Source organism: Monodelphis domestica, chromosome 4 (genome assembly GCF_027887165.1).
Source record: "Monodelphis domestica isolate mMonDom1 chromosome 4, mMonDom1.pri, whole genome shotgun sequence".
NCBI classification, from domain to species: Eukaryota; Metazoa; Chordata; class Mammalia; order Didelphimorphia; family Didelphidae; genus Monodelphis; species Monodelphis domestica.
Window position 1 is genome coordinate 223,026,581 of NC_077230.1, and position 144,179 is coordinate 223,170,759.

At 35.5% G+C, this 144,179-nt stretch overlaps 3 protein-coding genes across 4 annotated transcripts; 2 read left to right on the plus strand and 1 right to left on the minus strand.

Moving 5' to 3' along the window:
- Positions 1-5,515: 5,515 nt before the first annotated feature.
- AOX4 (aldehyde oxidase 4) lies at positions 5,516-111,778 on the plus strand. Of its 2 annotated transcripts, none has more exons than XM_007494592.3 (35): positions 5,516-5,698; positions 9,969-10,026; positions 10,415-10,511; positions 18,208-18,316; positions 20,909-21,035; positions 26,562-26,623; positions 28,424-28,510; positions 28,855-28,935; positions 34,235-34,379; positions 34,737-34,829; positions 38,407-38,558; positions 39,761-39,854; positions 42,116-42,225; positions 45,540-45,724; positions 50,943-51,105; positions 52,720-52,809; positions 53,687-53,856; positions 56,114-56,228; positions 57,466-57,588; positions 68,932-69,028; positions 72,083-72,207; positions 75,281-75,414; positions 84,908-84,995; positions 86,044-86,130; positions 86,348-86,539; positions 86,751-86,978; positions 97,053-97,148; positions 100,614-100,742; positions 102,669-102,743; positions 103,806-103,858; positions 104,285-104,399; positions 106,817-106,882; positions 108,640-108,825; positions 109,377-109,544; positions 111,642-111,778. In XM_007494592.3, exons 1-35 carry the CDS (start codon positions 5,639-5,641, stop codon positions 111,693-111,695), a joined length of 4,014 nt encoding a protein of 1,337 aa, XP_007494654.1. In that variant the 5' UTR covers positions 5,516-5,638; the 3' UTR covers positions 111,696-111,778. The 2 variants fall into 2 exon arrangements, with proteins under 2 accessions (XP_007494654.1, NP_001278597.1); NM_001291668.1 differs by having other exon boundaries at positions 5,639-5,698; positions 28,424-28,540; positions 111,642-111,695.
- A 235-nt stretch (positions 111,779-112,013) lies between these two features.
- On the plus strand, positions 112,014-113,215 carry LOC100030027 (RING-box protein 2-like). Its single transcript, XM_056794173.1, has one exon. It carries the CDS (start codon positions 112,021-112,023, stop codon positions 112,312-112,314), a length of 294 nt encoding a protein of 97 aa, XP_056650151.1. The 5' UTR covers positions 112,014-112,020; the 3' UTR covers positions 112,315-113,215.
- Positions 113,216-134,669: 21,454 nt separating this feature from the next.
- On the minus strand, positions 134,670-135,626 carry LOC100030038 (olfactory receptor 8D1). The gene has a single exon (XM_001379610.3). It carries the CDS (start codon positions 135,624-135,626, stop codon positions 134,682-134,684), a length of 945 nt encoding a protein of 314 aa, XP_001379647.2. The 3' UTR covers positions 134,670-134,681.
- Positions 135,627-144,179: the final 8,553 nt, after the last annotated feature.

The following is a 144,179-nucleotide window of genomic DNA, read 5'->3' on the forward strand; positions in this document are numbered from 1 at the left end:
GGAGTTGTGAATTGATCCAGCCATCCTGGAGGGCAATTTGGAACTATGCCTAAAGGGTGATAAAAGACTGTCTGCCCTTTGATCCAGCCATAGCACTGCTGGGTTTGTACCCCAAAGAGATAATAAGGAAAAAGATTTGTGCAAGAATATTCATAGCTGCGCTCTTTATGGTGGCCAAAAATTGGAAAATGAGGGGATGCCCTTCAATTGGGGAATGCCTGAACAAATTGTGGTATATGTTGGTGATGGAATACTATTGTGCTAAAAGGAATAATAAAGTGGAGGAATTCCATGGAGACTGGAATAACCTCCAGGAATTGATGCAGAATGAAAGGAGCAGAACCAGGAAAACATTGTACACAGTGACTGATACACTGTGGTACAATCAAATGTAATGGACTTTTCCATTAGTGTCAATGCAATGTCTCTGAACAATCTGCAGGGATCCAGGAGAAAAAACACTATTCATAAGCAGAGGACAAACTGTGGTAGTAAAAACAGTGAGAAAAAGCAACTGCTTGACTACAGGGGTTGAGGGGATATGATTGAGGAGAGACTAAATGAACAACTTAATGCAAATATCAACAACATGGAAATGGGTTAGGATCAAGGACACATGTGATACCCAGTGGATTTGCACTTCGGCTATGGGAGGGGTGACAGGAGGGGGCGTAGGAAAAGAAAATGATCTTTGTTTCCAATGAATTATGTTTGAAAATGACCAAATAAAATAATGTTTAAAAGTTTAAAAAATGCTGCTAGGAATATTTTTATACATACACGTACTTTTCCTTTTTCTTTGATTTTTTTTTTGAATATAGATCTAGTAGTTATATTGTTGGTTCAAAGTGTTTTTTAAAATAGCCTTTTGGGTATAATTCAAAATTGTTCTCTAGATTGGTTGGACCTGTTCACAACTCCACCAACATTTCTACCAATTGTGTACTTATTTTCCCTTATTCCCATCAGCCTTTGTCATTTCTGATAGGTATAATGTGGTACCTCAAAGTTGTTTTAATTTGTATTTCTATAATCAATAGTTATTAAGAGAAATTTTTATGTGACTAAAGATACCTTTGATTATTTCTTCTAAAAAAGAGTTCACAGTTGTGTGCTGCTTACATGAATGTGATTTAAAAATAAATGCCTTTTCAAATGCATAGACCATTTATATATTGGGGAATGACAGTTATTTTATGAATTTAAATTAGTTCTTTATATATTTGAGAAATTAGGCCCTTGTTAGACGAACTATAAAATTTTAAAATATTGCTTCATTGTCTATGGTAACAAAATGTAGTTTCTCTGATTATCTCTTTTAATTAGGTCTATTTTTTGCTTAGTCTGAGTTCATGAATGCTACCCTTGCCTTTATTTTTCAGCTGAGGATTAATTGACTCTGCTCTGTCCCCTTATTTTAACTCTCTCTCTATGTTTCTATTTGAAGTGTATCTCTTATAAATAAGCTATTGTTGGATTCTCATTTCTAATCTATTCTGCCATCCACTTCAGTTTTAAGTGTGTTTGTCCCATTCACATACAGTTACAGCTACTATATATTTCTCTCCATCCTAATTTCTTCTACTTATTCTTCTCTTTCTTATTTCTTGTCTCTCCTGAAAAGTCTGTTTTGTTTCTGACCAATGTATCTCTTCACCTTCTATTCCTCTGTTAGATATGATAGATTTCTATACCCTACAGAGTGTGCATATGCATATATTCTTCCCTCTTTGAACAAATTCTGAGTGAAATTTTGCCTACCACCCTGTCAATCCCTTCCCCTGCAGAAGTTCTATCTTACTTGCCTCTTATGTGAGATACTTTTCCCATTTCTATCTTTCCCTTCCCCTTCTCTCAGTATATCCTTCTTTTTCCCTCCTTAATTTTTCAAAATCATACCCAAATAATTGACTCATACTTATGTCTTTCTCCATGTCAAATCCTCTTTTGATTCTTGCATTTGAATGACAAATTTCCTTTTCATCTCTGAGGTTTTCATTAGGAACCATTGAAAGTCCTTTATTTCATTGAATAGCTACTTTTTCCTAAAGGATTCTACTCAGTTTTTCTGGGTAGGTTTTTTGGTTGTAATCATATTTCCTTTGCCTTCTAGAATATCATATCACAAACCCTCTATTCCTTTAGTATGGAAGTTGCTAAATCTTATGTTATCTTGAGTATAGCTTCATGATATTTGAATTGTTTCTAGCTACTTCAGTATTTGATTCTTGACCTGGGAACTATGCAATTTTGCTATAATATTTCTCGCAGTTTTCCTTTGGAGATCTCTTTCAAGAGGACATTAATGGTTTTGTTCAATTTCTATTTCACCCTTTTGATTTAAGAAATCAGGACAGTTGTTCTTTATAATCTCTTGAAGGATGATGTTCATGCTCTTTTTTGATCATAGCTTTAACATAATCTATTAATTCTTAGATTATCTCTCTTTTCAATCTATTATTTATGTTAGGTGTTACCAATGAAATATTTCACATTTTCTTCTTTTCCCCAAATACTTTTGACTTTATTCAGTTATTTCTTAATGTCCCAAAGAGTTCATTCTTCCAACTGTAAATTTTAAGGGATTATTTTCTTCAGTGAACATTTGTATCTATTTAACCAATTCTACTTTTATTTTTTAATGAAGTGCTTTTATTCAGTGAATTTTTGTTCCTCTTATATCATTAAGTCATTTCTTTTATTTAAGCTGTTTTGTTTTTTTTAAGAGGGTATTTAAAGCTTTAATTTATTTCTAACAAGTCAAATTTTCTTGAAATGACCAAGGATAGAAAGTTGTAATAGAAAGTAATGATAAAATACAAAATTATTATTTACACCCATCTGTGAGGTAACTGTGATGCTGTGGACTACAAGTGTTGATTTCTTATGTTTTGATTAAGGATATCTTCAATGTATGATTATTTTCCATGAAGATTTTATAGGATGATAAAGTAGACTAGTAGTTGCTAATGACTATTTCTCAGATGGAAATTAATCTCTGAGTGTCTTTAAAATTACATAGTCTCTATGCAGGTGGTGTTGGTGGGGTTTTTGTTGTTGTAGTTGCTGTTGTTTTTTTTACTGTATCTGGTCAGATCCAACAGTTCTTTTGGATTTCAGAAGTAACTGCTACTTAAATGACTTCACTACTGCTACTCAGGAGAATATGACTGCTTCAGAAATATAAGATTTCTCTTTCATTTTAAATCAATTTCTTGTCCTTCCAAGTTCATCTATAAATGTCTAGTGTTAAAATCATCTTCCTAAAACCATGTCATTTCCCAGCTCAAGAGACTTTAGTGACATGAATATGCTGTTGGTGAAATTACAAATTTATCCAACAATTCTGAAAAAGAAATTTGCAATTATTTTAAAATGAGACTATTTGAATTGGAAATTCTACTGATCTATTTACCCATCAAGTGGGTAAGCCTCTGTATTTATTTGTGATAACAAAAAAACTAGTGTCCATCAGTAGGAAATGGTTAAACAAATTAGATTGTGTGGTTAGAATAGGATAAATTTGTGCCCTAAGAATTGACAAATATGAAGAATTCAGGGAAATATTTGTAGGCTTCTTTGAATTAATGTAGAATTAAAAAAACAGGAAAATAATATATATTCAATGCTTAAAATATAACCAGAAAGAATAATAATATGAAACTAAACATTTGACTATGAAGAGAGGTTGTGAAAAAGTTCCTCTCTTGAGAAATGATTGTTTCCTTCCTTTGTTAGAATCCTCTTTTCTTTTAGAATATTTTACACAACACCTTTCTAGAACATTCCATTTGTTAGCTTTCCCTTTTTCCCAATCCCAAATTTCTTAATATGGATTTTATAGTTACCTATGCTCATACATGAGGCAGCTAGATGGCATAGTGGAGAGAGCTCTTGGGCTAGAATCAGAAAGATCAGAGTTCAAACATGACCTCAAGCACTTACTAGCTGTGTGACCCTAGGCAAGACACAAACCCTGTATGTATAAACTGGAGAAGGAATGGCAAATCACTCCATTATTTTTTCCAAACCCCCCCCCCCCCAACATCCCAGGGATAGTTGGTTCATAGGTTGCAAAGATTAGGACATGACTGACTGACTGAACAATAACAAGAGCAATACTTTACATATTTTGCCCAGTGCTCCTGGATTCCTAGTAGAATATAATCTCTTTTGGGGCATGATCTTTGTATTTTCAGTGTCTAGCACAGTGCATGACACATAGTAGGTGTTTTAAGAAAAAAGATTGTTGATTTGAAGGTTTAAATAAAGGGCCATCTTCTACTGAAAGTTGTTTCCTCTCTTCCTTTTGCTAGTGTTTGTCCACTGTTCAATTTACTTTATATTTACTTTTTTGATTCCATGGCTACTAAAATTAAATGAAATATACCTTTGGGGCTTCTACTCAACACCACAAAATTTTAAATAGGATAGGAGAAAGCAGTGGCAGAGGAAGAAATAAATATGTCCTCTTCATATTTCTTACCATATTTTTTTCTTGGTCTGATGGAGAAGGCACAAGATTGAGAGTCAAAAGAGCATTCCAGCCCTGATATTGGTTTATCTATATGATGACTTACTATCTGTATAATTTTGTACAAATCATATAAACTCTCTGATTCTCAGTTTCTACATCTATTCTTCTAGTTCTGTGACACCTCAGTAGAAATATAGGTGGCCTTAAGTTTCTTCTCCTGGAATTTGAACAGCCTAGAATTTATTCCTTATTTTAATGGTGTTACAGTGGGATGGATTGACAATTTCCATTCATAAAGGTGGAGCAATTTATTTTTTTATTTTCTGAAGAAATACTCCTGGAAAATGTTAATTTTGTTAAATCTAATTTAAATAAATTAATTGATCAATCTAAGCAGTTTATACTTGAAAATTCTTATTTTAAGGAATAAATGAGTACAGTGAAGAAAATATAAATGAATAGACCATCTTTACAGAGATGATTATTTGTTAGCATTTACAACTCAGAACAATTTGGCTCTAGAGAGAACATTGTATTTAAACTTATAGGATCAAAAATCAAAAGCCACAGTTGTATGAAATTGGATGACATTTCCATTCTGTGGGCCTTATTTTCCTGGTATTAGGAATTTCATTAAGTTATCTATAAGGTCACATTTAAGCTCTTAAATCTTATGATTCTTAGGTTTAAATACTTTCAGTCTATTTAATTTTTAATGAAATTTTTAATGCCAAAATATTTCTGTTCTAAAAACAAACTTATGATAATTAATCTAAGTATTTAGTATTAAAGTATTAAAAGCTAAATAAAGTATTGGATGTTATAGATTTATATAATGGTTAACCATAATTTTTAAAAGCTTTTTGTATTTGTGGTATTTATTCAGAATTAATTTGTATTATTATTGCTTCATTTTATGTTGATTCTCCACTCAATCCAAGTTGGACACAGATAAGAATCTACATGATGCAAAGAGGCAGTAACTCCCTATGAGCATTAATTATAAAAAATTCTAAGCAGTGTGGGAAGCAACAGTAATTGCTCCATTTAGGAAAGAGAGTTGATATAAATCATTCATTGCTCTTCTCATATTGACAGACTGATGTTCTCCCTGAGTTGCTAGGGATATTACTTTTAATTTTTTGGAACATTCTCTTGGCAATGTCCTCTACCAGTTCTCAACAATCTGACCCTCTGATTTTCTTTGTGAATGGGAAAAAGGTGAGTTTTTGGCATGGTTATGGGGAATTTCCATAGATTTTCTATGAACAAGGACTTAAAGCTCAGTTAGACTTCCTTCAGTAAGATACTTTCTCAACTCTTTTCTTCTTTCCTCATCTTATTCCTAACTAATTTTTTGCATTCAGAACTGAGTCAGTGATAGGTATTCTCTATATATGTTTCAGACAGATATATTCTACATAAGTTTTGTACTAATTAAATACAAATATGACTGATTTGTTTCCTTATTTTCCTTTAGATTTTATTAAAGAATGATGAGTACTTGGTAACTTAGCAGATGTTATACAGTTTTCAAATCTTGTCCAAATATGGAAGAAATTTTTAGAATTAAACTTTTATCTGACTGAGTTCACCAAGGGTTAATATAATAAACTTTTAATATGACCTTGATAGTAATAGTGATGAAAATGATTATAATTAAACTTGTCTGAGCAAATTTCATGTGTTACAGTGAATTCTACTAAGCTAAAAAACTATTCTAGAGACTAAACTGTGACTGTCATAGATTCCTTCATTTATTTGACTGAGTTTCTTAAAGTCTCGCTTTGTTTGCTGGTATGAGGAAGTCTCTGTATCAGCAGAATATACAGATTTTATCTACCACATGGCAACAGGAGAAGGTTTTTAGGATATATTTTTTTTTTCTAAAAAGTCATGTCTGCCTCTATTTGAAATATATAGAGTAACAATTTGTCAGTATCCAGAGTAAGGTGAAGGCAAATAGAACTTAAGGAAAGAAATATGGTGGAATGATGAAATGTGATGCACTTTGCTACTAATAGCAATGCAATGATCCAGGACAATTTTGAGAGACTTATGAAAAAGAATGCTATTAACTTCCAGAGATAGAACTGTTGGAGTATAAAAGCAGATGAAAACATCTCTTTGGGTATATTACTAGGGGTTTTGGTTTTATAAGATTATTCACCTACAAAATGAGTAATTTGGAAATGTGTTTTGGTTGATAATACATGTATAACCCAGAACAAAAAGTAGATTAAGTTTTTGGAAGAAGTGACCATTTTTTCTTTTATTTAAAACTCTTACCTTCCATCTTAGAATCAATACCATGTATTGGTTCCATGGCAGAAAAGCAGTAAGGACTAGGCAATGAGGGCTAATGACTTGCCCAGTGTCACACAACCAAGAAAGGTTTGAATCCAGATTTGAACCCAGGATCTCCAGGCTTGGATATCAATCCCCTAAGCCACCTACATGCCTTTTATACTATCATTTTCTTTTCTTTATTGTTATTTTTTTATAACCCTTCCCTTCTGTCTTGGAATTCCAAGGCAGAAGAGTGGTAAGGGCTAGGCAATGGGGGTAAAGTGACTTGCCCAGGGTCACACAGCTGGGAAGTGTCTGATGCCAGATTTGAACCTAGGACTTCCCATCTCTAGGTCTGACTCTCAGTCCACTGAGCCACCCAACTGCCTCCTATATCACTTTTTTCTAATGAAAAAAAAAAGTTTTCTTCTTTACTTTATTTTTCCTAATTGAAATTGTTCATGAGGCAGTCGGTAGACTACTCGTTAGAGTAACAGAAGACCTTTGGAGTCCAGAAGACCTTATAAATCCTGTCTATTGGTCATTATAAGTATGATCTTAGAAAAGTAAATTCATTTCTCTCAGCCTCAGTTTCCTAATTTATGAAATGGAGATGGTAAAAGCATCTACCTCAAAAGGCTGTTGTCAGGATCAAATGATATAATATATGAAAAGTAAGATCAGATGTTTATACTTTAATGTTTCAATAATAATAAAAACATTCCTAAAACATTCAATATTTTAAATGTGTCATTTTTTGGTTTCTTCCTCTTCCTGCTACTTTGTTTTGGAAATCTCTAAGGGGAAAGAGAGAGGGGAGGGGGGAGTAAAGAACAAGCTATTTGAAGCTATTTTTTTCAAAATTCTTGGAAATATGAGAAAAATGAGTTTGTGTGTGTACATATGTAGTGGAGGGAGTGATCAAATGTATAGATCGTACATTTGTAGGTACAAATGTAAATATACCAGTTTTGTTCTTTAACCTATTACTGAAGGAATTCAAAGGAAGATTTATTCTTCTCCAATGGTCCCTTTACTTCTACAGGGAGGCAACTGCCTTCCTGAGATAGCTATAGAAATATTTATTAAAAATAGCTAGAAGTCTTGTATATTGACTGACCTTAGGATTGAATGCAGTATGCTTTTTATTAATTTCTTACTCTTTCATTCACTCTTCTTTTGAAATTTTATAAGTTTCAAGACAATTAAGTATAACTTTTCTCTTTGAATTGGTGCTGGCATTGGTGTATGGTAGACTTTTTTATGTCTATGGCTGTGTCAGACTTTGGACAGAGAGTAGTAAAAGTGCATGGTGAAAGTGTGAAATCAATAGTCAGACTTGGGAGGCTGCTTACAAAGTTTGTAAAAAAACATTGCAGACTGGAAAAGACCAGGCTAGTGTCATTCTATGAATCTATGGCTGATAATGAAGGGTCCTGAATTATGCTTTTGAGGAAGAAGGTTCCCTTTCAATGTCTTAAAAGGAAAATTTGGAAATTAAGGAGAAAATTTTGGTACAATACATTAAAAAAAACAACACAACCTTGACTTCTATCTTAGAATGGATCCTTTGTATCTATTTCAAGGCGGAAGTGGGATAAGGGACTAGGCAATTAGGGTTAAGTGACTGGCCCAAGGTAACACAGCTAGGAAGTGTCTGAGGTCAGATTTGAACCCAGTAATTCTTGTATCTAGGCCTGGCTCTTTATTCGCTGAGCCATTTAGTTGTCCTTGGTTCAATATTTTGTTAACAATCATCATATCTGTGTCACCCATGTTTCTTCCATTTTACATAGGTCAGTTTTCTTCTAACTCTCTGCTCTGCACTCAGGCCATTCTAACCACAGAAGAAAAGGATGTAAATCTTTGAAAACTCTCTAGAAAATTTATCTACTATTTTTTTTAGAAGAAGAGATTTGTGAATTTATGAGTATAGTGGTATATCTGGTCATCAGGCTCTCTCAACCAATGGAGAATGGAATCTACTTTGAAGTTTATAGACTTTGAGAGTGTCCAGGAAACCCTGAGAGGTGAAGTGGTCCCCAAGATCACATAACCTTTGTGTTAAAGACAGGGCTTGGATCCACATCCTGTTGACTTTGAGGCTATATCTCTAGTCATTAGACCACATGAACTTAACATATTCTCCTTGTAATTGACCTTAACAACATCCTATATATCGACTTCTCTTCACTCACACAGCTACCACAATGGCGCAAGCTCTAATCACCTCATCTTATCACTGTTGAAATAGCCTTCTAACTAACTGGCCTTCTGTTTCAAGCCTCTCCCCTTTCCAATCCTTCTCCACTTAGCTGCCAAAGTGAATTTCTTGAAGCACAGATGTGACCACATTGCCCTTCCTCCTCAATAAACTGCAGTGGTTGCTTAATACATTTGAGATCAAGTATACATTTCTGTTTGCTATTTAAAGTCTTTCACAATTGGATCCCTTCCCACCTTTCTAATATTATTATGATTTATTCCTCCTCATACAATCTATCAGATATACAAAATTGCTATTTTTCCCACACAATTTGCTACCTACTATTTCTGTATCTCTGTGGGCTATCTCCCATGCCTGAAAATCTCTACAGCCCACTTCGCCTCTTCTCTGGTCACCTTCTAGACTCAGCTCCAATTCCACATTTTCTAAGAGTCCTTTCCCTGTCCCTACCACTTGCTAGTGATAGATCTTGTGTGTATGTAATTATTTTCTTGTATCCATGATTAAAATATATCCTCTTTTCCCAACTGGGTGATCCTGGACAAGTCACTGAACTCCAAATGTCTAACCTTTACCCTTAGTATCCATTCTAAGACAGAAGATAAGGGATTAAAACAAACAAAAAGAATATATCCTTTTGGAGGTCAGGAAATATTCCTTCCACTCTTTCTTTGTTTCCTAAGTGCCTAGTGCAATGTCTGCTTATAGTAAATACTTCATAATTGCTTAACTGATTGACCAGTGAGAATATATATGAATTAAACTGAAAAGCTCAAAGAAACTGAAATCTTGCTAGGATGGTTGTTGCAGGATTTTATAATATTTCTCTATATGACAAAACAAAGTCTTAAGAAGGTAATTTCCCCTTCTCAAGGGAATCAAAGCAATGCTCCACATTGCAAAATTAAAGTACAATAACTTGGATGGATTGATTTCAGCATATTATTGAAATCTTTCTCTCATTTTTCAATGCAGGTAGTAGAAAGACATGCAGATCCTGAATGGAATCTGATGGATTATTTGAGAAGAAATCGTATCCTTGCATTTTTAATTTTTCTAACATTGTGATTAATGGAATTTAAAGTCAACTAAGAATCCCTAAAACAACTCTAAAAACAAGAAACAAGCTATATGTAATTAATGTTACATTTAGGATGTTTCTTCATTTAGAGAAAGATTATGACCTTGGGTAAATCTCTTCATTCCATAGGGCCTACTTTTCTCAGCTGTAAAAAGTATCTAAAGTGTCTTCTAACTCTCTAGATCTGTGATCTAGAGTATCTGTGGTATGGAAAAGTTAGCCATTCAGCTATGACCACAGTTTTGGACTCATTACTTCCTAAGTATCTGCAACAGTGGGAAAATTGAAAATAAAATTATGCTGTCTGCATCCTTATTTCCTTGATTACTTTATTTCCTAGTATCCCTGACAGGAACCAAATATAGCTGTGGAACAGGAGACTGTGGAGCCTGCACTGTGATGATATCAAAATACAACCCAGACACCAAGAAGATCCAGTATCCTTTGCCATGATCCATGCTGGGGGATCTTGGGTTTGAGGGATGAGAAAGAGGAGTGAATACCTAGCATTCTTCCTCTGAGATATCTTTGGACAATTCCCACTAGGCTCACTGAATTCTTGAGGTGTGTGCCTCCTGATTGTCTAAAGTTTATTGTGGTAGTATACTGGTTGGACTTGCTGCCTCTGGTAATTCCCTTTCCTATGAATCTGTCTGTTTTCAGCTACCATAGTAATAGATTATTAATGTGCCATATCCCAGAAAACGTATATGTATTTTTGTGGTTACTTTTTGGGAATAGAACATTAATCCCCCAAATATCAATCAGGATTGAAGATTTGGGCTTCCTTGGACTTTTTATTTTAGATAATACCTAAATACAATGTCCTAGAGAAATTTAGTGATGTTTCAGAAGTGATAAACAGTCACTTTTTTTTCTGGTGAATGCTCTTTCACAAGTCAGTTCCATTGGCATAATTTTGCAAATTTCATTTGTTGATTTCTTAACTTGTACTTTTTGGATTATTAAATTCTATATTTAAGTATTGAAATGCTGATATGTTCTATCTTACTAATTTCTATAGAATTATTGATAGTAAATTTAATGTCAGGAATCTAGAATCACTAGATTGCTAGAGTCTAGTTGAAATATTCACATTGTTCTTTAGCATTTAAAATCACCTAGAGTTTCTGCTTGCCTACAGGAACTGTGCATATTTGCTTTATTACTTTGAAGTAAATATTTCTATGTAAAAGCTAAAAAACAACAGTGGCTGTTCAGAAGATCTGAGATAATTATAAGTATCATAGAATTTAGATAGTTGAAAGACCCTTAGAGTTCCTCCAAATACTTTTTGGTTAGAAGTTTCTTATGGCACTCCTTATACTTATCGTACTGCAAACAAAGTTGTCTCCTCTACTTGTACTTGTGCTTGACCTTTGTAGTGTGTCCTTTTGTCCTTCCTTCTTCATCTCCATATGAGAATTCTTACTTGTGAAACCTGCTGAGTAAGCCACAAGTTTGTCTGAATCACAAGAACTGATTCAACAAACAAGGGGGGGCAGCTTATTTGCATGTCAAATATAGATTTGGCAGTTCTCCCAGTTGGATCTTGTTTTACTAGCTTGCCTAATATTGTAGGTGAGTCTCAGATTGGGCATACTCTGTGTCCACGTCCTTTTGTAAACAAATTGGAAAGCACTGTAGATTGTTCCGTGTGTCCCTCATAACCTAGGATAACTACACTTAAGCTTACAGTGATGATGTGGTAGTGCCTGAGAGACAGGGTAGTTTATTGGATTGTGGGTGAACCTTTGAATCAGGACTCCAGGATTTAAATCCTGTTTGTAGTATAAACTATCCAAGTACTCAATGGCGAATCACACTCTCCACGTTCTCCAGGTAGCTCTTCAAGACCAGGATTTACAGATTTGCTGCTAGGAACTGGTAAAGGGAATTTTCACACCAGAAGTTCCTCATATCAATGAAATTAGTCTAATTGTATGTTCTTGGGAGTTTACTAATAGTTTGAGGTCCCACAATCCCAGGTAGCCTGTGTATAGAGTTTATGGGACTCACTTTCTCTAGCCCCAACTCATCCATCAAGACAGGAACTCAGAATCAGGCAATTGTTCTCACTTCATTCCCTGGATCTAGGGACCACTCCCAAGCAGTTATGACTTTCTTCTAATGTTATTTCCTCAAGCCTTTATCTAGTATGTTTCTTCAAAATCAATTACCCAAGTGATTATTTCCCCCAAATAATGTGCCACTCTCAGTATTTCCCCAGTATCATTTAAATAATGACATACTCTTGATAGTCAACAACATGAATTATTCTTTTAACAAGGAATCTTTATTGCAAAGACATAGCCAAGAAAAGTAAGTTAAAAAACAAACAACCCCATCACCCTAAACTGGACGACACCATTCCTACTAGCACCTTAGATTTCACAGCGAAAGGGTTCAAACTTAAAGTGGTTGCTATTAAACATTCATCCTATCAATCTCATTTCCAAACATGGCATAGCAGAAGGGTGAACTGCCCGAAGAACACTCTCTTTTGGCTACTGGAGAGAGTCACCAGGATTCTTCGTCAATTTGTAGCTGGCTCCTCACAGGGTTCAGGAGTTGCTATTTTTAGCAGCTTAGATTCTTTTATGGACTTTGAGTGCCAGAACCCTGAGGGTTTCTCTGAATTCTCAAAGTTCACAGATTGTGACTTGGTCTCTTCCATCGCCAATATACATTCATCTTAGACAGAAAATGCATTCTAGGCATGTGTAGATCTGAGTGAGAAGAATAGGAAACTAGTACTACATCACTGTCTCTTCTCACTTACACCAGTTTTTGCTTGATCTTCACCAAGGAGGTAGGAGATCAGATTTTTTCAGTGCAGCTTTTTGTATGCACTTTTAGTTCTGGCTCAGCAGGCAGTTAAAAGTCTTTTTCTCTTTCATGCAGTAAATTGAAAGGAAATACTTATGGAATACCTACACATTTTCTAATTTGGGAGTACAATCCCATTGTTTTTCAACATTATGTGCTTCTCAAAGCAGATTCAATGAACCATCCACATGAGTTGGCAGCAGGTAGATACCTTTCCTCTGAACACAGAGGAATCAAGATGAAAATCAGATTATTTTTTTTAAAGATCAAAGCTACCACTGAAGAGAAGGGTTTTTGGCTTTCTGAAGTCCTTAACAGGAAGAATGGCATAGTTAATGAAAAGTAAACTCAAATCAAAATGTTCCCTTCTCTCACAACAGACTAATTTTAACTTTTAAAGCTGTTATGAAACAAGGTCTCATTTTCAGGAGTTATTTAAATAAAAAATTAATGAACAAATGAGGGAGTATATAATTGTTCATGGTCTTTTCAGAGAAAAGAATCTTTTTTGTTCAAATATAATCACAACTTAAAAAAAATTCAGTTCAATGTAAAAAAAAATTCCATAGAGACCTATCATTTAATTATTTTGTATGTGTATATTGATTCAAGCCACTCAGACTATAAACTGTGGAAAAATAATTAATATGCACTGATGAAGAAAATTCTTTTCCAGAATTTCCATGAAGGTAAGAAATGAAAAGTCTGGGGAAAAAAAAAAAAACATCTTTAGAGAAACTTGTTTTTTTCATTCAAAATGGCCAAAGCCTAAAATTCCATTTATTGAAAATCAGTCCTAAAATAGTAGATTATGAATGTGAGGAGGTAAGGGTCTCTACTAATAGAAAGGGACATTTATAGTAGTCACTTAGGGTAGTATGACAATCAGGGAAGAATAAGAATATTGGTCAGTGAAGCAATAAAGGTATAAGTTAGGTCATATAACATGACTATGTAAAGTTCCAATTTACTCCACTCTTGTGTGACAATATTTTGCTAGGTTTAGAGTTGTGAAGTAGAAAAGAAAGCAGATCATAGTGGTAAATCCAGGGTTAGATTTAGATTAGACAAAGGATTCCAGCAGATTTATATTATTAAATTGATCAACCATGGATTTTGGAGTGTGAAGAGAGTAAAATAAAGCCTGAACAGTAATGTATTAAAAGGAGAGGTCCTGATTAATATGAAGAATAGTTTAAAAATTGTTGTAGAGGGAGAAAAAGGAAGGATAGGAAGCTATGATAGGAGACAATCGGCATTCAGAATTATACTGACGGCAGTTATAGATGACGGAATAGTATATAAGATCTTTCAGGACAAAGATTCTTTCCTTTTTATATCCACAGTACCTAGCACAGTGCCTGATATGGAGTAGGCACTAAATAAATAAATAAATGCTAATTGAATGAGTTCTTAATGTGTCCATCCTTTTCTAGAAAGTTAAGAAAGATAGTCTATAAGTGTTTGGAGTTGAGGATAGAGAACTGGAATGTTATAAGGTAGAGCATTAATGTAGATATTATAGTCCCTCAGAATTGGTGAAAGTAAAAAGGACTTTGGAGTTAAAAAGAAAACAAGAGGACAATAGAAGGCAAGTGAATTTGGATATGATAGATGGATGCAAAAAGGTTTTAGACAGCGTATTATGGATAGATGGGGTTATAAAAGTCCCTCAGGCAAGGCTTGAATTGCCTCCTCTACCATGAAAGATAAAAGATTAAAATCCTTGGACATGCTTTTCTCCTGGATCAAAAAGACAGGAAAAAAAAGTGAGATGAGGACTGAAGGGTGGAGTTCCCCATATACAGAAATTTTAAGGATCTATTAAGGAGAAAGGAAAAGAGAATACACCAAAATGAAGGGAAGCATGATGGTAGCAGAGGCTGCAACATCATCAACTTTCTTCCTCAAACTCATTCCTTCTAGGAACCTAGAAAGGGGAAAAGTAAAGCAGCAAAGTAGGACTGTGGATTTCACTTTCTTTTTATTATTGACATTTGTTTAGGTAGCTTAGCTCTGAGGAACAGAATTCATAAACAAACACATAAAGAGTCAAATGGTCCTCATTTGATTCCTCAATATAGATAAATGGCCACTGACACCTATTTCTAAGTGAATTATTTTTTTTCTTAAAAATTGTATCTCACTGGTCTAATTTTATTTTTCATAAGCATCTGTGGTTGACCGTATCCTTTGCATTTACTTGGGTTCCTTTGTTGGTGGCACGAGGGTGTGGGAAATCTTAGAGAGTCCCTCCACTCCAATGTTGGAAAGTGATTTTCTCTAAAAAGGAACATAATGATGAGTCATTCACAAATTGAATAATTACATTGACAAGGCAGAATTAGTGTAAACTTGTGTCTTTGAATCTGCTTTTAGACCACAAGCCCAAATCTTTTGTGACCCCTAGTGGTTACAAATAGAAATATAATCCTAGGATCATTCTTTTCCTTTTTAAAGTTTTTTTTTTTTCGAATATTATTCAAGAACTTATACCAATATGAAAAGAATAAATTTTGATCTCCATTTTCAATGATTTAAAATGTTTTTCTTATTTTCCAATTTCAGTTGCAAGCTGATTTAAGCTCAGTAGTGGCTAAGTTTGAGAATAGTTATTATATATCAAATTTTAGGAAAGCTGTATGGGTAGTCTTTTTTTTTTCCTGTTGCTTTTGAAATTGTTTAGTTTTCAAGTCTTACCAAGGGTTGACCTCTATGCACTACTCAAGAAATTTTGAACATTAATGCTTGTTATTTTGTGAGTGATACAGTGAGAATACAATGTTTTATGACTTTATTATTATAACTGTTTATTAGATCATTACTTGGTTATATCTATCTTTTATGCTTGTGTCACTACTAAGCTATATTGATTTTGACTAAATTATTGGTTAAATGGTGAATTATTCTTTAGAAACTGGTTAATTTTAGGAATTGTGGAATGATGTTACTATTTTCTGAAAGGGGTGATAGCAAAATATTGTCAGTGATCCTTGCACTACATTCTGTATATAAGAATGAGGGTGTTATGAAAGTCTTCAAAGACAATAGTGTTAGGGGACAGTAGGAAACTCCATTTAGGAACTGAGTTAGGATGAGACACTATAGATGAGTTATGTGAGTAATCAGTTTTTTGAATATCATAAATCATCAGAAAAAATAATCAGATAAGGAAGGCTACTACTGGACATTGGTTTTTGACATCTCCCTCTTCCCTCTTTGTGGAAGAGAGTATAAAATGAGGGATTTAATGAACAAAAGATTCACAATAGATTTAGGCTCATGATTTGATGGGTCAATTTAAAATCACAGTCTTAGACCTTGCTGTTGTAATTTTCATCTTTCTTGGCTTTACATGCCAATTTTATAGTACTATATGCTCTGGCATAACAAACAAGCATAGTGCTAATAATAGCAGTCCTACTAAACAAGTTAGGCCATATAACAAAAGTTTAATCTTTAAAAATAGATTGCTAAGTGATGGAACTGAAAGAGGATCTGCCATTGTTATAAAAAAGCAAGATATTTATACACTTCTCTTGGCTCCATGTGTCAGGGACCCAAGGGGAGAACCTACTCATAGAGAAGGTAGCTGTATATTTGGTGATTTCTAAAAGAAGTTTAGTTTCCATGAAAGTAGGAAAGAGAAAAAAGTCTAGAATGAAGGGAAATTTAACAATATAAAAGGGGTTCAAAATATATGATGGGAGAAGACAACAGAAACATGTTTTGATTGGGGAAGAAGACATGACTTGAATGAGCATGAACAAAACTTTTAGAGTGAATGCTTCTCAAACATACTTCTCAATATTTCCTCTATTTTAATTTTGACCACCAGTTCTTTGTAACTGGTTAGACAAACCCAGAATAAAAGTCCCATGATTTATTTTTTCTGCTTCTTGAGGAATGAAATTATCCCTAAGGCAAATCAGGAATTTATCAGGTGCTTTGCTTTTAGCAGAAAGAGAGCTCCAACAAATGTCCAGATAGTTGGAGTTCCCTATCACTACTATATCATGCCTTGGTGTCAGGTTTATAATCTATATATCCATTTTCTGCTTCTTTCTGCATCCGTCATATTCTTCTATCACAATATCACTACTAATTCTCTTGCCATTTATCTTCATAATCCAAATGATTTTTGGGTTTGGGAATTTCCTCATGTGAGTAATTGCTCTTACTATATATTATAATGCTACCTTAATAAATAGACCCATAATTTGAAGTCATTACTTATGTTTAGATGACAACCCAATTGCTACCCCAAGTAACCTAGTGATATACTTTCTATATTGTGAACTGAGAAGTTTTCTAGATGAATAATATATGGGTCATGAAATTCAATGAAGTTCATGTGCAATGGGGCAGCTAGGTGGCATAGTGGATAGAGTGATGGGCTTAAAATCACGAAGACCTGAGTTCAAATTTGGACAAATACTTACTAGTTGTGTTACTGGGAAAGCCATTTAATCCCCGTTTCTCTCAGTTTCATCAAATGTAAAAAAGGGGAAAACTAGAGAAGGAAATGGCATACTACTCCAGTATCTTTGCTAAGAAAACTCCACAAGGGGTCAGACAGAGTTGGACATGATTGAACAACACCATAGGCAACTAATAATGGGCACATATTCTTTGTTTAAAATAAAAACAGTAAAGAAATAATAAAGGCATAGAGGATCTGCCATTATCATAATCATACTTTATCACCCATTCTCTTGTATTGACTTTCCAATCCCCAAACAAAAGCAGTAACAAAAAATTCCTTTGTATATCACTCAAAAATATATTGTGTATTATAAAGATTAAAATTTAGGGAAACTGAGGCAGGTAGAAATTAGTTTCTCTCTGCAAGGAGTATTATAATTTTTAGAGGTTTATTAGAGATTAAGGATTAAAGAAAATACAGGATAAGAAACACGTGCCTAGGCCAGAGTGGCCTAGACAAGATAATCTCACATGATGGAAGAGCTGCATCTGCTCCAAAACAGAAGTCCAAAAGAGCCACAAAAACCTTTCCAATCAGGTTAAATCCTTTCTCGATCTCGGCCCAGGTGAGATTACAAGGCATTCTGGGGAAGTGGAGCAAGGGCTTGTGGGGATTGAAGTCCAGAATTCGAGTCTATTTTTTACAGTATGTGTGTGTGTGTGTGTGTGTGTGTGTGTGTGTGTGTGTGTGTGTGTGTGAGATGTGCTCTATAATCTCTGGTCAGACATGGCTAATTCCTATACTATAGACTGGCTTATTTACTATTATGGTACTGTTTCCATCACTTATTTTCCTTTATATTATTTAAAACACTATAGCCATTATTCTGCTACTGCATGCCTGACTTCCATTTGTTCTCTCCATGGTACTGCTGTCACCACAGTAGAAGGCATTGGAAGCATCAAAACCAGGATTCATCCAGTTCAGGTAAAGTTACATCGTAGCTTGTGATATTGAAGAAAGATTGCTAGGCTTGAAGTCAGAAAAAGTGGGAGCTCCCCACTAATTTGATGTGTAACCTTAGGCAAGTCACTTCTCTCTGAGCCTCAGTTTCTACATCAATAAAACAAGGTTAGATTAGATTATTTTAAAGATTCCTTTTAGCCGTAGCAGTCAATGAATAGTAAAATAAAAGTTTCAGTATTTCTAGTCTTTGTTCAGAAATGTACATTCTACATTTAGGAGTGATGAAGTATGGGAATATTTTTTAAACCTTTACCTTCTATCTTAGAATGAATACTATGTATTGGATCTAAAGCAGAAGAATAGTAAATGCTGGGCAATTGTGGTTTTGTGACTTGTCCAAGATGACACGGCTAGAAAATGTCTGAAGCTGATTTTGAATCCAACACCTCCCAACTGCTTGGCTCTCTATCCACTCAGCCACCTAGCTACCCCACTATGGTTGTATTAAAAGATGTCTAAGTTCATTAGACTGTGTCTTGTAGGCAAGTGAATCTTTAGATTTAACCAGTCTCTTCAGCATTTAAGGTATATTTTAGAAGTATATAAACTTTTAGGGATGAGAAGGAGAGAGAAAACATGAATTCAAAGTGTCAGAAAGTGATTATTAAAAATTGTATTGACCTACATTTTTACCTGAATCTGGAAAAATATAAAAAAAATGTAAATGCTTATACTTTCCTCTTCTATACTTCTAAGTTAAAATGAACTTCAATCAGTTTTCTTAAGAGAAAAAATAAGTGGTTAAACTAGAAATTATGTAATGTACTCAAATTCTCAAATGTATTTGTGATTTAAGCAATATGGAAACTCTTTCCATTGGTGCAGATGACCTATCTATTCTGCCCACCCAGTGGGACTTTTATCTATTGCCCACATAAGTTGCATAAAGGAGGTCTGGGATCTTTCTTCACTCTTGTAGAGCACACAGGCTGACTATTGGTTATCTTTACAATTTATCACATAACTAACTAGCCCATCTTTTAAAATCATATATACATTTGTTGACATCTCTTACTCCAGTTTTTTATACTTCCCTATAGTTCATTCTCACCTACCATGCACTTCTCCAATGCCATCTGAGAGATGCACATTTAACATTCTATTTATATGCAATAATATTGCATATTCATAGATCCTTATCTCTGCAAAGAAAAGAAAGAGGTGCAAGTTCCCATCCTTTCTCTTATGTCACTCATTCTTGGCTATTATAATAACACAGCAGACATGGTTTCTTTTATTTTGTTGTCCCCTTACAATATTGCTGTCATTGTATATATTCTTTTTAAATATTTCAGAAAGTCTTCAGTATAGTGTGCAGCTATACAATGACAGTGGTAGTATAGAATATTGGAGACCTCTGTTTCAGATAGATTGTTGAAGTCACTAAAAGAACTTTGCACTTTCCTAAAGGCAATTCAATCTATTCCCCTTCTGGGCATCTCATCTACTTACCTACCTACCTACTTATCTCTATCTATCTATCTATCTATCTATCTATCTATCTATCTATCTATCGATCTATCTATTAATTTATTCTCTTCTTTTTATCTTTGTGGGGAACTATTAATGTGGAAACTTCTGGTATATAAACCAGATTACCAATACTCTTATAATTTCTAGTCTTGGGGAATTTACTTGGAGCAATAAAAGATTCAATTATTTTCCCACTCTTATACACTTTTCATATTAGAGGAAGAATTTGAAACCAGATCTTCCTGGATCCAGGACAGTACTCTTTATTCACTATCACATATTATTCCTTATATTCAATCATGCGTTAAAGCCTACTTGGAATAGTTTGTGGGAGTCAGAGAGCCAATTTTCGATTTTTCAATGGGAGCTTCTGAATATTAGCAATAGTTGTAAATCAAGGCAAATTTTTAAAAAACTTTGTTGGGTTTCTAGTCTTAAGAAAGTGTTAAAATTCAGAGTAAGCTTATAAATGTATCATGTGTATATTTTCCCTCCTTCCATACCACACCCAAACTCTGGCCTGGTTGTTAAGCATTTATCAGCACACCATAACTTATATACCAAAATAGTCAACCCTTCTGATAGTGTTGCTAAATAAAGTGACTGATATATGTGTATAGTTATAGCATTTAAAGCTGAAAATACCTAAGAGATATTTATTACACCATCTTTATTAGAAAATAGAAATAAAGGCTAGATGAAAATCACATTACAAGCATGTTGAGGACTAACTGTGCTTATAGCCTTCTTTTGTAGAAAATCCTGGTGTTCTAGTAGTTAATCTTCCTTGAGAGCAGGAAAGGAAAGAGAAAGAACACTGATAGATCCTATCTATTAGCCCCTGGAAATTTGCTCATTATCTCAGTTTTTTTTTTCAGATTTGGATCCAGAATAATATTGCTTACAGTGTATTGCTATGCCCTTTTTAGCAAAATCGCATTCCAAGAAAGGACTGCTTGTTTCTGGATGACTTTTTTGAATCTCAGTTTGCTTTGTCATTTTAAACTAAATATTTATGCTTTTTTGATGATTAGGATTGAAAATAGTACTGGTTCAAGGAATAACTTTTTTTTCTTTCAGGAGCGACTTGCCAAATGCCATGGCACTCAGTGTGGATTCTGCAGCCCAGGCATGGCCATGTCCATATATACTCTACTGAGGAACCATCCAATTCCATCAACAGAGCAGTTAATGGAAGCTCTTGGTGGTAAGCTTCCTCTTCTATCATAAATCAAATTCTCTTCATATTTCTCCCTGCTATATCTCATAATAAGAGGCAGTCATTAAATGGGAAAAAAATCTTTCAGGAAGAAGAACAAAGGTATAAGGATGATATTAGAAATTAAGTCTTGTTACACTAGTTTAGCGGTAAGAAGTAGAGAAGCTGGTTTGAGAAAGAATTAGATTTTGAAACAGATCTGAGAGTGTCAGTTTCAAAAGTTGACAGTGTATGTGGGAGGTATAACAGTTTTTCTGTGGCAGTTACTCTCTGGGAGTGGTAGTTGCTCTCTGGAGTGGGTTGGTAGTTGCTCTCTGGGAATGGCAGTTGCTCTATCTCTGAGTGTTGGGAGCAGGTGACATCTTTTTTTTCTCTCTCTCCCATCACTGTCTGAAGGTAAAAGGAAAGGAGGGAAAAGCCTGAAGGAGATAAGTGATTTCCTTTTCCAACCTGGGAAACACTAGTGACTGTCTATTGCAGTTTCATAAATTGTTTTTTCTCTGAGAAAACCAAAGAAAGACCTGGTGTTTGGTTTGGACTTGAAGCTGCTAAGACTCAGAGTCCTAATTTGGTTCTTGCTGAGGCTCAGCCAGCTGCTCTTTGTTATTTTTATAACTTGGAGGTAAAGTTGAGAATTATGTACTTCTTATAAGGATAATAATGTTAGTTTATTGTAGAATAGGGAAATTTTGGGTTAGTCAGATGAGGAAGGATCAGTGTAGCCTGTGGAAACAGGAGAAGCAGTTCCTTGTGGAACCAGGGAGTTTTATTTTGGGTGGAGTTAGAATCCCTTAGAGTTAGAAATCCTTTTATATCCTTATGTTCACAATAAATAGTTTATTTTTGTATAACAAGAGTCTCCTTAGTGTCCTTGTGTCTGGCTCTGAAGAGAAGTTCACTTATGAGCTTCACGCCACTTATATAAACTGGAGATACTTTGTAAGCACAGCAAGCAGAGTATCTAATCAGCTTATATGCATAATAAATTCATTTAGTATAATATTTTTACAAAGGGAAGGAGTTAGAGAAGGTATCTAGCTATAGATTCTGGGTATGTAAGGCACTTGATCAACTTCCAAATCTGAGTATTGATCCTCCTGCAATTTTATGAATTTATGAATTGCAAAATTATGAATTTTGATTTGTAAGTCAAGTGGTTTAGAAATTCTATTTGTTCATCTTATATTCGCTTATAGGACAAAAAACCCACCTTGTGTTTAATTCCGAAAAGAGAAAGTTCTTTGACATTCACCGCTTTAAAATTATATGTATGGGAGATCAGCCTTATAAAAAATAACTTGCTGCTTCCTTCTATTCACTTTGGAATTTAGGATTAAATTATATTCCCTTACTTTTTCTCTGTAGTCCAAGCAACCCACCTGTAGCTTAAGGTGAAAAAATAAGGAATTTAGATGGACACACAAACCATTCTACATGGTTTTATTGGCATTTATTTTTTAAATTAATTTTTTTAAAACTCAAAAATTCTCTCCTTGGCTTCCACCTGAACAGGCTATCTATCTACCTATCTATCTATCTCATGCAAAGTCATGAAAAAAATTCCATATTAGCCTTGGAGGAAAAAAGTATATTTAAATAAGCATTCAAAATTCATAAGTTTTTGGAGGTGGAAGGAAATTTTCACCATGAGTCCTTTAGAACTGTCCTAGATCACTCTCTCAATCAGAGAAATGAAGTCTTTCAAAAGTGATCATGATTATAATATTGCTGTTATTGTGTATAATGGTCACTTTATTCTTCTCACTTTACTTTGCATCAGTCCATTCATACAATTCTTCCCAGGTAGATTTCTGAAACCATCCTGCTTATCATTTCTTATAGCACAACAGTATTCTGTCATAATCAAATACTACAGAGCATCCCTTCAGTCTCCAATTCTTTAAAACTGCAAAATTCTGCCTAAATATTTTTGTATATCTAGTCCTTTCTCCATTTCTTTGATCTCTTTGGGATACAGATCAAATAGTGATACTGTTGGATCAAAGGTTTTCTAGTTTTTATCACAGTTTTATAGCACTTTGAGAATGGTTCCAAATTGTTCTCCAGGATCAGTTCAGAGTTTTGCTAAAATTGAATTAGAGTCTATATCTTTTTTTATCACCTTTCCTCCAGCATTTGTCATTTTACTTTTCTGTCATATTAGCTAATCTGATAACTGTGATGTTGTAACCTCAGAGATGTTTTTATTTTAATTTAATAATAACTTTATTTTAATAATAATAAAAATTATTTTAATAATGATAAACCCTTACATGTGGTAGAAATAATATGTTCTATATAATACATAGAAAATAAAGATAACTTTAAAATGGCCCTATCTGGGATGACTTCGCAGAAGAGATAGACTTTAATTTGGGACATGGATAATGAGTAGTATCTCAATAAGTTGAGAGAAAAGGCATGCCATTTTAGGATAGGATAAGGTTTACAATAAAAATATGATGACAGAAACATCTATATCTAAAGATATATAGTTGAATATGTAGTTGCATATGTACAACTTTATATATGTATAGTTGCTATATGTGTATTGTCTATATATCTATCTCTATTTCTGTCTTAATGCCAATCTCTATCACTCTATCTGTATTTGTAGCTCTCTCTTTGCTTCTGTAGCTATATCATCAATTTTAATAATTAATCTAAACTAATTTAGCTATGTTTCTCTCCCTCCCTCTTCCCCCCCTCTGTCTCTCTCTGCATCTGTCTCTCTCTGTCTCTGTCTCTTTCTGTCTCTGTCTGTCTGTCTGTCTGTCTGTCTGTCTCTCTAACAGGGAACCAGTATGACTAAAGAAGTTAAAAGCAAAAGAGTAGTGAAAAAATGTTGCAAGTCTCTGTTTGGACTGGAATAAGGAAAGCTTTTGGAGCTTTTGTGGAGAGGTTTTATTTAGATCTATGCTTTTGTCAAAATGAGGAAATCTGTTGTGGAAATTCTTTCCAGTAATGTAGACTAGCACCTCATCTATACATTATGATATTAGATAGTTGCTTGGAGTAATGAGAGGTTGTTCCTTACCATGGTTATATAAGTAGTATGTAACACAGGCAAGATATGAATTCAGAACTTGGTTCCAAGGATGACATCCTATATTCTAGGACAATGATGGAAAATCTGTTAGAGACAGAATGCTTAAATTGAACCATCATGCATACATGTGAGTCACCCTCTTCCCCCAGACAGGGGAGAGAGGAAGCACTTCCAATGGGCTGCTGGGCTGCTGGACAGAGGGATGGGTGAAGTGAAAAATGTTCTCAGATATGACAGAGAGGGGGAGGGGAGCAGCCCCCTCCAGCATGTGTGCCATAGGTTCACCAACATGACTCTGGGATATTTTCAATCTGATTTTTATAGTATGAATGAAAAAAATATTATTGATATAAGTACAAAGAACAAAACAATCCCTACTCACAATAAGCTTGCATTCTAAAGTAGAATACAATAAATACACATAAAATATATACAAAATAAATATAAAATTAATAAGTATAAATATATACAAAATAGTTCAATACAAGGTAGTTGGAAGGGAGAGAATCAGAAATTGGGAGCAATGGGAAGGGAGAGTCAGAAAAGCTTCATGTGGAAGATGATACCCAAACTACATTTAAAGCTAGTAAAGGAAGTACTAGGCATTGAGTCAGTAGTACAAAAAGCAGAAACAAGAAATGGAATATTTTGTGTGAGGAATAGAGAGAAGCTCAGTATGGCTTCATCACAGAATACAGGAGATAAAAATTGTTTAATGAATCTGGAAACATAATTGTGGTGTGAGTTTTAAAATTAATGTTCAATAACTAAGTATTATATTTTAGAAGTTTTATTAATAATACCTAGGGCAAAAGAACTGCCTGAATTCATCCTGGTCTCAGGTGCAAAAAAAGGCATGGGAGGAGCATACTTAAATACCAATAATGTGATCTTACCAATGTGCGGATGTAGAAAAAGGGAATTTTTGGAAATACTAAGGGACTTCTGGGAAATGAAGTCCAAAGGCTCAAAAATCTCCATTTATATATACCCCTCACCATGATCATATTGGGAAACTAGTTTCCCCATAAGAATCATGGAAACATGATCAACTTAAAGATTGCACATGATTTTTATTTTGTATCCTCTTTATTCCTTCATTTTCTAATGATCTTTAATGGAAAGAAAACATGCATCCAAATATATAGAAAAGCAACACATACAAGAAAAATAAGAAATACTTAAAACAGGGAAAACCCTCCTAAAATATAATATTTTATTATTTAAGATATAATTTTAAATTTTACAGTGGCCAGGTTGTGACAAGTTTTAAAAGTGAAACAGAGGAACTTATATTGGATCATAGAATGGATAGAAAGTCACTGGCATTTCCTACGTAGGGGAATTCCATAGTAAGATATAATATAACATTAAGGTAGATCACTATGGCAGGAGTAGTTGAATGGACTAAAGTGGCAGACAGACTTGAGCAGAAAGACCAATTAGAAGGCTCCTGCAATAATTTAGGTGAGAGATAATAATACCTTGAAATAAGACAGTAAAAGTGAATGAAGAGAGGTGATCATATATTAGACATGTTGTAAGAATAAAAAGGTCAAAATCTGATAATTATCTGGATGAGAAACTCAGGTTGTAATGTTGAAATTATGAAATTGACATCCTGGAAGGATGGACCTTTGCAATAAATAGGGTGGTTTGGAAAAGGGGAAGGTTTAGGGGAATAGATTCCTCATTTTAGATATACTATATTTAATGATATTTGAGATATTTAGTTTGAAACATCTAGTTGGTGATAAAGGACTGAAACTGGGGAGATTCTGTGGCTAGATAAAGCAAATTAAACAAATATATATATATGTGTGTGTGTGTTTATGTACAGACATGCATGCTTATAATATCTATATATTACCTATAAAATATATTTATATATACATATCTATATGTACATATATAAATACACACATCTCTGTACCTATTTTAAAATCATCTCAGGGGATCTTATGAGATTATCAAGAAAGAGAATATCAAAAGAGATAATAAGAAGACTCAGGATACAGTTTTGGGAAACATTTACAGGTAGAGTGTGTTGTAGATGTTGAAATATGTGTTTGCAATGAGTATACCAAAAATCAAAACTTCTTCATGTGGGATGGTTCTTGGAAATAGGCCATTGTACTGATTTTAGGAAAAGTAAAAAAAAAGAAAAAAAAGAAGGATTTTGTTACCATTATTCATTCCAATAATAATATGTGAGATAAGATGGCATATTTTCATCATTCTTTAAAATGTCAATAAAATGTCAATAAACAGTTTATTTTAAAATATATTAGATATCTTATCTTTCATTTCCCAATGTTCCTCTCCTTTATTCTCCTTGAGAATCATCCTTTAGAATAAAGAATGAAAAAGAGAGGGAAAAACACTAGCAAAACAAACCAATACATCAACAAATTCTGATCTTACAAGTAGAGTTTTATACATATCCGTACTTCCTTCTTAATCAGGTAATCTGTGCCGATGTACTGGATACCGACCAATTCTAGAAAGTGGGAAGACTTTCTGTGAGGTGAGTAAAATAAAGAATATTATGATAATGGAAAAATAGCCAGTTGAAATTTTTTTTGTATTAAATGATGCATAGGAATTCAGAGTACATCATATCTGAATTTGAATATGATAAATAGCATTGTTACTTTAGACTTTTGTACAAGAGGAGCAACAGTGAAAATAATGTTTTAGGAAAACAGTTCTTGGACTCCAAGTATAAACTAGGGCATACTGGGGAAACTGGAGATAAGATACAAAGTGGGTGGCTATTAGAAAAATTAAGGCTGTAAGAAAAATTAAGTTCTGAGTCCTAGAATAAAATGTTGGGAATGAGGATGAAATATGTTGTTAAAATTTAAGAGATATTTCTGCAGGCAAATTACTATGATTTAGTCACTACATGAATATATCTAGTGAAGGATAAAAAGGAGTAAATATGAACTCAATGATACTGAGCCAGGAAATTAGTATAAGGGGAAGTTGTGACCAAACAATGATTAAAGAATTTGGGAATAGACTACTATGTCAAAAAGTTGTATGGAGGAACAGGAGAAAGATATGTTGAGTTTACAAGAAGTAAGTTTTACATGTAGAGTGGTATATCTTTGTAACCTGTTCTAAAAGATAGAACTTGAATCAGATGCCAATTGGAACATACATTTTCTAAAGGAAGTAAATTCATCAACATATTTTCAGGAGACTAATTTAGTCAAGTAAAGGTTTAAAAATACTATACGTACTTGACTTTTAAAACTCAAATTGCATTCCATTATTAATAGTACAAAAATTTTAGAAATTAAAAGGTTTTGCCATCCCTTTACATATGAAATTAGTCAATAAGAGCTTATTGTCATGGTCATAAGATCGATGTACCTTTAAGTCTACAGAAAATAATAGAATTGCTAGATATTTTCAATTTATGTATCCTCATTTATCTTCTGACATGAGCCTCCTCATTGAGAAATGTTTTCTAATAAAAAAAACTTATTTCCTTTAAGGAGGGTATATGGTGAAAGATTCTTACACATGAAAAGAGAGATAGTATTTATTAAGCACTTACTCTGTGCTGGGCACAGTGCTATGCCTTGAGGATACAAAGAAAGACAAAAGATGATAGAATGTAAGCTCCTTGAAGTTTTGGACTATTGTAATCTTCATATTATCTTAATGCTTAATACATACTTAATAAATACTCATTGACTGAATGATAAATTTAATTGATTTTCTTTATAATTGAGGTCACTGATTTATTTGATAACCTGCAATGTATAAGGAATTCTGTTAGAATGGGAAGAAAAATAAAACAGATACTTCTTACAAAGAGCTTAAAATTTCATAGAACCAAAAAAAAAAAAAAACACTTTACCAAATAATTATTGTGCTTTTGTGAAGATGCTGCTGACATCAGAAAGTTGTGAGGAAGGTAATTTCTTGAAAAACTAATAATCATATGGCTTGTTCTAGATTTTTGAAAATATTTACATTTTTATTGGCATTCCAGGCCAAGCCTCATTTCTCTCAAGAACATTTCCTGGTCTAACTACACTCTATTCATACAAATTCATTGTCTCCTCTTATCACTTAGAGATTCTCCTGCGTGGTACCAATTGGATACTTTTGTTCTGTTTTCTTGTCATAGTTTCTAGCTGTTTTATCTAGTGAATGTTTCTAGTTCCTTTTCCCATTTCCCACTATCAGTTACTCGAGGGCAGAAATCATGTCTTCTACTCTTTCTGTAGTTCATCAATGTATCATAGACTCAGTAAGTCCCTGTATTAATTACCCAAAAACCTATTTCTGAAGGATATAATTTCCATAGGAACCAACTGTTTGTCAACTTCAAGGAACAGGAAAGTGTTGCATGGATCAAGAGGAAAACCAGTACTCTCTGAATAAGAAGGAAGAAGTAAGTCATGAATTTCACTTCAAATTTATGGTAAAGTTAATTTGATGAGCAGAATAGAAAGGCAATGAACTATGTAAATACAGACGAATTCCATTTTCTTTCCTTCAATGAGTAAAATATGTAGTAAACAAAGACGAGGCATCACATAGCTTTTCAAATAATTCTTCAAAGGAACCAGTACACATTTGACCATGTTCTTGGAGTATGGAGGAAAGGGTAGGACTAGTGGTGAGGGATGAGATGGTGTACAAGGTAGCAATGATGATTTCCATCCTCTTGTAATTGTATCCTTTTGTTCTTTGAAACATGCATGTAATGGAATTTGATTTGGTTTGTTTTTTGAGATGTGTACTGAGCTGTATGACAAAAGTGAATTCCAGCCCTATGATCCATCCCAGGAGCCTATATTTCCGCCTGAGCTAATAGTAAGATATTTTCTCTTTTTTTCTCCTATGCTGGTTTATGACAATATAGAAAAGACTATTAACACTTCTTTGTCATGCTAATGAGTATTTTAAAAATGTTAATGATTTAACATCAGAATATAACCACCTAGCACCATGTTTCCTTATGTTATACCAGGTAAATTAAAAAAGTTTGGGTAAGGTCTGCTTTAAAGAAGTGATATGATATGGAAAAAAGGACAGTTAGAAGTTCTGGCTCTACTGCTTCACAAATCCATAGAACCTTAGGAAAATCCCTTCACTTCTGTATACCTCAGTCACATAAAAATTGTGCAGCTTCCTTCTGCTTCTATCTGTAGTATTGGTTTCAGAATGGCAGAAGAGGGGATTAAGAATTCAAAGAATTATATAATTTTTAATCAGGCTATAAACATTCACTTAGTTGGTGGTCTAAAGATGAAATCCTTTTTCAGTCACCAAAGAGTGACTATCCCACTAGAGGAAGTAATTCATAACTATTGTAGAAGGTAATATAATACTCCCAGTCCCTCAGGTTCATCTAGGAGTTATCTTGGAATCCTCACTCTCTCATTCCCATTATCCAACCTGTTGCCAAGATCTGTAATTTTCACCTTAGCACCATCTCTCAAGTAAGCCTCCTTCTCTTCTCCGACACTGGTGCCACTCAAGTACAGATCCTTCTCTCTTTATACCTGGACTATTGCAATAGCCCCCCCTTGTGGATATTCCTGCCTCTAGTCTTTTGCCATTCTAATCCATTCTCCATTCGGCCACTAAAATGATTTTCCTAAAATACAAATTTGATTCATGACATCTCTGTACTCATTCAATCCCAGTGACTCCCTTCTGTCTCCAGAACCAAATGCAAATGCTCTATTTGTCATTCAAAGAGAGTTATTGCTTACCCCCATCCTACCTTCCAGTCTTTTTAGACCTTATTCCCCAACATTTACTTTTTGAACCAGTGATGCCTGACTTCTGGCTATTCAATAGACAAGGCACTCCAGCTCTATTTTCTTGGTTGTCCTCTATGTTTGACATGGTCTCCTTCTTCCTTTCTGACTTCTGATTTCCCTGACTTTCTGTAAGTTTCAACTGAAATCCTATTTTTGATAGGAAATCTTCTTTAACATCTCTTAATTCCAGTGTTTTCCCTGTTTTAAGTATTTCTTATTTTTCTTGTATGTGTTGCTTATATATATATATATATATATGTACATATATATATGAATGCATGTTTTCTTTTGATTAGATTGCAAACTCTTTGAGTTCATGGATAGTCTTTGCCTTTTTTCATATCTCTGGCACTTATTACAATGATTGCTATGTAGTAGATACTTAATAAGTTTGTTGATTGATTGTCAACAATATTAGAACCTTCTAAAATGTTTAATTTTTTAAAAAATCCTTACCTTCCGTCTTGGAATCAATACTGTATAGTGGTTCCAAGACTGAAGAATGGTAAAGGGCTAGGCAATGGGGGTCAGGTGACTTACCCAAGATCACACAGCTAGAAAGTGTCTGAGGCCAGATTTGAACCCAGGATCTTCTGTCTCTAGGCCTGCCTCTCAATCCACAGAGCCACCTAAAATGTTTAATTTTTTAAATTAAAAGTTTACTTCATTTACTTTCCACTCACATCCTGTTTTAAAAAAAGGAAAATCAAAGGAAATTATTTGTAACAAATATACAATATAGAGCAAAATGAATTTTCCCACTGTCTGTGTTTAAAAATATAAATGTCTCATTCTGAACCTTAACTCCATCACTTCTCTGACAACAGAGAACTAAAGGAATTTGCACTCCAATGGAATTATGGCTTAAAGGTTCTATTAGAGAGATAGTTGGAATTGATTTCTATCATGTATCTAAAGGCAACAAGAAATAGAATTTCATGGGACACAGTTATCTTGTGTGGTGTTCTGAGTAGAATCATTTAAAAAATGATCACTTGAAAATTATTGTATCTAGGGTGCCAATACTTGTCATAGAAGATGAGAAGGTAGAGGGATTCTCTGAAAAATTTGATAGTTACACATTTAATCAATATGTACTTTAATATATTTTAATATTTTTTTATTTGAATGCAAAGGAGAAAAATTTGTTGTTCCTTGATCAAGAGTATGAAATCAGGCTCATTACTGACTATTATGAATACTTTCTTTGGGAAGAGAAGAGGCACTAGACATAATAAGAAACAGATAACATCACAAAAATGGGAATAATTATATTCTAATAAATATAAACATTAGAATACTGTTTTGGGAGTCATTCAGTTATTAGTCATTTCTTTATAGTCACACTAACTTGTAAAAGTAAAATATCAAAATCAGAACTAAGAAGAGAAAATAACAATGAGGAAGCTCAAGTAATGCAACACCAATATCACCTAACTATATATTCTGAATAATGAAAATGGGCTCAGACTATCATTTTTCTAAGAATTTTTAACCAAAGTAAGTCAATTACCATTATTAGGAGACTTAAAGAGTCAAGAAAACACTTTAATCAGCAAATGTTTTACTTGCTAGTCAAGAAGAAAGAGATGGCAGTTAAGGATAGCACCATTTTAGAATATAATCTTGTTAAATAGATATTGCAGAGAAAAACCTAAGGGAAATTGTTCAGGACAAAAAAAAATAAGCAACTTTGCTTAAATGCTAAAATCATTTTGTGAAAGTAATAAAAGGCCTTTCATGAGTCATCTTCTCCAAGAATGATTGGATCAAACTATTTGCCATTGAAAATGTTTAAGATATATTCTCTTTCATTTTTACATTTTTATACTTCTCTTGAGTTTTGTATTTGCCAATTTTTCTAGGTAGCTTTGGTCTTTTCATTAGGAATGTCTGAAAGTCCTCTTATTAAATATTTATTTTTTCCATTAAAGGAAAATAATCATAATTAGTTTTTTTTGGTTCGGTTATTCTTGGTTGTAATCCTAGCTCTCTTACCTTCTTATATGTAATATTCTGAATCTTCTGCTTCTTTAGTATTTGAAAACACTAAAATTTGAGTGTTCCAGACTATGGTTACATGGTATTTGCATAGTTTATTTTTGTATGTTTGAAGTACTTTCTCTTTGTCCTTTGGATCCTGGAATTTGATTATAATATGCTTGGGAATTGCATTTTGGGATCTTTTTCAGGGACTCTTTTAATTGCTATTTTATCATCTGCCTCTATGATCTTTAGGCAGTTTTTCTTTATAATTTCTTGTATTATATCTGTTTCTTTTTAAATCATGGCTTTGGGGTTGTCCAATAATTCTTAAATTATCTCTTTTCAATCTCTCCTCAATTTCTGGCTTTTCCAGTGACATTGTTCACATCATCTTCTATTTTTTTCATTTTTCATTTAATTTTATTGTTTCCTTGATTTCTGAGGGTGTCATTAGCTTCCCCTTGTTCAATTCTAATTTTTTAGAAATTATTTTCTTCAGCAAGTTTTTGTGCCTCTTTCCCCATATGGCTGCTACTATTTCTTAAGATATTATGTACTTTAGAAATTTTCTGGTGCATCTTTTACCAAGTTATTAATTATTTTCATAACTTTTTCTTAGTACTCACACTTATTTTCCCAATTTTTTTCTACCACTATTATTGAAAATATTGTTTTTATCATTTCTAGGAATTCTTGTTGGACTTCAAGCTAATTGACTTTTTATTTACCAGAATCATTGCTTTTATCTATTTTGACATCCTCTTCTTCTTTTGTGTTTGTATCTTGATTTTCCTTCTCCTTTCCAACATTTCTCATGGTCAAGACCATTTTTTGTTGTTTGATCATTTTTCCATTCTGTTTCTTGACTGTGAATTTCACAGTGTTTCCTCTTTTCCAACTTGATTCTTTCCTATTTCATCCTTTCTATTTCTTCTATGACCCTACTTTATCTTTTGGAATTTCATAAAATTTGAAATAGAAGTATTCCTTTTATTTCCAATCTTAATATATCTATCACTCCTCTAAGCATATTAGCTATTTGCTTGCTCTTCCTTGGGCTGCATGTAGTAATCAACAGAAGTCAATCACAGGGAATACATAGAATGGCAAAAACAAAGTTCCTGCTTACATGTTTTCCAGTGGAGAACAAGAGGATTACAGAAAATTACATAGCTAATGATAGGTATTTTAAGAATATGTAGGGAATTTTATTAATGCACTTGATATATTGAACAAACTCGTGGCCTCCTTTTCTGCTTATCAATGTTTCAGAAAACAAAGACTAATGTCTGTCTCTGAAAATACCTCAAAAATGCTTGTGAGAAAAAAGTACCTAAATATATTTAATCGACAAATGTTATTTTGATCAATTTTGGATGGGCAATGTACTAAATTAGCATATCAGTATATGTATATTGCATTTTTTGTGTATTATTTTAGATGTGTCCAACTCTTTGTGATTCCATTTGTAGTTTACTTGGCAAAGATACTAGAGTAGTTTCCCATTTCTCTTTCTAGTTCATTTTTCATTTTTCCAGATGAGGAACTGAGTCAAACAGGGTTAAGTGATTTGCCCAGGGTCATATAGCTGATAAGTGTCTGAGGCCAGATTTGAACTCATGAAGATGTCTTCTTTAGTCTAAGCCCAGTGCTCTCTCTAGTATCTAAGTGCCTGTATATTCTATAAGTGTTATATATGAATAATGAGATGGGACCAAAACAGAGGAGAAGCAATAGAATGGGCTAGAATGCATGTAAAAAACCACTCAGTGCTTTCATTACTCACAAAGCTGCAACAAAAGCCCATTATTTTGGCAACAATATTCTCACACATTCTTTTTTGACATGTTGGTAGCTCTGTTAAAGTTTATGTAATCCAGTGGAATGTAAACTCTTGTTGGTACTATAGAAGATTGGGGCATGAATGGATTATGTGTACTCATGGAGAGAATAATTATGAGGAGAAAATAGATGCATTGAAGTATTCAAAGTTATCCCTCACTCCCCAACCCTTAACTTACCTATCCTTGCCCTGGATTTGGTTAGTCAGGGCAGAGAATATGGAGCAAGCTTCTCACTGACTCATGAGAATCTGAACAATCTCAGCCAAATTTATAAGACTAATTTATAAGACTAATAAAACCATTACTATGTAATGATTGGGTTAATTTAGATGATCTCTGAGGTCCCTTCCAGCTCTCACATACCATGCATGATTTATTTTAGGACTGCAAGACTCAGAGCCTATGACAATAAAATATTTTTTACTTTTTTATGGCTGTTTTTGCTTTTTTTTTTTTTTTTTTTGCTAAATAGCTTCACCTGATTAGCATTCCCAATGCTTTGTTTCCCTCTAGAGGATGGCAGAAGATCCCCAAAAGAAAACTCTTTATTTTCATGGAGAAAAGGTTCTGTGGATTTCTCCTGTTTCTCTGAATGAACTTCTGGAGCTAAGAATGAAGTACCCTACAGCACCCCTTGTCATGGGTAACACCACAGTGGGTGAGTGGATTCACAAAGTATCATTGAACACTAAGTTTCTTGAAAGGCACTAAATTTCTTATCCATTAATATTGCTTTATAGCCAGTCTTTCACTCATGTATGATTACAATGAGATTATGGAAGAAAGTAATTTAAACTCCCTGTAAGTCATAGCTATATAAATAGAAGTTTATTACTTTAGAATTCATAAAAATATGGTCTTTTAAAATGATTTGTGGAGTTTATTTCTTTATGCAAGTGAGTTCTTGGAACCTCCTTCAATCCTGGAAAGTCAGCTATTACATGTATTGAGTATCTACAAAGGGGGATGCCAATTTCATTTATTTAAACCATCTTTAAATGATTTTTCTTTGAAGGACTAAATATGAAAGTTAAAGGAGAATTCCACCCTCTTATTATTTCTCCAATTGGACTTCCAGCATTAAATTTTGTGGATTTTAAAGATGATGGTAAGTACTTTATTTTTCTAGTAGGATATTTCAAGTAATGATTATTAATGGAATGTTAACAGAATATTTATGCCTCATTGCAATTATCTGAATATTCAATTTACAACCTCATTATCATAAAGTGTATACTGACTCTTTTCAAATTGGCCTACCAAGTATAATGTTCGGTATCATATTATCAAAAGTTCTCCAGAAATAAAAAAATCCTCATCCCATTAGTCCTTCTATTGTCTTTCTCCATTTGACATGGATTTATTAGATAAGAATTCTTCAGCAAATTTATCTACTACACACAGAGCTTTACATTAAATGGTGAAGGCACAAGAAAACAGTTCCTGCCTCATGATGCTTATATTTTAATGAAGTTAGCAAAACACAAAGAAGCTTCATAATGTTTCTGCTGGCTTGATTGGGTCTCTTGTATAGACTATTATCACTACTTTTTGGTTTTCATCTTAAGAACATGTGTCACTGACATTATATTTGTCCAACAAATGATGCTTATTAACAAACCAAAATTTGGAAAGAATATATAGTTTCTTTGTAATCTACTGGTACATGCTCATTGTTAGTAATTGATTTGAATGTAAACTAGGAAGATAAATCTGTGGACAGATACCTATATCTAAGTCAATCAAATTCAACAAATATCTATAAAATACTATGTCCAAACTATTGTTGTAGGTAATAGGTATAGAAGGACAAAAAGAGTCAATTACTGCACTAAAGGACCTTACAATCTAGAAGAGGCATGAATTATATATATATAGACATATATAATTACAATAATAGTTAAAAATGACTAACTAAATGATAGAAATCAAATAGTAGACAATTCAAAGGGAGAAGTACATATTTCAGTAAGAAGATAAAAACAATAAGTGCTTGAGATGAATATGGAAAGAATAGAATGATGTCTTTATAAGTAGAAAACTGGTGGGGAGATTTGTTTTATGCAAGGAGAATGATGTAAGCAGACCTAGAAAAGATAAGAATAGTGAATTTCTAGTTATATAGTATGACTAGTGTTGTGGGAAGTAAGTCCCTGATTGAATTCCAGGAGATATAACATTATTTTGTGGGGTATTTATGTTGACTAAATAAAGTATATATATATATATATATATATATATATACATATATATGTGTGTGTGTGTGTGTGTGTGTGTGTGTGTGTGTGTGTGTACGTATTTCCACGTGGTTTTTCTAAGTATGACTTGTGGGAAGGCATGAATAGACATCTCTGTAATCTTTCCCACCTCTCTACAAGAAATACTTGAATCTTGCCTGCAGACAGCTAAGAGAAGGAGCCACCAAGTTGACCACTCTGCTCTCCTCAAAAAGTAGATACTAGACTAAAATTATATATTTCTTTTCTAACCCCTAAATATAGCTAAGGTAGAGGAATGATTTTTTCCCCTTTAAGCTGTTTTCCTAGTTATCATCTCTTAAGATTACTCAAACTTACTACCAAAGACTTGACTCTTTTCCACCAAATTCTAGTTACGTAAAGACCTTCACAAATAGTGAATAGCAAAAAAAGTTCATTTTTTCCCATCAGAAAGCAACCATAACTCAGGGAAGTTATATACAAATCAGAACATACTAGACAATATTACACAGAATTAATGAATCCCCTCTTGGGGGCAAGATGGCTCAGCTCAATTAAGAGAGAGTCCCTGATCTCATCTAAGGGGAAACTATCCAAAGTCTCTTGAGAAGCAAGATGGAAGTGAGAAACATGTTGAAATGCTGGCTCCTCTATATGTCTGGATGCCACTTCCCAAAATGTCTGTCTGTCTCTATTTTTCTCTTACAAGAGAGTCTAGAGCCATATGTGTCATCTCTTGAAGCATACAGTAAGTTCCCCCTTCACAAAAACTCTTGTGCTAGCCACTGATCTCACAAAAGCACTCAATTTACAGTCAAATTGAGGCAAATTTACTAAATGACTTCTATATGCCAGGCAATGTGCTAATGTTATCATTTGTCCATAAAATTAAGGAGGCCAGTCTTATCCAAATATTCCAGCTTTGAAATTCAGTTACATATCTAAGGGCCAATTTCCATCTATCCTACCTAGTTGAAACTCCCTTTTGGAGAAAATGAGCAATATGGTTACTTTCCAAAATAAAAAGAACACATTATACCGCAACATTACAAAGGGCTTTCTCAAGAATAACAACAAAAATAGTATTATGGCCTCTCCTTGGTAGATGCTCAACCAATGTTTGTTGAGATGAGCTGAAATGAAAATATATTAAGAAAAAAATAACTAATGTATCTACCCTACTACTTTCATTCTTGGTACCTTAAAGGATAATATGTTTTAAATTAATTACTTAAACCTTTATGACTAAAAGTTTTCCAAAAATTAAGATAGGTAAAATCCATGGGTCATAGATAAATATACATATATGTTATCATTTGAGGCAGGCATTAGTCTTAAATTAGTCTTCTTTGTTATTATTTTTGTTTTTTTTTTAAACAAGAAAAATTATATGGCTTAACAAGTTATGTTGAGGTAGATTCTCCTCATTGTGGATGTTTTTGACAATTGGCACAAGCTTAAGGGCAGAAGCAAGGACCTTTTAATTCTTCATGATCACTGACTCAAAAAAGATTATTCACTGGTCATATACCCTGGACATGCTTTACAAAAGATTCATATTGTACTTAGGATAAGGCCTTAGTCCTATGCTTACTCTTTTTCCTCTCTATCATCTATATTTATTCAATTTAATTCAGCATTTACTTATGATGTACTTGCTATTACAAGATATGTTAGACTTGTTATAAAACCCAAAATGAAATTTACTCTTACCCTCAGCCATCTGGGTGAATTCCCTAAGTTCCTGCTTTAAAAAGCCTATATTGTACCAGTGGGATGCAACATATTCACAATTAAGAAAATATGAAATAATTTAAAGAGATAGGAAACTAACAGTTGGGAGATAATTAATCAATTAATCAACCACTTTGAAATACTCATTATGTAGGAGACACTTTGATAAACACTGGTGATTTAAAAATGGGAAATTAAACAGTTTCTACCCTCTAGGAGCTTATATTTTCTCAGAGAAGTTTATATATATATATATATATATATATATATATATATATATACAACACACATACAAACAAATATAAGTAGAAAATATTTTTGTTTTTTATTATGTACTTTGTGCAAATGTACTAATCTTTGGAGGGATTGATTAACATGTTATGAACAAGATTGCACTTAACTTTTTCAAAAAATAAAAATACATAAAATTCATACATATATAAACATTTATTCTATTCCCAGACAGGCAAGACATATTAAAGTTATCTTTTAATAAAAAAGTAAAGAAAAGCACATGGCTAAATACCAGTTTTAATTATGGCCAGGTACATTATCATCATTATGAATGGGTTATTACCACCATCTGTTGAATAGATAAATAATTAAATTTTCTAATTCAAATCATCCTTTTCTTTCCTCCCTTTCCTCTTAAAATCCTAAACTTGGGGAATCTTTAGTTTCTATAATTCTAAATAAATCTGACCACCACAAATTCATTTTTCTTAATTGCAGGTGTGACAATAGGTGCTGGATGTAGCCTGTCTGAAATGAAAGAAATTTTGACTCATGCAGTTTCAGAGGAACCAAAAGAAAAGACTAAAACATACCGTGCTCTCTTAAAGCACTTGCGAACGTTGGCAGGACAACAGATCCGGAACATGGCTGTGAGTTCTCTGTTTTCACAATGAGCATTCCTAGTTATAGATATCTAGTTCTGTTATACAACATGTGGTCACAAGATCAATGATGTAAAGAAAGACATAATAAAATAAGCATAAATAAGGCAAAAAGTCTAAGTCACCGATGACAAAAATTTTATTACAATTTGATTGATTTTGTATCTCCCAATTAAGTGCAAAATAATCTAGTAGGAAGTAAGCATCCCAACAAGTCAGATGACTGGAATTCTAACTCCAGGTCTTTACAAATGTCTCATAATAAAATCTTTAACAAGTCACTTTCTCTCATGGTATAGTAGAAAGAGCACTGACTAGAATAAGATAATCTAAGTTCATATCCTACTCCAGACACTTATTACCTACATGCTCTTGGACAAATAACATCCTTGAGCCTCATTTTTACTTATTAGTTGGATTAGATGACCATTGAAGTTTCTTCTAGCTTTCTAGCTATAATCCTATGATGCCTTGGTTTTTCCATATGTAAAAGAAGGGGAGGGATGAGTTGATTGCTAGAGCTCTACTTGGTTCTCATATCTATGATTCTGATAAATAACATAACATTATATTTTTAAGACTTGGTAGACATAAGTCTCTGCTGCCAGAATCTCCTTTATAGTTGCTTTACTTTTGTATAGCATTTTTAGCTTGAGGCCAAGGATCTGATTTGGATATTGAGCTCTTATACTTTCAATGCATCCCTCCTTTACCCTAAATCAGAGTTGGTCACTTAGAAATCTGGCACAGAAACTAGACCTTTGCTGATCCTTCTATGTAGATAAGACAAGGATTCATAGTACATTTATTCCAGCAGCTAGGGGACTGTTAGGTGGAGCACTGGAGAGAGCACTGGAGATAGGAGTTTAAACCTGGGATCAGAGACTACTAGTTGTGTGACCCAGGACAAGTCATTTAACCCCTATTTGCCTCAGTTCCTCATCAGTAAAATGAGGATATATTTGAAAAAGAAGTGAACCAGTCTAGTATCTTTGACAAAAAAATCCTTGGAAATATCCATCGAGTCACAAAGAATTGTACACAAATGAATGACTAAGCATCTCCTCCCAAGAATAACTGAGGATCTTTCATGAACAAAAGAAGTGATCCCCAAATTTACTCAAACATCACTAATTACTTTAGTAATTAGAGAGGAAAATATCTATATATTTTCTTTTTTCCTTCTTAAGACTTTAGGGGGGCATGTGGCAAGCAAACATGATTATTCTGATATCAACCCTGTTCTGGCAGCAGGCAAGGCCATCCTCAATTTAATTTCCAAAGGTAAGATACTAAATTGTCTGTTTGCTTTGTGAATATCCTTATTAGTTATTCATTCAATTAAAATTATTTTTGACCTAAACCAGCAAGTATTCAATTTAGTTTCATTGAACAAATGAGCTCTTTGAGAACAGGGAATGATTTTTGCTTTCATATCCCTAGATCTTAACAGTGTCTAACACAGAGGGGACATCTGTCTGATAAACGTTTGTTGAATTGAATGGAATTGAATGACATCAAACATCTACCTGAGATACAGATGGTTCATAAATTTTAGAACAATAACCCAAATATTGGACTATTCTTTTTTGTTTTCCTCTTACATATTTAGTATCATGTACTTATATTACTTAAACTTTGCCAAAATTCCTTTATTGAAAAAGATGCTAGTAAGATAATTACTGGATTTTCTGTTTTAAATTGTCATTGCTTCTTCTTATTTCAATATATCTGTGATTTCATTCAAATGGATACTCCTTCTACCAACATGAATCAAAATATCTCCATGTCTTATCAAACAATCTTTATGAATTACTATGGCAAAAATGAAAATGAAACAAATTTTTTGCTGGCCAAATTTTTGGAGATGAACTTCTTTGTAGAAGGAACATATCCAGTATACTTGCAGGAGCTGTCAAAACTCTTACTGTTCAAGCATCTCTTTTTAGAATTTAGAGTCATTTTCATATCACAATAAAAAATGAATTGGCTAGAAACAAAAACTTTTATAATACATTTAGAAAATTTTTTAAGAATTTGAAGAGTAAGCAATTTTCTTGAAGGATTTTTCCATTTAAAATGAAATATTTGTCTAGCACATTAATTTTTTCTCATATTTAACAATATATTAGGGGCAGCTAGGAGGATCAGTGGATAGTCAGGCCTAGAGATGGGAGGCCTTGGGTCCAAATCTAGCCTCAGGCACTTCCTGGGAAAGTCACTTAACTTCAATTGCCTTGTTCTTACTACACTTCTGCCTTTAAACCGATATACGGTATTGATTCTAAGAAAGAAGGTATAAGTTAAAAAAAACCAATCAAACAAAAAACATTGACCTCCTGAAATAAAATATAAAAACTGAGGGAAACTGAGTGAAACTATTATTGCTTGAAATAGAATATAAACTGAGGGAAACTATTACTCGTTGAAATATAGAAGAGTAAACTGAGAGAAACTGTTTCTTCTTGAACTGACTGCTGTCCTCTGACTTATGACTAGAGAAAGCTGCTAGAGGGTAACCTGATGCTGCCACACTAGGGAACTGCTACACAGGGATGCTGGTACACAGAGGACTGCTCTGGGGTTTATTCTGGGTTTTGCCTGCTGATCCCTTTGATGGCTGATGGATCAATCTACTTCCAACCTCCTTCCTCCCTCACTCCCTCCCTTTTCCAACCCTCTGCTCCCTGTCCCCTTCACCTCCCAATTCTTTTTGAAGCCTTTGGCTTATTCCCTCCCCACTAAGTGAACTATAAAGATCTTCTTTTCCTTTTTCAAGTAGGGGTTTATTGGGATAACAGGATGGGAAACTGAGGAAAGTGGGATGAGGGTTTCCCTAATCTATAAGGGGAATTTGAGAGGGTTATGGAAATAGTCCAGTAACAAAAGTGAGAAAAGGAACAGTTAGATAAATGGAGGACAACAGCTAAGATCTTCTTTCTTCTTTTACAACACCATCAAGGTCTCTCAGTTTCTCCTGGCCAGCTTAAACTCTCAGAGAGACAAACAATTCAAAAGCCAAGTTTCTCCTTCTTCTCCTCTCACTGTGGCCAGAAAAACCCCAACTCTTGGTCAGTCAAAATCTCAGAGAGCACAGGGATCTCCCCTTGATCAGAAAACCCCCCAAAACAAACCAGCACATTCAGGGTCTTTAGCCAGCCTCAAATGCCAGAGAGAGAGTGACACTCAGCCCCTCCCCCTCATCAGCTCAACTGCCACTCCTCTTGGGATCATTCCATTTTAGAATCTTTTTCTTGATTGACAAAACATGTCCCCACCTTAGTCTCCTGCATCTTGTCTTGTCCTTCAAAACCTTTCTCTCTTCATGCCTCTTCCACACTCCTCAGAGAAAAGAGAGCATATTTTAAAAATAAATTTTAAAAAGCAAACATAAACAATTCCTGAGAATTGCAGAACTTTAGTGTTCCTTTTCTTTCCCTACAAATAAGTTTTTTTTTAAATGTAGACTCAGATTTGAATATTATAAAGTACAGAATATTCTGGGTTTGTTAAATTCCTATTCAAACAAGTATTTTCTTCATCAGATGGAGAACGGCAAATCCTCATAGAAGAACTTTTCACAACACCTTCTCTCAAGGAAGAACTTCGTCCTGGAGAGTTAATCTTCTCTGTTTTTGTTCCCCATTCCAGAAAGGTGAGCACTCTCTCCATTGATCATTTGGTCATTTGAAGAAAGATTAAATTGCTTAGTGGTAGAATAGACTCATGGTCCAGCAATAAAATCAACTAACATGTCAGTGAGGCATTTAGGTTTCGTCACAGGGGAAGCACCATTCTAGGCTCCTGGTTACTTTACACGAATTTCTATAATAATATAACTGCCTATTGAGAATGAAAACATCCTTCCCCAACTGATTTAAGTGCAATCCTGTCAGTCCTTGATAAACTAGTCACTTCTTCTATCTATATGTCCTGAGCATGGGCCTCCTTAGCCATGGTTTCTTTCCCCAGACTTATTTTATTTTCTAATTCTGAGTCTCCTCTTCCAAATCTCCTATACATAATTTCCCCTGACTGGTTGAGGTAAGCTGAGAAAATGAATACTTTTGGGACAGGTAGGTGGTACACAGGATAGAGTACCAGGCCTGGAGACAGAAAGACTCCTCTTTCTAAATTCAAATCTGGCCTCTGACACTTACCAGGTATGTGACTCTGGGCAAGTCACTTAACCCTGCTTGCCTCATTTTCCTTCTCTGTAAAGTGAGTTGGGGATGAAAAGGCAACCCCTATAGCATCTTTTGCCAAGAAAATCCCAAATGGGATCTCAAAGAATTAGGCATGATTGGAGCTTCATCTCCAACTGTTGTCTTGACATAGTCCCCAGAAGGCAGGAGTAACAAGTTGGCCAACAGGCATACCTTTGGTCTCTTCCTCCTCATGCCCAGGATGTGTTCCTTTTCTTCAGCGGGGAGGATTACATTGACAGACTGGGGGAACCCCAAATCCCCCATCCCATTGGAAAATCTAGTCCCTGCCAAGAAGCCAGTCAAGCTTTCTAGATATGAAATGAGTTAGCAAGGGTGTCCAGGACAGACAAACAGGCCTCCTCTCCTCACCAAGAGTCCAGGTATACTATAGCTGCAGCATTCCAAACAATCCCAGGGCTACTGAGAGAGCATTCAATTTTCACACCATGGGAAGGACTGGCCAGAGGAAGGACAAGTCAGCAGGACTTCTATACACTGATTTGAATCTGAGCAGGAATGTCCTGCAAGAAGTCTACCAAGAGAAGGTAGAGAGGACTCCTCACACTTGCCCATCTGGTATTCCTGACATCATTTGCAAGATTTTTTGATTTTCAAAAAATGGACTAGTCTTCTTTGTGGCCACTAGATTGCTTTATTGGCTATCCAAATATCCAGCTATCTCCAAAGGAGAGATTAAAATACAAATGAGAGAGTGAAGAGGGCTCTCTCTCAGCAAACCAAAGACATGAGGCTCCCTGGGCAATGATTCTTCCAATGGGATACATGATCTGGGCAAAGCATTAATGGGGATCACAAGCAAGGAAGAAAAGAATGATGCCTTGCAGACTTAATTAGGTTAATATAAGTTAAGGCTGTTTTCTTCCAACCATTTGTTCATTCACATTCACTAATATAGAGTATAAGATAATTCACCATTGGGGATCATGGAGTCACAGAATAGATTAGATGAGATCTTGGGCAATTCTGGTTTCTTGGGGAGGCCAGTGGGAAAAGGCAGTCATTTACTTTAGCTTGGCATAGAATGCAATGTAAGGAGACTCAGGGTTCAGTGTTAACCCCAGGGGACTTACCTGAACAAGGAAAGGATTTCTTCATCAGCCTAGGCATTGCTTATGAAGGATTCCAAGTCCACCCTCACATATCAGAAATCTTTCCTTGGGGTTATTTGACACAAAGAGGTCTAGCCAAGCTAACTTATTCCCCCTTCTCCCCAAGGTAGAGCCTCAGATAACAAAGGATGGGGCTGACCTTCCCCTAACATTTCAGTTCTATACTTTAGCTTGTAACAGAGGTATCTGTTCACCTGACATGCTTTAGAATGAACTTATCTTGTTCTGGATCCTGGACCATCTCTACTTTTCTCTATAACTGCCTCAGGAATACACATATCGTTCCTCTTGTGGGTTGAGTGGAATAGTTATTTCATGATTTCCCATCCTCCCCTCACCCCCCTTCAATTTTCTTAAATAAGAAAAAATATTAGTTTTGGAAATCAAGGCACTTTGTGTGCATGTGAGTCTACATGTGTGTATCTTGGTATGCCTATGTGTCAATCCATGCATAGAAATATGACAATAAAACCAACAAATTCCTTTAAAAAACACATAAAAAAGAGACCTAAATATTCTCAGTTAATAGTCCAATCACTTCCTCTCCAATGCCACTGATATATGTAGGATATACTCATTGGTAAGAGACAATTGCCATCACTTCATCTAATGACTCTTACAATAACATCCAGATAAAATGAGAATGTGATGTGGGAAAAAATATGCTCCAGTTTATAGCAGGGTCTGACCCCAAGAATGGGAGAATCAAATTCCACTCAATCCAGAAGTAAGAAAAGACTTTTATTTGAAGAAGTGGTTTTTGGTGGTATAATAGCCTAACAGCTGATGGAATAGTCTGGGGCTAATCAGGTAGCCTTATGGATAATGATTAAGCCCAGGGGCTAGTAGAGTAGCCGCTGAAGCTGATACTATGGAGTAACAGTTCTGTTATAGAGTAGCAACTTCCATTGTAGAATAGCAGCTTCCACTGTAGAATGGCATCTTCCACAATCTGTGGGTCAGGGTTGGCATATTTATTGAAGTCTGGGAGCTTAGCATCTCCCTTTCCAAACTCAGATGGAGGTATGTTTTGGGGTTTGTTGCCATAGGGAATAAGGAACATGCACAAGATGGGGGAATTCTTCTCTAATGCTACATCCCCTAGTGAGCAGGTCCCATGTTCCTCCATTAGCAACCTTGCCATCATTTGTCAACACGGGACAAGTCCTGCTGCCTTTCTAGAATGAAAGCATGGTGGGAGGGGGATGGTATGCAGAACACTGTAGGACCACTATAGGTAATTAGTGATTTCTAACAATAATATAAGCAATTAATAAAACAAAGTAGGTACAAAACTGGTACCTAGTATAGAATGTTACAGGTCTAGTACACAGAGTGGGTAAATGAACAATCTAACTGCTAACTAGTGAGAAATATAAGATTCCAGAGTGTGAGGGTCCCATTACTAATATTACCCCTTACTGTCCACTGTCAGCCCACATCAAATGTTTTAGTTTCTTTCATTGAGTAAGTCTCTTACAATGAAACTCCTTTGCTTGATTTCCTGCAGCATAAGAATTCAGAATGAAATTATGTCCTGAACACTAAAAATAGGGAGAATAATGGACCATTTCTTCATTCTACATGCTTCCCATGCCATAGTATAACAGTTCAGAGCTTTTCTCTTTTAGTGGGAATTTGTATTTTCCTATCGACAAGCACAGAGAATGGAAAATGCCTTTGCAATTGTTAATGCTGGAATGAGTGTTCATTTTGAAGAAGGTACAAACATTATTCAGGACCTTAAGCTGTTCTTTGGAAGTGTTGGCCCTACCACAGTCTCAGCAAGTAAAACCTGTAAGCAGCTCATTGGGAGGTATGTTGAAATATTTGGGGTAAATGATAATTTCTGAATTTAAAACAATAGCTCTTTTTAAAATAGCTGCATGTATCTTCTATCATTAATGCAATACTTGAATTATCATATTGTACTTCAGTGTGCTAGGGGTCATTCATTTCCTTCATTAATAGGTTGTCACTTCTCTATGTATCTTTGTAAGTTGTAATAGCCAACAGAAAAATCATGATTTAGTGGTTAACTTTCTGATGAGAATTCTTTCTCAATTGGTTCTCAAAAAGATGCATTCTAAGTGGGAAAAGGGAGATGGACCTTCATTTCAGGCATGGAGAACATGAAGGACAAAGAGTTAGAGGTGGGAGATAGCATGTCACAAGAGACAGGGTACTAAGTTGGATAAAGTGGATAAATGTGACTGGAAGTAATAAGGACCTGAGTTCAAATCCAGGGCCAAATATTTATTAGTTGTGTGACTGGGAAAAATTTTTTAACTTCTGTTTGCATCTATCTTTAGGGTTATTGTGAGAATAAAATATTTGTAAAGTACTTAGTACAAGGCCTGAAATAGTATATAAATGCTTATTGTATGCTCACTCTGCCTTACACATTATGCTCTAATTGCTTCATGTGCCTTGGATTTCCTACTTAAAACTAAGGGGAACCAAACAATATGTTTAACTTAACTGAGTCTCTATTTCCACATCTAAAAATATGAGGCACTTTCCCATTAGGAGCAAAGTAATTTAGGCCCTCAGAGAAAGAGAGAAATGTCCAGATTTCATCCAAGGGGAAAATTTCCCAAAGTCTCTAGTGTAACAAGCAGAGGATAGAGATGGGATAGTGATCAGTTCTTCTCATTTTAACTTTTTATAGTCTTCTCTCCCTTCAGTGATCTAAAAAAGATTGAAATAGTAATCTTTTCTTGAAGCTAGAAATCTGAACTTGTGGGAATTTGTTTTTCATATACTATATTAATTTATTTTAAGGGCCATAGGTTAAAGAGATTTTTTTGTATGTTCCTGTGTCTCAGTTCTGGGTCGGAGACTGCTTTTTACATTTTCTTTGCACTGGCCATTCCATTGTATGTCTCCCTTTTAACAAAATTTGGTTAATGGAAAAGTGAGACAAAGATCCTCTTCTTTCTTATGTGACCTTCATCACATGGGGATGAGGAAGGGTAGATATTTTGATGAACCACCTCCTAATTATCTATTTACCAATTAGAGATGTTTTGGAATTTTCAGGGAAAGAGCTGAATAGGAGAGCTCCTAAAACTATATATAGAGGTGCCTGATGGAGTTTCAAGTTCTTTGACCATTTTGAGGGGGCCACTGAACTATCACTTACTTAACTGGATAATGCTAGTGTAAGGGTTAAAAATTAAAGGTTGGATTAAATGTATAAAAATGTTGTCACTGAAAATATATTACTCAAGTCAGAATGACTTTTATGGCAATTTATTTACAAAAAGGAGAAAGAGTGAAAGCCAAAGGTAATGTGTGTGTGTGTGTGTGTGTGTGTGTGTGTGTGAGAGAGAGAGAGAGAGAGAGAGAGAGAGAGAGAGAGAGAGAGAGAGAGAGAGAGAGAGAGAGAGAGAGTATAATTACTCTGCCCCAGTTTGAACCAGGCAGAGGCCCCAGAAAGGGGGGGGGGCAGAGATAAACTAAACAAAGGTTCCAGCCATGAGGCTTCTCCAAAAGGAAGGCCTTTCTGGAGGCTTGTCTCTCCAGAAAGTCAGGAAAGAAGTCAGCTTTTTCACTCACCCACATGGTAGTTCAAAGGGAGAGATTCAAGAACACTCACCAAATTTAAGAGTTTCATGTCCATGAAGCAGATCTTCACCAGCCTCCAATTCAAACTCCCACTCCAACTCCAACTCTGAACTCCAAAGAACTGCCCTCACAGGAAGATGCCACTGCTTTTAAAGATGCTTCTTTGCATCACTTCCTATGCATTCCTTCCACTTTATATGGACCAATTGTAGCTTTAGCTTTGCTTAGGACTGCCCAGGAGAGAGTCAGTCCTTTCTGATTCATCACCCTCTTTTGCATGAGTGGGTCACAGACCTCCCCTACTTTAGGATAAAATGGGTTGTATACACTTCTGGTGATTAAATCTAAAATAGACAGGGGAGAGTTAATCCCATCTTCACACTATCCTAATCAATAAATTGATATTATTACATAAAATCACTCTCTAAAAATAGTTTTAATCATAAAAAAACCTAAATCTCTCTTCTCTTCGATTCTCACCAAATCCACTTCATATTTTATATAAGCACAGGGCATTGAGAAATCAGTCTCTACCAATAGAAGAAAGTCCCTTATAATATCTTGAGAGAAGAATGGTAATTTCATGATGCTTTGAGAGAGAAACTCTCACTCCTTTGTTTCCAGCATCCTGCATTTCCTATTTGCCTAGTTAAATATATTAATGGATTATATAATTTAGCTCTAAATTAATCTTTATAATGAATAAAGTTTTTGGGAAACTGTAGTTTTAATTTTAAAATATCAATATATTAATCTGCCACTCAAGAAAATATATTTAGCCATGGACTCTCACAGTCTGAACAGATACCACAGAACTTGAGTGGGGCAGAAGATGGAAAGGAGGTGTAGCAATTGAGATGAGAGTGGGATGTGAGTGTGAACAGTCAGGCAGCCAGGCTGGGCCAGAGAAAACAGAAGCTTAAGCATGAGCAACTAAGCAATTAGTTGGGCTAGAGAGAGACCAAAGGGATTGAACAGCTAGGCAGCTGGTCAGGAGAGCTGGGAGAGTCAAAAAGCTGACTTTCTATCTTTCAAGTCTCTCTGTCTCTGTCTCTGTCTCTGTCTCTGTCTCTGTCTCTGTCTCTGTCTCTGTCTCTCTCTCTATCTCTCTGTCTCTGTCTCTTTTTCTCTCTCTCTTTAGATATAGATAGATAGATGGATGGATCAATAGATATAGATAAATCCCTTCCCAGAACATCTTTTAATGGAGAAGAGTCACACAGAAAATGAACTTAGACCTAAATCAGGGAAGAAGCAGGTCTACAGACTATTAACTGCCAACTAGAATGGCTGCACAGCTCACTCTTCCCAACATAGTGACTGCCTAACTGACCACATTACTTAAGGAATTCTAACCCACAGACAAGCAAGGAATAAATCTACACCCAACTGTAAAACCCTCCAGACAAAAGAAGGGAGGATCCAACTCACTTTTATAGCCTGGGAAAGAGACTTTTTGAGTTTAAAATCAAATTGTTCTTGGTGACCAAAAGGGGGAAACATTTCTCCCCCACAAAAAAAAAATCCCAATTAATTTCCAGATCTTCATAAAATAAATAATTCACTTAAGAGATAACTTCAAGTTTCTCACATACTGGAGATTACATCCATAAGGCAAATGAGCAAAAAACCAAATAAATTGAAGAACTAATATTTCTCCCAGTTCAAGCCCTTCAACAGCCACTTGGTGAAATCAAAACTGTGATATCTACTTAGTAGGGTTATTTTGCAAAATTTCACTAAACTTAATGATCAGTGATTAGAAGCCTCTGAGTTTTTTTTTTAATTTAGAAATTAAAGGAAAAAAGTCACATTTCAATTGGGGAAATAATTGTTCTTCCCTTATAAAAATAATTAATATTACACATGGAAAACTATGATAAGCTAAAAAATGACCTTTGTCATCAGAAAGGTATGTTGAAAGCATTATGAAAATTCTGAAGACACAATTTTGGGACAAATTATAAAATATGGAAAGTTTGGCGATGAATACTTTGTTTCTATTATTTCTCAGATCATAATATATACTAGGTTCTAGTTTAAAAAATGAAATATTTAAATAGCCTTTTTTTTGTGAGGAAAACATTAAAGGGAAGATTACACATGACTACCTGGCCTGTGGCTGAAATTAGAATATATGTTCTCCACAAGATTATTTTAATAACAAAAAAACAAACATGTTTACAGAAAACTGTGTAAGCACAGCCTTTAATAGAGCTGTTGGTTTGTCTAGAATTTTGAAGAGTCCAGGATAAGGTTATAGAGATATACTTATGACTTTTCATACATGTCATTTGGGAAGGAAGAAGAGGCCATTAGTAGAGGTCATTAAAGAACCATAAAAGGTAAAAGTAATTGTGCTTCTTCTTTCCACAGAAATATCTGCACTATCCCACTCACATATAAAGTTCAGTGATTGAATTATTTATTGACTGCATTCTAGCTGTATGACTGCAAGTCACTTAACTTCTCAGGTTCAGTTTCCTTATTTGTAAATAATAACATCTATCTCCCAGAATTATTCTGAGGATCACATATTAGTGGTAGGAGAAACCTTATAGTTGCCATTAAGGCAAAGAAGTTGGAGGTGGAAATACATGACATTGTAGAAGACTATCAAGTTGGTTAAATTGTCCACAAACAAGGTGTCTCAGCAGTATAATCTTTAAAATACTTTATAATGAGATTGCTAGTGAAAATGAGCATCTTTTATAACTCTGAAAGGTTTATTGATTATCTTGTGACAAAAACTTGTCAAACTTCAATATATTATGCATTTTTCTTTTGCAAAAATCAAGTGCTCCAATATGGCTGACATTTTTAAGGACAAATGGCTGTTAGTATTATGCTACATAGCAGGTATTTTTAATGAAAATAAAAGCACAGAATCTGTGACTTGAAGATAAAGATTATACTTTAACAATGAAGTGAGGAAATGTATAATAATGATCTCTAGTTCTGATGACCTCCTTTACCTAACCTTTCTTCCTACTATATACTAATACAACTTATTTTACCATAAATAGACTCCTCAGTAACAAATTAGTTGCTTGGCACGGTCTCTTAACTTTTTGGCATGTTAAAATGCTTCTTTTGGGGACACTGAAAATGGAAATGAGTTTATTCTTATAAACAATATGGTACAGGTTGCTAATAATTTGATAATGCTGTTTAGTTGTTTCAGTCACATTCCACTCTTTGTGACTCCATTTGGGGTTTTACTAGCCAAGCTATTAGAGTGGTTTGCCATTCCTTTTCCAGCTCATGTTTCAGTTGAAGAAACTGAGGCAAGCAGGATTAAGTGCTTTGCTCAGCTTTACACAGCCAATAAGTGTCTGAGGCCAGATTTGAAGTTAGGAAGATAAGTCTTCCTGACTTCAAGCCTGATACTCTAATCCACTGTGCCACCTAGTTGCCCTTGCAAATAATAAATCATGGTAATTATGTCCACTCTTTGCATCAAGACAATGGAATGATGAAATGTTGAGAGACGGGATCAGAATGGTGCTGGAAGAGATTTTTATTCTACCTACCACAGCTGGAGCCACGGTGAAATATAAAAAAACCCTGACGACCAGTTTCTTCTTCATATTCTATCTCAGCGTGAAAAAAGAACTGCATGAGCTGGTAAGCTGTTTCATTCTATTTAGAAATTCATTGATATTTGTATATACTTTGTGAGTCAAATCTCTGAAAGATTTTTTTTCTGTAACAGTCTTCTTTAAGATTTTTTAACCCCCAGACAATATTATTTATATTATTAGGTCATTTTACAGTGGTAAAAGTGATTATTGATAATTGTTATGACATGTAATCTGAAAAAAACAACAACTTATAAACAAAATAAAAGGAAAAAAAACCCTCTAACAAAGCATGTTACTTTCCTCCTAAGAGAGAGATATGATGGGTGCAATGGAGAAAATATACATTTTTGGATATGGTGACTTTTAGTTCATTTTACTTGTCTAAGTTTATTTATTCATTTTTTCTTTCCTTTTCCCATTTTAAATGTTAGAGGTGGGTTAGCAAATGTACTCTTCCCCTTGCCAAAGGAGGGCCATTATAACATATTTTTAAAAGAGAGTAAAAAAAAATTCAGAAGGAAGGAGAGCCAAGGGTTCAATCTCCAATGTAAATGTAAAATTTTTATATAATAAGAAAAAAGAGCAAGTGGTAGGAAATGAGATTCGTGGTTTAAAATAGAATCCTCTTTTTGAGTTCTACTGCGTGTATGGAAGGAGGCAGGTAGGTGGCTCAATGAATAGAATGGGTGGGCCTGGAGTCAGGAAGATCTGAATTAAAAATCTAACTTCAGATATTTGCTAGCTATGTGACCTTGGGCAAGTCACTTAGTCACTTAACCATTCATCATTTGACAAAAAGATCCATTCCAGTATCTGTCAAGAAAACCCCATGAATAGCTATGGTCCATGAGATGACAATGAGCTGTACATGACTGAACAACTAGACAATGACAACGATAAGTATTTATCATTTGGTGTTTTAAGTTCAGAATAAAACATATACTTTTAAAAAGACAAATTACTTAGTGTCTCTGACCCTCAGTTTCCTTATTTCTAAAATGGAGATAAGAATAATACTTGTGCCACTTTTTACATAGGATTGCTCTGAAGATTGGGTGAGATAAGACATGTAAATAGATTTGGTAAATTTTAAAGTGGTATTTAAATATCCATTGCTATTGTTATTTTTAGTTATATTCCCAGGGCATAGCATAGGGTCTGAAACCTATCAGACACTCAATAAATGATCATTGCATTGAAATGCCATATGGAGTCAGATAAGATGACAGGAATCGAAGAGGATCAAGGAGGCAAATCAAACTAGGAGGCTTGTTTTGCTTCATTACTACATCAAGATTTTTTTGAAAGATAGGATGGAAAGGTTTTTTTAAGGGACTGATTTCAAATTCATATTTAGTTACCTATAACTTCTCATGTTCAATTAAATCAATATGGTTTCTTGTCCAGCTGGTTAGGAAGGGGTACTGTGGCTGGTGACAGGTACCACCAGGTCTACCCGCATTGGACCTCTGCCCAAAGTTCTTTTATTGTCAAAAATTTTGTTCTTTCATTTCAACCAATGGATATTTCATAGCAGAGCAGGTAACTAAGGTCTTGGGAATAAATGACAAATGTCACTTTCAAAGCTACACTTTTAATCCATGATTTTTATAAACCATTTAAATGTAAAAGAATCTTTTTTTCCCTTCTTTTTCAGGAACAAAGATACCCAGATATCCCAGAAACTTCCATTAGTGCTCTAGAAGATTTTCCCATCAAGATTCCAGAGGGAAGAGAAATGTTCCAGGTTGGTGGCTTTATTTAATTGGAAAGTAGAGAGAAAGCCAGACATACTCTTGAGGCTGTCAGGCAACAGGCATTCTCCATTCCCTCTCCCCATTTTCAGCAAGCACTTTTCCTGTTAGGGACTCTAATGGAGCCAAGTGGATCCATTCCCTGTTATCTTCATGAGACTTTCTCAGTCCTGACTCCCTGTCTTTACCTAAGGGAATTTAACCAAATTTATATTTTGATACATAACACCAAAAATATTCTCTTTATTCTTTTAAACATTCCATACTTAAAATCAGAAGCAAATCTCATCTCCTCTGAGAAGCTTGCTCTGATTAATCTCACACCACCCTCTTCACTCTTTTACTTTAAGCCCTCTCAGAACAGCCATATATTCTTTGAATTAATATATGATATTACATATACTACATATATAGTATATATAGGAATATAATGCTATAATAGTATATATAATACAATATATTCATATACTATATATGATATCAATAAATTTAATACCTTCAATAGGTATTAATTTTTAAATGTCACTAAGAATTAGGAACACTGTATATAGAACATTTTTGGAAACCTCAAAGCATTATATGACTATTAGCTCTTATTATGTGTTACTGTATAAAGGATACTAAATAATTTCCAGATGTGTGCATTCTGTAGGATACAACTAAAGTATAAATGTTCAGTACCTTGCTTAGTGCATAGGAAGTGCCTATAAACAAACATCTGATATTTTGAGAAGGACATATAGTAGGCTAATGCCTCTGAATTTTTTTTTCCTTTCTGGAATTAATGGCTCAGAAATATTGGTTATGATTTTGAATTTTTAGTGAATAAAAATGTCTAATGGTGGATAGATTTGCTTTTTTCATTAACAGTGTGTAGATCCCCACCAATCTCCCCAAGATCCAGTTGGACATCCAGTCATGCATCAGTCAGGGATTAAACATGCCACCGGGGAGGCTGTCTACTATGATGACATACCCCAAGTGGACAAAGAACTTCACCTGGCTGTGGTGACCAGTACCAGAGCACATGCAAAAATCTTGTGAGTAAAGAAAAAAGAAATTTTACCAAGTTTCTGATAAAAATGGATCCTTGGTTCTATGATGGAATCTTTTTATGCATTTGTAATTCATCCAATAACATAATTAACTTATTAATATAAGAATAATAAGTTCTATCACTCAAGAATTCTAATATCTGCTCAATACTGATACAAATCAATGGGGTAGAAGAGAGAGGAGAGGGCATACATAGTGTGTTGGAAGGATAACATAATGGCCCTAAGGATATAACATTACATTATGCGTGATCTCATAAGCCTACTGTAGTTTCTCTTGCTGATTCAGAATCACTTAAAATGTAGTATAATTAAGTTCAGCAACCATGTAATTCTCTAAACCCATTGCACCTAGATATGTGCCAGAGCCAACTTTTCTTAGATCTTGTAAGATGATAATAAAATTTATAGAAGGAACACTTACATTTGAGAAATTACAAATGATACAAATCTGGGTTTGATTTATTGCTTTGTGGCTTGTGGACTTAAGGTAATGGAAAAATGCTAATACTGCAGATTGAATTTAAAAGTAGTCTGTAAATACATATTTGATAAGAGCAGCTGTGAAATGTTTACCAGCACATGCCTACCTGAGCCCCATTCCCCTCTCCCCACTATGATTTCATCTTAGTCTCAATTAAAATTCAACTTTTTACAAAAGCTGTCCCTAACCTCTCTAAATTCCAGTGCCTTCCCTCTATTATTTCCTATTCATCCTATACATAGCTTGCTTTTTATATATCAGTTCTTGTATAGCTGTGGGTTAGAAATTAAGTACAAATAGGCCAACATCAGGAATTGGGCAAATAAAGGGAGGATTTGGAAAGGTCCAAAATTAGAGCCAGTTTTGGAAGGAGTGTCAGTAGCTGAAAAGGACATATTTTTATGAAGCAAGGTCCTTTAGACTGCAAAGGTTCCATACTAAATATGTTATTTATATTTTAGCTAAACAGTGATCTTAGTTTGGTCCACTAATGGACTTCTTCAAAAGTGTAGACAGAAAGCAGACCCTTCTTTTTTTGATGCCACTCTAATTAAATTTCTCAAAAGGGTCCCTACCACTTCAGTCACTGGGAGAGGCAGACTGACTTTCATGACTCACGAAGCAATGAAATGCAGAAAGAAATGATGTGTGGAAGAGTGAGGAAATCAGGTTTGCTTGGAAGGCAGGAGGCAGAATGGGCTGGAGGAGAATTTGGAATGCTGGAACAGGGGTCTGGAACAGTTAACTATGAGGAGGAGGGGGAGAGAGCAAGGATGTGAGCCTGACAGCTGTTGGACTGAGCTCTCACTCTAGTCTGGCTTTGGACTCTCTAAACTGATCCTGTTGTTCCTGCTGTTTTTGTTGGACTCCCAATCAGCAAATCGGCCTCCTGAGACATCTTTGAATCCCATAGATGACTACCATTACCATCTTTCTCAATCTGACCTGCTACCATACCTCTGCAACCTTCAACCTGAACTTTTGGTGATCTGATCAGTCAGGTCACTAGATCCTGTCAAGCTACAAGACCTGTATTTCTTCAAAGACTTTTTATTGGTGGGCTCAGACCAGGTAGCTAGACAGAAGGGGTTGAAATTAGGCAGAGAGGAAGAAAGAATAGCTTCAGCTTTGCTCAAGATTTTTGTTGGTCAGAGAGCTCTGGGACACATAGAGGGTATAAGATTAGGGAAATTCTTAGCCCACCATCCTTACCCAAATCCTAGCTCTCAAACTTTAATAAAACTATTGTGTTTAAAGAAACAAAGTCAGTGGGCAGCTGGGTATCTCAGTGGATTGAGAGCCAGGCCTAGAGACGGGAGGTCCGGAGTTCAAATCTGGTCTCAGACACTTCCTAGCTGTGTGACCCTGGGCAAGTCACTTGACCCCCATTGCCTAACCCTTACCACTCTTCTGCCTTGGAGCCAATACATAGTATTGACTCCAAGACTGAAGGTAGGGGTTTAAAAAAAAAAAGAAAGAAAGAAAGTCAGATTGCATTTTCAGAGCTCCAGGCCTGAGCATAACATCTTGCCTTTAGGCCAGGAAGAAGCAGCTACTATGAATTGCTACACTACAAACCTTGTGTAAGGGTTAAATGACCATTTTGCACTCAGGTCTCTTTCCTGGTCATTTTCAAGACTGCAGTTTCCACAATGAGAAAAAGTCATTAGCCCACATCTTCAAGTCAATCTTAAGGTCGAGGTCATGGCTTCACAATTCATTATTTATAATTCTTAATTCTAATATTTTCCTCTCAAGGTCAATCGATATTTCAGAGGCCCTTAAATTTCCAGGTGTCGTTGATGTGATAACTGCCAAAGATGTCCCAGGAGAAAATAACCATGAAGGAGAGATATTATATGCAGAAGATGAGGTGGGCTATTCATTCCAGGATTTTTGTGAAGTTTGATAATTAATTAATTTTTATTGATGTATGATTTACTATTCTAATTTTCTTCCCTCAGATGTCCAGAATAGTAACTGGTTTCTTTGACCATGTAGATACTTGTTTAGATACTAAATGGCAGAAGACCCATGTGTGAGTCCAAACTGCAGCACAACAGAAAATCTTACTTTTCTATTTGTATCCCCTGCTTAGTATAATGCTTTGCTTATAGTAAGCACGTTATACAGGTTTTATTTATTCGTTTGTTTATTCATTCACTTATCAGCTGTGTAACCTTAGAAAATTTACTTTATCTCTCTAAGAATCCATTTCCTCAGCCGAAAATGGATATGATAATATTGTTGCTACCTGACTCACTGAGTTGTGAGAACCCAACAAAATAATGGAGGGAAATGAAATACTTTTTGTAGATAAGTGTAAGCCAGTGGAAAAAGCATTGAATTTGGAGTAGAATTTGCATTCCAAGCATGCTTCTGGTCCTTCCCATTGGATGCCTATAAACAAGACTCTTCATCATTCTAGATATGATTTTTCTCACTTGTAAAATGATGTAAAATGATGAGGTTTTATTAGGTGATAGCTGTCATTAATGAATTTATGAACTGTAATTTTATTTCTAGGAATAAGGAATAATATAGCTAAAATTTATGTACCATTTACTATGTTCTGGCTACAAAAAATATTTAAGTATTTTAAAAACCTGGGAGGTAGCAGTAATAATAATAACAATAACAGCAGCTAAAATTTCTATAATGCTTACTATGTGCCAAGCACTGTGTCATTTGACCCTCATAAAAACCTTGGGAGGAAGGTGTTATTATAATCCTTATTTTACTTTGTAATCCTTTATTATATATATAATATAGCATATAATAGATAATATAGTACATATAATATACACTATAATATAACTATATAAACTATAATCCTTTATTTCCCTTCATTCCCTTTATTTCCTTCAGAGGAAACTGAGGCAAACAGAGGTTAAGTACCTTGCCCAAGGTCACCCAACTACTAAGGGCCTGATGTCGGATTTGAACTCCTTTATTTGAGGCCCGACACTCTATATACTATACTATCTAGCTATCCTGTATTTTATGAGAAATTAGATAAATTCCTATTGGCAGAGTATACAATTTATTTTGACCAGGACATAGCCTCCACTTTCTCATGGATTGATAGAAAATATCTGATTCTGTTACAGGTGATTTGCGTGGGGCAGATTATCTGTTCTGTGGCCGCAGATACACATGCCCATGCAAGGCAAGCAGCTGAGAAAGTGAAGATTACTTATGAGGATGTAGAACCAAGGATAATAACCATAGAGGTAATCACATTATTTCCTGTTCTTATAAATATGATGGAAGTTTTCTCAGAAGTGAGCACACTAATTCACAAGCTTGTCTTTTTCAGGCTTAACCTAGCCATTCTGTATCATTTGTACAGTTCTAAAGTAGCATGTGAATCCTCCCCATCCTCATTGCTTGTTTCATGTTCCATCTATTTAACTATTGGACCCCATAAAATTAAAGTAATAAAAGTAAAATTGAACTGTGTCCTCTTCTTGTTAGAATCTAGACTTTGCTTTGGTAAATTTTAAAAGATTAAATAATAAAAAAATCTTCACTTCTGTCTTAGATTCAATACTGGGTACCGGTTCCAAAGCAGAAGAGTGGTAAAATCTGGGCAATTGGGGTTAAGTGACTTGCCTAGGGTCACACAGTTAGGAAGTATCTGAGGCTGTACTTGAACCCAGGACCATCTCTAGGCTGGCTCTCAAATCATTGAGTCACCTAGTTGACTTCACTTTGGTAATTGTTTACCAAGTACTGGAAGCTGTTCAAAGGAAGTAAAACTGTAGAATTGCCTTTATATTTATATGTGTCAGCATGTACATATGCATATATATATATGTATTTGTATATATCTATATACATAGCTAAAAGTTATAAATATACAATCATATATCAATATAGAAGAAAAACTTCTAGTCATTGGAAATGCAGAATACTATAGAGATCAGAACAACAAAAAAAAAAGATGAACTCCAGGTCCTGCATATTTTCAGCAGTGGTATTCCCAAATAGTCATCAGAGGTTGCTAAGTGATACCAGTGAATAGAATGTTGAATTTGAAAGTAGAAAGGCATAAATTCAAATCTGGCCTCAGAACCTGCCAGTTGTGTGATTCTGGCAAGTCATTTTACCACTTTTTGGTCTCCATTTCCTTGTCTATAAAACGGAGATAATAATAAAACCCATCTCACATGGTCAATGAAATATTCAGATACCATAACATATAAAAAAACTCTTTGCAGGCTGAAAGTATTAAATAAATGCTTTCAGTTATTTTCAGAGTTATAATTAGCATGAGGAACATAAGGTTTTTTTCTCAAGACAGATAAGATAGAAGCCCATTCAACATCTATTAGTTGGCATTTTGACTTCATTGACAAGTGCCCCTCTAATGCTCTGAACCAGTCATACATACTGGCCTTTCTTCTTTTCCACTGGCTCCTCAACCTGTAGCTCTCTTGCTCAACCCTTTGTGATGAGTATATTTCAGCAAATCTGAAAGAAAGTGAGGCAAAACTCCAAGCCAATAATAGGTTTCTTTTTTTTTAATTTAAACATTATTTTTTTTTGGTCAATTTCAAGCATTATTCCTTGGATACAAAAATCATATTCTATTCCTCTCTCCCCTCCCCTCCCATAGCAGACACGCAATTCCACTGGGTATTACATGTGTCCTTGACCCTAACCCATTTCCATGTTGTTGGTATTTGCATTATGATGTTCATTTAGTCTACATCCCCAATCATATCCCCTCGACCACTGTAGTCAAGCAGTTGTTTTTCTTTGGTGTTTTTACTCCCAAAGTTTTTCCTCTGAATGTGGATAGTGTTCTTTCTCATAGATCTCTCCAAGTTGTTCAGGATCACTGCATTGCCACTAATGAAGAAGTCCATTACATTCGATTGTACCACAGTGTGTCAGTCTCTGTGTACAGTGTTCTCCTGGTTCTGCTCCTCTCACTCTGCATCAATTCCTGAAGGTTGTTCCAGTTCCCGTGGAATTCTTCCACTTTATTATTCCTTTGAACACAATAGTATTCCATCACCAACATATACCACAGTTTGTTCAGTCATTCCCCAATTGAAGGGCATCCCCTCATTTCCATTTTTTTTTGCCACCACAAAGAGCGTAGCGATGAATATTGTTGTACAAGTCTTTTTCCTTATTATCTCTTTGGGGTACAAATCCAGCAGTGCTATGGCTGGATCAAAGGGCAGACAGTCTTTTATCACCCTTTGGGCATAGTTCCAAATTGCGCTCCAGAATGGTTGGATCAATTCACAACTCCACCAGCAATGAATTAGTGTCCCAATTTTGCCACATCCCCACCAACATTCATTACTTTCCTTAGCTGTCATGCTAGCCAATCTGCTAGGTGTGGGGCGATACCTCAGAGTTCTTTTGATTTGCATCTCTCTGATTATGAGAGATTTAAAACACTTTTTCATGTGCTTACTAATGGTTTTGTTTTCTTTCGCTGAAAATTGCCTATCCATGTCCCTTGCCCATTTATCAATTGGGAAATGGCTTGATTTTTTGTATATTTGTTTTACCTCTGTAAATTTGAGTAATTAGACCTTTGTCAGAGATTTTTGTTATGAAGGTTGTTTCCCAGTTTGTTATTTCCCTTCTGATTTTGGTTACATTGGTTTTATTTGTACAAAAACTTTTTAATTTCATGTAGTCAAAATTATTTATTTTGAATTTTGTGACTCTTTCTAAGTCTTGCTTGGTTTTAAAAAATCTTTCCCTTCCCAAAGGTCTGAAATGTATACTCTTCTCTGTTTGCCTAATTTACTTATAGTTTCCTTCTTTGTGTTAAGGTCATTCACCCATTCTGAGTTTATCTTGGTGTAGGGTGGTAGGTGTTGATCCAAGCCTATTCTCTCCATACTGTCTTCCAATTTTCCCAGAAGTTTTTATTAAATAGTGGATTTTTGTCCCCAAAGCTGGGATCTTTAGGCTTGTCATACACTGTCTTGCTGAGGTCACTTACCTTAAGTCTATTCCATTGATCCTCCTTTCTGTCTCTTAGCCAGTACCAGATTGTTTTGAAGACCACTGCTTTAGAGTATAGTTTGAAATCTGGTACTGCAAGGCCACCTTCCTTTATTTTTTTTTCTTTATTTCCCTGCATATTGTGAATCTTAAAAATTCTTAGACCCTACTTCATAAGATTTGGTTGAGACCATTCCCCATTTTAAACAATGAAGGTACTTGATCAGGAATGTGAGAACTCTTCTTCACTCATACTTAAGCATACTTTAGGGGAAGATAAAGTTATAAACTCTTTACTGAACAGTGAAAAGTACTTAACCCATATTTATAGAGAGGTCAAGCACTTAAGCTAAGTCTATTTTTAGGAAGGTGCTAAGTACCTATGAAGGTCAGGCAACTTGCAAACTTGCAAGTTGCAAAGAGGTGTGAACTTACTCAGAAGTTTTAGTCTTCCCAGAGAAGTTGAGAACTAAAGAAGGTGTGAATTAAGAATGGTCAGTCCTTTGGAAAAACGTCTACTGTGATTGGTAGATGTGAGAACTTAGGGGAGGTGACATAGGAGAAAATTCTCTTTAAAAGGAGCTCAAAAGAGGTCTCTGGGAGATTGAGCTGGCCAAAGCTGAACTGGTGTCTCTCTGAACACTAGAATCTTGCTTGGGACAAATCTTGTGGTGAGTGGATAAAAGATTGACTGATCCCTCTCTTAAGGCTTAAGCTTTAAGGCTGGCCTAAGCTGGTCTAGCCCTTTCCCTACTATTCCCTCTTACTCTGTTTCTCTCCCTTTCTTTAATTCTTTACTTGTTTTAATTAAAATCTCCATAAAAACCCAGCTGACTTGGGTATATTTCATATTTGGGAATTTTCCCCTGGTGCCCACTTTATATTTGATTTAACTCATATTTCCATGGTCACAATTTAAGGCAACCACTTTTATCTGCCACAGTTTATGGCAACAACTCTTTAATTGTTACAGTTTATGGCTCCCACTATTTTATTTGCAACAATATCCTTGATCTTTTGTTCTTCCAAATGAACTTCGTTATGATTTTTTCTAATTCAGTAAAAATGTTTTTTTTAAAGTTCAATGGATATGGCACTATATAAATAGATATGTTTGGGTAGGATGGTCATTTTAATTGTGTTAGCTCGTCCTACCCATGAGCAGTTAATGTTTTTCCAATTCCTCAGATCTAGCTTTAGTTGTGTGGAACTTTTTTTGTAGTTGTGTTCATATAGTTACTGTGTTTTTCTTGGCAAATAGATTCCTAAGTATTTTATATTGTCTAAGGTGATTATGAATGGAATTTCTCTTCCTAATTCCTGCAGCTGAGATGTGTTGGAGATATATAGAAATGATGATAACTTATGTGGGTTTATTTTGTATCCTGCAACTTTGCTAAAGTTGTTGATTATTTCGACTAGCTTTTTGTTTGATTCTCTAGGATTCATTAAGTAGACCATCATATCAACTGCAAAGCATGATTGCTTGGTCTCTTCATTGCCAATTTTAATACCTTCAGTTTCTTTTATTTCTCTAATTGCTACTATTAGTGTTTCTAGTACAATGTTAAATAATAGAGGTGATAATGGGCATCCTTGTCTCACTCCTGATCTTATTGGAAATGCATTAGTTTTTCCCCATTGCAGATGATGTTGGCTGATAGTTTTAGATAGATACTGTTTATTATTTTTAGGAAAGGCCCTTCTATTCCTATGCTTTCTCACATTTTCAATAGGAATAAGTGTTGTATTTTGTCAAAGGCTTTTTCTGCACCTATTAAGACGATCATGTGATTTTTGTCAGTTTGCTTGTTAATATGGTCAAATATGTGGATGGTTTTCCTAATATTCAAACATCCTTGCATTCCTGGTATGAATCCTACCTGGTCATAGTGAATAATCCTCGTGATCACTTGCTGAAGTCTTTATGCTATATCCCATTTAATATTTTTGCATCTATATTCATTAAGGAGATTGTTTTATAGTTTTCTTTCTCTGTTTTTGACCTGTCTGACTTTGCAATCAGTACCATATTTGTGTCATGAAAGGAATTTGGTAGAACTCCCTCTTTGCTTATTATGTCAAATAGTTTGTATAATATTGGGATTAGTTGTTCTTTGAATGTTTGATAGCATTCACTTATGAATCCATCTGGCTCTGGTGATTTTCTCTAAGGGAGTTCTTTGATGGGCTGTTGGATTTCTTTTTCTGATATGGGATTATTTAACAATTCTATTTCTTCTTCTGTTAATCTAGGCAATTTATATTTTTGTAAATATTCTTCCATATCACCTAGTTTGGCATATTTATTGCCATATAATTGGGCAAAATAGTTTTTAATGATTGCCTTAATTTCTTCTTCATTGGAGATAAGTTCTCCCTTTCCATCCATGATATTGTTAATTTGGTTTTCTTCTTTCATTTTTTTAATTAGAGTGTCCAGTACTTTGTCTATTTTATTTGTTTTTTTCAAAATACCAGCTGCTATTTCTATATATTTGTTCAATAGTTTTATCACTTTTGATTTTATTAATTTCCCCCTTAATTTTTAGTTTCTCTAATTTGATTTTCTTCTGGGGGTGTTTAATTTGTTCCCTTTCAAGTTTTTTGATTTGCATATCCAATTCATTGACCTCTGCCCTCCTTAATTTGTAAATATATGAACTCAAGGATATAAATTTCCCCTTGAGTACTGCTTTGGCTTCATCCCATAGAGTTTTAAAGAATGTCTCATCATTGTCATTTTCTTCAATGAATAATTGTTTCTATGATTTGTTTTCTAACTAGCTGATTTTGGAGAATCATATTATTTAATTTCTATTTAATTTTTGATTTGGCTCTCCATGTACCCTTACTGATCATTATTTTTATTGCCTTATGGTCTGAAAAGGTTACATTTATTATTTCTGCTTTTCCGCATTTGTATGCCATGTTTTTTATGACCTAGTACATGGTTAATCTTTGTGAATGTACCATGTGCTGCTGAAAAGCAGTATTCCTTTTTGTCCCTATTTATTTTTCTCCATATATTTGTTAACTCTAATTTTTCTAATATTTAATTCACCTCTTTTACCTCTTTCTTATTTATTTTTTGATTTTATTTATCTAAATTTGAAAGTAGTAGGTTCAGGTCCCCCACTAGTATAGTTTTACTACCTATGTCCTCCTTCAATTCTACTAGTTTCTCCATTAGAAATTTAGGTGCTATATCATTTGGTGCATACATGTTGATTAGTGATATTTCCTCATTGTCTATACTCCCTTTTATCAAGATGTATTTAACTTCCCTATCAGGTCCTTTATCAAGATGTATTTACCTTCCCTATCAGGTACCCTTTAATCAGGTCTATTTTTACTTTGGCTTTGTCAGATATCATGATTGCAACTCCTGCATTCTTTCTATCAGTTGAGGCCCAATAGGTCTTGCTCCAATCTTTGATTCTGATCTTGTGAGTGTCTATCCACCTCAGGTGTGTTTCTTCTAGGCAACACATGGTAGGATTTTGGATTATAATCCACTCTCCTATTCATCTACATTTTATGGGTGAGTTCATCCCATTCTTGTTCAAAGTTATGATTGTCACTCGTGAATTTCCTAGAATTTTGATATCCTCTCCTGTTCTGTCCTTTCTTCTTTTGCTATATCCTTTTAAACCAGTGGTTTACTTTTAATCAACCCCTCTAATTCCCTCCCTTAATATGCTTCCCTTTCTGGTCCCTTCTTTTTTGTTCCCTGCTTTTTTTTAGAGTCTGTTAAGTTCCCTCCCCCCTCTTCTTCCCTTCTTTTTTTTGTACTGCCTCCCCCTTCCCCTTAGTTTTCCCTTCTCACTTACCCTGTAGGATAAGATAGAATTCAAGATCCCAATGATCTAGATGCTCTTCCCTCTCATAATTGATTTCACTGAGAGTAAGGTTTAAGCATTATCTATTAGCACTCTCTTCCCCTCCTTCTTACAAGAGTATTCTTCCCCTCCCCTTCCCATGTGTATCTTTATGTGATAAAGATTATTCTATTTATTTTATTTTTTCAAGTATCTCTTGGTACCATCTTTGATTTCCCCCAACCCTTTTTCTTTTTTTTTTTTGCATATCATCTTATAGCATGATTCAACTATAATAATGAATACAATTTTTGAGAGTTACAAATAACATTTCCCCCAAATGTGTATATATATATATATATATATATATGTATATATATATATATATAATTTGATCTAATTGTAGCCCTTAAAGAAGAGAGTTTGAATTAAAAAACATTTCCCCCCTTTCCCTCTAATTCTTAATTATCTTTTCAGGTTTCTCTTGATCTTTATGCTTGGATATCAAAATTTCCACTTAGTTCTGGTCTTTTATTTAAAAATACTTGGTAATCTTCTATTTTGTTGAATGCCCATACTTTCCCCTGGAAGTATATAGTCAGTTTTGATGGAAAGGTGATCCTTGGTTGAAGACCCAGTTCTTTTGCCTTTCTGAAAATCATGGTCCAAGCCTTGCAGTCTTTTAGTGTGAAAGCTGCCAGGACTTGTGTGATCCTGATTGGTGCTCCTTGGTATCTGAATTGTCTCTTTTTGGCTTCTTGTAGAATTTTCTCTTTAGCTTGAAATCTTTGAAATTTAGCTATTATATTCCTTGGAGTTGTCTTTTGGGGGTTTAGTATAGAGGGTGTTCTATGAACTCTTTCAATGTCTATTTTGCCCCCTTGTTCAAGGGCATCAGGGCAAATTTCTTGAATGATTTCTTGTATGATGTCAAGATTTCTGTTTATTTCTGGCTTTTCAGCTAGACCAATGATTCTCAAATTGTCTCATTGTGATCTGTTTTCTTGATCTGTCATCTTGTCAGTGAGATATTTTATGTTTTCTTCTATTTTGTCAGTCTTTTGAGTTTGTTCTATTAATTCTTACTTTTTTGCTATATCATTGGTTTCCAGTTGTCCAATTCTGGTCCTTAAGGCCTGCTTTTCTGTTATAATCTTTGGGTTGTCTGCTTTAATCTTTTGAATTTCCTTTTCAGTTTGGCCTATCCTTCTTTTTGTGGCTTCCAGATGTTTCTCCAATTGGGAGTTCTTGTCCCTCAAATTGTTATTTTCTTTTTTGAACTATATCCCACTTTTCTTTCCAGAAGACTTCCATCTTTTGGATAAGATCTAATTTAAATTCTTCAAGAGTTTATGGACAATTCCCATTTTTTGAAGGTTTTGCCAGTGTTTGAATTTCCTCCTCTTCTTCTTCTGTACTCTGGGTTTTTCCTCTGTGAAAATTTTCGAGGGTCTATGCCTTCTTTTTCATTTTTTTGGTGGTGGATGGAGATTGTGGCTCCTGGATGCAATTTGTCATCACTGTGGGGGGTTTTCCTTCCCTTTTTAGTCAGAGATCTGAGTAAGATGGGCAGTTTCTCTGTGTTTGGAGTCAAGGAGCAAGGATTTTGCCTGATGCAAACTCTCAAATCTCTGGTTTCTGCTGTTTGCTGCTTTTCTCTGCGGCTCCTTGATGAGAGTGCCCAAGGTCTGTGTTCCCCAGCTGGCCGGGGTGAACAGTACAGCTTCTGCTGTTTGCTGCCCTTCTCTGAGCCTCCTTGCCTACAGTGCCAGGGTTTCCAGTGTGGCTGCTCTCATGGGTAGGTCCTCGCTATTTTTAGTCAGCTCCCAAGGACCTAGAGGTGCCCCTTGCTCACTCCAGACATGTCCCTCACTCATTCGCTGATTCTGATGTGTGCTGGCTCTGACTCTGGCTCCATAAGTGGGGTGGAGGGGGGTAGATCAACTCACATTTGGGTGGAAGCTTTTTCACCCCCTTATAGTGTGGAAATGCCCAAACCCCACGTACCTTCAAAGCTGCTCCCTACTGTAGAGTCCCTTTGTTCTTATGAAAATGTTTTTTTTTTTGGTCTTTTGAGGTAGTCTATATCGGTGGGTCTGAGGAGAGGAAGCGTCCCACATCTAGACTGCTGCCATGCTTACCCAATAATCCCAATAACGGGTTTCTTGAGAGAGCAGTATCTTTCAGCAAAGCTGGTCCTTCTTTTCTCCCATCTAAAGACCATGTAATGAGAGTGTTATCCCTTTTTTATATCCTAACATCACATAATTCAAAATCCCAACCCAAAAGTCAGCCACCAATCCTAGGAGAGTTGAACATAAGAGCTATCTCTAAGCAATATCTTTCTTCCCTAAGTATCTTTCTGTCCTGGATATCTCTATGTGCCAAATACGATCGGGCTTTCTGCTCACAGGGCACAACCTAGAGATCCTCCACTTAGAAGCCACAGGCTTTCTGAGATACATCTATTGCAAAATGCTGACTGGCTGGCTTAGAGGAAATTATAGAAATGATAGCTAATATGAGATTACAGAGAAAATAATTATATTTGCAGTGGATTGATCATTTAACATCAGAGCCCTAATCATATCTAGGGTCATATTTTAGAGTTGGGGGTGGGTGGGTCAGGGATTCTAATTTTTTTTTACCTTCTTTCATACATATTAGGCTTTATTTCCTTTCCTGGTAGTTCATATTTTTCTTATCATGCTTCTTTATCCAATAGAGTCTTTATTTCTCCCTTTTGAGCTATGCCCTGGTGATTATGGTGTCCTTTCTTTCGCCTTGTAAGCAGATTTGAGAAGACTATGGTAGAGAAGTCATTGATTCTTCTGATATTTGAAGAAGCATCTAAATGATACAGTAGATAAAGTATTACACTTCATGTCAGAAAGTCTCATAATCCTGAGTTCAAATCTGGCCTCAGGTACTCCCTGGCTATGTGACCCTGGATAACTCACTTAACTTTATTTGCCTCAGTTTCCTCATCTATAAAGGGAGATGAAAAAATAAATGGTAAACCATTTTAATATATTTGCCAAGAAAACTGCAAATGGGGTCATGAAGAGTTGGGACATGACTAAAATAAATCAACAACAAACAACATGATATATGAAGAAGCAGGAAACATAGAACTGACTGTGATGGATTGGCCACTGGCCCCAAGACCAGGCTGTAGATTTCATGGTATGGGGTCAGGGAGAGGGAAGGTGTCTTTCATCTGAGTTTTACCATGCCCAATGTAAAATTTAAGCTGTAGAACTCTGGCAATATGGTGCTTCAAAGAGTCAAATATTTCCACTATATTTTGCTCTCATTGGTTCTTCATAGTCAAAATCCAGAAGTCTCAAAGGTCCCAAGGTTGTGCTAGAGCATGTCATACCATCATCTAGTCCTTTTTTCAACTGTACCCTGGAACCCTGAAGGTGGTCTTCACCTTGAGGAATTTATTGTGTAATAAATAATATCTATTAATCCCTAGTTATTATCAAGTTAAAGAATATATTAAGTGGGGCTCTTGACTTAGATTTCACAGATCTGAAAAGAGTCTATTGATCACTTTCAGTGGTGATCTAGGAACTAAGGTGGGAAAAATTTCATATGATTTCACTAACTTCCAACTGAAATTTAGTATTTCCTTTGATTATTAATGAAAAAAAAACAATATTCTCAGAAGTGATCCACAAGTTCACCTGATTACCAAAGGATCAACAACACAAAAACAGTTAAGAGTCTTTGTTGTAAATAATGTTAATACAAACCAGATTTGCTATAAAGGTATGGTCCAGAATTGTAGAGGGTTTCAATGATACTATATTCATTATGGTAGACAATATTAAACTTACCCAGAATCTGCAGAACCAGCTATTCAACTAAAGCTTAAATTTATAGAATGAAGAAACAGAATTTGAACCTATATCCCCTAATATTTAAAAGCTAGGTCTTTCCCTATTGTTTCCCATTGTCTACTTAGACAAATGAGCTTTACACAATGATTATTAGGAAGACTGACCTGAAGTCGGCAGGATTTTGGCATCTTTTTTAAACAGCAGGATGCATGAAATATTTTTGGGTTTTGAAAACAAACAGTTACAAAAGATTGTGTAAATATGGAGAGAAAAAAGACAGGATATACCCAGGTTTTGATGCCATCCCCTCCCAGAAAGAGCGAGACAGTGAGTCAGGCTATGGTCAGGGGTGATCTTAGCATGGGTACCTGGAAGAATAAGCTTATTAATTCCAGAGAAAGGAAAGAAATGAAAGTTCAGATCCAAAGTCTGACAAGACTAGGGAAGAGGAGAGAAGGCAAGAAGAGAAGAGAGAGAAAACATGTTGTTACTATGTGTAGCCTGCATACCAAGAGAAAGAATGATGATAAGGAGCTATTAAATTAGATTCTGTAACATGAAACTTATCTGAATCATTTGTTTTTTGAGGTCCTCCTAGTTCCTTTGGGTAGAGATTGCCTAAGGTTTGATGTGGCACCATTAGGGCCTAGACCATGGAGTATTTGTGACACTACATAACAATAGCTCCTTGAGAAATAGTTACCAACTTCTTTTGGAAAATCCTCCAGTCCTCTGCCCAGAATAGGTACTCAATAAACCCATGAGATGAGTAAGTAAAGTAAATGATGTTTATGAACCCATAAAAACCATACTCTTATTTGCTTTTTGTTACTAAAATAGTTCTGTGAGGATCTGAAGGGAGGACAACTAACCATGGTATTAAATTCCCTTAAAAAATATTAGTATGTCCTCATTGTTTTCTCCACAGGAAGCCATAGAGCACAAATCCTTTATGTTTGAAGAGAAGAAAATAGAAAAAGGAAATGTAGACAAAGCATTTAAACATGTAGATGAAATAATTGAAGGTAAGTTGTTCTTTATCTGGGATGTCCTTCAGGGAAATACTAATGTGGATTGCAAATTGAGTCTGGAAACATCAATCTGCATGTAATATATACACATAAATACAGATAAATATATATATATATATGTATATATATATAGATAGATAGAGAGAGAGAGAGAGAGAGAGAGAGAGAGAGAGAGAGAGAGAGAGAGAGAGAGAAGAGATATAAAAAACTTGAAATCATAGGAATTGGATACTGGGAGACAACTGAAAAAGGATCAGGACAAATATTTGTCAGATATTCATGTTTGGGGAAGTGAGGAATATGACTAGAGTGTAGAACATGGATGGTGATTCAGGAAAAGAAACTACAGGAGCAGTCTGATTGGTAGAAGGAGAACTAGAAGATATCAGTGTGTCATAGTCTGACTGATAGGAGTGAAACTACAAGCACTAACAGCACTGTCATGAAATCCAGGAGGAGGAATGGTCAAAGTGTTTGATGCAACCTTTTTTTTTTTTAATTCAGAGAATGAGATTTAATGCAGGCAAGGATTCTAAGAAAATTTTCTGATAGTGAATATCAATAATTGTTTTACAAATCATTATTTTAAGCATTAGAGAGTAAATGGAATGCCCAGGGTTACCCATCTAGTAAATATTTTAGAGGAAGCATTTGAACCTTGGCCTTCCTATCTCGTAGACATTATCCACTATACCAGACTGAGTCTATAAACAAACACAATGTAGGAAACTGATTATGGTGGCTCAATTTGTTAATATTTTTAAAGTGACTTTATCATGATGTATAAGAAAAGTACTATTTATATTCATTCTGTAATTGAAGAAACTGATATCCAAGGAGATAAAATCACTTATATATATATATGGTCACAAAGTTAATAATCTCTCCTGGAATCAAAATTTGACCCCAAATCTCCTCATGCTATAAAATATTACTACCTCTCATCATAACTATCAAATATATTCCAAATTTCTTTGGCTGTGTTTGCCATATGGAAATTTACTAAATAGTCATATAATAAAAATCTGTGAGGTTGGAGACTTCTTAAACTCCACTCCATAATTTAGATATCTTCCTGCATCTGCATAGTCTCGTGTAGACCAATTGAGGTAGCAGTAACAGGAACTAAGTTTCAGTTTCTTTTTCATTTGTGTTGGTCATTGAAGAGCTATAAAGTCAGTAATAAAGCTAAAACCAACCAAAATATTTTATGACTAACACATTGAGTCTCCATAAATCTGATAAACTGAAACCCAAGATCGAGAAAAGAAAATCTAAGGGTCCATTTGATAGCATTACTTAAAGACTAGGACCAAATAAGAAATTACCTTAGCTCACTTCATCCAAAAAGCTATGTCCATTGACTCCCATATCTTTAAAACAAACTACCCTCAATGAAGCATGCTACTCATCTCCTGACACAGAGCTGAGATAACTGGGCATAGATTGGGACATATATGTTTTGGACATGGTCAATATAGGAATTTGTATTATTTAGCTATATGATTTTCTAAAAAAGTTTTGGTCATTTATCTTTTCTTCAGCTGGAGATAGAGGAAGAGAAAATCAACTTTTGTTTATTGAAAATAAACTTTTTAACATCTCTGATTAGTTAATATCATAGGATCATAAACATTCAGTTGAACCTAGCAAAACATTAATAAATAGCAATAATAAAAAAGTAAACATTTAAAGGAAATCAGGAATATGTGGCAAGCTAGGAAGAACTCAAATATCATACCAAGAGAAGATGTGTATATGTGTATCAAACTCCATTATGAGACTGACTTTGCCTTCATCTTGTAAGATCTTTTTGAAAAAGAAAAGAAGTTTGTGAAACAATGTTGTCAAATAATAGAATGAGTTATCCTGAAAGGAAATAAATCCTGATTCTGGGACTAATTTTGCCTAAATGGAACTTAATTGGTATGAGTCACAAGTACCCTATAGGGATTAGGAATATATGACAATATGAGTTCTTTCTCAGTTAAATAGGCCTTACATGATGTTCAAGGGTCAATGCTTTAACACAGTGGAGAATAAAATATCTAATATGAATGAATAACAGTCCTCACATGGTAAACACAGTCCAATTTGTAAGAATTTGTATGTGTCCCAGGAGAGGAATATGACACACTCTATCAAAGAAGGATGTCAGTTGTGGAGTGCAATATTAGTAATGGCATCATATCACTTTTTTAATTTCAAAAAACAGAACAAATGTAAAGTTTTAGATCTGAATCTGTCAAGATAATTATAGATCAGCAGCATTAATGTCTGTATGTTTCAGAAAAGATTTTATCAATTCTAAAGAAATTAGAGAAGAGTATGCCATTCACAAAAGAAAAGGAAGAGTAGAGATTTTCTCAATTTATATAAAAGTTACCAGTACAGCACAAGGTAGAAATAATAATTTTTAAATGAAATATTTATTCTCTGACAAAGCCAACCTAAAACTTTTTAGAAAGTTACAGAAGTTAAGTTCCCATCACAGAAGACAGTGTTGAGGTTAACAGTCTGTATCATGGCTTCTCCACCTTTTTTATGTGCCATGGGCCCCCTTTGGCAATATAATGATGCCTATGGAACTCTTCTCAGAATAATGCTTTTAAATACATAAGATAAAAACACAAGATCATCAAGGAAATCAATTACAGTGAAAGAAAAATATAATTGTTTTTTCTAAGTTCACAAACATCTCTGATATCTAATCAGACCTTTTTGGGATTCATGGTTAATCTGGTTGTTAACTATGTTAAAAATTCTTGGTTACCACTGATTCATAGAAAGTTAGAGATGGAGAGGACCTTAGACAACATCCAGACTGATGTCTTCATATTATAGATAAGAAATCTGAGGCAGAGAGAAGCTAAATCATTTGTCTAAGGTCAGAGAGCTAGTTACAGATGGAGTCAGGATTAGATTATGTCATTTAAATAAAAAGAAATAAAATAATCACTCAAAGCTAAAATGGGTTTCTTTATAAGAATGAAAGTAATAAATGGTTATAACCTAGTAAAGATTTTCTTTTCCTTATATTCATAACAGATGAAGTCCATGTTGGAGGGCAAGAACATTTTTATATGGAAACACAAACAACTTTGGTTTTCCCAACAGGAGAAGATAATGAAATGGTGATATTCATAGGAACACAGTTTCCAACCCATGTTCAGGTAAAAAAGGAGCATTTTTAGAAGGCTAGGTTTTCTTTGTGTTTTTGGACCATACCATTAAGTTTGTTATTTGATGGATTGCATTGCAGTATCATCATACTAAGGACAAATGATACTATGGTCTTTGGATTCCATATCATCACCTATTTTTTCCCTAATGTATTAACTACTGATTAAATTCAGGATTTTAAAAGCAGAAACAAAACTAGGGCAGGCAATTCCTTTAAAAGACTTTCAAAATAATTAAAAGGTTTCATACAATCCCAAATCCTAGGAATTAGCTTTTATATAGATATATAAAAAGCTCATCTGTTTAACCTTAACTTTCTCTTCTTCCTTCCTTCCTTCCTTCCTTCCTTCCTTCCTTCCTTCCTTCCTTCCTTCCTTCCTTCCTTCCTTCCTTCCTTCCTTCCTTCCTTCCTTCCTTCCTTCCTTCCTTCCTTCCTTCCTTCCTTCCTTCCTTCCTTCCTTCTTTCCTTCCTTCCTTTCTTCCTTCCTTCCTTCCTTCCTTTTACTTCTCCCCTATTTATTTTTTTAAATTTTTGAAATCCCTACCTTCTCTTATAATTAATTCAGAATATTGGTTCCAAGGCAGAAGGGTGATAAGGACGGGGCAACTGAGGCCACATGATTTGCCCACAGTCACAGAGCAATGAAGTATCTAAAGTTAGATTTGAATCCAGGACCTCCTATCTCCAGGACTGGCTCTCTATCTACTGAGGTACCTATATGCTCCCTATTATTTTTTTAATGGAAAAAGCATTCTCAGTCACTTAGTCTTACAAACTTAATGTCATCCTTAACTAATTTTACACTCACATTTACCCCATATATCCAAATTATATCCAGTATGTTGTGATGTTTTGTAGTTTCTACTTTCATATAGTTTATATATGTTCTCTTCCCTATACTCACACAGCCACAACCCTAGTTCAAGTCTTCTTTACTTTATTCCTCTGGTTAAAAGTCTCCCAACAGTCAATCTTCCACTCAACTGCCAAAGTGATAATTCTAAAGCACAAGTCTGACTATGTTGTTTCTTCCCATCTACACTTATCAATAATTTCTAGTGACTCTTACATCTTGTAGAATCAATTATAAAATTCTCTTTTTGACATTTAAAGACTTTCATAATCTCTCCCCTTATGATAATTCAGCAACATTGGTTGTTCCTTGAACAGGACAGACTACATCTCCTAACTATTGTAAAAATAAATTGGCGAGTTATAAAAATAAAATATGTAGATGAATAAACTCTTCCAATATAGGTTCAAAACTTTTCAAAACTGTTTAACTCACCAATCAGGTTCAAACTGTTCAGATACTTTCAGATGCTTTTGATAGAGGTAATCAAAAAATATCCTCAGTGATGAAGTGAATCTCAAATATGAACTTCCCTTTAGGACCAGGTGCAAGGACACTAAAGAGACTTATTATAAACAGAAAATATTTATTGAAATATATAAGGATAAATAAGGGATTTCTAATTCTAAGGGACTCTAAATCCACCCAGGTTCTGAAAGGAACCACTTCTCCTATGATTCACAGGCTACACCAATCCTCCTTGATCTGACTAATCCAAATTTATACTATCTAAATAAAAACTACTGCTATTATCATTATAAATCTTATTTTCACCTTCAAATTACAAAATATTAAAAGCTAGCTTGTTGAGTCTCAACAAGAATCCAGTTAGGACCAATCGATAAAACCACAATAGACAGTTAATTGTGTTTCCCAAGTTGGAAAAGGAAAACACTGAGCTCCTTCAGATCTTTCCCTCAGGCAGAGAGAGGGGCAAAGATGTTACCTTCTCCAACCCTGAGAGTTTCTGAGAGTGTGTCTCTGCCAACTGCCCGAGAGTGTAATTGACATAGAAAAATGGCTATAACTGTCACATCTAAAATTAACATGCTCTCCCAGGTCTGCTTCAAAGTCTAGTTCTTTTCTCAAGCTAGTCACTTTACTTATTATCCCTAAACTAATAAAACAATACTTATTTTCTAATATCATCCTTACACTATACCTTTTCTTTGACCTTCGCTCATGCTTAGAATATCCTCATTTCTTCCACTTTTTAGCTTCCCTCAACTCCTTTAAAACTCAATTAAAATTCCTTATTTTTTCAAATTTAAATGTATTTATTTGTTGATATGTTACATTAAATTACCTAGGTAAGTCTCCCCATCCCATTCTTCCCACCATTAAAGAAGGCATCATTTGACAGAAAGATGTATGTCTGTATAAAACTATGCCCTGCTTATTTTTATTTATCAGTTTTTTTTCTCTAGAAGTGGACTACACAAATCCTTCAAACAATATTTATTTTGCTATATATAATGTTCTCTTGATTCTGTTAATATTACTTCTTAATTTGATGCAGATCTTTCTATGCTTTTCCCCAAAATTCACTTGTTTATAATTTCTTACATGATAGTAGTTTTCCATCATAATCATATGCTACAACTTGTTTAACCTTTTCACAATAATGGAAATCCCTTTAATTTCTAGTTCTATGCCATCACAAAAAGAGAACTGCTATAATTATTTTAGATGATATAGTTACTTTTCCTTTTTCTCTGATCACATTAGGAAATAAACCTAATAATTTTCTGGTTCAAAAAGGTATACATAGCTTTATAACTCTTTGTGCATAATTCCAGATTGCTCTCCAAAATGTTTAGACTCATCTCTCATGCTCAGAATGCTCTTTCTCCTCATTTCTTCCACTTCTCAGCCTTTCTGAACTCCCTTAAAACTCAGTTAATACCCTTCCCTTTTCAGAAGTCCTTTCCAGGCATGATCATAACTACAAATACTTTCCCTCTGGGGTTACCTTTAGTTACACTGAAAATATTTTGAGGACAGTTAGTGTTTCTTGTTTCTTCCATTAGAATGCTTATTCTTAGGGGTCAGTGGGCATACTTTTCCCTTTCTTTTCATTTCAAAATTTAGCATACTGCTTGGGACCTAGCAAGCCCTTAAGAAAGACTGGTTGACTCACTGACATGTAATTAGTTACTACTCTAATTTTCAATTTATCCAAAAAAATTAATCCATATCCTTCTTTCAGGACTTCACAGCTGCTGCCTTGGGTGTCCCAAGGAACAAGATCATGTGCCACATGAAAAGAACTGGTGGAGCCTTTGGAGGGAAAGTTACCAAGCCTGCCCTGCTGGGAGCTATTGCTGCAGTGGCTGCTCACAAGTAATGTTTTCCTGTAACTACTCACTATAACAATTATTCATTTAAGGGAAGTTATGGATCTCAGTGAAGAAAGCACTGGCCTTAGGAGTTGGGAAGGCCTGAATTCAAATCCTGCCTTGGACACTTAATAGCTGTGTAACCTTTCCATATATTTTTTCTATAGGGATTCTACAGGGATAATAATTGTATCTATCTCCAAGAATGGTTATGAGGAACAAGTTATAGAACAAGTGCTTTGGAATCCATAAAACACTATATATCTATATATATCTATATATCTATATATACTATATATATACATATCAATAATAAGAAAAATTCTAGTACTAAATATGATCTTCTGGTCTTAATAATTCTAGGCATTTTCTTTTTTTTTTAAACATTATTTTATTTGGTCTTTTTCATACATTATTCACTGGAAACAAAGATCATTTTCTTTTCCTCCCCTCCCCACCCCCCCGCCTTTCCCTCTCCCATAGCCAACGCATGATTCCACTGGTTATCACATGTGTTTTTGACTTGAACCCATTTCCCTGTTGTTGGAATTTGCATTATAGTGTTCATTTAGAGTCTCTCCTCAGTCTTATCTCCTCCAACCCTGTAGTCAAGCAGTTGCTTTTCATCGGTGTTTTTACTCCCACAGTTTATCCTCTGCTTGTGGGTAGTATTTTTTTTAGATCCCTGCAGATTGTTCAGGGAAATTGCATTGATACTAATGGAGAAGTCCATCACCTTTGATTGTACCACAATGTATCAGTTTCTGTGTATAATGTTTTCCTGGTTCTGCTCCTTTTGCTCTGCTTCACTTCCTGGAGGTTGTTCCTGTCTCCATGGAATTCCTCCACTTTATTATTCCTTTTAGCACAATAGTATTCCATCACCAACATATACCACAATTTGTTCAGCCATTCCCCAATTGAACGGCATCCCCTCATTTTCCAATTTTTGGCCACCACAAAGAGCGCAGCTATGAATATTCTTGTACAAGTCTTTTTGTCCATTATCTCTTTGGGGTACAAGCCCAGCAGTGCTATGGCTGGATCAAAGGGCAGACATTCTTTTATCGCCCTTTGGGCATAGTTCCAAATTGCCCTCCAGAATGGTTGGATCAATTCACAACTCCACCAGCAATGAATTAATGTCCCCACTTTGCCACATCCCCTCCAGCATTCATTACTTTCCATAGCTGTCATGCTAGCCAATCTGCTAGGTGTGGGGCGATACCTCAGAGTTCTTTTGATTTGCATCTCTCTGATTATGAGAGATTTAAAACACTTTTTCATGTGCTTACTAATGGTTTTGTTTTCTTTCGCTGAAAATTGCCTATCCATGTCCCTTGCCCATTTATCAATTGGAGAATGGCTTGATTTTTTGTACAATTGATTTAGTTCTTTATAAATTTTAGTAATTAAACCTTTGTCAGAGGTTTTTATGAAGATTGTTTCCCAGTTTGTTGCTACCCTTCTGATTTTGGTTACATTGGTTTTGTTTGTACAAAAACTTTTTAATTTGATGTAATCCAGATTATTTATTTTGCATTTTGTAACTCTTTCTAATTCTTGCTTGGTTTTGAAGTATTTCCCTTCCCAAAGGTCTGACATGTATATTATTCTGTGTTCGCCTAATTTTCTTATAGTTTCCTTCTTTATGTTCAAGTCATTCACCCATTTTGAATTTATCTTGGTGTAGGGTGTGAGGTGTTGATCTAAGCCTAATCTTTCCCACACTGTCCTCCAATTTTCCCAGCAGTTTTTATGAAATAGTGGATTTTTGTCCCAAAAGCTGGGATCTTTGGGTTTGTCATATACTGTCTTGCTGAGGTTGCTTGCCCCCAGTCTATTCCACTGAACCTCCTTTCTGTCTCTTAGCCAGTACCAAATTGTTTTGATGACCACTGCTTTGTAATATAGTCTGAGATCTGGGACTGCAAGACCCCCTTCCTTTGTATTTTTTTTCATTATTTCCCTGGATATCCTTGATCTTTTGTTCTTCCAAATGAACTTTGTTATAGTTTTTTCTAAATCAGTAAAAAAAAATTTTGGAAGTTCCATGGGTATGGCACTAAATAGATAGATGAGTTTGGGTAGGATGGTCATTTTTATTATATAGGCTCGTCCTACCCATGAGCAGTTAATGTTCTTCCAATTGTTCAAGTCTAGTTTTAGTTGTGTGGAAAGTGTTTTGTAGTTGTGTTCATATAGATCCTGTGTTTGTCTCGGGAGATAGAGTCCTAAGTATTTTATTTTGTCTAGGGTAATTTTGAATGGGATTTCTCTTTCTAGTTATTGCTGCTGAGCTCTGTTGGAATTATATAGAAATGCTGATGACTTATGTGGGTTTATTTTGTATCCTGCAACTTTGCTAAAGTTGTTGATTATTTAGATTAGCTTTTTGGTTGAATCTCTAGGATTCTTTAAGTAGACCATCATGTCATCTGCAAAGAGCGATAATTTGGTTTCCTCCTTGCCTATTTTGATGCCTTCAATTCCTTTATCTTCTCTAATTGCTACTGCTAGGGTTTCTAATATAATGTCAAATAATAGAGGTGATAATGGGCATCCTTGTTTCACTCCTGATCTTAATGGGAATGGATTTAGTTTATCCCCATTGCAGATGATATTAGCTGATGGTTTTAGATATATACTTTTTATTATTTTTAGGAATGACCCTTCTATTCCTATGCTTTCTAGTGTTTTTAGTAGGAATGGGTGTTGTATTTTATCAAAGGCTTTTTCTGCATCTATTGAGATAATCATGTGGTTCTTGTTGGTTTGCTTGTTGATGTGGTCAATTATGTGGATAGTTTTCCTAATGTTGAACCAGCCCTGCATCCCTAGTATAAATCCTACTTGATCATGGTGGATGACCCTTCTAATCACTTGCTGGAGTCTTTTTGCTAGTATCCTATTTAAGATTTTTGCATCTATATTCATTAGGGAGATTGGTCTATAATTTTCTTTCTCTGTTTTTGGCCTGCCTGGTTTTGGAATCAGTACCACGCTTGTGTCATAAAAGGAGTTTGGTAGAACTCCCTCTTTGCTTATTATGTCAAATAGTTTGTATAGTATTTGAATTAACTGTTCTCTGAATGTTTGATAGAATTCACTGGTGAATTCATCAGGCCCTGGGGATTTTTTCTTAGGAAGTTCTTTGATTGCCTGTTGGATTTCGTTTTCTGATATGGGATTATTTAAGAAAACTATTTCTTGCTTCCGGGTAATCATGGCTGCAATCTAGACGCCACACGCTTCCTCTCCCCGGCACCGAACTAAATAGACTACATCAAAGGAGCATAAAATCACCTTTGGAGGAACAGAAGGACTCCCCAGTACCCCACAGAGGCAAAGGTACGTGGGGTTTGAACATTTCCACACTAAAATAAGAAGGAAAAGCTTGCACAGAAAAGTGAACTGAGCCACCCTTCCCCTACCCCACCTCCCCCACTAAACCAGAGTGAGCTACCTGAGCGCTCACCGGGACAGCGAGTGAGTGGGGAGCGTCTCTGTCTGGGGGGGCACTCCAGGGTCCTTGGGATCTGGGGACTGCCAGGAAAAAACGTCTCAGGGCGCTTTCACTCGAGAACCCAGCGGAACTGTTCTTGGGGCAGGCTGCGCTGAACACCGCGCGCTGATTATCTGGGCGGAGCTGAATACCTGGGCTCAGAGTCTGGGAAGAACTAGTCTGAAGCAACCTAAATTCACAGAAAAACCGCTCATATAACCCAGACCCCAGACCAAAAAGGAAAGGGGAATAAAACCACCAAAGGGATGGCTCACATGGCCCAAAATCAAGCCTCCAGGAAGAAAGGGAAAAAAGTGACTATTGAAAACTTTTATGGTGGAAGTACCCAAGGAAAAGAGGAGAATGAGGAGGAAATCCAAAAAAATTCAGAACACGCCTCCCAAAATGGAAACTATCAACAAGCTCTGGAAGATCTCAAACTGGAACTTATCCAAAAGATGGAAACCTGGAAAGAAAAATGGGAGAAAGAGATCAGCTGTCTGACAGATAAGAATGCTCAATTGGAAAAAGAACTTGAAGCATCCAATAGAAGGGCAGACAAGGCTGAAAAGCAAAACCAGTCCCTAATGACCAGAATTAAGCACCTCGAAGAAAGCGAGATGATAAAACAGCAAGAATCAATAAAGCAAACCCAAATAATTAATGAATTGGAAGAAAACATAAAATATCTCACTGAGAAGGTCACACACCTGGAGAACAGAGGAAGACGAGAAAATCTCCGTATCATCGGTCTCCCAGAAAAACCAGAGGTAAACAACAAATTGGATATTATTCTACAGGAGATTATAAAAGAAAATTGCCCCCACGTTCTGGAGCAAGGGGGCAAAATAGAAATAGAAAGGATTCATAGAACACCTTCTATACTAAATCCCCAAAAGACAACGCCTAGGAATGTAATTGCCAAATTCAAGAGCTTCCAAGTAAAGGAGAAAATCCTACAAGAAGCCAAGAAGAAGAGCTTCAGATATAAGGGGGCTCCCATAAGGATCACACACGACTTAGCGGCTAATACACTAAGAGACCGCAAAGCATGGAACACGATATTTAGAAAGGCAAGAGAGCTGGGTCTCCAACCAAGAATCAACTACCCAGCAAAACTGACTATATACTTCCAGGGGAAAGTATGGGCATTCAACAAAATAGAAGATTTCCAAGCATTTGCTAAGAAAAGACCAGAGCTCTGTGGAAAGTTCGATATCCAAGCACAGAAAGCAAGAGAAACATGAAAAGGTAAATATGAAAGAAAGGGAAAAGGAGATAAATCTTATCTTTTTCTTTAAGTCAAACTCTCTTCTATAAGGACTACATTTACATCAAATTATATATATATTAATATGTGGGGAAAATGTTTTGTGTAACTCTCATAAATTGTATCATCATAAGAGTAGTTAGAAGAAACATGCATAGGGAAAGATTGGGGCATTAAGAAGATTTGGGGAAAGTTGGGGCAAAGAAAGGAAAAGGGAGGGGGGAACCGTGATAATACCAAGATTAACTTCAAGAAATAGGGGGGGAATCAATAGAATAATCTTTCCCATATAAAGATACACATGGGAAGGGGAGGGGAAGAACTCTCATATGAGAAGGAGAGGAAGAGAGCGTGAAGTGGAATTACTTAAACCTTACTCTCAGTGAAATCAAATCTGAGAGGGAAGAACATCTAGATCCAGTGGGATCCTGAATTCTATCTTATCCATTAGGGCAAGAAAGAAAGGAAAATCAAGGAGGGGGAGGAGGGAGGGAGTACAAAAAGGGAGGGAAGGAGAGGGGGGAGGGGAAGGGAGCATAAAAAGGGAGGGGATAGAAAGGGAAGCATCTCAAGGGAGGGGACTAGGGGGACTGACCTAAAGTAAATCACTGGTTCAAAAGGAAAAAGCTAAAGAAGAAAGGTCAGAACTAGGGGAAGATATGAAAATGCCAGCAAATCCACAAATAACAATCATAACTTTGAACGTGAATGGGATGAACTCACCCATAAAACGTAGACAAATAGCAGATTGGATTAGAACCCAAAACCCTACCATATGTTGTCTTCAAGAAACACATATGAGACGGGTTGACACTCACAAGGTTAGAATTAAAGGTTGGAGTAAGACCTTTTGGGCCTCAACCGATAGAAAGAAGGCAGGAGTTGCAATCATGATATCTGACAAAGCCAAAGTACAAATAGACCTGATCAAAAGGGATAGGGAAGGTAAATATATTCTGCTAAAAGGAAGTATAGACAATGAGGAAATATCACTAATCAACATGTATGCACCAAATGGTATAGCATCCAAATTTTTAATAGAGAAACTAGGAGAATTGAAGGAGGAAATAGACAGTAAAACCATATTAGTGGGAGACTTGAACCAACCACTATCAAATTTAGACAAATCAAACCAAAAAATAAATAAGAAAGAGGTAAAAGAGGTGAATGAAATCTTAGAAAAATTAGAATTAATAGACATATGGAGAAAAATAAATAGGGACAAAAAAGAATACACCTTCTTTTCAGCACCACATGGCACATTCACAAAAATAGATCATACACTAGGTCATAGAAACATGGCACTCAAATGCAGAAAAGCAGAAATATTAACTGCAGCCTTTTCAGATCACAAGGCAATTAAAATATTGATCGGCAAGGGTACATGGAGACCCAAATCAAAAATTAATTGGAAATTAAATAACATGATACTCCAAAATCGGATAGTTTGAGAAGAAATCATAGAAACAATTAACAATTTCGTTGAAGAAAATGACAACGGTGAAACATCCTTTCAAACCTTATGGGATGCAGCCAAGGCAGTACTTAGAGGAAAATTCATATCCCTGAGTGCATATATTAACAAATTAGGGAGGACAGAGACCAAGGAATTGGAAATGCAAATCAAAAAACTTGAGAATGAACAAATTAAAAACCCCCAGAAGAAAACCATACTAGAGATCCTAAAAATTAAGGGAGAAATTAATAAAATAGAAAGTGACAGAACTATTGAGCTAATAAACAAGACTAGAAGCTGGTACTTTGAAAAAACAGACAAAATAGACAAAGTACTGGTTAATTTAATTAAAAAAAGGAAAGAAGAAAGGCAAATTAATAGCATCAAGGATGAAAAGGGGGATCTCACCTCCAATGAAGAGGAAATTAAGGCAATCATTAAAAACTACTTTGCCCAACTATATGGCAATAAATATACCAACCTCAGGTTGGCTCTCAGCGCTCTCAGCGCTCAGGTAGCTCATTCTGGTTTAGTGGGGGAGGTGGGGTGGGGGAAGGGCGGCTCAGTTCACTTTTCTGTGCAAGCTTTTCCCCCTTATTATAGTGTGGAAATGTTCAAGCCCCATGTACCTTTGCCTCTGTGGAGTACTGGGAGTACTGGGGTGTCCTTCTGTTCCTCCAAAGGTGATTTTCATGCTCCTTTGATGTAGTCTATTTCGTTCGGTGCCGGGGAGAGGAAGTGTGTGGCGTCTAGATTGCAGCCATGATTACCCGGAAGTCCTAGGCATTTTCTTTAGCCATATTTTGGCTTCATTATCTTCAAAATATTATATTTGTCTGATTCTGCCCAAAATTTTATTTTTTGAGTGAGAATGGGAAGTAAAACTATATTGTAAAATTTATCCACAAAGTAATAGCTAATTTAGAGGACCTACAAATACCTGGCAATGGATCCTCTTAGTTTTGTATTATTAGCAGTGTTTTTTTTTTGAAGGGGAGAGAGGATATCAAAAATTTCTAAGAATCACAAATATTCTCTCTATTACAGCATTTTCTGTAATACTCCATAGATTACAGAATATGGAAGAAAAGCATGGAAGTGTCCATTGTGATGTTTATACACCTAATTCCATGATAGATATGTGCTTATCTTACACACATTGAATCTGTTAATTAGGAGTTGGACTGTACATCTGGATTGTTCTCAACAATTCACAGGAATAGATTCTTCCTTGAATCAAGAGACAATTTATTAGGCTCACAAGCTTTAACATTATGTTGATCATATTGGGGCAGGGTGAACTCCAAAAATTTTTTATTAGAGAGATATTTGTTCTTTTTATGACTAATTTGGCTGAATTTTCCTTGATTTTAGGTGTTTCCATCCCTAATGTACATAAAACACAATTGGAGAGAGAAACTAAAAAGGAGAAAATAGGGCTATTTGGGGAGAAACACAGTCACACATAGAAACAGAAAAGTGTGAATAGAAATAGAGCATTCCACTTCAGTGAAAGTCATTCCTGAGACAGCTATCTGAGTCATTTGCACCACAAGACACAAGACTTTTTCTCTGACTCCTACTGGCTCTCAAACCTCTCTAAAACAGAAATTATGCATGGAAGATAAAGCAACTTAAACTGCCTTCCTAGTCTAGAATATCTGGACTCCAAAGATAGTAATTCTTGCCCCTTCCAACAAAAGCCATCAATTGATACTCACTAATTATGAGCTTACTCATCATCCCCAAGTTCCTATGATATTGGCAATGAGACTGTACTAACATAATCAAGGAAATGGCATGGACTTGCAACAAAACTCACCCCCATAACACAATTCATTTCCTTGTTTCCAGGGCTATGGAGACCTTGATTCCAGGCTTTACCATGGCTCATAGACCTTCAGGAACAAAAGCTTTCTGGGGGATGCCATCTTATTGCACCATTCTGCAAAGTTCTGAATTATTGGTGCTGGGCTTGGGAGTAGAGGAACAGAAAAAAATATGACAGCTCACCAGGACAAGACATCATGCATATTAATGGGAAGAGGGGTTATAGAGTTGGTACTTTACTAAGACTAAGAAAAAAATAACATCCAGTGGGGCCATTTCTGACCTTCTGCAGGTCACTTGGGACAAGGACAGATGCTGGAGACCTGTGAATTATGCAGCATGGGGGGAGGCTAAGACACTTCAAGATAGAGCTTCTAAAGAAACCACCATTAAAGGGAAGTCAGAAAGTGAATAAGTAAAAATCAGAATGAAAATGACTGAAATTACTGACAATATCAGGAAAAAGACAAAAAGAACCTTGAAAATAAATGACTAAATCATCAGGTTAAACAATCACAAAAGGAAATATAGCTTTTGAATCTAGTAAACAAGTCCAAAAATATATGAATAAGTACCGTAAGGCAAAGGAAATTTATCTCATGCTTGATGGGACAGAGGACCCTGACGAATGTGAGGTGAACATGAAACTACAACACATTGTTTCTCTGTGGTTCAAAAGAGCTACTAAATGTTTTTTTCCCCCTTGAAGATTGATAGTCCTATTGTTTTAGAGTAAAAAATAATCATTAATTTGAAAACAAGTAATATTGGAGAGATGAAGGAAAATATAAACCTAAATCTCATAACTTTAGATGTGAATTGATTAAACAATCCATTAAAATGAAGAAAGAATGAAGATTGGCTAAGAAAATAAAACCATATAATATATTGCTTGCATCAAACATATTTTAAAAACAAATACCCAAAATAAAACTGGGGATGTGGGAAAAACTATATGGATCAAATTAAAAAAATTTGAATTGCAATTATACTGAAAAATAGCTATACCTTATGTATGGTACTCAGCCAGATTGTGGACTAGTAAATATAATCTGGACTGAAAGAGTTTTGTTGGATCTACTTTAGGTTAATTTTGTTTTGATCCTAAACAATTTTGGTCATCAAATTGTAGCATAATGCAACATGTCCTCATGCAAAGCAAAGAATTTAATAATTATATTTGTAGTTCACCAGGTGGGAGGCTTCCCTTTTCAAAGGAAGAGGCTTTCCTTTTCAAAGTAGACAAATTTAGGGTCTTAAAAAACGTCCCACCCCTGCCTTCCTGAGGCTTAAGGCCAGTTTAATGAACTTTTCTTTTACTCCTTGATATGCAATTGTGAAAGGAGATTCTTCAGATAGATATGATGGATTCTTCATAAGTACTCCCAGAGAATAGCATACTCATAGTAATTAATAGTGTAATTTTCCCTCTGCAGGACTGGCCACCCAATTCGTTTCATGTTGGAACGATGTGATGACATGCTAATAACTGGTGGTCGCCACCCAATACTTGCAAAATTTAAAGTAAGTGGGGATAATAATACATTGCCTAATCATAGTTCAGAAGGTCAAATATTTTCAATAATAGCAATAATAACCACCACTACTACCACAAGAAAAATTATCTTTTCATTTAGATAAGACTTCCAAAGTTATAAAAAATTAGTGGTGCCATATTTGTCTGACAAATTATGAATAGAGAGAGTTAAAACTTCAGCACCATATTTGATAAAATGTATCATATTCCAAATTATTGAATTATGAAGAAAATTAGAAAATATTCAATGTAGCTAATGGTTTCAAAATTATCTTCCTCCTAATTTATATTTCATTTTAATGGCATATCCTTATCCATTCATTACAGATGTATGATATTTCAGCCAAAATACAGAACCATATTAATTAAAAAGAAGTCCTTGACATATATAACGATGACATGATTATAAAGATTTCTCTCTCATGCTTTATATTTATAAATACCCATATATGTACTATATATGTTTGTGTGTGTGTGTGTGTGTGTGTGTGTGTGTATATATATATATATATATATATATATATATAGATAGATAGAGAGAGAGAGAGAGAGAGAGAGAGGGGGGGTATCTACAGATATAGTTCTATGTAGATATAAACATATTTATAGATATCTATATAGATAGATGATGTATAGATAGAAAAGATACATTTATATGTATATTGTGTGAGAGAAATTTACTTAAGGGAGAAGGGATATATACCCAGAAGTGGTAAAGGTCAAACTTGTGGAAGATCAAAAAGTCATTCTCATAACAACTTCAAGTCATCAATACAGGCTATCAGTTAGGTCCTAACTCTTTCAGGTCAGAAAACCCTCTCTGAGCTCTCTTAGAACAAAGAAGTAGCTTATATCTCCAGAGCTCCACTAAAGTTGTATGACAATATTTAGGAGTCAATAATTACAACTTAAAATAGCTATGCTATGGGATTTGACAACTGTGATCTTGTTTTTTTTTTTAATATTGCAAAGTTAACCTACTAAATTTAAGTTATGCATATATAATTTGCTGATATCCTTATTAACATATTGCAGGTAGGATTCATGAAAAATGGCAAGATCAAAGCTGTGGATATTCAGTATTTTACCAATGCTGGATGTACGGCTGATGAGTCTGAAATGGTATGTTTCTAATAAAAACCATGACTTCAGAGCTCAGAAATTAACTATATACAATTTAGGATATGCCCATCCTATTCATATTCTGTCTGAATTTAGTTCTGTTTTATGCTTTTCTACATTAATGTATGAGTACAACAAAATCTTTTAGTTTAGCATTCAATTCAAAGTTAAAATGTTTTTATTTCTAATAGATGTGTACTGTTTCTTTTCAATTCAGGTTTTAGAGTTCATAGTACTGAAATCTGAAAACGCTTATGATATTCCCAACTTTCGGTGCAGGGGTAGAGCCTGTAAAACAAATTTGCCATCCAACACAGCCTTCAGGGGATTTGGCTTCCCACAAGGAACTTTGGTGGTTGAAAATTACATAACAGCTGTGGCAATCAAATGTGGTTTATTACCAGAAAAGGTAAATAAGTAAATAATGATTGATAACATTACTAAAGAAGATTTAATGATCAGACAGAATAAAACTCCTGTGCATACACAAATAGAAAATCAGTTTTCATAGGTTCCATGTGTAAAGGTCTTTTTCTTCCCAACATTAAAATACATTAAATATAACTTAAATATGATGTATTTAGTTTCTGTCTTCATGATTTAATTGTCTTCTCTCTTAGGTTAGGGACATGAACATGTACAAAACACCTAACACAACCGCTTATAAAGAACCATTTAATCCAGAGCCATTGCTAAAATGTTGGAAACAGTGTTTGGAGAAATCTTCATTCCAGAGTAGGAGAACAGCCATAGAAGAATTTAACAAGAAAAATGACTGGAAAAAGCGAGGGATTGCTATTATTCCCATGAAATTTACAGTTGGAGTCCCTCATACAAGTGAAAGTCAGGTGAGTCTTGGAAAGACATAGCATTACAATAAAGCCTTTTCCAAATTGTTGAAGAAAATATATATGAATAAAACCTTTAAGCAGAAAGAATAGAGGAAAAACAAAGATTTTAAAATAAAGAAAACCAGGAAATCAGAAAGTTGAGAAAGTGGGAAGATGGGAAGGCAGGCAAACTGGAAATAGGAAAGTTGAGAAGGTGTGAAGCTAGGAAGGAAGGAAGGAAGGAAGAATGGGAGTAAGGAAGTGAGGAAGGGAAAAGAAAGGAAGAAGGTAGTCTAGAATAAAGGAAAGGAGAGAATAAGGAAAAGAAGGGAAGGAAATTGGGAGGGAGTGGGAAATGATCACTATCATAGAGAAATGTCTCCTCACTTCTAGTCTTCCTAGTTTCTGAGTGGTAACAGGAAGGAACTGTGATGTTTAGTACCACATCTTTGGGGTTTGGGGAAAGTACTTCAGAAAGTCCTGGGCCTTTGGAATATTCACCAAAGTATGAATGAGCATTATTGAACTACTAAATGTGTCATTTTTTCTCTTTCAAGAATCACTTTCAAATATATTTTATTTTATCCTCATAATAACTTGTGAGGCAGACAAAGTAGGTCGTATTTTTGCCATTATATATGAAAAAAAGGGAAGCTCAAAAAATTATTGTACAATCACCAAAGTACCAGGCCACAGAGCAAGTACGCTGTAACATTAAAATTCAAACCGCAGTCTTCTAATTCTTTAACTAAGGCTTTTCCTATAAGAACCTACCCAGTCCCTATTTCTATGTTTCAGAAATCAGCAGGAAAATAATATAGGAATCACAAAGCAAAGATGCTTTAAAATTATAGAAGACAGCTGGGGTGAAGTGGAAAGTATGCTAGATTTGAAGGCAGAATATCCAGGTGTGAATCCTGACTCATCCACTTACTAGTTGTATGACCCTGTAATAGGTCTTTCATTCTCTGACCATTAGCTTCCTGATTAATATAATAGGAATAATAATAGCATCTAACTCAAAACGTTATTGGTAAGATCTTATGAGATAATTAAGATGTTTGTAAATTGATAGGATTATTGTGAAGATCAAATGAGAAATTATCTAAAGTGCTTTGCAAACCATAAAACATGATATAAATGTTAGTTATATTTTGAAGTCAGAGTACCTTGCTTAGAATCTGGATTCTGTCATACTAGTGATATGACTTTGAACAAGCTGCTCTTTTTAAAGCCTGTCATTTTCTTAATCTGTAGAATAAGGAATATGGACTAGATGAATATTACACTCTTTTCCAACCCTATGACTCTATGAGATAACACAGTATTAAAACCCACTCCCCAAAATATAAAGGAATAACTCAATTTACAAATGAGTCATATTCACCAAACTAATGTATAAATTGATTTCTTGTAATTATATATATATATATGTATATATATATATATATATATATAAAATCATTAGGCAGCTTCCAAAATATTCTTTGCAATGAAAATACCAGAAATATGTTTTTCATCATAAGTTCTATAGTTCCTCAATTCCTGACATACACACACACACACACACACACACACACACACACACACACACACGCACAAATGTGCTGGCAAGATAAGGTAGAAATATATACCCACAGTGTCAATAGTAGCATACTAGAGAGAAGTAGATGAATGAACCTATAGGGGAAGCAGTTGGTACCAGATACTGATAGAGTATCTATCAATGGATGATGGATAGAAATCTCTCTTTCAAGGGACTCATAAAGGGGTAAAGGGAGAGTATGAAAGTGGCTAACTTTTCCCTATGTACCACTTTAAATTTTGATTTTTTGCCCCTTCACTGTCATTTTCTTTAATGAAATTGATTACTTTTTCTATGATTTTTTCTTTGATTCATGCTGTAAAAATTAAATTATAATCTCTAATAATAGAAATATAATATCTTATGGAGATTTATTAAAGATCACTAGAAATCAATGAATAAAGAAGATACAAAATAAAGACCATGTACCCATGGCTGATCAGCCAGTTCAAACACCCGCCTTACCACCAGCAAGCTCAGGACAGGAAGTAAAGAGCTGGGACCTTCCATGTGTCCACCTAATATCCCGTATCTATAGGAAGTAAGTAATGACAGGAAGTGAGTGGGCCTCTGGGAAATATAGTTCTTTTTTAGGGTAACATATTTTCAATTATATATTCCCCCTGAGATCTGTGGAAGACTAGTCTTTCCAATGGGTCTTGTAAACATAACCAACTTTGAAAATACAATAATTTGGTGATAAAAGAAAAAGAGAACAAAACCAATGATTGCTAGGCTCATTGACAAAAAGCCAGTTAAGGGGCAGTCCCCTTCAGCATAAGAGTATACATAAAAAACAAATGCATTCAACCCCATACAGTTCAAATCACCATATCCCAAAGTTTACTCTGGATCCTCTGGTGCAGCTTGAGGTCTGTGGAGGCATCTTCACAGTGCATTCTCAAAACAGTTCACTTTCTGGATTTGGAGAGGTATGTTTCTTAACCTAAAATTATTCTCAAAAAGTATTTAAATATTGCAATTCAGAATAATTATACATTCCCTCCTAAAGAGGGTGTTGAAATACATAGGGATCACTTAGGAATGCATGATTGAATTATGAGGCGTATGAATCAAATGGCAAGAGAAATTAAAAACAAAAAAAACAAATAAAAACAGACAATTTCTGAATGAAATATAGGCAATCAAAGTCTTATGTATAAACATTCTAAGTTAAGGAAAAATAATTCTATAACAGATCCTTGAATCAGGGCCCAATTAAAATTATTTCAGCAATTATGCATTTACCGAATCATTAGCCAGGACTATAGAAAGTTTGCCATACCATGAAATACAGAAAAGGGACTAGATTATAGGAGCCAAGAAGGAGCCAAATTTGAGATACTTGGTAGAATGTGGAACAAGGAAGACCTGCTCTTAACACATGTTAAACAGCTGCAAACTTGAGCCCCAAAACAATCCTCTTGAATTTGCTCAAAAATTTCATCAATCTTATCAGGATTGGTTGGTCTCTTTGACCTTGTACTTGATTGGCACTATGCAGTTTATCTCTGTGCTTCTTTGGCACTGTGCAATGGCTCTTTTTGTACTCTCTTGTCCTGGAATCAGACAGAATCATTAAGCAAAGTCCCATAAATTTCTTAAACAATCAATGGCATCATTTTTATAGTCTAAAGCTTTTTGGGTATTCATTGACATTATAGCAAATGTATTTTAAACTGATATTACTAAAAAATAAAAAAAAGTTAAAGAAAAATGTTCTCATTAAAAAAATGAGATCTATTTCCTTTTTAACTTAACCACTGTGTGAGTATAAATGATTTTCAGGAAAAAAAACAGTAACACAGTAGATAATGAACATTTAAAGAAGTACCAACGGCCCCCAAATTCACAATAGCCCAGTTAATTGCAATAGCTAAAAAACCCACTACTATATTTCATATAACTTGCTATATGACAAACAAAAATCAAAACCTATGACTTGATGGATATTTGTTACAATTTTTACAGGTGTAGCAAATCTTTGAACCATGGCAAATATATTTTAAGTAGAAGTAAAACTTATTTGGTTCTAGAACATTACCAAGAAATCTAGATTGTTCTGGTGGAGGTAAACTAAACTGAAGAGTATTTCAGGAGCTCTTTTTTTTTGGCTTCCTGATTCATAGAAACACCTTGGTAGGAACATTTCTTTGTTTCTCTACCTTTTATACAGTATTCTTTAAAACATAAATATAAAAAAAAAACCTCATTCATTCAGAATCCACTAGTTAATTAAAATTATTTCTGAAGACACCTTAGAATTACAATGAAATTCTTAGCTTATTAAATTCTCTAAAGGTTTTTAGCCAGGTTGAGACCATCCACCATCTATGTGATAATTAACAAATGAAAAATGAAAAAAAAAACATGTCTTTGGGCTCTAACAATAGTTTACCATATTTTGTTCAGTAGCCATAGGGAAAAGGCAACAGAATATATCTAATAGTTAAAACAGAATAGATTAAAATGATTCAGTGTAACAGAACAGTATTGAATGCATTAATGTATGAACTTAAAACAACAAAATTAAATCTTAAAGCAGACAATCAGTGAAATACAATAAAATATAGAGACTTTCATAAAACAATGGAGTTGGAAGAGGTTTAAAAATTTCACCTCCAGTCTCTTTAAAGTTTCTTTGTATATCCATTCAGATTCCTTTGTCAGTATCGTGGGATCTCCCATAGCGAGGGAGAACACAGGTTTTAGGAATCTCAAACTGGGCAGGCCCAAAAGGCAAAGAGTTGCAGAGAGATGAATTTCTCCCCTGAATCTCAGGTAATATAAATAAATGGATAAGTTCACTCATAAATGGTAGAAGCTGTTTGAAATAGGCAGTGCACTGCTCTTTCATGGAATATGCCATGCTTATACTCAACTTCCTGTTTGGAAGAGTCTCTTCCTTCTCCTTGTTCCCCCCCTCCCTGAGATACCCTGCCACATGGAGGCTAATTGTTGCTTAAGGAAAGAATACCCCAGTTTTTTTTACCATCTGCCCTGACTCCTAGCTTCTTGGTGGCAGAAATCAGCAACAGCAGTAGGGGTCAGGGTCCAGTTGAAGGACAATTTTAGGAGCAGAACCTCTGGGTCTCTGGGACTGGGGGCCAGATGAGCGATTGTGGTTAGGAGATGGAGGAAACAGTATCATCAATGCCAGAATCAGCAGAGAGGAACAAGGAACAAAGGAGAAATGAGGAATGAAAGAACTCAAGGAATTGAATGAGAGAAGCAGTTTATCTTATCTTCATCAAGAGTCCCCTGGTCAAAAAATAGCCTGGCCAGTAGGGAGAGCAAGCAACCAGACAAAAAGTAGGAAAAGAAAAATGCAGCAGCTTCAAAGAGAGTTGGAATTTGTGAGGGTGGGTGGGGTGGGCAAAATCCTTGGCAGGAGAAACATGGCTTAAAAAAATTATCTAGACTATCTTAAAAAAAATTGAAAGAGTTTCTCATCCCTTTTGGTCACCAATATAAAAATTAAATTTATATCTCAAATAATAAAAATATTATAGTTTATAAGGTTTATTAAAGATAATTAGAAATCAAGGAATAAAGAAGATACAAAGTAAAGACTATGTGACAATGGCTGATCAGTCAATTCAAACCACTGCCTTACCACCACCAAGCTCAGGACAGGAAGTAAAGAGCTGGGACCTTCCATGTCCCTGCCTAATATCCCCTATTTACAGGAAGTAAGTAATGACAGGAAGTCAGTAGGCTCCTGGGAAATGTAGTTTTTTTTTTTTTTTAGGGTAACAGATTTTCAATTATACAATTCATTCTTTCAGATAAGGGTTTATAGCTTATCATTAATTTTTAGTCTCTCTGCTGTCCTTTGTTGAGGGAAATATTATTGCAGTGTGGTCTGAAAAGTATGCAGTTAATATTTCTATTTTTCTACATTTAGATGTGAGATTTTTATACTCTATTATGTGCTCAATTTTTGCGCATGTGCCAGGTACTACTGAGGAAAATGTGTTTTCCTTTTTCCCCATTTGGCTTTCTCCAAAGATCTAGCATATCCAACTTTTCTGAAGTTCTATTTACCTCCTTGACTTCTTTCTTATTTATTTTTTGGCTGGGTTAATCTACTTCTGAGAGGGGAAGATGAAGGTCTCCCACTAGTAATGTTTTACTATCTATTTCCTCCTTACTCATGTAACTTTTCCTTTAGTAATATGGATGCTATACTATTGTTATATATATATATATATATATATATATATATATATCTGTGTGTGTGTGTGTGTTTAATATTGATATTGTTTCATCATCTGGTTCTTTTTAAAATGATGCAATTTCCTTCATTAACTCTTTTGATCAGATCAATTTTACTTTTGTTTTGTTTGAGATTAAAATTACTACTCCTGCTGCTTTTACTTTAGCTGAGCAATAGTAGCTGCTGTAGCTTCTCACTTTTGCTCTGTGTGTGTCTCCTTGTTTGAAGTGTGTTTCTTATAGACAGTATATTGTGGGATTTTGTTTTTTAATCCATTCCGCTTTTTTGTTTTGTTTTATGGATGAGTTCATCCCATCCACATCCACAGTTACTATTACTTATTGTGTTTCCCTCCATATTATTTTTGCCATTTGTTCTCTTCTCTATCCTTTTAGCCCTCCCTGTTCACAAGTAACTTGTTTTTCACAACCACCTCCCCCAATTCACCCACCTTTTTGTCCATCTCTCTACCCTCCTACTTCCCTATATGTTAAGGTAGTTTTCTATAGCTGACTGAGTGTGGGTATTATTCCCACTTTGAGCTATATCTCATGAGAGTAAAGGTCAGGTATAGTCATTCCCCTATCTTTGGCTCTTAACCACATTTTAATGAGAGGTAGTTTACTCCCTTCTATCTGTACTTTTCTCTTCTCTCCATATATTACTCTTAATATCCCTCTTCTTTTTTTTTATATGAGCCCATCTTATTTAGTTTCCTTTCTTCTTTCCATGTATACTTCTTATCATTTCTCCAATAGTGATAAAGTTCTTAAATATCTTAGGTAATTTAGATATCTTCCATACTTTGAGTACCTTCTCTTTCTCAAATAGCATAGATATCTTTATTTCAATTATCACATTTACAGATATGATTGGTAGTCTCTCGGTTACCGAGAATGACAATTGTCTTTGTGCATTATCATCTACTGATGTAGCCTCATGTGGCTTTGAAGGCCAAAGACTGAGGTGCAGAGTTTGTGGCACATGGGGCATGGGACACCAGTTGTTATGGGAGGTGCGGTTGTGGCCTGGTGTCGGTGTTCACGCGCAGCGGCAAGATGTCAACGTCGTTCATCTTCAAAGGTGGTGGCAGCATGGTTAATGTGGGTTCGCCAGCTACTTCTGTCAGAGGCAGCAAGTTCTAGTTGCTTTGGTGTAATGCCAGCCCACTTCAAGTTGGACTTTAGCTGATCCTTGAATCTTTTCTTTGGTCGACCTTGTTTCCTGAGTCCAGCTGACAGTTCACCATAGAATACCTGTCTTGGTATTTGCTGTGGGTCCATTCGGATGACATATCCAGACCATCGTAGCTGGGTTTTGAGGACCATGACTTTGATGCTGGTGGAGTTGGCTCTGTCGAGGACTTCCTGATTGGTGATTCAGTCCTGCCATTGGATCTTCATGATTGACCGGAGGGAGCGTTGGTGGAATTGCTCCAGCTGTTTCATGTGCTTCCAATACAGTGTCCATGTCTCACAACCATACAGGAGTGAGCTGAGGACCACTGCGTTGTACACTTTGAGCTTCTTCTCAGTGCTTACACCGCTGTGTTGGAGGACTTTGTAGCACAGACACCCAAGTGCCTGGCTTTTGGATCCTGGCATTAATCTCGTGGTCTAGGGACCCATCATTGGCAATGGTGCTGCCCAGGTACTTGAAAGTGTTGACATTGGAAAGCTGTATGCTGTCCATTGTAATGCACGACTGGTTAGTTGGCCTCCCTGGTGCAGTTTGGAACAGCACCTCTGTTTTGCTGAGGCTGATAGTCAGGCCAAATAGTTTTGTTGCTGTAGAGAACCTGTCCACAATGGTTTGGAGATGATCTTCTTGGTGGGCCATGAAAGCACAGTCATCTGCGAAGAGAGCTTCCAGGATGAGTCTCTGTTGTCTTTGTTTTTGCAGTCAGGCGGCAAAGGTCAAATAGTGAGCCATCCAGTCGGTATTTGATGTAGACGCCCAGGTCTAGATCCATCACAGCATGTTGTATTACTTGGGTGAAAAATAGGTTGAATAGTACCGGAGCGAGGACACAGCCTTGTTTCACACCATTGGAGATGTTGAAGTGATCAGAAGTCTCTCCACCAGATAGGATTTCCCCTGTCATGTCGACATAAAAGAGCTGAATCAGTTTGACAAATTTTACTGGGCAACCGAGCTTGTTAAGAATCACCCACAATGTGTCCCTGTTCACTGTGTTGAATGCCTTTGTCAGGTCTATGAAGACAATGTAGAGACTCAGGTTCTGATCAAGGCATTGTTCCTGCATTTGCCTCACCGTGAAGACCATGTCGATGGTGCTGCGATCTGGTCGGAAGCTACATTGTGATTCAGGCAGGTTCTGCTCTGAAACAGATGACAGGAGTCTGTTGAGAATAACAAGGGCGAGTATCTTTCCAGCAATGGAGAGTAGTGAGATGCCTCTGTAGTTGTCACAGGCTGCTCGTGAGCCTTTGTTCTTGTATAGGGCTACGATGGAGGCATCTCTGAGTTCTGGAGGCATGTCTTCCTCTTCCCATATGCTGGTTAGCACTATGTGGAATGCCTGGAGAGCCTTTCCATTTAAGGCCTTGTACACCTCGGTTGGGATCCCGTCTTTACTGGGTGCCTTGCCTGCACTCATTTGTTTAATGGCTTTTTGGACTTCCTCTATTGAAGGAGGGATGTCACATTGTTCAATGGTGCGGTTTTGGGGGATCTGGTCAAGAGCGCTTTGGTCGACTGAAGAGGGTTGGTTGAGAAGCTGACTGAAGTGTTCTTTCCACCTGTTGCTGATGCCTTTTTTATCTTTTATGAGAGTGTCACTGTCAGAGGATAGCAAGGGAGTGGTGGTGAGTTTTGATGGCCCATAGACAGTCTTGAGGGCACTGAAAAATTGTTTGTAGTTTTTCATATCAGCAAACCGCTGGATTTCCTCACAGGGTAATGACAAATTTTGAGCTTACAAGCAATCAAGCAAATTTACTTACTAGAAGTAATCAATCAGAAATTCTTAAAGATAATTCAACAATCATATAATTGAGGTTGAGAGATACTGGGAACAAAATTCAGATTTAATATTAGACTGATTATTTCTCAGGGTATACTAGGGAGTTTCTTAATGGGAAGAATCAAGTCACTGAGTCATGATGAAGCTTAGTGTATTTGTACATTTTGTATGGGCCTTTATGATTGATTTCTTTGCTGCCTTCATGAGAATAAGTTTCTGTGAGTAGAAAAGTTCTGGGCTTGGCCTGTAGCTGTGGTTTTACTGAGAATTATGTACCTAAGAAGAAGTTAATCCATGGTAGTTTTGGGGGTTGGGTTTGAGGGTTTGATGATTTGGCGATGTTTTGGGGGAAAAGAGTATAAGTATTTTGCTCTTGCATTATTCTTTTTGAGGTTAGGGGGAAAGGTAATCATGTCAATTCCATAGGTAAGGGATATTAATGAGAGAGGTCATGCAAGGGTTACTGAGTGGGCAATCACATCTTGCCAAGGGCCACTCTGTGGCCTCCATAACCACCATGCATGACTTTGTCAAGGTGTCATGGCCTGATGGCTCCCAGCAGATTTCTTCAGCAGCAAACTTTTCCCAGTTGTTGAATTTTTCTGTCAATTTTCTTATTATTTGGCTTTTCAAATTCTTTCAAGGGCTCTTTTGGGGCTTGACATCCCTTCCTTTGAAGCTTCACATGTTTTCTTTTTGGTATTGTCCTCTTCTGAATTAATATTTTTATTTTCCCTGGCACTAAAGTAACTTTTTAAAGTCAGAGACATTTTCTTAGTTTGTTTTTGTCTTTTGTTCATTATTATAATTATCCCCCTCCCCCCCATTACCTTATTTATCTGTTGAGATTTTTCTCTGTTCTTGGTATAGAGGATGCACTGCTCCAAGCATACAGAGTACTCTTTTCTGGTACTTGGGGTAGGCCCAGCTGTTCTTTTTTCTCATGGTATGTCTTAAGGAGGAGGTCCTACTGACTTATTCTATGGAGGTTTATAGTTATTTTGTTCAGTTATAGTGACATTCAAAGGCAGGGAGAAAATTGACTGATCCCTGGGCATGAGGGTGACCACTCAATCATGCATTTCTGTGAGTCATATTTAATTCAGGAATTTGTCTATTAGAAATTTCCTCTAGTAATGGAGACTATGACTTTTTTCATTAACACAAAGGGAAGAGATCCATGTAGCCTGGGAAAATCTTTTTAAACTGCCTCTCTTTAGACATCTGTGCCAGATGTTTGGCAGCTTTAGTTTGCTCCCTCGCCTTTATCATGCCATAATCAATATTTGTTTCTTTTTCTAGGCTGCCTCTCTAGTTCATATCTATCAGGATGGGTCTGTATTAGTGACTCATGGTGGTTGTGAACTAGGACAAGGTCTTCACACCAAAATGATTCAGGTGAGATATAGTGTTTTTGCTACAGGAAAATGTTGCATAAACCAAAAAAAAAAAAAAGCTGATCCACATCATTGGAATTGTATCATCTTATCTTTGTAGGAAAAGAATCCAAATCTGTTAGAATATAAGTTCCCTGAGTTCTTACTTATCTTTATGTATTCCTCAAGTGCTTTCTACATAACCAACTTTTATTTATTAAATTTTAAACACTTATCTTCTTTTGTAATATTGATTCTAAGACATAAAAGCAGTAAGGTTAGGTGGTCATAGTTAAGTGACTTATCCAGGGCCACATACACACATAGCTAGAAAGTGTCTGAGGTGAGATTTGAACCCATATCCTCCTGATCCCAAGCCTGATGCTCTCCTCTGTGCTGATCCATATAGCAAAGTTTTAATGAATTTTTCCTGAATGAACTCTATTCTAAAATCACATTAAACTAGCAGTAACATATCTTAAATTGTACTATAAAACAGTAGTCATCAAAATTATATGGTACTGGCTAAGAGACAGAAGGGTGGATCAGTGGAATAGACTAGCGGTAAATGACCTCAACAAGATAGTGTTCAATAAACCCCCAAATCCCATTTTTGGGGCAAAAATTCACCAATTGATAAAAGCTGCTGGGAAAATTGGAAAATAGTATGGGAAAAATCAAGTTTAGAACAACATCTCACACCCTATATAAAAATAACTTGAAAATGGGTAAATGACTTAAATATAAAGAGTGAAATCATAAATAAATTAGGTGAACATAGAATAGTAAAACTATCAGATCTGTGGGAAAGGAAGGAATTCACAAGACCAAGCAAGAGCTAGAGAATATTAAAAAATGTATAATGAAGGACTTGGATTATATAAAATTTAAAAGTTTTTCTACAAACAAAACCAATGCAACCAAAATAGAAGGAAAGCAACAAACTGGGAGAACATTTTTATAACAAAACTTGTTGACAAAGGTTTAATTTCCCAACTATATAAGCAACTAAGTCAAATTTACAAAAAAAATCAAGCCATTTCCCAATTGAGAAATGGTCAAGGGACATGAATAGGCAATTTTCACATGAAGAAATCAAAACTATCAATAAGCACATAAAAAAAAAAACAACTCTGAGGTATCAAAAGACTTTAAAAGAATGCCTGGCCTTTGAGTCAGCCATACCACTGCTGGGTTTGTACCCCAAAGAGATAATAAAGAAAAAGACTTGTACAAAAATATATAGGCATGCTCTTTGTGGTAGCAAAAAATTTGAAAATGAGGGGGTGACCATCCATTGGGGAATGGCTTAACAAGTTATGGTGTCTGATAGTGATGGAATACTATTGTGCTGAAAGGAATGATGAACTGGATGATTTCTATGTGAGCTGGAAAGACCTCCAGGAATTGAAGCAGAGCAAAATAAGCAGAACCCGGGGAACATTGTACACAGAGACTGAAACACTGTGGCACAATCACATATAACAGATTTTTCTACTAGTAGCAATTCAATGATCCAGGACAATACAGAGGAACTTATGAAAAAGAACACTATCCACATCCAGAGAAAGAACTATGGCAGTAGAAACACAGAAGAAAAACATGATTGATCACATTGTTTAATGGGGATATGATTGGGAATTTGGTGTTAGAAGATCACTCTATTGCAAATATGAGTAACATGGAAATAGGTTTTGAACAATGATGCATGTACAATCCAGTATAAGCCTGTCAGCTCTGGGAGGAGAGAGGGAAGAGGGGTGAGAAAAATCATGTATCCAGTAACCACAGAAAAATATTTTAAATAAATAAATACCAAAAAAAAATCACATTAGAGAACTATTCAATGCTATTATGCTAATTCAGATAAATTGAAAAGACATAAATTATACAGGATGAGAAATAAAATAATGCTTTGAGTTACAGTGTCAACATGGGAACCTGGCCTAAATCATAGTTTTGTGCTAATTCAAATATTTCTATTCCTATTGATAGAGAAAACCAATTATAATCTGGTAACTTTTTCTCATTTTGCTTTTATATGACTTGATAATTTAAAAGATATTTATTCATGATTAAAAACAAATTTAATCATTCAGTATTAGATTGCCATACATAAATTCTAGATGTCCCAATGGATAGAATCCTAGGCCTGGCATCAGGAGGCCATGATGTCAAATCTGGTCTTAATTTACTTATTAGTTGTGTGACTATGGGGAAGTCACTTAACCACTGTATGCCTCAGCTTTCTCCTAAATTGGAAATGATTATAGCACCCTCTGTCCAGTGTTATTGTGAGGATCAAGTGAAATAATGTTTGTAAAGGACTAAGCTATTACTGCTATTATCTATGATTAAGTAATTCTTTCAGTTAACTGTAAGTAATTAAATTGTCCCCAATTAAATATTTATTTGGCTATTGCTTTACAACATATATCCAAAGTCCTTATACTGTTTAAAAAAACAACAACCTTATAATATGTTTTAAAATCAACATTAAGTATTGGTTCCAAGGCAAAAGAGTGGTAAGGGCTAGGTAATTAAGGTTAAGTGACTTGCCTAGTGACATAGTGAGGAAGTGTCTGACGTCAAATTTGAAGCCAGAACCTTCCATATCTTGACTTGTCTCTCTTTCCACTGAGACATCCGAGAGCTGTCCTGCTTTTACTGTTTTTATATATGTCTACAGTGAAAGAGAAATGGCAAATATGGAGTATCTGCCACACAACCATATATTTTAGGGATTATTTTATGTTGTATCAGAAACATTTTAGCTGGACATATTATCTTCAGCCCTCTCACCTTCCCCCTTCCCCCATCTTATGTCTTATGTGGTCATTTAATTTGACAATGATAAGGAAGAAATTTTTGAAAGCCAGTTCCCCTATGTGGTCATTCATACAGCCATAGCCACTTTTAAAACTTATTCAAAGACATCTTTATTTAAAACCATGTATTTCATTCAGTAAAATGAGAAGACATTTCTCCTTAATACTACAGTGGATAACTTTATTTACCACAGGTCATTCTGAGTTTCTGTCCATCCTAATTTTTTGCCCTATGAGCCCTTTCCACTAGATCTACAGGCATGATCCTTCAGGGTCATTGACTATGTCCACCCCTCCATCCTGAATTATAGAAGGCAGCCATAGCAGATGGAATGCCAGTCTTTATGATACAGATGTTTCCAGCTGGCACTGAGCATCATAAGAACATTCATTCTTGGAAGAGAACCCATATCCTATGTATCTGATGAAGTAGTGCACTTATTTGAATGGTATTTTAAATATTAAAATTATGTAATCTACAAACATGAAAAGGAACCATTTCAAATGTGAGTATTTTTAGGAGAATATTTTTACTTCTACTTATAATTTAATGTTGTATAAACATGCTAAAAGTGCTTGGACTTCAGGATTTGGATACTGAAATACATTTGTATGACAATAAGTGAAATTGAAAAATACTTTTTTTGTACTTCTTTCAGATTGCTAGTCGAGAACTGAAAATACCTTCATCATATATACACCTTTCTGAAACAAGCACTACCACTGTGCCCAATGCCAGCTATACAGCTGGATCGATGGGAACAGACATCAATGGAAGAGCAGTTCAGGTTAGATTTCTTTCTATATTGAGGTCTCTTTCTCTGTTATAACTTTCCTATTACAAGGGGAAATAGGAATGGTATAAAGTCTCTCTTTGAATATTACTTATTTTAGATAGGAATACCAATATTAACACAAAATGATCATGTCCTCAAAGTAACCAAAACATTGATGAAAACAGAACAATATCTTGAGTCACCAAGATTGATCCAAATATATGGTATCATTTAGAGAAGATATATAGACTATTAACTTTATTTTCAGCTATATGTTGGGTTTCTACAGATGTCTTTTTTTCTTTCAATTTTCTATTTGGTGATTATTGGTTTGGTGATTTGGTGAAATAAGCCTTTTAGGTACTATCTCACAAGGGATCTTTTAAGAAATGACCACCAATGCTGTATTATAAAGTGAAATAATGTTGGAGTAATGACATGACAAAAAATCATTTTCAGAACCTATGATTTATAGGTGTGTTCCAAAAGTCTTAGAATAGCTTTAAGCCATTCTTAGTGCAGTCTTCAACTTTAACAGCCAAAAACTGAGATAAGGTTTTTGATGTTATACTTTGTATATTCATTGATCTATCTTTGAATGCCCTCGGATCTGATTTTTACCTTGATCATTATGCATATCTAAATGATTGACAGTCTTTTCAACCAAAATTAAATATTTGTCTTTAAAGTGGAATATTAAACACTACAGCATAACTTTTCTTCAAAATGAATAAAATCAAACCCAATTATTTCAGTGTAATGCATAAGAAATACAATCCCATTAAATTATTTAAGTTATCAATAACTATTCAGTCTGGTGATTGTAATAGAATAATATAAAATTTATACTAAAATGTTTCACTTTATCACAAAAATTGTATAAAATTAAATTTCACAGTAATATTTATCTTTGGATATTCTGAGGCTAAAGATATCCCAAGATTCTCTTGAATGCAATTCAATAAAATAAGACAAAATCTAACTATATTCCACATGATATAATGTTTTCTTCTAATATATTTATAAACAGTCTGAAGCCTTATTCACATGGTTCTTTCAAACTGATTATTTTCATATTGATTGCATTTTTTAGTTATTGAAATAATTCTCTGTGAAATGAGAAGTAGAGAGAAATGATTTGCTATAGTGCAAAATTATGGAACCAAGGAGTCACTTGGGTTCTGTTCCTGGACATGCCACTAAGCAACTCTATGACCATAGACAGGCTCTTCATCTTCTCTGAATTTCAGGTTCCTAATTTCTGAAATAAGTAGGTTGGACTAGATGATATACATGATATCCCTTGTAGAAACAATATTCCACTATTTTTTTTACAGGATGTGGCCAAATTGTTAAAAGGGTTTTGAGGTCTGAATTGAGATCTTATTCTTACAACAGAGAGCAATAATAATCTTTGAATGGGTGCTGAGAAATAGAGAGAAAAGTGTTTGGCTAGATATAGACATTTACAAACATCAAACTTTGTAATAATTTGAAATTAATATGGTATTGGGCAAATTTACCTGTCAGAAAAAAATGTAAATTCTGAAATGAAGTATATGGCATCTAGAGAAGGGTATCAAATTTGGATAAGATCAGGACCTGAAATTAAATGAAGGATCAGGATACTTTTCAATGAGATAGTTCAAAGAACTTGGGGGACTTGCAAAAGATCATTTGAAATGGAGATTTTCAGAGCTGACATGAGGTCCAGCAAGGGTAATTGGTAGTAGTTTGGTGAGTTCTGTATGAGGAAAACACAGCAGAGATATAAATAGGGAGACAGACTTGGAGAGATATAAATTGAGGCACAATTAAAGTAAAGATGATGAAGTAAAGCAGTTAAATTTCATTATACTTTTGAATTGAAACCATTTAACAGTTTACTTTTGGGGGTCTCTTCATTCTGGTGCTGTTTCAAATCTTTATCATTCCTAGAATGCTTGTCAGACTCTTTTGAAGCGCCTTGACCCTATCATCAAGAAAAATCCAAAAGGAAAATGGGAAGACTGGGTAAGTGTTGACACCATGAAAATGCAACTTCAACAAAACAGATATTTGAGGCTAGTATCTTTTACTTGAAGGGTGGATGAAAGTACTATTTAAAATTTTTATTCATATTTGGGGATAAGTCAATATTTAATCAAAACTAAAGCCAATTCACTCATATTTAAGTATCTTACCTTACTGCAGGAAAAGACTAAACATGCTCTTGTCATGTTTAAATGACAGGAATGATATACAGCAATTTCTCCCTCTCATTCAGAAGCATATTTCAGCCAAACTCTACAATGAAGGGGATTGTTAAATTTTCAGTGAGAGCATTTATACCAATAAAACTGTAAATCAGAGTTTATTATTTTATTGATTATCTAGTCTTAAGAAAGTACAAATAGTAGATATTAAACTTAAAAGTATGTCCTGCATAAAGAAATTTACCAGTAATGATAAAAAAAAAAATTCACAAAAAAATGAGAATTAAATGATGTGATGCAAAGTGAACTGAGCAGAACCAAGAAAACATTGTATATCGTAATACCAATATCTTTGATGAATAATTGTGAATAACCAAACTATTCTTAGCAATACAAATGACCCAAAAAATGTCAACTGCTTCCAGAGAAAGAACTGATGGAATATGAATGCAGACTGAGACATAGTATATTTCTTCTATTTGTTGTTGTACAAGTTCTCTTCCAAAAAATTACTAATATGCATATGCAAAATCTATATCAGATTGCTTACTATTTCAGGGAAAGAGAAAAGAAGGGAAGAAAAAAAGAGAGAATTTGGTTTGTTTTTAAAATTCCTAAAGGTTAAAAATTGTTTTTACAAGTATTTGAGGGGAAAAAATAAACATAAAAATAAAAAAAATACTATATAAATACTAGTTGCTGCTGCTGTTATTGTTCCTAGACTTAAAAGAACGCAAACTATAGTTAAACAGGTTGAATTCATACTAACCAGAATAATATAAGGACAAAAATAAATGTAATAAAAAGAAAAAAATCTCAAACAGAAAGCATTTAACTACTTTTACCACACTCACTTACCTCTAAAAATATTCTTACACAGGTTTCTCAAGCTTTCTCAGAATCCATCAGTCTGTCAGCTACTGGATATTTCAGGTAAGGCATGTTTTTCTTTTGCTAGTGATTGCAGAGGTTCTGTAGATATCTCAAGCAGTGATAAATTGCCCATGTTAGGAGTCATATCCCAATCTAAATTCCCACTGTCCCCATGTATGGAAGGTAGAACAACTGCCCAACTCTTTAGTAACAAAAGAATTTTTTTACCAGTAGCTCAGTTGGAGTAGGGTGGGGGGAGAAGAGTATTGCATAGCCACAACAGAAGACATGCAGTGCCTACAAGCAACTACTGTTTGAGAGAGCTGCCTAAGGGTTATTAGCATGATGAGTGTGCAGAAGGCATGGTGGCCATATTATGCTATCTCTGGTTGGGTTGGAAGTCAAGTAGGTAATATGATTCCTCCTAGTGGAATTAGATTTTCCCTTTTTGTTTCCATTCTGATTTATATGACATCATCTTCTCAGGGGCTACAAGACATATATGGATTGGGAGAAAGAAGTAGGTCATCCATATCCTTATTTTGTTTATGGAGCAGGCTGTTCTGAAGTTGAGATTGACTGCCTGACTGGGGCTCATAAGGTAAACAGCATTCACTGTATTCTTATTGATAAATATACAATGAAAATTCCTCAGGATATGTTCTCACTGAGTAAATGAAACAGAATTAATTGTTGTGTTTTAATTGAAAAAACTATTGGAATAAGAGCCAGCAGATCTAGGTTCTAGTTCCACATCTTCCCTGAACTAGATTTGTGACCTTTTTAAGATTCTTTCAAACACATATATGGTACAATGAATAGAGTGTTGGACCTGAGGTCAGAAAGAACTGAACTCAAATCCAGCCTCAGATGCCTACTAGCTGTGTGACCCTGGGCAAGTTATTTAATTTCTATCTCAATTTCATCACCTGTAAAATGGGGATAACAATGGCATCTGTCTCCCAGGATTGTTCTGAGTATTAAATGAGATAAATTTGTAAAGTATTTTGTAAACCTTAAAATGTTATAGAAATAAGAGTTATCATTATTAATTTCTTAACCCTTTGTAATCAGAATTTCATTCTTGTTACTATACTAAAACTTATCTCCTCAAGTTTACCATTTCTGTTTATTATTTACTATATCCAATGGCCTCTTTTCAATCCATATCCTTCTTCACTTCTCTGATTTGATATTGTTGATTCTTCCATCCTTTTCTCATTCTCCAACAATTAGAAGGTACTTTTCATTTTCCTTTGTGAGATCATCATATGTGACTCTCCCGCTATGCATGCATATGCATGTTAGTTCTGTCCTCAGATCTCTCTTTGTTCTTTAAATTTTTGGTGATTTCATGAGCTCCTGTGGATTAAACTATTAGTTCTATAAAGAAAGTTTCAAAATCTACATATACATCCCTCCTCTTTCCTAAGCAGCAAACTGGCATCTCCTCCTACTTTCCTCATCATTTAAAACTCAAGTGTCTCCAAAATGGAACTTCTTATCTTTCTGTCTAAACCACTTTCTCTTATAACTTCTTTCCATGTTTCTGTCAAGGACATTGACTTTCCAGTTATCCAGATTTTATACCTCAGTGTCATCCTTGACTTTTCACTCTCACTTACCCTTCATATCCAAATTAGCTGCCAAATTGATTCTATCTTCTCAACACCTCTTATATTTGCCATTTTTTTTCTATTCCCATTCCTTCTAATTTAGTTCAGGCCTTCACTTTTTGCCTTGACTGGATAAAATTAATCTCCCTGTATCCAGTCTCCCCCTCTCTAATCTTTTCTCCAAATTGCTACCACAATGACATCCTAAAGTGTAATTCTGATTGTCCTTCCTGCTCAAGAACCTAAATGGCTCCTCATTGTCTTTAAAATAAAACATGACCAACACACAGCATTGACTCCAAGATGGAAGATAAGGGTTTAAAAAAATGAACTTCTATGTTTGGAATTTAAAATCCTTTTCAATCTGACTGAAGCTTATCTTTCTAGACTGATTAAACATTACTTTGCATAATCCTCCATATTCTCTAAACATTCTCAATACATACATATACAAATGACATTCCCTTTCCCTCCTTTGCACAGACTATAACTCATGTTCAAAATGCTTTCTCTCCTCATGTTTTCATCTTAGAACTTCTAGAACTCTTTAAAGCTTCAAAAAACAGAAATAAGCAAGACATAATTATATCCATACATATCCATCCATCCATATATATATATATATATATATATATCTTTATCAAATGATGCTTTCTCCAGTGTGAGGAGAGCAGGGAAGGAAGAGAGATACATGAGAAGTTTAATGTAACAAATTTTTAATTAATTAATTTTAAAAATAAAGACTTTCATGGCTTGAAAAGAGTGCCACCTCTCACAAGAGACCTTCATTCTCCCAGTCCCATCATAAGGTTAAACCTGAAAGGGACCTTAGAAGCCATTTAGTCAGCTCCTTCATTTTACAGATGGAATTAAGGAACTAAATTTCTTACCCAAGTTCACATAACTACTACTTATCTGAAGTAAGATTTGAATTCATGTCCTCCTACTCCACTGCCACCTAGCACTAGCTGGTTATTATTAGTTCCTAATCTCAAATAACTGTGCATCTGTTTTGCAAAAATCCTGTATTGTTTTCCCCCATAGACCCATGTGTCTATGTGTGTATGAGTTCATAAACAGAAATATACAATATGCCATCTGAAAACCTTTTTCCTGTCTAAATCTGATGTCCTATAGAATTTAGCATAGTTAGTGAAGTCCTGTCTTCTGTGATTTAAGACTGAACATACTTTGAGAGTGTGATGCTTGCTTAGCACATGCATGTTAGAGATCATTAAGCAGTTTGATTACTCTTTCCTCAGTGTATCCTTTACTGTTCCTTATCATCTAAATTAAAGTTTGCGAGACTACACAAGCAAAATTGCATACATATGTCTGTCCAAAATAATTCACTTTTAAAGTTCAGCTTATATGTCCCCCTGATTTTTCTCTAATTTTATAGCTTTTCAGAACTGACATCTTCATGGATGCTGCTTTCAGTATAAATCCTGCTGTTGACATAGGACAGGTATGTAACAACTAGCATCGTTTTACTTGTAGGTGAATTCTTTGATAGTTTGGTATCATTTTGATAGTTATATGGGGAGGATTCATCTTCTTCACGATATTGTTGACAGTTGTTAATAGCCCATGATCTTTTCCTGTTTCCTCATCCATTACATACTTTCAATTTAAATTGAAACTCAAAAATAAAATCACTTCTGAAATTCTTCTACTTATCTCAATCTCATTTAGGTGTAATATCATCTGTGACTTTCTTGATTTTTGCCTCTTCCCTTCCAGAATTTTATAAACTATTCCTTTGTTGTTCTCAAGTTTGTGTCACCTATGGCATGGATTTCTTCTGTGTGCTTAATCTAGGGACATTTAGCTTAGAGAAGACTCAGGAGGTACACATTAGCTACCACATATATTTGAGGAATTTTTATGAGGAATAGGGATTAGAAGTTCTTTTTTGGCTTCCAAAGTCAGAACTGAGAAAAATGGTTGGAAATTAAATAGGAATAAACATAAAGTCTGATAGTTGGGCCCAAAAAAACAATCACACACATTCAGGGAAGAAGGTATAATAGGATTTGCAAACTATAATTAGAATGAAATATGGAGATGCCTCCTCCTCCTTTTCCAGTCATCTTACCACACTCTGCAGCATGTTAAGTATCTTCAAAACATGGATCGTTTTAAACTTATCTTTGTATTTCCAGTGTATAGCAAAATATCTGGTACGTAGTCAATAATTAGTATGAACTTCATTGATTTGACTGAAGATAAACAAGATTATTTTAAGCTTTAGCAATTTTAAATTGCATTAATACTTTTGGGATCCTCTATTTGGTCTTGGAAGTAATATGTCAGGGGATACTGACAAACATTTGGGGGTCCTGAAGGGGTGATAAGAATGAGGGCCATTGAGGCTGGTAGCCATCAGAGGTGAGGTTTATTGATCATAGCTAGTGTTATAAAGGGCAATGTTATATTAGCTAAAGGATTAGCAAATCTGTTTACATAGACAGTAGTTACTAATAATTTACAATCCTAGTACAATGTCTTAGTTTACTTCACCAAGCTTAGGCAGAGTTTTCTATAGGATAATAAATCACAGGTAAATATATGACCATCTAGTCCACATTCTCAGGGAAAATTTGCTTCAGTGAGTTTGTTAAGAACAGCCAGTTATTAACAAGTACAGCAGTGTGTGTGTGTGTGTGTGTGTGTGTGTGTGTGTGTGTGTGTGTGTGATTTGTGGGTTGGGAAGGAGGGGTTTTGGGGGCCTCATGTGAGGAGTGCTATATACTGATTATGGCCAGACCATGTCTTTGTTCTTACTGGGATCCACTGGGGACTACAGTAATAGAGAGCTATTAGAATTTACTAAATAGGAAAGTAACAAGATCAGACATATAGTTTAGGAAAATTACTTTGACAGTTAAGTAGAGGATGGATCAGAGTGAAAAGAGACTTGAGGCAGGGAGACCAGTTAAAATGACTGATTTCAATAGTCTATCCAAAAGCTGATGAAGGATTGAATTAGAGGTATCTCAGTTATCACAGCGATTTACTGATTTTTTTCCCATTATTTTCAGGAAAAAAGCTAGCAAATATGAGAAAGTACCAGTTTTCTTTTTCATAATTATTTGTAAAAAGGGATTAAAAAAACAGAAAAGGTTCACTATTTTAGACAGGGTTAAGAACTCACTTTCACACTGAAACATTAAAAATTAGGATATTTCAACTTTCATGAACCAGTACTTTTTTTGGATACAGATTGAAGGTGCATTTATTCAAGGCATGGGATTGTATACAACTGAAGAACTGAAGTACTCCCCAGAAGGTGTTCTTTACACTAGGGGTCCAGATGATTATAAAATCCCTACAGTTACTGAAATTCCAGAAAAATTCTATGTCACTTTGGTGCATTCCCGCAACCCCATAGCCATATACTCATCCAAGGTAAGAATATATAATATATTATTTTCTTTTCTACCATTATGACCAAACAGGAAAACAACCAAAAAAATCACATGTCCTGACACTTAACTAACATTAGACTTTACTAAGTCATTTGAAATACAACTCAATGTGAAAATAAACTATGGAGTAAATAATCTACTTTCCTTCCAGCTTTAACATCCTATGTTTTTATTATTCTAAGATTATTGCATGATTATAGCTTCACAATTCTGCTGCAAAAATTGTACTTTCCATTGTGCGTCATTTTCTTGGTGATTTTGAAAAAAGGATAAAGCATCATCCTTTCAAAAAATGGAAGAGAAGTGTTTAGCTGCTGTGAAGTTCTGTTTAAATGACTGGTTTCTTGGTCTGTTGTGGTATATAGCATTTAATAGATTTATTCACTGCTTCATGCTGATTGTCCTGTATTGGTTCTGGGGGAAGTGAAATTCTGATTATTCAGCAGATTCACAACAGTAGGTAATGAAACAGAATATGTGTGAGACATAAATGAAGAATACCCTTCTAATTCTTTCTTCCCCTCCCGGTAGGGCCTAGGAGAGGCTGGAATGTTCATGGGATCATCTGTGTTCTTTGCTATCATGGATGCTGTGGGTGCAGCACGAAGGAAGAGAGGACTTATGGAGCCTTTCACTATGAATAGCCCAGCAACTCCTGAGCTGATTAGAATGTCTTGTGTGGATCAGTTTACTGAACAGGTATGGAGAGTTAAAAGGGAGTGTTATTTTTTTTTAATTTTATAACTTTCATGGCTTTCAGATCCTTGGTCTTTTTTGTATCTTAATTAGATTTGTCTGTGTCCAAATATACCACAGATCATATTTTCTAATACTGAGAAATTTACATTTTCATATTTTTCCCCACTTAAGATTTTGATTCACTCCAACCAAATAGGCCAAAATGAAACTCAAAATAAATGGTACTTTAGTTATCCCAAACCCAAAACAAGAGTTTGCTCAATGGAGATAATGTTACTAGCTTGATATTTCTTTTTTAGTCTTTCCTTACAATTTAGATACTTCAGAATAGGGATATAGATTTTTCAGAAATGTATATAAAAAGTGTCTTATATAGACAGGAGGCTCAGACCATTCCATTGGTGTTTTCTTCTTCTTTAAAAGAGTTGTATCTCCATTTGCTGCTTCCAGACCCTCTAAACTCAGTACCTTCAGCTGCTGGGTTGGTATGAACTCTTTGAGAGGTGTGTACCACTTTTGTAGCATATAGTGGCCAGTTGGACCTTAATTATTCCCAACATATTTATAGATTCAATGAACAGACTGGCTATTCATATGTCTTGGCATTTACATCTTCATGAAATGCAAAAAAAAAAAATTCTATAGCTATCCCCTTGGTAAGTTTTTCACTCAGTCACTCAGTTTAGGTATTCTGAATTCACTTCTGGTGACCACTCTTGAAGAAACAAACCCAGATAGGACAAAAACCAGATCCCATTGCACTAAATGTGGTTTTGTCCATTTTTATTATTCAACGTGATCTTTAAATTTAAGTTTCCACCCCAGCAATGTCACTAAAAAAAGTTTGAGTAACAAAAGAGAAATACGACTACCTATCATGCTTATCCATTAGTGTGTATTTCTGTGACAAATGGATACTTAATTTGGAGATGGATACAGAGATAGAGAGAAAGTGAGAAAGGGTAGAGAGAAAGATACAAAGACAGAGAGAAAAAGAGAGACAGGGAGGAAAGACAGGGAAGAGAGAGACAGAGAAAGAGGGAGAAGAAAAAAGAGAGATAAAATAAGAGAGGGAGAGAAAAGAAGAAAGAGGAGAGACAGAGACAGACAAAGATCATACAACAAAGACAGAGATAGAGATAGAGATGGAGAAAGAGAATTTTTGTTAAGAGCTTATTATGTCTTCCAGGTTCTATGCTAAGATGTGGGGATACAAAATAAGCAAGTAAAATAAATCTTCCATTAAGTAGTTTACATTCTGAAAGGGGAAGACCTCATATACAGAGCAGCTGGAAAATGGGAAGGGGGAAAATATGTGTTAAAGAGCAAAGCTGCTAGCTAGTAAGAAGAGAAGAAAGAGAAGGGGGAAAGACTGATGCCTTGCTTACCTTTAGGAAATTACAAAAACTACTTTAAATATTCTAAGGGCATATTTTAATACCATTTTTCTACTCTAGTTGCATATCTGTGAGACACAGTCCAAATAATCTCTAAAGAATTGAAAATCAGTAAGGTAATGAAGAGGCCTGTGGTCAGTATGAACAACATATGACTAATGAAGACCTTTGGAAAAGAAAAGGAATAAAAGATATTATCAGGGAAATATGAACTAGGGAAAGAAAAATGGATGGTCATGTGAGAAGGGAGAGAAAGAATAGGTCAGCATTGGTGAACATTTTTGAGATCACATGCCCAAACTGTAATTTCAAGCTGCCTAAGAGCCCCCTTCAGTACCCAGACAGAGGAGGGAAGAAGTGCTTGCATTGGGTGACTAGAAAGAGGAGTGGAGCATGCAAAACATGTTCTCAATCACTATGAAGAGGGGGAACAGAGCAACCCCTCTGTGCTGCCTTGGCACCCGTGCTACAGCTCTGGCAACATTGGAATAGGTGGACAGCACAAATATTCCACTGGTATTTACTTGATGTCAAGAGAAAATGAGAAAAAGCATCAAGTACATTGAATAGATCTATGGCAAACCTATTGGAAGATATGAATAAGAGGCACAAAAGATGGGAAAGAATGGATGGGTTATGATTGAGTTGAGTAATTAAATAATTTTAAACACTTATCTTCCTCTTTTGTTCTTCCTTCTAGATTCATAGAGATGACCCTTCAACTTTCAAATCTTGGTCTATTCATGTTTCCTAAAATGTGAGAGAATGGAAAAGGGCTATATCTATGATTGATTTTAAAAGTCTCAAATCAAACTAAAATGTACTTTGGCTTATAAGCTTTAAAATGATTGTTTAGCTTTTTGTGATGATAATTTTTCTTGGATTGAGGGATGCAGATCTTTACTGAAGTGTACAACATATTTAAAAAGCAAAAAGCCAATTTTTGCTTAAATTCTGACTGTATTTTGCAACACTATAAAAATCCATATCATATTCATTCGTGAAAATTTTAGCAGATTTAACTAAAGAAGGATGTAATTGAGCTCCCCTGTCGGCTGGCCGGGCCTGCCTGTGCCGCCATGGCTACCATGGAGGACAGAGAGGAGCCTGGAGACAAGATGTTCTCCCTTAAGAAGTGGAACGCAGTGGCCATGTGGAGCTGGGACGTGGAGTACAAAATGTGCGCCATCTGCCAGGTCCAGGTGATGGATGCCTGTCTTAGATGTCAAGCTGAAAACAAACAAGATTATGTTGTTGTCTGGGGAGAGTGCATCCATTCCTTCCATAATTGCTGCATGACCCTGTTGGTGAAACAGAACAATCACTGCCCATTGTGCCAACAGGACTGGGTTGTCCAGAGAATAGGCAAATGAAAGTCCAGGGCTTCGTTGAGTGCTGCGGTCTGAGGACCTCAGTGTAAGGGATAGAGCACTCCAAAGATGGCATCATTTCATTTGATTTGGACACTTGCTGAAGTAAGGGTGCAAAATTTGGTCTCCTTTCTTTTTAGAACTTCTCTACAAGTAAGAACAGTGTGTTAACAGATGACATTGCTTTGTCTTTCTTTGGCGTGAATTGTAGATACTGCTTAGAAATGCCATATTAGAGAGAATAGCTTCAATGTGAATGACTTTCCTGATCTTATTAAAGTCTTAGATAAAAGGAAATAAGAGAATGAGTTCCATTCAGACAAGAGGGCTTTTGCATGTTTATAATTAATCATTAAAAGTTATTGCCATGAATAAAAGAGTATTTAAATCTAATCCATGAACAGGGATGGTTAGGTACTAATGGTACCTCCCCTCTACTCCCATTATTTATAAATAAATAATTCATGTATCATTCTTTTCAGTTAGCTAGGATTTAGACTTTCTTTAAAAAAAAAAAAGAAATTTTATGGCTAACTATCAGTAACCAGGGCAACCAAAAATCAGAATTCTCTTACTTTGCGAAACTGAATTTTAATTGTCTTATTAAGCTGTTTATTGGTTCTTTAGTGAAAACTATACCCAGAATTTTATAAAGTCATTGAGTTATGAGCACATAAGTATTTCTAGATCAGTCTTTTATTTTTACCATATTATATTGCTTTATTGGTGATTTATATTGAATAAATAGCCATAAGAAAAAAGTGTTTTATTTACTTCTTAGACCGTAGATGAGAAAATTACAATCTCATAACACACTTATTTGATAAATGATTAAGGATTCTATTAAATTGTTTAATTACTTGAGCTGTGAGATAATAAATATTAAAGTAATCTGATTTCTGGCTTGTGAATGTTTGTCTTCTTTTAGAAAACTTTGCATATGATAATTATTCTAATTGAGATTAAAATTTTGACATCTCTTATTCGAATGCTTATTAGCATTAAAGTAGATACTGCTGGTAGCTTAACCAAATTTGTTTACATTTGGAGAAGATGTTTTTTGGAACTAGAGAGTCAGCCTGGAGAAATTTGGAATGTAAGGCATTTGTTTCAGAGTAGAGAATTCTCCAAATGGAAGTTACTAATTTGCCTCTGAATACCAAAATGTAAACTGTTTGTGAGTGCTTGAAAAAAAATGTAAAGAGAAATATTTATCTCAACAAATTCAAAGAAGAAAACAACTATTTACTTTCCTGTTTTTAGAAATTAGTAGTCTTGAACTTCATTTCAACAGTCCAAAAAAGATTAGAAAACTAAAGAATTTGAGTAATCTAATAATTTTTTTAATTATAAAAAAAAATAAAGAAGGATGTAATTGCTTTGTTCAACCAGGGCTACTCCACAATAGAAGAAATACTTAAGTTTCAGGACATCTCATCACTTGTTACACTTTCCATTTTCCACATATAGAAATGAAGAATAAAGAGCCACATATTTATTTTGGGACAGAACTGCAACTAGAATCTCAATATTCTCATATCTGAGCCAGTTTCCCTTCCAATACAATAAGCTGCTTCTGTTATAAAACTTTCATTTGTTTGTTTGTCACTCTTAATTGCACTTAAAAAGATAATGTGTTTGAAAGTGAGCATTATGTTTGGTCCTAAAAAAGTTGGCTTTTTTTTTTCTGGCCTGGTAATGTTGACACAAATAAGCAAGTAAAGTGCATTCCTGAATAATCTATTTACCAGAAATCAGTGTACATTATCCACAAATGAAAATCTATTTAGTAATAAGAATATGGGGAAAGAAACATGGTTAAGACATGAGGAATCAGGTTAAAGAGAAACAAGACTTCTCAGAAATAGATCTAGCACCTGTGGCATTTAAAAGAGTGGATGCCATAAACTGTAATATTTAAAATAGTTGAGGTTCATAAACTGTAGTGAGTAAAATAGTGGAAGATATAAATTGTGATAGATATAAGAGTGGGTGAGTAAATTGTGACCGCAGAAAATGTGTTTTCACCACAGTGTCTTGTTGTAAATCAAAATATAAGGTGGTCGCCAGGGAAATATTCCCAATTATGAATATATCCAAGTCAACTGGGTTTTATAGAGAATTTAATTAATAATACAATGAGGAATTAAAGAAAGAGAGAAAGAGAGAAAAAGAGGGAATAATGAGAAAGGGGTGAGCAGGCCCTGGCCAGTCCTGGCCAACCCAGGCCTAAGCCCTAAGAGAAAAGATCAGTCAGTCCTTAATCACTCACCACAAGATCTGTCCAAGCAAGGATTCTAGTGACACCATGCCAGCTCCATCTCAGCTGCCTTCACCAGCTCAATCCTCCAATCTGAAATGTCCCGGAGAGAGTCTCAAGAGAGACCCTTCAAGGCAGCCTTTCCCAGCTGACTGTTCTCAAGAGACTGTCCCAAGAACCTGTTTCCAGAGCTCTCTCCCAATAGCCTCCTTAGAGCCTGTATTCAAGAGACTCTCCTTAATCACAGATTTTCATTTCCTTATAAAGGGAATTTTCTCCTATGTCACCTCCCCTAAGTTCTTCCATCTACCAATCACAGTAGATGTTTTTCAAAGGTCAGACAATTCTTAGTTCACACCTGAGTAGACTAATCTTTTTGAGTAATTCACACAAGGAAACCTCTGAGTAAGTTTCTCACCTCTTTGTTCCTTGTAAATTCACAAGTTGCTTGACCTTTATAGGTACTTATCTTAAGAACTTTTATTAGATATTAGATATTTATTATAAGTATAGGTTTAAGTACTTTCATTGTTCTGCAAGAAGTTTTCTCCCCTCAAGCAGTCCTACGTATGGGTGGAGTAGAGGTCCTCCCATTTCTGATCCAACTAGAGTTCTCACATTCCAAATGGGGAATGTCCCATTAGGGAATTGTTCCAATGGAGAATTCCCCAATGGGGAAATAATTTAAACATTCACAAGTCTGAGAAATTTCAAGATTCACACACCCCACATGAAAATAAAACAATTCTTTCCAAAGAACTGGGCCACTCAGGAGTTTTCTTATTCTAAAAGGTTTGATTCAAATATATCTAAGAATGTCTACCTCAAAACTGATATCCTCTGGATTCTTAGTGTAACAGAGGCTGGCACTAAAGAAAAAGTGCCAGGCTGATGAGTATGTGAAACTGATCACCTTGACAGGGGAGGGGCCCCAAGGGTTTGGAACCTTGAGGAGGAGAAGATTCTGACTGGTAGAAGAGTTGGTCTCTCAGTCTTGAGATGAAGAAAGAAGGTGGAAAAAGACTTTCTCCTGAGGGTTACCCACTTTTCCTGCTGGTGAATGGAAATCTTTCCCCCCAACATTTCCTAATTGAAAAGACTATTGAAGAGGAAACCTGAGAAATATATTTTAAATCTCTATCTGACTTTACTTCACCTCCTGTTGCCCTGAGTCTTAACTGTGACCAAGGGGCCAAACCCAGGGTGAGTCAACCTGACTTTCTCTCAGGGAGCTCAGGCTGCCAAGGCCTGAATTCCACCCAAACTCTAGGAGGGAGGAGAAAGGGTTTAGATAGAGACAGGGACCCCCTTTCCCCACTTTCCTTTCCCATTCTTTCCCTGCTAGTTATTCTTTGAGTTGGCATTAAAAGTTATCTGTTCTCCAAGATGTGAACAAGTGTGAGTAAAGAGATCAAGGGGAGACTCTTTGATGTTGAGAATTGGAGGGGGGAGAAGAGGGACAAGAGTGAATCTGGGAGAGCAGCCTTAGCCAAGGAGGGAAGGCAGAAGGGGGAAAATCTTCAAAACCCCTCTTCTTTCTCTGAGCCAACCCTAAAACATCAGCTACTTCCCCTAAACCCTGTTTTGAGAGGGGGGGGTTCTCCACTCTTTCTCCCTCTCTATACAGAAAGATTAAACCCCTCTAATACAAATTAACCACCCCTCAAATACAAATGGCACCCCAGATTTAAAAGAAACCCATTTATAAAAAAAAGCTTTGGTGACCAACTGTCAACAACTGTCAGTTGTCAGTTATAACTCCTGAGGCTAGCAGCCACTGTCACTGGCTCTGCCTAGGAGTTTCCACACAGGATCAAAAACATCTTGATTCCTGGTGGGGGGAGTACAAGTCAGTTACCAACTGCCATTGTGGTTAGTTGGAAAACTGAGGAAGAGAGGCTATTGTAAAAGGGAGACTGTACAAGGGCTGTCAAGATAGGATCTAGCTATCTTGGATCCTATCTAGCTAGAAGCAAAGCATGTGGGGATAACAACCATTTTCTAACTGTTAACTCCTAGCACTTAGAGCCTAGAAAAGATCTAATGGTAAACATGTTACAACTAATATTGTGGTCTGCTGTGGCAGGAATAATTACAATTTATTGGAGCTACTGTATCAATTATACATTGTATACATTATACATTATACAGTGGCAGGGATGATAGACAATGTTCTGGGGACAATGAATTATCTAGATGTAAATTACCTCTGGCAAATCATACCCCAAGGCTATGTTGTGTTTGTGGCAGTGACTAACATCTTAAAGTACATCAAAGTTAGTGCCAACCTGATCTTCCAAGAGAAAACTGCACATGATCTAGTCATTGATAATAGATTAGAGGCATTTCTTGATCAGATCCCTACTATAACTGAGATATGCCAGGATTACATGCAGAGAAAACAAGGCATGGGAAAGGGAACTGACATGGAGACTGGAGGGTAACGGTACAGACTAATAAAGATGATGTAGTTACTAATACTAATACTGTGACACCATTAGGGGCAATAGGGGGAAATGACCTTGTCAATAACATACAGGCACAAAACAACAAGGCACCAACTAATGCATCTATTAACAATCTTGCAAATGTATTAGAGGTTCAAGAGATTATGCCTTTGTGTGATGTAGCTAAGGTCACTGATAAATCTGGCATTTTCACCACTCATGACTTAGAGTATTTACATAAATGCATGCTTAAATTTTTATTAGAGTCTCATCTCACAATTAAAGAACTAAAAAGAGCATTTTGCCTCTATGAACCAGATTTTGAGGATGTATAAATTCTTTTATCTGAACTTTTTATGCCCAAGGAACATAAAAACTTTATTGAGCAAACTAGAAAAGATTCCTCACTCATGAGCTGGCCAGAAGTTTTTGAGGATCTGGATTTTTCTAATCCAAGATCAATGACTTATCTAAGAAAATGCCATGAGGATCTAATGCAGGGAATGATGCAATTGTCAGAAAGACCCAATGCATGGGGAAAATTTGACAGGTTATCCCAAGTGGGAAAAAAAAACCGAACACCCAAGCGCATTTATCAATCACCTTATTGCAAAAACTGAGGGACTGTTGGGCTTTAACCCTGATTCAAAAGAATCAGAGGCACATGTGAGGAGACAATTTCTCAAGGGTTATGATAAGCACTTCAGGGATTTCTTCAGGAATTATTGCCCTAAGTTTGACACCATCTCACTTAATGAATTTAGGGACATTGCCACCTATCTACATAACAAAGAAGATGAGGAAAGGGAAAAGAACAATTTAAAGAAAAAAAAAACTCCAAGAGATCAATGCAATATTAAGGCAGAAAGAAATACAGGAGGTTAAGAACCTGACCACAATGCCACAATTAAGACATTTAACAGAGAAACCACACAGTATGGACAGACACTCCAAAGTCAAAAGAGGATACAAAGAGATACCAGAATTTGCTTTTTATGTTCTCATCAGGAACACATAGTAAGAAACTGCCCAATGAAACATCTCTATGAACAGGGCCAAAATAAGAGAGATGGGAAAAGTCAAAATACATATTATAAGGGAAAAGTATATAATAACAAAACCTATGGGAGACAGGACTCTAATAGCAAGCAGTGTTGCTCTCACTGCAGACTTAGGGAACAGGAGACCCCAGACCTGAAATCCATAGAATCAGCAATAGATTCTCGAGCAAAACTCTGTTATTCTGAAGTGGTAGTGAGGAATAATCATTATGCCACATGATGCCAGCTCTAGCATTATCTAGTAAAAAATAGATGAATTTTGGAGGTACCCCAGGGAGGAAACATGAGGGCTTGAGCATAAAGGGCAAAAAGGGAGATGGTAGAAAGGAAAAAGAAAATTTTAAAATTTTACTGGAGAAACAGATAGTTGGGCAGCATGCCAAGGGAATCAACCTAAGTACAAAACAAAAGTCTATAACTGAGATAGAGAGAAATTACACACCTAATTGCAGACATGAAACATGACATTTATGGTTCACAACACATGGGCACACAAAACTGCATGGAGGAAAACAAAGAACAGATTAAAACTTTTGGATATTTTCTTAGCTTGCAGAATGGTAGTGTCTAGGTAGTGGAAAATCAAACAAGGCTAGAAAATCTTTAAAACAGCAACTTAAATATCCACACCATTCTGACAAGATAGCCAAATGAGACATTGTTGCAAGATGGTTTGGAGCTGATACATTTATACATATAGAAGGGGAAAGAAAGAGAAATGAGGGGAGAACTAACTTAAATCTAAAAAAGCCAAAAACTTTTTTTTTTACCCATGAGATCATAACAAAGATCATATAATACTCAAAGGCACCAGTTCTGGGGCTGGGCTTAGCATAAATTACTACCAGTTAGAGAAGAAATCATAGAAACAATTAATAATTTCACCGAGGAAAATGACAATGGCGAGACATCCTTTCAAACCTTTTGGGATGCAGCCAAAGCGATAATCAGAGGTAAATTCATATCCCTGAGTGCATATATTAACAAACTAGGGAGAGCAGAGATCAATCAATTGGAAATGCAAATAAAAAAAACTCGAAAGCAATCAAATTAAAAAACCCCAGCAGAAAACCAAACTAGAAATCCTAAAAATTAAGGGAGAAATTAATAAAATTGAAAGTGATAGAACTATTGATTTAATAAATGAGACAAGAAGCTGGTACTTTGAAAAAACAAACAAAATAGACAAAGTACTGGTCGATCTAATTAAAAAAAGGAAAGAAGAAAAGCAAATTAACAGCATCAAAGATGAAAAGGGGGACATCACCTCCAATGAAGAGGAAATTAAGGCAATCATTAAAAATTACTTTGCCCAATTATATGACAATAAATACATCATTTTAGGTGATATGGATGAATATGTACAAAAATACAAACTGCCTAGACTAACAGAAGAAGAAATAAAATTCTTAAATAATCCCATATCAGAAAATGAAATCCAACAGGACATCAAAGAACTTCCTAAGAAAAAATCCCCAGGGCCTGATGGATTCACCAGTGAATTCTATCAAACATTCAGAGAACAGTTCATCCCAATACTATACAAACTATTTGACATAATAAGCAAAGAGGGAGTTTTACCAAACTCCTTTTATGACACAAACATGGTACTGATTCCAAAACCAGGCAGGTCAAAAACAGAGAAAGAAAACTATAGACCAATCTCCCTAATGAATATAGATGCAAAAATCTTAAATAGGATACTAGCAAAAAGACTCCAGCAAGTGATCAGAAGGGTCATCCACCATGATCAAGTAGGATTTATCCCAGGGATGCAGGGCTGGTTCAATATTAGGAAAACCATCCACATAATTGACCACATCAACAAGCAAACCAACAAGAACCACATGATTATCTCAATAGATGCAGAAAAAGCCTTTGATAAAATACAATATCCATTCCTATTAAAAACACTAGAAAGCATAGGAATTGAAGGGTCGTTCCTAAAAATAATAAACAGTATATATCTAAAACCATCAGCTAATATCATCTGCAATGGGGATAATCTAGATGCATTCCCAATAAGATCAGCAGTGAAACAAGGATGCCCATTATCACCTCTACTATTTGACATTGTACTAGAAGCACTAGCAGTAGCAATTAGAGAAGATAAAGGAATTGAAGGCATCAAAATAGGCAAGGAGGAGACCAAGTTATCACTCTTTGAGGATGACATGATGGTCTACTTAAAGAATCCTAGAGATTCAACCAAAAAGCTAATTGAAATAATCAACAACTTTAGCAAAGTTGCAGGATACAAAATAAACCCACATAAATCATCAGCTTTTCTATATATCTCCAACACAGCTCAGCAGCAAGAACTAGAAAGAGAAATCCCATTCAAAATCACCTTAGACAAAATAAAATACCTAGGAATCTACCTCCCAAGACAAACACAGGAACTATATGAACACAACTACAAAACACTCGCCACACAACTAAAACTAGACTTGAGCAAATGGAAAAACATTAACTGCTCATGGATAGGACGAGCCAATATAATAAAAATGACCATCCTACCCAAACTTATTTATCTATTTAGTGCCATACCCATTGAACTACCAAAATACTTCTTCACTGATTTAGAAAACACCATAACAAAGTTCATTTGGAAGAAGAAAAGATCAAGGATATCCAGGGAAATAATGAAAAAAAAAACACAAATGATGGGGGCCTTGCAGTCCCAGACCTTAAACTATATTATAAAGCAGCAGTCATCAAAACAATTTGGTACTGGATAAGAGACAGAAAGGAGGATCAGTGAAATAGACTGGGGGCAAGTGACCTCAGCAAGACAGTATACTATAAACCCAAAGATCCCAGCTTTTGGGACAAAAATCCACTATTCGATAAAAACTGCTGGGAAAATTGGAAGACAGTGTGGGAGAGATCAGGAATTGATAAACACCTCACACCCTACACCAAGATAAATTCAAATTGGTTGAATGACTTAAACATAAAGAAGGAAACCATAAGTAAATTGGGTAAACACAGAATAGTATACATGTCAGACCTTTGGGAGGGGAAGGACTTTAAAACCAAGCAAGACATAGAAAGAATCACAAAATGTAAAATAAATAATTTTCAACTACATAAAATTAAAAAGCTTTTGTACAAACAAAACCAATGTATCTAAAATCAGAAGGGAAACAACAAATTGGGAAAAAAATCTTCATAGAAACCTCTGACAAAGGTTTAATTACTCAAATTTATAAAGAGCTAAATCAATTGTACAAAAATCCAAGCCATTCTCCAATTGATAAATGGGCAAGGGCCATGGATAGGCAGTTTTCAGATAAAGAAATCAAAACTATTAATAAGCACATGAAGAAGTGTTCTAAATCTCTTATAATCAGAGAGATGCAAATAAAAACAACTCTGAGGTATCACCTCACATCTAGCAGATTGGCTAACATGATAGCAAAGGAAAGTAATGAATGCTGGAGGGGATGTGGCAAAGTAGGGACATTAATTCATTGCTAGTGGAGTTGTGAAGTGATCCAACCATTCTGGAGGGCAATTTGGAACTATGCCCAAAGGGTGATAATAGACTGTCTGCCCTTTGATCCAGCCATAGCACTGCTGGGTCTGTACCCCAAAGAGATAATGGAGACAAAGACATGTACAAGAATATTCATAGCTGCGCTTTTTGTGGTGGCCCAAAATTGGAAAACGAGGGGATGCCCATCAATTGGGGAATGGCTGAACAAATTGTGGTATATGTTGGTGATGGAATACTATTGTGCAAAAAGGAATAATAAAGTGGAAGATTTCCATGGAGACTGGAATGACCTCCAGGAAGTGATCCAGAGAGAGAGGAGCAGAACCAGGAGAACATTGTACACAGAGACTAATACACTGTGGTATAATCGAACGTAATGGACTTCTCCATTAGTAGTGGTGTAATGTCCCTGAATAATCTGCAGGGATCTAGGAGAAAAAACACTATTCATAAGCAGAGGACAAACTGTGGGAGTAGAAACACCGAGGAAAAGCAACTGCCTGACTACAGAGGTTGAGGGGACATGACAGAGGAGAGACTCTAAATGAACACTCTAATGCAAATACTAACAACATGACAATGGGTTTGAATCAAGAACACTTGTGATACCCAGTGTAATCATGCATCGGCTATGGGGGATGGAGGTGGAGGAAAAGAAAATGATTTTTCTCTTTAATGAATAATACTTGGAAATGATCAAATAAAATATAAAATTTTAAAAAAGAATTTGATAAAGATAAAGTTAAAACTAAAAATATTTTTGGTCAATTGTCATTGCTAATAATTTCAAAGGAACAACCATGATTTTATTTTATTTTATTTTATTTTTATTTGTTCAATTTCAAACATTATTCCTTGTTTACAAAAAACAAATTCTATTCCTCCCTCCCCTCCCCCACCCCTCCTATAGCTGACTTGCAGTTCCACTGGGTATTACATGTGTCTTTGATCAGAACCCATTTCCATGTTGTTGGTGTTTGCATTAGGATGTTCATTTAGAGTCTACACCCCCAATCATATACCTTCAACCCATGTATTCAAGCAGTTGTTTTTCTTCTGTGTTTCTACTTCCATCATTTTTCCTCTGAATGTGGATAGTGTTCTTTCTCATAGATCCCTCCGGGTTGTTGAGGAACACTCCTTTGCCAAAACTGGAGGTGTTCATTACATTCGATATTTGATCTAGTAGACAGACTCCATTAGAGGGTAATGACTATCTTAACCCCATTGTAGGCCTAAAAGCAACCACCAATTAAGAAAGCATTAAAGCTCAAATATAAAATCTTATTTAATACCATAAAATTCCCAAAACCCCTACTATAATATTGGATGATTTTATTTAATTATGGAAGACATAATGCTAAAATCAGTAATAAGCATTTATTCTCCTCGCATAAGCCTAAATTAGTCAATGGATAATCCACTAACACTTAACAAAGTAGTAATTAAAAATATTAACCAGTAAATTACCTCAGCTATTGTTAACTCAACACAGACATGCGTTATTACAAGGACAGATTAAAAAGAATAAAAGGAACTCGGCAATCCAAAACCCCACCTGTTTACCAAAAGCATCACCTCTAGCATTTTAAGTATTAGAGGCACTGCCTGCCCAGTGAGTTAACTTCAATGGCCATGGTATCCTGACCGTGCAAAGGTAGCATAATCACTTGTCTCCTAAATAAGGACTTGTATGAATGGCAAAATGAGGGTTTGACTGTCTCTTTTTCTCAACCAATGAAATTGACCTACCCGTGCAGAGGTGGGTATAATTATATAAGACGAGAAGACCCTGTGGAGTTTAAAATTACAACTTAAATAAGTATACTTTATTCTCTTAGGGATTAAACTAATAGAAACTTTAAGTTGAATCTTTGGTTGGGGTGACCTCGGAGCACAAGAAAACCTCCGAATGATATAACTAAGATTAATCAGTCCAAATGCCATAAGCCAGTTATTGACCCAAATTTTGATCAATGGAACAGGTTTCCCCAGGGATAACAGCGCAATCCTTTTTAAGAGCCTGTATCGACAATTAGGGTTTACGACCTCCATGTTGGATCAGGACATCCAAATGGTGCAGCAGCTATTAAAGGTTCGTTTGTTCAATGATTAAAGTCCTACGTGATCTGAGTTCAGACCGGAGAAATCCAGGTCAGTTTCTATCTATATAATTATTTCTCCCTGTACGAAAGGACAAGAGAATTAAGGCCAACATTATAAACAGGCCTTACAACTAACTAATGAAGCATATCTTAATTAGTTAATGTAATTTTTTATTACTCTAGAAAAGAGTTATTAAGGTGGCAGAGCAGGTAATTGCATAAAACTTAAGCCTTTATTATCAGAGGTTCAAACCCTCTCCTTAATACGTGTTCTTAATTAACTTACTAATTTACATTATTCCTATTTTATTAGCAGTAGCTTTTTTAACATTAATTGAATGAAAAGTCCTAGGTTATATACAATTTCAAAAAGGCCCAAACGTCATCGGACCCTACCTATCCTACAACCATTTGCAGATGCTGCACCAATTCTAGCCCTAGCCCTAGCTCTAACTATTTGAACACCCCTACCCATGCCCCACACTCTAATTGATTTAAACCTAGGACTTTTATTTATTTTAGCCCTGTCAGGATTATTCACTTACTCAATTTTATGGTCAGGATGAGCATCAAATTCTAAGTATGTTCTCACTGGGGCTTTATGAGCTGTAGCCCAAACAATTTCATATGAAGTCACATTAGCTATTATTTTACTTTCAATTATATTAATTAATGGCTCTTTTATCCTAAAAAATTTAATAATTACCCAAGAAAATATATGATTAATTATAACCGCATGACCACTGACTATAATATGATATATTACCACACTAGCCAAAACAAACTGAGCTCATTTTGACTTAACAGAGGGAGAGTCAGAATTAGTGTCAGGTTTAATGTTGAATATGCCGCAGGGCCATTTGCCATATTTTTTTCTAGCAGAGTGTACAAATATCATTACAATAAATGCTATATCAGTCTCTGTGTACATTGTTCTCCTGGTTCTGCTCCTCTCATTCTGCATCAGTTCCTAGAGGTTGTTCCAGTTCCCGTGGATTCCTCCACTTTATTATTTCTTTGAGCACAATAGTATTCCATCACCAACATATACTACAGTTTGTTCAGCCATTCCCCAGTTGAAGGGCATCCCCTCATTTTCCAATATTTGGCCACCACAAAGAGTTCAACTAAGAATATTTTTGTAAATGTCTTTTTCCTTATTATCTCTTTGGGGGTATTTCCCCAGCAGTGCTATGACTGGATCAAAGTACAGACCGTCTTTTAGAGCCCTTTCAGCATAGTTCCAAATTGACCTCTAGAATGGTTGGATCATTTCACAACTCCACCAGCAATGCATTAATGTCCCAATTTTGCCACATCCCCTCCAAAATTCATTACTTTCCATTACTGTCATTTAGCCACTCTGCTAGGTGTGAGGTGATACCTTAGTTGTTTTGATTTGCATCTCTCTGATTATAAGAGATTTAGAACACTTTTTAATGTGTTTATTAATAGTTTTGATTTCTTTATCTGAAAACTACCTATTCATGTCCCTTTCCCATTTATCAATTGGAGAATGGCTTGATTTTCTGTATAATTGACTTAGCTCTTTGTAAATTTGAGTAATTAGACATTTGTCAGAGGTTTTAGTTATAAAGATTGTTTCCCAATTTGTTATTTTCCCTTCTAATTTTGGGTTACATTGGTTTTTTTTTGTACAAAACCTTTTTAATTTGATATAATCAAAATAATTTATTCTTCATTTTGTGACTCTTTCTAAGTCTTGCTTTGTGTTAAAATCTTTCCCATCCCAAAGGTGTGAAATATATACTATTCTGTGTTCGCCTAATTTACTTAAAGTTTCCTTCTTTATGTTCAAGTCATTCACCCATTCTGAGTTTAACTTGGTGTAGGGTGTGAGGTTAGGATACAAGTCTAATCTCTACCTCACTGTTTTCCAATTTTCCCAGAAGTTTTTATCAAATAGTGGATTTTCATCCCAAAAGTTGGGACTTTGGGGCTTGTCATAGATTATCTTGCTGAGGTCACTTACCCCAAGTCTATTCCACTGATCCTCCTTTCTGTCTCTTAGCCAGTACCAAATTGTTTTGATGACCACTTCTTTATAGTATAGTTTGAGATCTGATACTGCAAGGCCACCTTCCATTGCATTTTTTTCATTATTTCCCTGAATATCCTTGATCTTTTGTTATTCCAAATAAACTTTGTTATGGTTTTTTTCTAATTCATTTAAAAAAAGTTTTTTGGTAGTTCAATGGATATGGCACTAAATAAATAAATGAGTATGGGTAGGATGGTCATTTTAATTATGTTAGCTCATCCTACCCATGAGCAGTAAATGTTTTTCCAATTGCTCAGATCTACTTTTAGTTGTGTGGAAAGTGTCTTGTAGTTGTGTTCATCTAGTTCCTGTTTTTGTCTCAGCAGATAGATTTCTAAGTATTTTATATTATCTAGGGTGATTTTAAATAGAATTTCTCTTTTTAATTCTTGCTGGTGAAATGGGTTGGAGATATACAGAAATGCTGATGACTTATGCGGGTTTATTTTGTATCCTGCAACTTAACTAAAGTTGTTGATTATTTTGACTAGCTTTTTAGTTGATTCTCTAGGGTTATTTAAGTAGACCATCATATAATCTGCAAAGAGTGATAGCTTGTCTCTTCATTGCCAATTTTAATACCTCAATTTCTTTTTCTTCTCTAATTTCTACTGCTTGTGTTTCTAGTACAATGTTAAATAATAGAATTTATAATGGGCATCCTTGTTTCACTCCTTATCTTATTGGGAATGCATCTAGTTTATCCCCATTGCAGATGATGTTGGCTGATGGTTTTAGGTAGATACCATTTATTAATTTTAAGAAAGACCCTTCTATTCCTATATTTTCTGGTGTTTTCAATAGGAATCAGTGTTGTATTTTGTAAAATGTTTTTTTCTGCGTCTATTGAGATAATCATATGATTTTTGTTGGTTTACTTGTTAATATAGTCAATTATGTGGATGTTTTTTCTAATAGTGAATATGCATGATTCCTGGTATAAATCCCAGCTGATCATAGTGAATAACCATTATGATGACTTGTTGGAGCCTTTTTGCTAGTATCCTATTTAAGATTTTTACATCTATGTTCATTAAAGAGATTGGTTTATAGTTTTCTTTTTCCATTTTTTACCTGCCTGACTTTGGAATCAGTACCATATTAGTGTCATAAAAGGAATTTGGAAGAACTCCCTCTTTGCTTATTATGTCAAATAGTTTGTATAGTATTGTGATTAGCTGTTCTTTGAATGTTTGATAGAATATCACTTGTGAATCCATCAGGCCCTGGAGATTTTTTCTTAGGGATTCCTTTGATGGCCTGTTCAATTTCTTTTTTCTGATATGGGATTATTTAAGAATTCTATTTCTTATTCTGTTAATCTAGGCAATTTATATTTTTGTAAATATTGATCCATATCACCTAGATTGCCATATTTATTGCCATATAATTGGGCAAAATAGTTTTTAATGATTGCCTTAATTTCATTTTCATTGGAGGTGATTTCTCCCTTTTCATCTATGATACTATTAATTTAGTTTTCTTCTTTCTTTTCATTTTATTAGATTGACCAGTACTTTGTGTATTTTATTTGTTTTTTCAAAATACCAGCTTCTTGTCTTATTTATTATTTGAATAGCTCTTTCACTTTTGATTTTCTTGATTTCTCCCTTAATTTTTAGGATCTCTAATTTAGTTTTCTTCTGGGCATCTTTAATTTGTTCTCTTTCAAGTTTTTTGATTTGCATGTCCAATTCATTGACCTCTGACCTCCCTAATATGTTTATATATGAACTTAAGGATATAAATTTTCCCCTGAGTACTGCTTTGGCTGCATCCCATAGATTTTGAAGGGATGTCTCATCATCATCATTTTCTTCAATGAAATTATTGTTTCTATGATTTGTTCTCTAACTGATTTTGGAGAATCATATTATTTAATTTCCAATTAATTTTTGATTTGGCTCTCCATGTACCCTTACTGATTATTATTTTTATTGCCTTATGATCTGAAAATGTTGCATTCATTATTTCTTCTTTTCTGCATTTGTATGCCATTTTTCTTTGACCTAGTGTATGGTCAATCTTTGTGAATGTACCATGTGCTACTGAAAAGAAAGTATATTCTTTTTTCTCCCTATTTATTTTTCTCCATATATCTATTACCTCTAAAATTTCTAAGATTTCATTCACATCTTTTACATCTTTCTTATTTTTTTTCATTTGATTTATCTAAATTTGATAATGGTAGGTTCAGGTCTCCCACTAGTATAGTTTTACTATCTATTTTCTCCTTCAATTCCACACGTGTCTCCTTTAGAAGTTTGGATGCTATAACATTTGGTGCATACATGTTGATTACCTATATTTCCTCATTGTCTATACTCCCTTTTATCAGGATGTATTTACCTTCCCTATTCCTTTTAATCAGATCTAATTTTACTTTGGCTTTGTCAGATATCATGATTCCAACTCTTGCTTCTTATAGCAGTTGAGGCCCAATAGGTCTTGCTCCAACCTTTAATTCTAACCTTGTGAGTATCTACCTGCCCCAGTGTATTTCTTGTAGACAATATACAGTAAGATTTTGAATTCTAATCCACTCTTCTATTCATTTATGTTTTATGGGTGAGTTCATCCCATTCACTTTCAAAGTAATGATTGTCAATTGTGAATTCCCCAGCATTTTGATATCCTCTCCTAGTTCTGTCCTTTCTTCTTTTGCAATATTCTTTTAAACAAGTGGTTTACTTTTATAATCTATCCCCCTAATTCCTTCATTTAATATGCTTCCTTTTCTGGCCCCTCCCTTTTTGTTCTCTTCTCATTGTTTTTAGGGACTGTTAAGTTCCCTCCCCTCTCTCCTTTCCTCCCTTTTTGTACTACCTTCCCCCGAACCCCCTTACTTTTCCCTTCTCACTTATCCTGTAGGAAAAGATAGAATTCAAGATCCCAATGGATCTAGATGCTCTTCCCTCTCAGAATTGATTTCACTGAGAGTAAGGTTTAAGTATTACCTATTAGCAGTCTCTTCTTCTCCTTATAAGATTATTCTTCCCTACCCCTTCCCATGTGTATTGTTGTGTGATAAAGATTATTCTATTTATTTTATTTCTTCAAGTATCTCTTGATGCCATCTTTGATTTCCCCTCCCTTTTTCTTTTTTTGCATATCATCTTATAGCCCTTAATGCCCCAATCTCTTCCTGTGAGTGATTCTTCTAATTACTATAATAATTAATATCATTCTTGAGAGTTAGAAATAACATTTCCCATATATTAATATATATAATTTGATCTATTTGTAGCCCTTAAAGAAGAGTTTGTATAAAAATAATTTTTCCCCTTTTTCCTTTCTTTCTTATTTACCTTTTCTTGTTTCTCTTGATCTTTGTGTTTGGATATCAAACTTTCCTCTTAGTTCTGTTTTTTTCTTTACAAATACTTGGAAATCTTCTATTTTGTTGAATGATCATACTTTCTCCTGGAAGCATATATTCAGTTTCGATGGATAAGTGATTCTTGGTTGGAGATCCAATTCTCTTGCCTTTCTGAATATCATGCTCCAGGCCTTGAGGTCCTTTAGTGTGGAAGTTGCCAGGTCTTGTGTGATCCTGATGGTTACTCCTTGGTATCTTAATTGTCTCTTTTTGACTTCTTGTAGAATTTTCTCCTTAGTTTGAAAGCTCTGGAATTTGGCAATTACATTCCTGGGAGTTGTCTTTTGGGGATTTAGTGTAGAAGGTGTCCTATGATCTCTTTCAATGTCTATTTTGCCCCCTTGTTCAGGAACATCAGGGTAGTTTTTTTGGATGATTTCTTGTAGTATAATGTCAATATTTCTGTTTATTTCTGGCTTTTCAGGTAGACCAATGATTCACAAATTGACTCATCTTGATCTGTTTTCTTGATCTGTCATCTTGTCAGTGAGATATTTTATGTTTTCTTCTATTTTGTCAGTCTTTTGACTTTGCTTGATTAATTCTTGCTGTTTTGCAAGATCATTGGTTTCCAGTTGTCCAATATTGGGCCTGGTTTTCTGCTTTAATCTTTTGATATTTTTGCTATAATCTTTTGATTTTCTCTTTGAACAATTTCCCAATAATCTTGCCAGAAGGCATCTATCTTTTTGATGAGCTCCAATTTAAATTCTTCAAGACCTTGTGGACAATTTCCATTTTAAAGAAGGTTTTGGCTTTGTTTGAATTTCCTCCTCTATTTCTTTTATAGCCTGGGTTTTTCCTCCTGAAAAATTTTGGGGGTCAATGCCTTTTTTTAAATTTATTTTTCTTGGAGGGTGTTTGTTGCTCCTGTGCACAATTTGCCATCACTGTGGAGGTTTTACTTTCCCTTTTTAGTCAGATATCTGAATGAGATGGGCAGGCTCTCTGTGTATGGAGTTAAGGAGCAAGGATTTTACTTGAGGCAAGCTCTTGAATCTCCGCAGACTCTGCTGTTCTCTGCTGTTCTCTGCACCACCTTCCCGAGAGAGCCCATGGTCTGCGCTCACAGTCCACCAGGATTTCAGGGTCAGCTGCTCTCAGGGGGTATGACTTTGGTGGTCTTAGTCAGCTCAGAAGGACCTAGAGGTGCCTATTCCTCACTATAGAGATGACCGTCGCTCACTCACTGATTCTGGTGCACTTTGGCTCTGACTCTGGCTCCGTAGGTGGGCGGGGGAGGGGAGATAAGCTCTTGGTTTGGAGGGAGGTTTTTCTCCCCCTTATAGTGTGGACACACCCAAATGCCATGTACCCTCAAAGCTGCACCCTACTTTAGAGTCCCTTTGTCCTGCATCTAGATTGCTGCTATGCTGACCAGGAAGTTGGTCAACAACTATGATTTAAAAAAAAAAATTATTTTAAACAAAATCCAATTAAATTTCTAGTCATAAAAGGAGGCAGTATTTTATAACTGATTTTACCAGGAAACTCTTCTGGACAATAGAGTAGGAATTATATAGTATTTGACAGGGTCAAGATGACAGAATGAAGGCAGGGTATGAGCTTACCCAAATTCCCCTCTAAACAACTTTAAAATAATACCTCAAAATGAATTCTGAAGCAGCAGAATGAACAAAATGTGGATATGAAACAACATTCTAATGAAAGACAACTAGAAGGTCACCAGGCAAATTTTGTCTTATTAGGAAGGGAGTAGAACACAGTATATTGCACAGGTTCATCTGGGCAAGGCAATAGCATTAGACCTTGGTGACTGTGACTTCTAGAGCTATCAAATCACAGAAAGTAAAGGGACTGGATAACTGGGAAGAGATTTTAGGGGACTCTCTGCTAGCCCTGTGTTCAAGACTCTCTTGTACTACTAGCCACAGTTCTGGATAACAGTACCACATCAGGAAGAACACTAACACCTTATAACTCCAGTTGAGGGGACCCTGACCATGGTTCCTGTTGGGTAGAAAAGAGTGTTTATGGTCATTCACAAAGCAGATGGAGATCAGTGACCATGCCTCTTCTTAGAATATAACTTATGAGAAAAAACAAAGACTTAAAGATTCCAAGGGTTAGCTCTGGAAACAGCATCAAGAAAGACCCAAGATACCAGCTATCAGACTGGCTAACATGACAGAAAAGGAAAATTATCAATGTTGATGGGGGTATAGGAAATTTGAGATATTAATGCAGAACTATGAATTGCTTGCTCCTTCCTAAAGAGTGTCAATCTTAGAACCAAACAAGCAGCAATTATGTTTTCCTAATAAATCAATAAGGAAAACAGCTCTGTTGCAATGACATTTATTTCTATTGAGAGAGAGAGGTCAAAAACTTATATGTTTGTGTGTGTGTGTGTGTGTGTGTGTGTGTGTGTGTGTGTGTGTGTGTGTGTCTAATAGGGTTAGATAGACCCAAGCTCAGGGAGGAGAAGAAAATTATAGCTTTTTGTAGTCGAGGCATTGCCATAAAGGCAGAACCGTAAGGGTTAAGCCTCCTCTTCTCTCTGTTTGGGCTACATAGTCAGGGTCATGGGTTGAACTGTGTATGATCTGCCCAGCTGTGTGCTCAAGGTTGGAGTAGCATCAGAGGGAGGACTGATAATGTTTGTGAGAAAGAAACTGTAAGGTTGGAGTAGCCAGCAGAGGACTGATAAGGGTTGTGAGAAATTGTGGGAGTCTGTGGCAAAGTTGCTTCTCTGTCTTTGTTTGGAATCTTCTCGGTTCTTCCCTGTGCCTGGCAGGTAATGTCATGTATTCCTATGAATCTGCCCAATTATTGGTTCCTGCTGTTGCTGGGCAGTAACATCATATCTTCCTGTGGTTTTAACCTATATTGCTTTGTTTGAACTCAATAAAGAGTTGTTATGCTTTTTTCATATAGCGTCCATTCGTCACTCTGTATGTTCATTACCCCAGGCAAGGTCACGAAAGGTTGGCCACCTTTTTGATGAGCCTTGCAGCTTTTATAGTGTTTTAAGGAAGAAGGAGGGTATAAGGGATTGGGCAAAAAGTGAGAAACTTCTGCCTAGAAATAGAAGATGCTAATCAGCCACATAGAACATAAACCCAGACAAAACTTTGACAACACAGAGGTAAATGAGGCACTTTCAGAGCACTCTGGCTTTTTAATGTTGACAGGAATAATACAAAATTATTTCTAAGGCATATATCACTACCTTATGAGGTTGATTCTGATATTCCAAGGCAATTCAAAATATCACAAAATCTTCAGAAACATGTTAACCATTAAAAAGAATTATTTAGAAATATGTCCAAAGGGCTATAAAACTGCATACCATATAACCCAGCAAAATAGAACTTCTAGATCTGTATTTCAAAGAGATATAAAACAAAAATGAGAAGAACCTATTTATACATAATTTTTTAAAGTAACTCTTTTTCAAGTGACATAGAATTGGGAAATGAAAGGATGTCCTTCAACTGGGGAATGGTTGAACAAGTTGGGGTATATGATTATATTGGAATACTATTTTGCTATAAGAAATGATGAGCAGATTGCCCTCAGAAGAAAATCTGAAAAGACTTAACATTAACTGACACAAAGTGAAATGAAAAGAACCAAGGGAACATAACTTCCTCTGGCTGACCTGTCTTTTATTTTAAACCAGACACAAACTATTTTGATGATTGTGAGGTAAACATAGCATGAAGGGAAATCTGGTGTAATTTGGTGTCTTTGTTTTCCACTTAAAAGATATTCTTCTGTCTTTATTCTTCTAGATGAATTTTATTTTTCATTTTCTACCTATACAAAGTAATATTTTAATAATTTGTTTAGTAGGGCACTGAATAAGTAAGCTAATTTATGCGATATGTTCTTTTTATTATATTGGCTCAGCCTAAAAATGAACAATTATCACTTACTCAATTAATTATGGCTGTCTTTAGTTCCATAAAGTGTGTTGTTGTAGTTAGATTGATATAATTCTATTATGTTACTTGGTAGGGAGGGTCTTAAGTATTTTATAAAGCCTGTAGCAATTCAAATAGAATTTCTCCCTTTTCTCCAATTTTATTGGTGATACAGAGAAATGCTAATTATGTGGAATCATTTTATATTGCAAATTTAAAGAACTTATTAATTTAAAATTATTTTGTTCATTTCTTTAAGGTTGTTCAATTAAATTCTATCATCATTAAAATTGATAATTGTTTATTCTTTTCCTATTGATATTTTCTCAATTTCTTTTCTCTTCATATTGCATTTCTAGGACTTTTAACAACTTTCCAAAGAAGCATGGTGAAAATGAACATATTTGATTTATCCCTGATAGTATTGGAGAGGCTTGTAATTTATTCTCATCATTTCTAATCCTAGCTTTTGCTTTTAGATGTATACTACTTATCAAATTAAGAAAAGGCTCATTAACTCAACTATTTTCTAGTGTTTTTTTATAATATAAATGAGTAGTGTATTTTGTCAAAATATTTTTCTCCATCTATTGACTTAGTTGTAGTAAGAGTAATAAGTAATAGTAATCAACTGTTATTTACATATATTTTAAAGTTTTTTCAAAGTCTTAAAATTATGGATTATTTCTTAACTGTGATATTTGAAGATAAATGCTTTTGTTTTTCTTATTATTAAAATGTCTATATTTTTTATAATTTTCCTAATTTTAAACACACCCTGCAATGAATCTTTTTATTTTTTTAAACCTTTACCTTCTGCCTTGGAGCCAATACTATGTATTGGCTCCAAGGCAGAAGAGTAGTAAGGGCTAGGCAATGGGGGTCAAGTGACTTGCCCAGGGTCACACAGCAGGGAAGGATCTGAGGGCAGATTTGAACCTAGGACCTCCAGTCTCTAGGCTTGGCTTGGCTTGGCTTGGCTCTCAATCCACTGAGCTACTGAGCTGGTCCCTACAATGAATCTCTTTAAAAGAAAATGACCAGGTTTTTATTGATCATTCCATAATAAAAAGACCTAAGGAGGGAGTCTTGTGAGTGGCAATGTTGGACCCTTCAGTCCCTCAGACTTACCTCTAGAATATGGAAGAGAATAGTGGAAGCTGTCATCTAGGATTCCATCAGCTGATTTTAATGGAAGTTTGGAGAGTAAGGGAAGAGTGGAATCTACTCACATAGTTACTCTTGGAAACTAGTAATTCATCTCAGTATATTTTAGGACCTTTATAATTGGTTTAGAACCATTAGGCAATTTAAGGTCAGACTCACATGGAGATATTGAAGATATATGAGAGAGTGTTTGTTTTATAATCAGAAGCAATCGTTTCAATTATTTAGGTTGAAATCTAAGGAAAATCAAACCCCAAAGCCTTCACATAATTTAACATAGGGCATGCGATTTTTGTTTGGGAGGAAAGGTGATTGGAAAGTAGGCATAGATTAGGAATCTCTATATACCAGGAATGGAGGATATAGTCTGGGGGCATATAGAACTGACATTTGAAATGACAGAGATGGAAAGAAACTTAACAGTATGTGCCAAGACTAGATTTTAATGAGACAGAATCAGTCATATCTGTGAACAATCAGCTTCAAAAAATAATATCCTAATTAGATTTAGATGACATTCTGCCCTGCATAACTTTCCAAAGTGCATTCTTAACATCTTTATTTCTTAGGCTGTAGATCAAGGGGTTGAGCATGGGGTTTACTATGGTATAAAACACTGAGGCCACTTTCTCCTGGTTTGTTTTGCTGCTAGAAGCTGGTGTATAGTACACAAAGATGATGGATCCATAAAAGATAGCAACAGAAGCCAAATGTGAACCACAGGTACTAAAAGCTTTATAACGGCCTTTGGCAGATTGTATGCGAAGGATACTTAAGATAATGAATGTATAAGAGATCAAAATGGGCAGGATTGTGGCCAACACATTGAATCCACCAATGAATACTAACAAGAGCTCATTGATATTGGTACTAGAACAGGCTAGCTTCAGAAGGGGGAGGATATCACAGAAATAATTGTCAACTACATTTTCCCCACAGAAGAACAACCTAGTCATGCCATGTGTAAGGGCTATTGCACCAGAAGCTCCCATTAAATACACAACCAAAACTAGAAGGGAGCAGATCCATGGTGACATTGTGCTGTGATAGAGAAGAGGACTACAGATGGCAACATAACGGTCATATGCCATGGCTGTCAACATGTAGCACTCATCAATTGCAAAGAAGCAGAAGAAAAATATTTGAGTCATACATCCTGTATAGGAAATGATGTTCTTCTCTGATATGAAGTTCACCAACATTTTGGGAACAATGACTGAAGAGTAGCAAAGATCTATGAAGGATAGGTTACAGAGAAAATAATACATGGGTATGTGAAGTGGAGAACTTATCCAAATTAATAAAATCAAGCCAAGGTTCCCAACCACTGAGACCATGTATATTCCCAGAAAGACAAGAAAGAGGGGTATCTGTAGGTCCACTTCTTCTGTTAACCCTAATAGGATAAACTCTGTCACAAGGGTGTTATTTCCTATTGCCATTCTCCTCCAATAATTAGGTAAAAAATCTGTGGAAATATGAAAGAAAAATCTTAGTAAATAAAATAATTATTAGTTAATACTTTATCCAAATATGATACCTTCACACATACGCACAAGTGTACATGCACACACATAGAAACTAAGAATTTTTTTGTACCTTACAACACGAAGTACCTAATTGCCTCATGTTTTATTCACCCTCTCTCTCTCTCTCTCTCTCTCTCTCTCTCTCTCAAAAAAATAAACAAACATTGAATTCTGGAGTGAATATGACAAAATCTTCTAAGACAAGTTCATGTTGAAAGCAAAACACAAGGAAGGATATGTAAAGCCAATCAAAAGATCATAGATCTCCCTAAAGTACATGACAAAACAAAAAAGCTGAACACCATAATGCAGGAAATAATAGAACAAAACTGTCCAGAACTTCTATACAAAAGATTAAATATCAATTGTAAGAATTCATAGGTCACCTCTGGGAAAAAAAAAAGACCATAAGATACATAGTGGTTAAAAGTACAGTTCTATTAACAAACCAGTTCTGCAAATGATCAGGAGAAAGATTTTTAAACCCAGAGGAAAGAATATTTGAATATTAAGACTATTCTATGGCAACTGAATATATATATATATATATATATATATATATATATATATATATACACATATACACATATATATGGGAATAATGTGTTCTGAAGAGCAATGGAACTCAAAATGTAGCCCAGTGTTAATTATCATGCAAATAAGAACAGTCATACAAGAAAAAAGATAGACAATAAATAATAAAGAAAAAAAATTAAACATGTTTAGGAAGAAGAGCAGAAATGCTTTTCTAACAAGAAAACAATAGAAATAGAGGAGCAGTGAATAAAGTCATGGAGTAGAAACTGTAACAATGACAACAGAGAGAACTTTCTAAATGTAAACAAGGATATAATGTAGAAGGCAGAAATCTGGTAGAAGTAATAATGTAAAGGTAGAAAGGAGGCATTATGAATATAACTTGGTGACAATGCCAATTGTTCAATTGATTTCTTTTGTGAGACAACAATACAACATGGGAAGGTATATGAAGAAGAGAATGTAGGAGAGAGAGTGAGGGAAAGAGAGACGGTTGTGTATTTGCCAAGATAAATCAAGGACTAACAAGGAAGGGAAAGTGATCTTTAGAAATTCTAAAAGAGAAGAATCTTTAGGAAAGTGAATATGGAGGGAGATTAGGAGAGGGGGAAGAAATGAAATAGACCTTATTTTGGAGGGAAGAAAGATTTCCAATAATGATTTCTTCTGAACCTGTAGATAGTCAGACTATGAAGAGCGATGGAGATCTTATACTAGGGTTTACTCTGGAGGATTTTGTGCTTGAATGGTCAATTTGTCCTATATTAGAAGGGTGGTATTGGGGGCAACCAGCACTTGGAGGGTGGGAGAGCATAAACTCAAAAAGGTAATTTTGAAACAAATATGAATAAAAGGTAACCAGAGGAGGGTACAGATAAGTGGTGGGTTACATAATTAGGGGCATGGTTGAGGAGGGAGTCTACCATGGTGCAATTTCCTCCTTGACACCTGAAACAATTGGCATTGTTAAGGAAATGAGGGACAGGGGAAAAGGGGAATTCCTGGTGCAAATCTAGGACTGGGTCAGAGAGGACCTAGAAGGGAAAGCCCAGGAACTTTGATTGCATGAAGAATGCATTTAAAAAAAAGAAACTAATTTGGGGGGGATAATGAAAAAGAGAAAGATGGTCTAGGGTAAACAGAAAAAAATGGCTAATGAATAGTGAGAAAAATTTTTACAAAAGCATGAGAACTTTATAAAATACCCATATATTAGGGTGAAGAAATACTGCAAAACAAGAATACATTCTTTACAAACTGTAACATCATAAAAACAGGACTTTTAAATAGCATAGGCAGCATCTATCTGAAAAAAAAGTATCACATGTATTTGGGATACACTTGAACTTTTTCTTTAAAAATATAGGAGTGAAGCAAGGATGCACACCCCACTATTTTTTATATAGTTCTGGAAATGGAAGCAACAGTAAAATATAGAAATTAATGTAATTAAGGTAGATAAAGACATAAAACTTTCTTATGATAAAGTGATGGTTTACTTGGAAAATTCTAGGAAACTGCCAAGTACAAAGTGAAACCATTAAGAACCAAAGCAATATTATTGTCTGTGAAATAAATATTCAAAATCAACAATATTTATATATAGTTAAAACAAAACATAAGATACAATAATAGAAAAAATCTCATTCTAAATTACTAAAAAATACAAAATATTTTGGGATCAACCTCCTAAAGCACAAGAGATTAATATATGTTTTATTACAAAGCCTTCCTTAAAGAAAGAGCAATTTAAATACCTGTAGGAGTTCTCAGAGTGTTCATAGGTATTGTTGTTCAATAATTTTTCAGTCATGTCTGATTCCTTGTGACCTCATTTATAGATTTCTCGGTAAGGATAGCAGAGTGTTTTGCCATTTTTTTCTCCAGCTCATTTTAGAGATGAGTAATTGAGGTAAACAGGTTTAACTAGTTAGTCCAAGGTCGCAGAGTTATTCAGTATATGAGGCCAGATTTGAACTAGATTTGAACCTCCTGATCAAGGGCCAGTGTTCTATCCACTGTACTGCCTAGCTGCCCTATACCTATGGATAGGCCATGCCGATATAATAAAAATTATGTTACTACCAAAATAACCTTATTTTTTTCAATGCTGTAGTCATCAAAATAACAACAGAAACTTGATAGAACTTGATAAAATCATAACAGAATTAATTTTTTGAGGATCTAGAATTTCTAGGAACATGAGAAAAAGGTTAAAGATGAAGGAGGAAAAAAGATGTGCAAAATTCAATCTATATTTTATATCAGCAGTCAGCACATCTATCAGGCATATGTTAAGGAATAAAGAGATAGAACAATGTCATAGACTCAAAAAAAGGAGAAAGAAAAAATCATCAACTCAGTATTTGATTTAGCAGAAAAAATAAATTATGAAGAGATAGGTAGAAGGACATGTGTGGAAAAGCCTTGAAGGATTTCCAGATACCAAGATTACCTTTTATAAACTGAAGTAAACCTTTTGTTTTGGACACAAATGAGAGCCTGGAGGTGGTGAATCATGCTTTACCAATATGTTAATAACCGGAAGAAGCTAACTGATTTCCCAAAAGAGATAGAACAATATATATGCGCCACCAAGTAATATGCTATAGACAGGATTCACAATGAAACAAAAGTTCCAGATATCAATTTATCTTCCTGAAAAACATGAACAGAGTAAAGCAGGGGAGTCTGCTTCTACTCTCATTGTGTTAAATTAGTTGAAATTACAAGTCTGCTTGAAGGCAAGTGGACAGGATCTGTTTACTTACCTGAATACTGTGAAGATTAAGAAGTCTCTGATCTGAACAGATTTCAAAAAGATAAAAACCTACAAAAGAATCTTATTGCCCCTTTGCAATCTAGAATATTGCCATATTATATTAATGTAATTCTTTACAGTGTAAAACACATTTTTACATCATTAATTTGCTCCCCTCTGAACAAGACAAGGGAGAGATTGTAATCCTCTTTTTATATGGAGGACATGGAAATTAGGGGGAATGAAATTTTTCTTTCAAGGCCACATTACAAGAAAGTAGCATAGTTAGGACAAGAACCCAGTGCAAAACCCTGTGTAATGTACTGTGTTGATAAATATAAGAGAAGAAAATGTTTCTAGAACCTGAGATAGCCAGTTTCAAAAAGGCAGGAAGCATTTTTATTTGTTGCCTTAAGGTGTTTGTGCTTTGACAAGATGACTGAGGAAATCCTAGGAACACTACAGAGTATAGGTATTGACACTCCAGAGAAAAGCCAATTACACCGTATGTGCCTATATCCCTAATAATGACTCTCCCAATAGAGTATCAGCTGATTAGAATGGGAGGCAATCCTCCTGTCCCTACGGTAAATATTAAGTATTATGTAATCAGAGGAGGAGAGGAAAAATGAAAGATATTGGCTTATGCATAGTCTCTTCCAAACTACTTTCCATTTGTCTCAGCAATTTTTACCAAATATTAAGTTCTTATTCCCAAAATTTGGACCTATACTTTTATGAAATACAAGGTTACTATAATTTTTTATTAGTTTGCTTTCTATGTGTTTTGTTCCACTCGCCTACCTTTCTATTTAATATCCAGTATCAGATAGTGAGTTAATGTTTTATAATATCTGGTATATTATCTGGGGGTGTATGGGGTGCTCAGGGAGGGGGTAGTATCTCTGGTATGGAGGGCTTGTCGTGCCCTCCTAGGGCAGCTCTCCAGCCTCTGACCCCCACCTGACACCCAGCTCTCACTTGTGGCTCCCAGTAGCTGCTAGCATGTGGCAGCGGCCACACCCCAGGCAACGGCTTCAACAGGCCAGCTAAACCTTGTGAGGGTAGCCATCGGGTCTTAGACCCCTGGTGAACCAGGGCTTTGCTCACCCAGCATGTGAAGACTGCTTCAGCGGAACAGACGGAAGAAACCAATAAGAAGGTTCAATGGCTGAGAGGGGGAGGCAGCAAAGCACTGTGGAGTGCTTAGGGCGTGTTGGAGCACAAAAGACAACATGGCCATCCAATGCAGCTGAGGAAGTCTCCAGATGTAACAATTTTTTGTGCCACTGGACCCAGGCTTCCAAAGCTGAGAGAGTGGGACTGTCTCTGTGCATCAGCTTTTCCACTTAAATCTCTTTCACACACAAGTATCTTTGTGCACACTCATCTATCCTAACCCTGTCCACCCTCTTCAAGACCTGCGGCGATGGGGGGAATGATGATGCAACATGTGGAGGTGACCACTGGCAGTTGTAGTCACGATCCTGCACATAGGCGGCCCACGGACCAGTGGTCGCTCGGCCCTGTGGGCAGCAGGGACGTTTGGCAGCATCCTGGGCGACTGAGCAGCCCTCTCTAGGACAGCACTGCTCACCCTAATCAAGGGAGGGGACTAGAAAAGGTGTCCCAAACATTGCCTGCCCTACAAACAACCAGTCAGCACACTGCAGCTGGCAGGTCATCCCCTTTAAGCAGTCAAAATCAAAGAAAAAATACAAAGAAACTCCTACTAAGAGCATGGAACATCAGGACATTACTTGATAGAGAGAATACCCCAAGACCTGAGAGAAGAACAGCTCTAATCGGTAAAGAACTGGCGCGACATAACATCGACATCGCAGCCTTAAGCAAAACACGCTTACCAGAAGAGGGATCACTCAGTGAACCCACCACTGGATACACCTTCTTCTGGAAAGATAGAGCCTCAAATGAAGACAGAATTCACGGTGTTGGCCTGGCCATCAAGACCAGTTTGCTCAAACAGCTACCAGACTTGCCGGTGGGCATCAGCGAGAGGCTCATGAAGATCTGTTTAACTCTCAGCAAAGACCGGTATGCCACAATCATCAGTTCATATGCCCCAACACTGATCAGCACAGAGGAGACCATCGAGCAGTTCTACTCTGACCTGAGTGCCATCCTGCACTCAGTGCCCACAAATGACAAGCTGATACTACTGAGAGACTTCAACGACCGCGTTGGCCAGGACCATGAAAGATGGAAAGGAGTGCTCGGCAAATATGGTGGGGGCAAAATGAACAACAACAGCCAACTGCTACTCAGCAAATGCTCAGAGTTCGAACTCACCATCATGAACAATGTGTTCAGAATGGCGAACAAATATAAAACAACGTGGATGCACCCACGATCAAAACAGTGGCATCTCATTGACTACATCATTGTATGTCAGCGAGACATCCAGGATGTAAAGATCACCAGAGCCATGAGAGGAGCTGAATGCTGGACAGACCACCAATTGGTTAGAGCAACTCTTCAAATGCGCATTGCACCTCATCATCCAAAAGGCATCCAGATAGTTCACGCATTTTACAACATGAGTCATCTTAGAGATCCACCTTATTTGCAAACATTCCAGTCCTGCCTGGACAACAAGCTGTCTGCCAAGAGACCACTCACTGGAAGCTCAATGGAGAAATGGAACCAGTTCAGAGACCTGTGAAGGAACCATCAAAGGCAGTCCTAGGCCCCAAACAACGCAACCACCAGGACTGGTTCGATGAGAACAACACTGCTATTGAAGACCTATTGAGCAAGAATAACAAAGCCTTTATGGAGTGGCAAAATAACCCAAACTCTGCTCCTAAAAAGGACAGATTCAAGTCTCTCTAAGCCACGGTGCAGTGTGAAATCAGGAAGATGCAAGACCGATGGTGGGAAAAAAAGGCAGAAGAAATCCAGCGGTTTGCTGATATGAAAAACTACAAACAATTTTTCAGTGCCCTCAAGACTGTCTATGGGCCATCAAAACCCACCACCACTCTCTTGCTATCCTCTGATGGTGACACTCTCATAAAAGATAAAAAAGGCATCAGCAACAGGTAGAAAGAACACGTCAGTCAGCTTCTCAACCGACCCTCTTCAGTCGACCAAAGTGCCCTTGACCTGATCCCCCAAAACCGCTCCATTGAACAACTTGATGTCCCTCCTTCAATAGAGAAAGTCCAAAAAGCCATCAAACAAATGAGTGCAGGCAAGGCAACTGGTAAAGAAGGGATCCCAACCGAGGTGTACAAGGCCTTAAATGGAAAGGCGCTCCAGGCATTCCACATAATACTGACCAGCATATGGGAAGAGGAAGACATGCCCCCAGAACTCAGAGATGCCTCCATCATAGCCCTATACAAGAACAAAGGCTCACGAGCAGCCTGTGACAACTACAGAGGCATCTCACTACTCTCCACTGCCTGAAAGATCCTCGCCTGTGTTATACTCAACAGACTCCTGTCATCTGTTTCAGAGTAGAACCTGTCTGAATCACAATGTGGCTTCTGACCAGATAGCAGCACTATCGACATGGTCTTCACAGTGAGGCAAATGCAGGAAAAATGCCTTGATCAGAACCTGAGTCTCTATATTGTCTTCATAGACCTGACAAAGGCATTTGACACAGTGAACAGGGACACATTGTGGGTGATCCTCAGCAAGCTCGGTTGCCCAGCAAAATTTGTCAAACTGATTCAGCTCTTTTATGTCGACATGACAGGGGAAGTCCTATCTGGTGGAGAGACTTCCGATCGCTTCAACATCTCCAATGGCGTGAAACAAGGCTGTGTCCTCGCTCCGGTACTATTCAACCTATTTTTCACCCAAGTATTACGACATGCTGTGATGGATCTAGACCTGGGTGTCTACATCAAATACCGACTGGATGGCTCACTATTTGACCTTTGCTGCCTGACTGCAAAAACAAAGACAACAGAGAGACTCATCCAGGAAGCTCTCTTTGCAGATGACTGTGCTCTCATGGTCCACCAAGAAAATCATCTCCAAATCATTCTGGACAGGTTCTCCACTGCAACAAAACTGTTTGGTCTGACTATCAGCCTCAGCAAAACAGACGTGCTGTTCCAACCTGCACCAGGGAGGCCAACGAACCAGCAGCTTTCTAACGTCAACACTTTCAAGTACCTGGGCAGCACCATCGCCAAGGATGAGTCTCTAGACCATGAGATTAATGCCAGGATCCAAAAGGCCAGCCAGGCATTTGGGCAGCTGTGCTGCAAAGTCCTCCAACACAGAGGTATAAGCACTGCGACGAAGCTCAAAGTGTATAATGCAGTGGTCCTCAGCTTGCTCCTGTACGGTTGTGAGACATGGACACTGTACCGGATGCACATGAAACAGCTGGTGCAATTCCACCAACGCTCCCTCTGGTCAATCATGAGGATCCAATGGCAGGACCAAATCACCAATCAGGAAGTCCTCGACAGAGCCAACTCCACCAGCATCGAAGTAATTGTCCTCAAAATCCAGCTACGTTGGTCTGGACATGTCATCCGCATGGACCCACAGTGAATACCAAGACAGGTATTCTACGGTGAACTGTCAACTGGACTCAGGAAACAAGGCCGACCAAAGAAAAGATTCAAGGATCAGCTAAAGTCAAACTTAAAGTGGACTGGCATTACACCAAAGCAAGTAGAACTCGCTGCCTCTGACAGAAGCAGCTGGCATACCCACATTAACCATGCCGCCACCACCTTTGAAGATGAGCAATGTCGCCGTCTTGCCGCTGCGAGTGAACGCCAACACCAGGCCACAACTGCACCTCCCATAACAACTGGAGTCCCATGCCCCATGTGCCACAAAGTTTGCTCCTCAGCCTTTGGACTCCAAAGCCACATGAGGGTCCACCGTAGATGAAACTGCACAAAGACAATAGTCATTCTCGATCACCGAGAAACTACTATATATATATATATATATATATATATATATATATATATATATATATATATATATATATATATATATAATCTGTAACTACTAATCTCTCTCCTTTATATTTTTTCATTAGTTCTTCTGATATTATTCTGTTATTCCAGATGAATTTTGTTATTTTTAGCCAAATAAAATGTTTTCATGCTCATTTAATTGGGATGGCATTGAGTAATTTTAATTATATTGGCTCTGTCCACCCATGA

Bases quoted from the DNA above. Each gene is read 5' to 3' on its own strand.
- LOC100030027 (XM_056794173.1), top strand. From the start codon at position 112,021: ATGGCTACCATGGAGGACAGAGAGGAGCCTGGAGACAAGATGTTCTCC.
- AOX4 (NM_001291668.1), top strand. From the start codon at position 5,639: ATGTCCTCTACCAGTTCTCAACAATCTGACCCTCTGATTTTCTTTGTG. The intron at 28,936-34,234 runs GTAAGATATTTT...GTTTCCCTCTAG, and splicing joins TATTTCCGCCTGAGCTAATA to AGGATGGCAGAAGATCCCCA. The intron at 45,725-50,942 runs GTATGTTGAAAT...CTTTGCATCAAG, and splicing joins TGTAAGCAGCTCATTGGGAG to ACAATGGAATGATGAAATGT.
- LOC100030038 (XM_001379610.3), bottom strand. From the start codon at position 135,626: ATGGCAATAGGAAATAACACCCTTGTGACAGAGTTTATCCTATTAGGG.